At 44.4% G+C, this 144,179-nt stretch overlaps 2 protein-coding genes across 3 annotated transcripts; both read left to right on the forward strand.

Moving 5' to 3' along the window:
- Positions 1 to 27,709: 27,709 nt before the first annotated feature.
- EHD1 (EPS15 homology domain 1) lies at positions 27,710 to 118,365 on the forward strand. Its single transcript, XM_086517368.1, has 16 exons — positions 27,710 to 27,922; positions 47,424 to 47,503; positions 48,291 to 48,359; positions 48,448 to 48,505; positions 48,705 to 48,757; positions 48,877 to 48,916; positions 49,189 to 49,250; positions 49,407 to 49,520; positions 116,028 to 116,130; positions 116,221 to 116,270; positions 116,377 to 116,505; positions 116,575 to 116,826; positions 117,010 to 117,089; positions 117,276 to 117,402; positions 117,489 to 117,632; positions 117,721 to 118,365. The coding sequence occupies exons 1-16, from the start codon at positions 27,838 to 27,840 to the stop codon at positions 117,904 to 117,906; spliced, it is 1,632 nt and encodes a 543-aa protein (XP_086373494.1). The 5' UTR covers positions 27,710 to 27,837; the 3' UTR covers positions 117,907 to 118,365.
- Positions 74,070 to 76,625, forward strand: LOC147464993 (uncharacterized). 2 transcript variants are annotated; one of them, XR_015187853.1, is made up of 4 exons: positions 74,070 to 75,135; positions 75,239 to 75,584; positions 75,710 to 75,871; positions 75,961 to 76,095. XR_015187853.1 is itself a non-coding variant. In XM_086510617.1 (3 exons), exons 2-3 carry the CDS (start codon positions 75,827 to 75,829, stop codon positions 76,402 to 76,404), a joined length of 489 nt encoding a protein of 162 aa, XP_086366743.1. In that variant the 5' UTR covers positions 75,446 to 75,584; positions 75,710 to 75,826; the 3' UTR covers positions 76,405 to 76,625. The 2 variants fall into 2 exon arrangements, 1 of the variants encoding a protein (XP_086366743.1); XM_086510617.1 differs by lacking the exon at positions 74,070 to 75,135 and having other exon boundaries at positions 75,446 to 75,584; positions 75,961 to 76,625.
- Positions 118,366 to 144,179: the final 25,814 nt, after the last annotated feature.

Below are 144,179 nucleotides of genomic sequence, written 5' to 3' on the forward strand. Positions count from 1 at the left end.
GTCATTTGTCCAACTGATGCTAAATACTTTGTGATTGAAGGCACATATAGAACATCTCCCAATGTGTTGTATGTCCCGTCTTTTTTTAGCAATGGAACTGAACCAACATGTGTAATCCGATGCATAGTATCATCACCTGTAGCGACAAACTCATCCTCTTCTAATTTCTCTTTTCTGTCAAACCATTCACCATGATATGTCATATGATTTGTGGCACCACTATCTAAATACCAATCATCTGTATGATGTGGCTCCACCATGCTTCCAACAACATGCTCCATAGGAAATAAATGTCCACTCGATCTATTGTCATATCTATTTTGATCATGAGGATTGTATCCAGCAAAGTTTCCTCCATGTCTGCCATAACCTCGGCCTATTCCACCACGATCACAATTTTGATTTAGCGTTGTGTAACATTCTCTTTCAAAGTGACCATAAATGCCACATCTGTTACAATATCCATCTCTTTGAGGATGTACAAATCGTCCACCTCCACGTCCACGGGTTCGGGCTCTCCCCCTGCCTCTTTGGCTATAATCATTGTAACTTTGACTTTGTTGGTTTTGCCATTGATCTCTTCCAACATTGTTTCCACGACCATAGTTTCCTCTTCCACCTCTATTGTTTCCACGACCTCTAGAGTAAAATACCTGATCTCCGGAATGGTTATTTGATGTAGAAGGACCTGACTTGCCTAACTTCACCTCTTCTTGCAAACAAAGGTTTACTAACTCTTCAAAATCGAGCATGTGTCCTCGAACAGATATAGATGTATCCAATGACTTGTGTTCCGGTCCCAAACCATTCAATGTCACTGAAACTAAGTCATCATCTGGAACTTCAACATAAATGCTCGCAAGATCTTCCTGTATTTGCTTTATCTCTGTCAGATAATCTGATATGGATCTATTTCCTCGCCATACACAATGTAACCTTTGCTTCAAGTGAACTTTTCGTGGTTCTGTATTGGAGCTGTTCATTCTTGCTAGTATCTCCCATGCTTCCTTTGGAGATTGAGCCTTCTTCACATGTGGTATAAAGAAGTCACTAATGCATAGTGAAATCCAATGCATCACTTTCCTTGAATTCTCGATCCACTTCTTGTAAGCTTCTAATCCTGCTTGCCATGTTTTATGTGCTTCAACATTCTCTCTGTTTGGTTCCAAACCAACCGCGGGACACTTTTGTTCACCTGTAATGTAATCCCATAAACCTTTGCCCATGATAAAGTTCTCCATCCTGTAAGACCATATGCTGTAGTTCTCTCTGGTCAGCTTCTCTCCAACAATCTATGTGACTTGAGTTGAACTTTCTGCCATCTTCACTCTCTTAATTTCTTCCAAAGGATTTTGACAAAATTTCGACAGATTTTCGTTTGTATTTGGACAATATCTCAAGTAAACACTGACAAAAAATCTCTCACTGCCAAGGGAAAATCCACTGACTCACTTTGCCACAGACTGACTCGGTACTATGCATAAATACTCTAAAACAATGTCCACATGGACCTGTATGCAAATGCAATCCATACGCTGTCGTGTACCACATATCCATACATCCACCTTCTTCCCATAGTCGTAAACGACATATGAGGTCTTTCGCGGGGCCAGTCAGGGGTTCGCTCTAGTACTTAATCCACCTTGCCAAGGTACCAAAGCTCCCAAGGCAAGGCTTCAAAAAACCTCACTCGACCCTCGCAAAGGCTGCAGTTTTCCAAAATACATTGACCGCATATCCATACATAACCACAAAGTACTCAATTTGACAATATAACCGCCTCAACTTCTTCCCACAACCTTTCTTACATAGGCGGTTGTCCATAATGGACCCACAACAACCAAACATAATCTTCGATAACACAATATCATGATGCAAAAGCTCTATGTCGCTCTCCAAAACCTGTGTAAATGCTGAATTCTTCACCTGTAACCTGTAAATCTACTACCGAGTGCAAAACTGGACATCTCCTATGCTTGTGTGAGTTGGCTGTTTGCTACAGAAAATTGCAGATTTTGGCAAATCTAAGTACGCCAATGCGTCTGGAACGCCCAAAAACATAAAGATAGACTTTTGGATCACTGTATTCTGAGTTCGGGTGAGAGAGTTATGACCAAAAAACCTCTCTTTTTTGCTATTTTCCAGAGCTGCAGAAACTTGTGTATTGACTGTAGCTCCTTAAACTGAGCTCTGATACCACTTTGTAGAGTGCGCATGTGATGGAGAAGGTAGGAAATAAGACTACGCACACACACCAACACACATCGAGACACACACACACAATCGTTACCCTGCAGCAGCCATTCAACGAGCTGCTCTTCTCTTCTTCTTTTTTAAACTATTATCCAAAGTATATTTACAACATAGTATAGTCAGTGTCCGGCCGCCCATAGCACAATGGACATATTCTTTAACATCATATTCTTTAACAGGTTTTTCAGGCTATTTTCAATTGAAGATTTCTCTTAAAGACTGCACAAAGACAACTTTCATTACGCCATGGAGCTGCTATTGCTACACGGTATTGCCATTTGGGTTGTCAAATGGACCATCTTTCTATCAAGAGAGAGAAAATTGGGCATTGGAACCATTCATTGGTAGTTGTGTTAAAGCTTTTATGGATGACTTCTGTGTCTACAGCAGTAGGGCTGAACACCAGGAGAAGCTACAGATGGTTTTGGCTCGATATGATGAATGTGGAGGACAACTAAATCCCAAGAAATGTCATCTAGCACATCCAAGGGTGAAATTATTGGGCCATATGGTGTCAGAAAATGGCATTGAGGCTGATCCAGACAAGGTTAAGTCTATTATTCTTCTTCCATCACCTACGAGTACAAAGCAATTGGCAACCTTTATACACAAAGTAAAGTACATGGCATGGTTTATTCCATTGTCTTCACAGCTTCTTTATCCATTACAACAAGTGGCAAAGCATGATCCATTGTAGTGGGATGACAAGTGTGAAGAAGTGTTTCAAGAGGTGAAAGAGGTGTTAGGGGGTTGTCAGCCATGCAGGCTCCTGATTGGGAGCAAGTGTTTTATGTAAATCCATCAGTAGGGGATGATTCCATTGGAGCCATGTTATTGCAAAAGGGGAAGGACAGCATTATATGAGGCCAGTGTATTGTGCAAGCCGAGTGAAGTTGGTAGCCGAGAGAAAGTTCTCGGAAGTAGAGCTAGTGATGGCCAGTGTAATATTTTCTTGTCGACGATTTCGTCATTACTTGCTACCACGACCTTTTGTTTTTTGACGAGTTACGCCTTTTTGCCACAATTAATTAATGGCACTAACATGTCAAATGTGGTCAAGAAATGGGTAATTGAGCTGCAAGAGTTTGAACTCTCTTTTCTAGTGGAAGACAGTACAAGGGCTACCCTAGCCGATTTGTTGACCTACAAGGAGAATCCCCTTCTTCTTAAGGAAGAGGTGGTGAGAAAGGTAGTTGAAGAAGTGCCACATATCATCAATGCACATGTTTTGTTCTTTGATGGCTCATACAGAAAGAGCCATGATGCCGCTTCAGGGGGTATAGCACTTTATGATCCAGAGGGGAAGCTAGTATGTAAGAGAGGGTTCAAATTGGATGCTCATAGTAACAATGAGGCTGAATATGCTACTTTGGAAGCCGGATTACACATTTGTTTGAAGCATGGGGTTAGAAGGTTGAGCATAAAAGGTGATGCCTTGTTAGTTGTGAAGCAAGTGTTGGGTGTGTGGAAGAGCAAGAACATCTCATTGAAGGAAATGTGTTTCAAAATTAAAGGCCTGTTAAAAAAGTTTGAAGCATGGAGCATCAGACACATTGAACGTGCTCTAAATGGAGAGGCACATGAAGCAGCTCAAAGCATGATTGGGGAGCTATTTGTGTTGAGGACCGCTTTACCTCTTTATCATGGCCGGGAAAGTTTTGGCTCAAGAAGAGGAGTTTTTGCTAACAGGAATCATTCCAAAGGAGATTCAGAAGTCTAAGAAGTATGGTTTTGTGCGTAGAGCATATAGGTACAAATTGATTGGTGATGTCTTATACATGAAAGGGGCTGATCTCGTGTTGAGACGTGTACCTTGGAGGGAGGAGCTTTACAGAGTGTTGAAAGAGAATCATGAAGGCGCATGTGGCGGCCATTTTGCTCTAAAGATCACTTTGCATAAGATCTTGCAAGAGGGGTATGTCTGGCCTAGTTTGCACAAGGATGTTCACCATTGGTGTAGGTCTTGCAATAGGTGTCAAGAATTTGGGAAGAGAGTGTTGAAGCCAGAGCTACGAAAAACCATTATGGCGTTTGATGTGTTTGAAAAGTGGGGGATTGATGCAATAGGCCCGTTACCTATCACAAGCAGGGGCAAAAGCTATATTTTGACTATAGTGGACTATCTCTCTAGATGGGTAGAGGCTATAGCAGTAAAACAGATCACTGCAAAGGATGTGGCAAAATTTGTGTATGATGAAATATGTTGCAAGTTTGGGGTGCCACTAGAGCTACTTTCAGATAAGGGGCCAGGATTTAGAGCTAAACTGCTAGATTTTTTATGCGCGAAGATGAAGATTAGGCACCAGCATACCACTCCTTATTATCCGCAGTGTAAGGGCTTAAATGAAAGATTCAATGGTGAGTTAGTGCAAATTCTTTCAAAAGTGACAGAGCACCAAGGAAAGAATTGGGATTTGGAATTGCCTAGTGCATTATGGGCTTACCGTACTTCGGTGAAGACAGGTACAGGGTTTACTCCATTTCATTTGGTATATGGAAAGGAAGCACTATTGCCTGTGGAAGTAGAGCTGCCTGCAGTAAAGATGTGAGAGAAGCTACTTGGGCCATCTAGTGATGCATTCAAAGAGAGGTTCTTACAGTTACAAGAGGTTCAGCTGGATAGGATGAGTGCATTGGAACGTTATGGGCAGATGCAAGATAGGGCTTTGGCAAAGATAAATGAAAAGGTTAAAAGTAAGGGTATCAAGAAACATGACTTGGTTTTGCGGTACAACAATAAGCTGGACAACACCTTCCAAAAGAAGTTTCAAATTAAGTGGGAAGGCCCTTTCAAGGTAGTGGAGTGTTTTCCAAATGGTACATATCAATTGGCTAACCTGGATAGGATTCTACATAAGTCAAGGGTAAATGGATTGCGTCTTAAATTATATCATGCCAGGTTAATGATGGTGGAGCAAGATGAGCTATCTGTGGATCAAGTAGTGTTGGTGAAGGATGAGGAGACTTGTGACGCTGCGAGTCTCATATCGCTTTTTGCTCATGCTGATCATGAATGATCTAGCAGGCTAGGAGATGGGCAAATTATGTCAGGAGTTTTTTGGAGCAAGGGATTGCGCATATGCACATACACATGCATGGTGCATCAAATAAAGAATTGCCCATTTTCCAGAGCCAGGTGGTTATGTGGGGCCCACATGTGTACAGGTAGGACAGCATGTACATAGTGCATCGATTTTCACTATCACCAGTACTAGTGTGTTTTTCCTACAATAAGGAGGATTTGGTGGCGCGTAAAACTTCTCGAGGAAGCTATCTGCAGACCGCTGACATGAGGTAAGCAGGTGCGTCAGATGGCATCTAGTGGTGTCAGGAGGTCGAACGGGGTCAATATTTGCACGTGGATGAGTACGGACACAACGTGGATGTTTTCTTGTGATAATTATGCAGAAAGTTCATCATGAGGACCATATTTTGGGGCCACTTCACGTGGTTGCGAGATGCATTATTGGAAAAAACTGAGTGCCAGGTGTGCGGATGTTGCAAAAAGGTGACAACTATGCACTGCGAGGTCAGTTTTTGGCATGTTCGGGGTCCGTTTGAGGTCATCTAAAAGGCCAAGGGTGCCCAAGTAATAAAGCTAAGTGTGGAAACTGACAAGCCAGAGAGAAGACCAAAAAAAATGTGGAGAAGAGGAGGAACAGCCGCAACTGTGTTTTTGGGGTTTTTGGAGTCTGTTTTGGCCGTAAACTGCTCATCCGAGGTCGGATTTGAGCACTTTGACATTGTAGACTGGGGTTTTGGGCCATTCCGGACGCGATGGCGCTGTCCATTTTTCCAAATTCCTCACTATTTTTCTGTTGTTTTGACTGTGTAAGTTTCTTCTATGAGCAAAGTTTCTGCTCCAATTTGTGATTGTATCTGGCTTATTTTACCCATATTGTGTGAGCTATTTGCCCCATTGGTGTTGGCCCAAGCTCTTTTGTATCTAAACATCAGAAATTCTCCTCTTTTGAGCTGAGTTTTTGGGTGTGTGTGTGTCTCTCTCTCTCTCTCTCTGTGGAGTGGGTAAACGGATAGTCTCTCTCCTCTCGCTCCATCGGTGGTTCCCTGTCTCGGCCAGGTGGGTTGTGTAAGCCGAGTGGTGCCCCATAGTGTGTGTGTGTATCTTCCCAAGAGTGTGTGTCGGGTTGTTATAGAGGCGCTCTGTGTGTTTCCATCCCGCTCACACCGTGTAGTGCTCGGTGTTCTTTATGGCCTTCAAAATGCCAAGTAGAGCAACCCTTTACAGAAATAGAAGTAGTCACCCTTCAAATTTGAAGGTTGGAGTCAATGTTCGAAAAAAGTGTGTCTTAGATTTGCCTTGAGCCAGTTGAAAACTCAAAAAAATTGGTTGAAAGGAGGGGGAAAATTAAAAAAATCATCTTGAAAAATTTAAGAAAATAGTGGTGCATTGTAAAAAATACTATTATTTTGGAAAATTTCCTCTTTGAATGTACCCTAAAGTAAATTTTGTATGTTTGTAAAATTGACTTTGCCCAAACATTGGCTGCAATGAGTGAAACTCCATGGCCTTGCCAAGGGCTATAAATAATATAGATATAGATGAAGTACTAAGCTTTTTGACTTTTTGACATAACTCAGAAATCAAAACTATGTTTTTTCATTTTCTACCACCATAGTTATTAGTACTTACCACTTACCTTTCGCTTTTGCATTTCAAACGAAAAGTTTTTTAAGGTTTTCTTTGAAATGAACCAGAGTGTGACTTCTGGATGCCTTCTCCTTCCTAGAAAATTTTAAGCTGCATTATATATCGTATATATATATCCTAAGCTTTTAACTTGTCATAGTCAGATCACTCATTGGTTTGTGTCAACTCTAGTACTCTACTCATTGTTTTTGTTCATTAGAGGTGTCTAGTCCTTTATGATTAGAAGGTGATTCAAGATTGCATCATATTTAGATTGTTACATATTACATACATGAGTGAGACTCCGCTGGTGGCGGAGGGGCCACGAAGGTTGCAAAAAAGAAGAGACTTAATTTAATCTATTTAATATCTAGTATGTAATATTAAACAAATGTTTTTTGTGTTAATTTCTTCTATTCTATTTCTTCTATTCAATGAATTTAATTTTTTTTGATAATTTTATTTCCATTTATTTATATCTATTTACTTCTAGCTGTACATATCTACTTGGTCATTTTATTCTGTTTATGAATGTTTAGGTATATATTTTTTTCTATTTAATGTCTATCTATTTATATCTCTATTCTATTGATCTATTTACTTTTACTCTTTATTTTTTAATGTCTTTTTATTTTCTTTTCTATTCTATTTCTCTTTTATAGTACATTTAAAAAAGGGTATAGATAGATTGAAGAAAAAATGAGGAGATTATATATGTGTATGTGTGTGTGTCATTTTTATTCTAGTCATATATTCCTTCTATTTACTTTCTACTTCTATTTCTCTACAATGATGAATGTAGGTATGATCATGTGTAACATGTGTACTTTTCTTGCCGGTCATTCACTTTACAATAACCTACTTTTCTTCATATATAAATCAGTTCAAGCTTATAGCTCCATGTACATGACGGAGTGGTTTTCATAATAGATTACTCTTTCATGGACTATTTGTAGATTGTCCATGGCATGAGAAAACTTCAGTAATACTATGTCATGCATACTTCATCAAAGTTGCAGCCTCACTTGTAACTTGCAACAATAAAATGTATGAAGATAGATTTTTAATAAAAAAAAATATATTTGAAGAACTAAAAGATGCCCACAACTTTAGTACAGAGGCTTCCAGATACTCGACACAAGAGGAAAAAAGGTCGGCATTTGTAACCGAGCTTGGATGCGAGCAAAGACTCTAACAACAGTATATGACAATGAGAAATGCTGCCAATGACAAATGATGCCGCTCGGGAGGTTTTAGTCACTAGATGCTCTACATTGTCATTTGTTGTATATGGCTTCCTTTTTCATGGAAGGCTCTAGTGGGTGTTTCATGTAGACAATGAAGAACCCTTGAAAATGGAAGGCTGCAAAGGCCTCCTTGGCCCTTAAAATTGTCATAAAATTAGCCCCAAATCAAGAATTGGACCTTCAAAGAAGAAGGCTAAGGTGAAATATAATTAATCAAAGGGCCATGTTGAAGGCACCCTTGGATTTTGAACATTCCAAAACAGGGTGAAAGTGAAATTAGTAATGCTTGGGTGAACATAAGAAAAAACTATGTTTTTCTTGGTTTATTTTGAGGTCTTAATGATATGAGGGAATTTGAAGGTCTTAACAGGAGACAATTTTTTCTCCTTGAAGGCCATCCTTAGATTAGGCGTTTTGGAAGAAAAATCAAGGGTGATTCTGATAATGTTGTTGTTCTGGTAGATTTTGAGGAAATTTTGAACAATTAGTCCTAAACCATAAATGGAACGTTTCTGTAAGCCTAAGGTAGAATTACTAATTCTCATAAGAGGAGGGGGATAATCAAATTAGAACTATGGGCTTCGTTTAGTTTCTAAAGGCAGCATGGGGTTGAACCCTCACTGATTGATAATCTAATACGACTGGCTGATTTTTGTGATGCTGGATATCGTATGCTAGTGCCATTTGTAGCTCATGCTGGTGGAGTACCAACCTTGGCCTCTACTTTTTGGATCAAAAGTTAACATGTCTAGATTTTTGACCAACCCATCACAATAATTTAGCATCATGAAAAACTAATTCGAAGAACACCAATGGTAAAGAGAGAGAGAGAGAGAGAGAGAGAGAGAGAGAGAGAGAGAGAGAGAGAGAGAGAGAGAGAGAGAGAGAGAGAGCACCCACCTGCCAAGATCACAAATGGGCTTGGTGCAACAACCTGCACAGAAAAGATAATGTTAGTAATCTCTCTCTCTCTCTCTCTCTCTCTCTCTCCCCCCCCCCCCCCCCCCCCAAAGAATCCCCACCTGCATGGAAAAAATGGGCACCAAAAGAACTCTCTCCTCACTATATATGCTCTACTGAAATCTTTGGTCTACCCTTGTGTGGTTTCTGCCCACTCTCTCTCCTTGGTAGACGATTGGCTACCCAAGATCCATCGTTGGTCAAGGAGAGGTATCGTGTGTGTGTGTGTGTGTGTGTGTGTGTGTGTGTGTGTGTGTTGGTGCACACTAAGAGAGAGAGAGAGAGAGAGAGAGAGAGAGAGAGAGAGAGAGAGATACTTGAGGAGAGAGAGATCACTCACGCATAGAGAGAGAGAGAGAAGGCCACCTGTAGCAACATGCGCACATAAAAGTGTACCCACCTTCATGCATTGGAAGAATTCTCTGCCTGCATCACTTTGCTTAAATACCAAGGTCCCAATCCTTTACTTCATCGACCTCCAAGGAATTTCCTGTTGAGCTGTGGGGCAGAGCTAATGGGCAGCGGGCAAAGCCATCAGACTGCGGGGTCCAATGCGCATGCAAGCTATGGGAGGCTGATTGAGAGTTGAAGGCTTTTTGACGTGGGACACTAGGGTGGTGGAGAGTAGGATGAAGAGGGCTGCCATGCCCTCATGCCTCGACTTGCAAGAGGTTGATGTACCTACATGTATGCACTACAGAGGGTTGACAAGCCTACCTCTGACTTGTGAGAGGCTATAGAGTCTAGTCCATGTAGGCACAAGGCTACCCTGTCACATGCAGGCCCTGTCACATAGAAAGTGTTGTACGCACTATACGTGCAACCCTAAAGGTGTGAGTAGGCCACTCGTGCAGCAAGGCTTGCACTCCATCTAGTGTGGGTGCACGAATTTGTAGCCACTTGGATAGAAGTCCAACCTTTTTAATACAATAGTAGCTTATCCGACCCGCCTACAAAGGGTCTTGTTCGCTCTTACCTATAGTACAATTGTAAAGCCTTTGATAGAAGCACCACCTCTACGTGGTGCTTAAGCAAGCAAACACTATCTACATAAGCCCTACATTTAGAGAGAGAGAGAGAGAGAGAGGATATGTGCATTGGGGAATGAGGAGTGTAGTTGATGCATATTTATCTCATTTCCAAATGCACGTATCCTCTCCATCTCTCTCTCTCTCTCTTCTATTTGATTTGTAGCCCATTTCAACATACATACTCTACCCCAAAAAGTGAGGAAGCAGAGAATATTTGGGGTGTGTGTGTGTGTGTGTGTGTGTGTGTGTGTGAGACTCTCACTCTCACTCTCTCTCTCTCTCTCTCTCTCTCTCTCTCTCTCTCTCTCTCTCTCTCACACACACCTTCTACCTAGCTCCCATTATCTTACACTCCACATTCCGGTGCACCATGTTTAATCAACTTATCTTGTCCTCTACACACACTCATCCATACTCATGACCATTGAGCATCAGAGAACCGATAGTATCATATAGCCCACATGTTATAGATGTCAACCAAAAATACAATGCAAAGAAAATTCCTTATAGTAGGAAGTTGGCACCTGGGTATTGCTCTGCATAGCTATTGGATTGTGTTGAATGTAGGAAAAGGGGCCCAATAACTGCTCTAGGAAGCCAAGGGTGTTGTTGTCATACACGAGCACTTGTATGTAGTATGTCTCTGCTTGCACCAAGTCTATAAAGGACACCTCGTTTAAAGCCATGGCCATGCATGCAAAGGGTGTGGTGGAGTGGAGCCACACCTCAACCAACCCAGAAAAAACGTCTTTCTGTGGCGGCTGCCTGCAAGAGAAACCATATAAGCGCAGGGAGTATCTGCCAAGTGGTGGGGAAAATTGCTCATCGCGCCAATCAATGATGGCTCCTCCACACGTTTTTAGACATGCATGAGATGATAACTCTATAAGCCTTTTAGCCTTTTCCATTTTTGTTAATAGGAATTTTTAAAGAGGAGAATCATATGGATCAAGAGAGTTCCTCAAAAAATTGGTGCATCAGCCCATGTGGTAAAAAATATATATTTATGGGTATTATGTGTGTATGTACATCCCTCCCCTTATCTATGCATACATACATACATAAATACACATGCGTTATATATATATATATATATATGAGAGAGAGAGAGGGGGGGAGAGAGTTTCCTCTAAAGCTCTCTCCAATTGGGACACGTGGAGGGAGCTTTTTTTTTATTTTTGCTACGGCAAGTAAAAATCAAGAAAAAAGCTCCCTCAAAAAGCTCTCTCCAATCCTCTACTCTTGACTGAAAGTTGATGCCAAGAAACCGAGCTATTCACACACTAACAGATGAAGTTGTAGGCTATAAACTTTGCAAAACACCAAGTAGAACTTGTCACTCTACTTTGGAAGTAGGATATGGACTAAAGAGCAGACATGCTTGAGGCAACTACGTCTCCCAAGCACCAAATGGATTAGTCATCCATCTTGGAATGATGTCGTAGGGTAAAAAGGGATCCTCTACCTGCTAAGTAACATGGACTAATGACTATGGATTTATTTCTTTTACCTCATAGTCGAGGACGACTATGATTTCAAGAGAGAGGTAATGTCATAAAATATAATATCTAACTTTACCAAATGATTTTCTCATATTAAACTGATCACTTACTACGGGAGAATAAACGGGAACAAGACTTAGAATAGAGACATGTGCTTCTAGACCTATCTCAACATGGGACCAAAAGGAGAGATGGTTGCATCTCAATACGGGTCCAAAAGGAGATGGTCTCCCAAAGAGCAATGTGTAATAAGAGCTTCTAGACTTATCTCAAGAGGGGACCAAGAGGAGAGATGGTTACATCTCAATATGGGTCCAAAAGGAGATAGTCTATCAAAGAGCAACGTGCATCTAATGGAGCTTAAAAGACCTTAGGGTTATCTTCATTAAAGACCTCCAATAGTTAGTGTTAAAAGTCCTTTGACCTTAGGTAAGCTAGGGCTGAGCTTGAGGTGGGAACCCGACCTAAGCTTGAGGTGTCGTGCTTGATGACTAAGGTGCATGTCGTGCTTGATGAGGCTAAGGTGCTTGAGGTGCTTGTCATGCTTGATTACTAAGGTACTTGAGGTGCTTGTCGCGCTTGATGAGTAAGGTGCGTGCTTGATGACTAAGGTGCTTGAGGTGCTTGTCATGCTTGGACTAAGGTACTTGAGGTGCTTGTCATACTTAATGAGGAAGGTGCTTGAGAAGCTTCCCATGCATGGGGGGTAAGGTGCTTGAGTCAAAAAGAGACCCTAAAAAGTTAATGAGGAAGGTGCATGAGAAGGTTTCCATGCATGGGGGAGTAAGGTGCTTGAGAAGCTTCCTGTGCATGAAAGTCCCAAAGTTAGGGGAATCTTTGACTTAACCTTCCACTCACCCAAAGGGAACCCCTTTTCTCAAAGGACACATGGGACACATGTCAGACTCTCCCTATGCTTAACCACATGGTGTGATTGAATGCTATTGGTTGGGCTAAAGAGGGGTCCAATGAGCTTCTAGTTCCATCCAACAAATATCTAGATATTTTCAAGCTCTCTCTCTCTCTCTCTAAGGGGTAAGGAGGACACTTTTCCAAAGACTATCCATGTACTTGAATACATGCTGCATGTGATTGGCTAGGGGGGAGAGGGGTCCAATGAGCTTGAAACATGTGTAAAAGCTACAACTCACCCCAAGCAAGCAAGGGGGGTGTTGGGGGGATATACACCACACACACACACACACACACTCATTTTGTGGATTCATTCTCACTTGTTGAAAGTTGAGGAACTCCACCTCCTTCTCCAAGCTTGTGAGAAGTGAGAGCCTACACCAACACTCTTGGCTATGGAATGCAAATCCAACCTAGAGCCATGCTTCAATGCTTAAGCTTGCCATCTTCTCCATCTTCATTACTATGCTATTATGTATGCTAGCAAGAAGAGTGATGATAAGTGAGGAATTATTTCTTCTCCTATGGAATGTTTCTTCTTCCTCTTCCCTATCCTCATTCCCCGCTAGCTCTCTCCACCTTCAAAGGTGTTTGAGGCCTTGGGAGTGAGGCTTGGGATAGTTAATGCTTTCTACAAAGTTTATGTTATGCTTGTGATGCATGAAGCTTTCCATCTTCATTGCATCACCTAGGTCACAAGGAACACAAGGATTGTATTGTACCAAGTCTCTCTTGATGGAAGAAACTATAATACAAATGCCCATTGGAAGGGGGAACGCCTCCCTGTGAATCCGGTCCTCAACTATTGTCATGTTCTCTAAACTCTCTCTCTTGCAAAAGTATTGTTTATGCCAAGTTAACTAAGTACCATGTTTATGTTGCTACCATCAATTAAGTTCACCCGCTATGCTCACAAAGTAATCTCGCAAAAGTGCTTTATCTGATTTCCTAATTCCGCTACTCTCAAAGTTTATAGGCCATTTCCATGACACTTCACATCAGTGAACAACAACACAGAGCTTCTTGGCCCCACGCAAATTGAGCATATCCTGCAATCAATGGATTCCAAGAGATGACATCCCGGACAGGAAGCTCCTCAAGCACTTTTTGTGCGTAATGAAGTGCACCACGTTTGGCATACATGTCAACCAAGGTAGTGCTAGGCACGACATTCAATAGCTTACACGGATCCAATCCAATGATCAAATGTTAGGTTATTTTGCCAACCCCTAATTAAGGTGTCCTCAACCCTAACCCTTGCCTTCAAGATGCAAGCATATGTGATTGCATCTAGAGACCCTTGCTTCACATCTGCCAAAAACAGCCCATAGCTTCTTGGCCCTGCCCAAGTTGGGCATATCCTACAATCAATGCATTCCAAGAGACATCTTGCATAGGAAGCTCCTCAAAGACTTTTTGTGCTTTACGAAGTGCACCACATTTGGCATACATGTCAACCAAGGCAGTGTCAAGCACGATGTTCAATAGCTTACACGGATCCAATCCAATGATCAGACAGAGTTTGAATTATTTTTCCAACTTCTAATTAAGGTGCCCGCAAGCCCTGCAATGACTGATGCCAAATGCAGGTCCTCATACCTGCCTTCAAATCTCTCATGTTGAAGAGGTGGAGATTAGAGGGCATTACAACACCCTACATCTTGAAGAAATCACATAAAAAATGTTCAAAAAGAGAGAAATAGCTGCCAAGCCATGCAATGTTGCATGGAAGCCATCAGAGAACTTGCCTTCAAGTTTTCTCTCTTGCGACCAATGCAAAGGGTGTTGTTTTGCTAGTGAATAAAAAATTAGATGCCTCCCAAACTTGAGTATCAATGTCCTTTTCCCAAATCTACTCTTGTAGGCATTTGACATTCTCATCTCTTCCTCTTTTGCTAACATCATACAATCTCTCTCTCTCTCTCTCTCTCTCTCTCTCTCTCTCTCTCTCTCTCTATTGCTGATAGATTGGTAGAGGTCACTGCACATGGTGTTGATGCGATTGACACATATATGCTGGCAGGGATCACGCATTTATCATCATCCTTTGGGACTCTCATGTACAACCTCTTAGTGTCGAGACCCAAGATAACAGCTATAGTGGGAGCGTTTGCGATGATGCATCATGGAGTACAGGTCATTATAGGATACCTACAGGGTATGCATGCTGATTCTAGCATGGATATACGCTTTAGCACACCACTAGAGCCTACACGGAGGCATGCATCAACTTTGAGAGAGCGAGTGGCCATAGGTTGAGATGACTTCCTCCCTATACCTCTTGTACATAATGCTAGGTCCTATAGTAGCACCACTTATCGACACGTTCGCCTTTAAGTGGGAGATTGTTGGGGTAAAGGAAGTGTGCCACTTACCCCGGTTGGACACACCAGAGACATCCAATCGCCCATCACTTGTACACACCTTATTCTTTACTAGTTAGAAGCATAAGGGGCTCTCGTACACACACTGTGGTGAGTTTCTCCACCACATCCTATGTTCTCTCTCTCTCTCTCTCTCTCTCTCTCTCTCTCTCTCTCTCTCTCTCTCTCTCTCTCTCTCTCTCTCTCTCTCCATCCAAACATGCACAACATTCGCGCACTCACACACCTTATTCTTTACTAGTTAGAAGAATAAGGGGCTCTCTCACACACATTATGGTGAGTTGCTCCACCCACATCCTACTCTCTCTCTCTCTCTCTCTCTCTCTCTCTCTCTCTCTCTCCGTCTCTCCGTCTCTGCACATGCAACGCATTCACAGACTCATAGTATCTGATGAGAATGATTATCCAATGAGCAACATCCTTATCCTCAAACTTATGAGACGATAGTTGTATAGATACAGTAGGTCCTAACAGCTTGATTGCATTTAATGATTTTTTGGATAGGTACGTGAGGGCTCTAATAGTGGGATAGTTTCTATTAGAGACATTTTTTAGATAGACACATTTGTTGTTGCCTCTAGAGATTTTGATGGGTGTGCTCAATTAAAAATTGTTGATCAATCATGCATTTGATTAGTCAATAGGGTTTTATTGAACTATGACCAACCACTAAAATCGGCCGAACATGGGATTTAATGTGCCAAGTGCATGCAAACTCCCTTGTACTACCACTAACATAGGTTGTGTTGGTTGAATGCATCCCCTTTTTATTTAAAGACACCCTTAAGAAAGGGGGTGGGATGGGTGGGGGAGGGGAGATGCTCGTTACGGAGGCAAACTTTTTGTGAAACATAGCAATGTAAGAAGAAATAGAAAAAAAAGCTCGCTTGGTAGCTCGCTCCACACTCATCCCTAGGCAGTTGGAAGAGATGTTGCCAAGGAAGAGGAGGGTGAGGTAGGGGGCTAGGAGACATTCTCATGGGAGGCCGACCGCCTGTAGGACATACTTAACTAGTGACTCTACTTAAAGAGAAGTCGATTGCAGGTATGCATAATAGCTAAGTGCTCAAGGAAAAGTTCGTTCCAGAAACACGAAAAACCTATATGTTAAAGTAAATTGCTATAGGTTATCTAACCGTCCAATAAAAATTTAGAGGTAATTCCAAAATTTGCTTGCAAGAGTACACTGAACCTAGGTTTTGGAAAAACAATAGTAGATAAGGGCATTGCCTTTGATTACCATGACTATGAACTTAACTTTCATGCATAGAGAGTTTCCACACATAGAGAGGTTCATCTTCTCAAAACTCCTTACATTTATCAAGTGCACATCGTCCTCATAGATGTAACATGTGCATGCATGATGAGTCATGACTTGCCTTAGAGAATCCATGGTCTTATTGGCATGGCCTATTTTGAATACTAGTGTGATTTTTTTGTGAGTTTAGGCAACAAAGATGCATAAGAAAAGTCCATTTTGGTGGCCATGGTGTTTTGAGATTTGAATAATGCCTCTTTTGCAAGCCGAGATGTTTTGAGTTACCTCCTTTCGGTGTTGGCCGGGGTTCGGCGCCTTTGCTTGTTTCAGTGTCGGCATTGCGTGCTTTGGCTACCTTCTTTCTTTTGTCGATGTCGATGTCGTTCGGGTTTTTTTAACCGTTTTTTATTGGTGTGTGCGTATACGCGTGCGTGTTATTTGATTGTGTGGGTGCGCATGCCGTGTGTGTGTGTGGGAACGGAGGTATAAGAGGGATATAATTTATATATATATATATATATATATATATATATATATTTATATTTATATTTATATTTATATTTAGCGCATGCTCAGCGTGTTCGTCTACACAGAACAAAGGTGGGGGAGTGTGTGAGCGAGCGGGTGGGGGAATGGGGAGGGTTTAGGTGTGTGTGTGTGTGTGTGTGTGTGTGTGTGAGTGATAGAGAGAGAGAGTTTCTATTATTATCTTGTTACGTGCCTTCAGGCTGAGAGAGAGAGAGAGAGAGAGAGAGAGAGAGAGAGAGAGAGAGAGAGAGAGTTGGGCCGCCTGCGGGCTGTGAGCACAGCGCGCAAGAGAGAGGGAGATGGGGTGAGGTGGTGAGGGAGGGAGAAGGTGAGAGATGGGTTGTGTGTGTATATGGATAAAAGAGAGAGAGAGAGAGAGGTTCTTATCTACGTCTACACGAGCTTAACCGAGCGGCTGAGAGAGAGAGAGAGAGAGAGAGAGAGAGAGAGAGAGAGAGAGAGAGAGAGAGAGAGAGAGAGAGAGAGAGAGATGAGATGGTGGGCTGCCTGCGGGCTGTGAGCCACCGACAAGAGAGCGAGAGAAGGGGGGGGGGGGGGTTTGGCAACGAAGGTGTGTGGGTGAGAGAGAGAGAATATTATCACCTTTTGCATGGTATCTCAAGGAACGAGAGGAGGGGAGAGAGTCAATGGGGTGGGGGAGAGGGAGAGGGAATAGCGGGCCAGGGAAATGGTAAGGCTGTGTGTGTGTGTGTGTGTGTAGATAAGAGAGAGAGAGAGAGAGAGAGAGAGAGAGAGAGGGAGAGAGATATAGTGAAGAAGAGAGAGACTTCGGTTTCTTGTAGGCAACGAGCGAGATAGAGAGAGAGGAGTGGATGAGGGAGAGAGAGAGTGAGTGGCAAGAAGGGAGAGAGGGGAAGAGGGAGGTGCATACGGAAATGGCGGCCTGCTAGACTAGGGTATGGATGAGCTAGGGCCGTGAGGTGGACCAGGGAATTGCCGAGCCTTCCGACGATGTCGACAAGGCTTCGACAGAGGAAATATAATTTTTCTCTTTTTTTTCTTTGATTTTCTGAAAATCGTCTATCATTAGCCCTCCCCTTTTGGTTAGAGGCATTCATGTCTCTAACTCATGTGCTTGATCATTGTCGTCGAAGGTGGCGGTTGATGGTGTATCTTCATCCGGAATGTCGATTGGTGGAGCCTGGTCAAATCGAAGAAAATAAGGTTTTAGCCGCCAACCATTTACCCTGGTTTTATGAAGTTTTCCATCAGCTTCCATAAGCTGGTAGCTTCCATTGGCATACTTTTTCCTGATGATGAAAGGGCCTTCCCATCGGAGTAGGAGTTTCTTATGTTTGTGCGTGTCGAAGCGATTGTCGTAGCGGAGCACGAACATTCCTTTCTTCAGTTCTTTTTGCCGAAGATGCTGGTTAAAGCTAAGCCGTCTGTGCTTTGCTTGTGCCGCATAATAATTTATTGCTTCTTCTCTGTCCAGCTATAGTCTTTCCAAGTCGATGATGTGATCTCTCAAATGCATGTTGGGACGTTGAAGTTGGCTTGCCATTACTCTGAGACTTTGTAGTTGCACTTCAATGGGCAAGATTGCTTCCTTACCAAATACCAGATGATACGGTGTGAATCCCAAGGATGTACGGAATGAGGTTCTGTAGGCCCACAAAGCTGGTAGTAGGTACTTATCCCAGTCTCGAGGATGATTGTTTACCTGCTTGGTAATAATTTTAGAAATCATTCCATTCACCTTTTCAATTAGGCCATTACATTGAGGGTAATATGGTGAAGAGTGCCTCCTTGTAATGCCAAGTTTATGCATTAATTCTCCTACCAAGTCTACTCTGAAACCTGGCCCTCTATCAAAGATTATCTCTAATAGTATGCCAAACCTATAGCATATGTGCTCGTAGATGAACTTAGCTACCTCTACCACTGTGATTCTAGTAGTGGCTGTAGCTTCTACCCACCTAGTCATGTAGTCGACCCCCATGATGATGTAGAATTTTCTTGAGTTGGCCCTAGGTAATGGTCATATGGCATCGATACCCCACTTTTCAAATGGTCCATATGAAAGAATAGGTGTCTGTGGTTCGGGCATAAGTGACATAGTGCCGGCCTTTTGACACAACTTACACATTTTGCACGAGTGGTGTACATCACGGTTGAGGCTAGGCCATATGAAGCCAGCCTGCAAGATTTCCCTACTTGTTATGTCTAGGGCAAAGTGACCACCTCAAACCCCATCATGACAGCTAGTAATTACTCCCGTGATTTCATGAGAGAGAGGGACCTTCCTGAGTATTTGGTCCTTACCCTTACAGTACAAACCGTCATTGATGAGCCGATACCTCGTGGCCTTCCGCGTCAGCCATTGCTTCTGTCCCTTTGTTAAATCTAATGAGCATTCCCCTGTTTCCAAAAAATGCATGATTTCAGGTAAGGCGTCACTACCTTGAAATAGAGGGAGCTTTAGCTTGATAGCCCCAACCAACACTTCTTGCAGTCTTTCACTTGCTAGGGCATCTTCTTCATGGTTTTGATCCCTTGGGATATGGTGTATCTGAACTTCTTCAAACTTATCAACAAGGTTTTTACACCGCTTAAGTGAGTCCTCAAGCTAGGTTCTTGCAAGTCCCTACTCCATTTACTTGCCTTACCAGAAGTAGAGCATCCCCAAATACATTAAGGCGTTGTACCCTTGCGAGACGCACCATTGTAGACCCTTGGTTAGTGGTGCATACTTAGCTTCATTGTTAGAATGTGAATCTAACAATTGGCCCAACGAACATACCTTTACCCCTTTGTCATCAAAGACCACTATGCCTGCACAACTGCTTTGTCGGACGCTCGCTTGTAGGCTCCATCAAAGTAGAGAGAGTGTGCTCCTTCTACCATCGATGGTATTGGAAGTAACCGAATTTCTTCCCCTTTAGACTGCTTCTCCTGCCTTTCAAAGCCTTGGTAGGTCATGAGTCCCCCCAAGCTTGCCCTTGTCGTGCTTTCCACCTGTATCGTGTAGTCAAATTCTTGCAGACGAACTAGCCTTTTAGTAATCCTAGCAGACACATCCATGTGTTGTATGACATAGGGAAATACTCATCCGTGGTTAGAATCACAAATTGCTTAGGCAGCAAATATGACCTAAACTTTGTAGCTGCAAATCTAAGAGCTAGGACTAAGTGTTCCACATGGGTGAAACCTTTCTCTGTTGTTGTCATCATTCGACTAGAGAAGTAGATTGGCCTCATGAAAGATGTCGTCGTATCATGTTGGAGTAGCACAGCCCCCAATGAATCATCACCCACACTTGAGGTGAAATATAATTTTTCATCCCATTTAGGTGGTGAGATAGTTGGTAGGGTGGCTAAGACCTCCTTTACCTTGTTGTAGTGATGTTCGCTTTCCTCGTCCCAGGTGAAAGTTGATTTTTGAATGAGCTATTGCAGTGGTAGAACAAGTTGTGATAGTAGATGTATGAATCTACTCAAGTACCTCACTTTTTGTAAAAAAGAGACCAGTTGACGTGTGGTCGTTGGTGAAGGTAGGGCTATGAGTGAGGACACCTTACTTGGGTCGGCGTTGATACCTTTTGCTAAAATTTCATGGCTTAGTAGAATGACTTTACTCTCCCAATGTGGCATTTATCCACATTTAATTGCCCGCCTAGGCTTTGCAACCTGGCCAAACCTTCAGTTACCTTTTCTAAGTGTGAAATGCGGGAGCTATATATACAAAAATCATCAATGAACACTCTTATGGATGTTCCAAAGAACGGTTGAAAAACATATGTGACATATCTTTGGAATGTGGCAGGTGCATTTGTGAGACCAAATGGCATAACTCTGTATGCAAAACAACCACATGGCATGATAAAAGTGGTTTTTAGCTGATCTTCCAAGGCTATTGCATATTTGAAAGTATCCCGAATAACCATCACACACGGTATAGCATTCAAAACCCGCTACTTCATTCAAAATTTTATCCAAGAAAGGGAGAGGAAAGTGGTCTCTCTTTGTAGATGCATTTAGTGGTTTGTAGTCAACACTGACCCTCCACTTACCATTTTTTTTAGGCGTCACTACTACGGGTGACACCCATTCTGAGTTTTCTACAGGATAGATGAATCCCGCTTCCAACAGTTTCCTTACCTCGACCAAGAGTGCCTTTTCTTGTATGACCCCCAGTCGTCGTAGCTTTTGTACAACTGGTTTTATCCCTTCCTTCAGCTTAATATGATGTTCCACCGTTGTAATGCCTGTGATTCTTTCATAGTTGTCAATGAACAGGTTAGGAAATCCCATCAACATTTGCAAAAAACTATCTTTCTCCTCAAGTGTTAATTCCGTGGACAACATACCCTTCAACCTACTTTCTCCTAGGCCAGATGATTTGCATTGTGTTGCCCTTCTGGTGATGGATCACCAGTTGTGCTTACCCTTTGTGGATCCTTCATAATGATACCCATCACATCGATGGATTTGTCACTTTCGTCGGTGGATGTGGTCTCCTCCTTAGAAGTGGAAGACTCGCTAGTGGTTTCATCTGCTGATGTTTCTAGATTCATTTGCTTTTGCTTGCCAGACTTCATGTCGTAGTAGATTGTCTCCCCTTTCTTACCGGTCATGCATAGAAGGCCAGTGCCCCAGTCCTGTTTTGCCTTCATGGCCATCAACCATGGCCTTCCCAAGATTAGTGGATAGCCCTCCCCCTTAGTAGGCATTAAACATCTACCTCTACCTCAGTGTTGAAATCTTTTATCTTCACGGCACTTACCACACCCACACACTTTACTTTTGCATTGTTTGCCATCTTTGCCTTGCATGGAGAAGGCCTGTCAACCTCGAGCCCTAACTGAAGCATCATAGCTTCGCTCATCACACAGATTTGTGCACCTCCATCAATGTAGGTGTTTCCAACCCTCTTTCCTTTTATGTTGACGTCGACAATTGGAAGGATGTCGTCCATGTTGCAACCCAAAATTGCTCCGGCTACCTTTGCTTTGGAACGTCTTGTACTTACCATTTTGGACCATTGCCGCCTCACTTTTGGTGCGAGATGTAACAACTGTGGCCATGTAATCTTTGGTCCTTGCTCTCCCACATCCAATGTTAGATCATAGGGCTTAGAACTTTCCCCTAACTGGAAGTCGATGATGCCCAATTTCCGTTGTGGCCTGGATGGCCTCTTGCTAGTCTCTCCTTTCATGCTTCTCTCATCATCTGATTGTGTAGTTTTTTCCCTCCTAGCTCTTTTCAGAGTCATGGCTTCAAATGGTTCTAAAAAGGTTACCTTCTCCTTACCCTTGTCCCTCTCCTTTGCTGTGGGTGGATCCACTACTACGGCTTTTCCTTTCTCTTCTAGCCTTATGATGTTTATAGGGCGATTAGATGGTGGTACTGGTGGAAGAGGTGGGATGCTTGTGGTGGTGTCTGGGGTGGACGTAGAATTTGTGTTGGTGGGGCTGGTACTCGGGGTGGGGGTGTTCTTTCACTAGGGAGTGACAATTGGTTCCTCCTACCTCCTCTATTATAGTTTTGTCGTGGTTTGGGACAATAGTACATACCGTGACCATCTTCTCCACAGTTGTAGCAGTGATACTCCCTGTTTTGTCGTCGTGCTCTTCTTGGGTCTTGATATCTTTCTTGCTGTATTAAGTGGACATACAAATTCTGCAATTGGTCAGCAATATGGGCCAACATATCTTGTTGGTCATCTCTTACCCCAAGAGCCAGTGGTGGTGGTGGAATGGTGGTTGTCGTGGTTGCTGGTCAGCGCGATGTTCATGCTTTTGTTGACTCGGTTTCTTTGGATTTCATTAGCAGCTTCTTGTCCTTAAGGCGAGCAATCTCAACGGCTAACTCGTACGTAGCTGGGAATCTACCCTTCACCTTCTCCTTGAGAAGCTGCCATAAGCCATGCGTGAACCGGTCTTTCTTTAGGAAATCGGGTGCAGCTTCCCCCCTTGCCAGTGACTTAACCCACCATTCCCACAAATCCACAAATTTGGACTCATAGGTGGCATATTCTAAAAGACCCTCCTGCTTCAAGTCTCTCAACTTGTCCCACAACTTCTCTGAAGTGGTACCTCCCCCAAAGCGCCTCTTAAAAGCGGTTTTTAAGGGCTCCCAGTCATCCTTGTTTGCTTGTGGAAGTGCATTGTACCATGATCTAGCTTCTAGCTTCATGAGATGCTTAAAGATTCTAACCCGGGATTCATCCGTATCTTTGTTGCTCACTACACATGCTACTTCAAAGTCATATAAGAAGTCTGTTACTAAATCCTCCCCCTTCTTTCCTTTAAATGTTGGAAATGCTACACTTGCCATGATTACTGAGAGAGAGCTAGAAAGACACACTGCTTAGCTTGCAAAAAGTTTTTTTTTCCTTCTTTACAAGGAGGCGTGTATACCTTCTTATACTAGGACATAGATTAAAACTTCAAACGGTACATTGCCTCGTACCAAAAGTACGACAAATGGCTGATGTGATGCCAGAACCTCAAAAAACCGCTCTCCACCCAGCATGGTGTCGATGACGTGCTAATAATGAGTCTTCAAGTCCAGTATTACCTTGATTGAGCGTACACGTGTTGGTATGTGTGATGTGTCTTGAGGTAGGTTGTACTGATTCATGTGAAGCTTAGAGGTGCTTAGTCACTGTCCAAGCTTGTGGGAGAGGGTGGTGTTATTTCCTGAAACAAACTCGATAGATCCCTAGTCTCTCTAGTGAGAGTGTGAGCAAATGCTTCCGTTGTCTGTGCTGCAGCATCAGGTGCGACTTGGAAATTGACTGTGATAATTACCTCGGGGACTTGAGTTACTCGATTCTCGAAGTAGAATAGTGTTGATTCTCTATTGTACAGAGCTTCTTCCATCTTGTTGTTGCGGGTTGGTTGTAGGTTGCGGACATGGTTTCGACCTTCTCCTTCTTCTTCTTGGCACCCGGCCTATGTATATCCACTGAGTTTGGCGTGTTGGTTGACTCTCCCACTGCAAATCGATTACCGTTACGCCTGGCACTCGAGCTTCGATGGAGATGCGGAGTTCGTTTAATTGTGCTTGGAGCTCTTCTTCTTCTGTCGTCCAGTTAGCGAATCCTGCTAGCCATTCATCCATCCATAAAAGTTTAGGGGTTTCAGTCTTAAACTGGAGGGTTTCATGAAAAGGATCCTCGGTGGGGGCGCCAAGAAAATGATGGCCGGAAATGACATGCCATATGGGGTGGCCTCTACACCACACATAGCTTGAACATCCCCAAGCATCATCTCAAGGTAGGAGTGATCCTATGGGTAGGAAAGGGGCACCACCTAGCATAAATGCGGCTAGGACGCATACATACATGACCTAGGGTAGCAAACGTGAAAAAATGCTCTCTAGGTAGTCAATATGAAATGGTGGTGTAACAATTGTTCACATGTAGAGAAATGCCTCATCACAAGTCATTAGTGTGTGCACAAGAGAGATATGTGAAAAGCTTGAAATAGGGCACACTGACTGGCGAGAGAGATTGCACATGATGGAGCACGAGCATAGAGTGGACTACCTCACGTGCATAGAGTGGTCATGATTAGTAACTCAACGAGGTGTGGTGAATCATGGGGAGAATGGTGATGTTGCCAATGCTACGTGCCCAAAGCTTGCAACCAAATCAATCATGGGTGCACTACGTGCTTAGTAGTGTTTACAATGTAGAGTGCATGGAGCTAGTATGCCCCTCCTTCACTTGAGTGTTCTCTCTTGGGTGTCTCCTCTCCTCTGTGTATTGTGTCTGTTTGTGCTAAGCGGAGGCCTCTTTATATAGACTTGAGAGGTGGTCCTTACCCACTGGTCATTGCAAATATCCTCTGGTTGCAGTAGAAGGCCTAGATGCCTCTCTAGTAAGAGAGATAGAGAAAGAGAAGGTAGAGATAGAGAGAGAAAGAGTGGGGTTGGGGAGAGCTTTTTTACAATCCACTAGCCATGGCTAGGTTATTAGGGAAGAGTGGGGTTTTAGGGTATTTACACGGGTTTTGTCGATGGTTCGGGTGGTCGGTGTGAGGTTTTAATGCTGATGGAGTTGGTTTTTGTCGTGAGAAGCCAAGATGTTTTGAGTTACCTCCTTTCGGTGCTGGCCGGGGCATGCCTTGGGCGCCTTTGCTTGTTTCGATGTCGGCGACGCGTGCTTTGGCCTCCTTCTTTCTTTTGTCGATGTCGATGTTATTCGGGTTTTTTTAACCTTTTTTTATTGGTGTGTGCGTATATGTGTGCGTGTTATTTGGTTGTGTGGATGCGCATGTCGTGTGTGTGTGGGAACGGAGGTATAAGAGGGATATAAGTTATATATATATATATATATATATATATTTAGCGCATGCTTGGCGTGTTCGTCTACACATAACGAAGGTGGGGGAGTGTGTGAGCGAGCGGGTGGGGGAATGGGGAGGGTTTAGGTGTGTGTGTGTGTGTGAGTGAGTGAGTGATAGAGAGAGAGAGAGTTTCTATTATTATCCTGCTGCACGCCTTCGGGGGGAGAGAGAGAGAGAGAGAGAGAGAGAGAGAGAGAGAGAGAGAGAGAGAGAGAGAGAGAGAGAGAGAGAGAGAGAGAGAGAGAGAGTTGGGCCGCCTGTAGGCTGTGAGCACATAGTGCGAGAGAGAGGGAGATGGGGTGAGGTGGTGAGGGAGGGAGAAGGTGAGAGATGGGCTGTGTGTGTATATGGATAAAAGAGAGAGAGATGTTCTTATCTGCGCCTGCACGGGCTTAACCGAGCGGCTGAGAGAGAGAGAGAGAGAGAGAGAGAGAGAGAGAGAGAGAGAGAGAGAGAGAGAGAGAGAGAGAGAGAGAGAGAGAGAGAGAGAGAGAGAGAAGAGGTGGCGGGCCGCCTGCGGGCTATGAGCCGCCTACAAGAGAGCGAGGGAAGGGGGGGTTTTTGGGCACGAAATGGGGTAAGGTAGGGGTGTGTGGGTGAGAGAGAGAGAATATTATCACCTTTTGCATGGTATCTCAAGGAATGAGAGGAGGGGAGAGAGTCAATGGGGTGGGGGAGAGGGAGAGGGAATAGCGGGCCAGGGAAATGGTAAGGCTGAGTGTGTGTGTGTGTGTGTAGATAAGAGAGAGAGAGAGAGAGAGAGAGAGAGAGAGAGAGAGAGAGAGAGAGAGGGAGGGAGAGAGATATAGTGAAGAAGAGAGAGTCTTCGGTTTCTTATAGGCAACGAGGGAGATAGAGATAGAGGAGTGGATGAGGGAGAGAGAGAGAGAGAGAGGGAGTGCCGAGAAGGGAGAGAGGGGAAGAGGAATGTGCATAGGGAAATGGCGGCCTGCTAGGTTGGGGTATGGATGAGCTAGGACTGTGAGGTGGACCAGGGCATTGCCGAGCCTTCCAACGGTGTTGACAAGGCTTCGTCAGAGGAAAGATAAATTTTTTCTTTTTTTAATTTTTTTTCCAAAAATCGGCTATCACTGCTAAGTCTCATTTGTGAACCATAGTGATGAATTCGACTGAGAACCATTATGATGTGTCATGGGACACTGAACCATGGTGATGCATCAAATTGAATTGCTATGATGTATCAGATACATGAATAATGTTAGCCTAAGAGTACACCATGACATGAACACGTGAACCAAAAATCTTTATAAAGCCCGAAGTTTGGCTTAAGGTGGTGATTGTTGGGGTAAGTCCAACTTGTGGCTCATATGGGAAATCCCTCTAGCCACCTAGGAAAGATAGTTGATGAGATGGTCCAATAGCAAGAGGATGCAACCTCTCTAGCCAATGAATGTAAAGCACAGAGCTTACTTAAGAGGATATTCTCTAATGAATCAATTGCACCTTCGATTTTTATCATTTGTGTCTATACTCTATCCTAATGCTCTTGCACTTGGCATATCCTAACCCTAATCTCCATTTCTCTAACCCTAACCCTACGGATAGAAGAGCAATACGAGAAGCACACAGAGCTAGTACAGAATGCTCAAAAAAGTGTAATAATGTCTTTGAAGATGGCTACAAAGGATGGAATGGACTTCCTAAGTACAAGGGGGCAATTGAAGGATACTAGTACACCACTGTAGAGGGTAAGGAATTTACTGTTGGCAGCTATCTTGTTCAAGAAAGGGGTATGGGCTATCATTTATAGAGAGTGAGGGGGTAATGGAAGATGCTAATATTTTCTTGGATCTGAAACAAATAGAGGCATTGGTTAATCAACTCTCTAATGACTTCCAACTTGAGAAGAGGAATAATGGCTTGCTTCTTGCTTTTTTGAAAGGGGTAGATTCCTAGCCCAGGTGCAAAGCAATCCATCAAAAGAGGTGGAGTACAATACACAAAGTATATAGTTTGAGGAGTCGGACTTTCGGAGAGAGAGAGAGAGAGAGAGAGAGTAGGGAGGTTGAGGTCTTGGGAGCAAAGTTGGAAGAGTGCGTAGGTAGGTTGATGATGCGGGTAAAAGAAAAACAACTAGCCGCTGTCTGATATAAAAACTCTGAAGCACGCTCACCCAGAATCCACCCGCTAAACCCAATAAAAAATAACAATTCCATGCATGTCTTCTACCTCAAAAAAGCACCCTCACGCCAGATGTTGATCGGTCAAAACTCCCATTGTCATAAACTCCCCACAGCCCCTTCCCTTGACTATATGTGACACTAAAGGGATCGACGACGGGGGTTTAATCTGTCGTTGATCACATTCCATTTAGGGGGAAAAAAATAGGGTTACCCTGCATTGCGGCAACCTGTTGAACCCATGACCTCCCCCGCCCCAATCCCGAGCCCTATCCATCTGAGCTAGCGCGTGTTGATGCACAACAAGTGAGGCCGCACGTCTAAAATCTTGCCCCCCCTTTGCGCGGCAATTGGACAGCCCAAATCATCCGCGCCCCACCGATCATTTGCCGGCCATCGATCCCTTGACACTCACCCCGTATTGACAAGGAGCCCCTTCCTTAACGGCAGTGTCAATTATTCAGGGAATAATGCATCCGACACGGAAATGCTGGAGGTGAATTTAGTGGTTACATATATACACTTGGCAGTCCCAAATTTCGGGCGTGTCTGTGATTGAAAAGACGCGTTTTGTAATAGATCGAAATGAGCCGAGCGAGCTAGCTCGGCATAAGCTTGCGTTAGTTTGTGGAAAACCACCAGAGGCAGCAGTGATGGACATCCTTGCAGTTCGCCATATTAATTATGCCAAGCGAGACGAGCACCTTTTCAAGCAGTGGTTCGATTACGCGGATACAGGTGGGTGAGATCTGTCTGAGAGAGAGAGAGAGAGAGAGAGAGAGAGAGAGATTCATTCCTGCAGCTCTATCACAAGCATGTGATATGAAAACTTGCTAATACAGATCTGTGAAGCTTTCCTGCCTTTGCTCATTGAGCTACACGCGTACCCTTTTACCCTTTTAGCACATTTAAAGACAGTCAATCAATGCTGGCGTTCAACATTATGGCCATGTTATTTTTGTCAATGTGTAGAGTATTCTTTGTGGCCAGACATGTCTTAGCATGCTCATCTTTGTCACCAAGTGCCTCTGCATATAAAGGAAAGCTACATGGAACTGTGCTCATCGGCATGAGATGGCAAAATTGTTTGGCATACTAGTATGGCAGAAAATCTTCCATCTCTTCAACAATTGTTTGTTATCCACACGTCCTTGATTTGTACCCTGATCCGGAAAAAAAGTTCTTGCATACCATGCAACTTTACCAACTTGTAGAAACCAGAAGTCTGACTCTTTCTTTCTCTTAACTAAGAAAGAAGATTACAAAGGAAAGAAATTCTGTAATTTTAAGCAATCGATCCGTGAAGACACTTATTCCGCTGGTGCCTTGCCCTTTTTTCTCTTCCTCTCTTTGGCAGCTTTGTTCTCCTCCTTGGTAGGACAATGTGTAACCATTTCTGGAATCTGCAAGACTTCAATGCACCTAAACTTCAAACAACTAGAAACAACCAAACAAAACTGTTACAAGAAGAAGATGCCGAAGCAGGATGTATGTATTGACCAGTGGTGGCTTGGTATCTCCAAGGAGGAGATTAGGGAGTGAGAACTAGGGTACATTAGGGAGTGAGGTCTGTTTTTTTTGTTTGTGCCCGGCTGCATGTGAGGTAGATGTACCTTGTCGCACGTGTGTGAGCCCATTTAATAGGCCAGCATGAGGTGGGACCCCTGATCCTAAGTCTTTACGGTGTGAGAGTCTGTTTTCTGCAGTTTTCATCCATATATTACTTCATGACTACGTGGCATAAGCGTGCGACTTGTCACACTGATGATGAGTGGCATATTTATTGGTTGAGGTGAGTTATGCGAGGGCGCCCCTACATTCTCTCTAGCCTTCTTCTCTGATGCTCCCTCTCATTTGCGATCTGAGAACATCAATGATGTGGATAACGTGGATGCGCTTGAATTGCTGTAAAATTCACCAAGAAGTAGGGCTGAAATTCTGTTTTTGCATTTTACTCAAATTTCGCTGCACCAAAAGTTATCACTCTCTCCAGGATGATAGTACAGTAGATTGCACACGTGCCCATATAATTTTTATCGTGATTGACTAGATATCAACCAAGAAAGGGATAAGTGGGGGTGTCAAGGTGGTGTACTGGCCACTAGAGCCCTTGTAGGGGTGGTGTGGACTCACCGGGTTATCATCCACCGATTGATTCCTTGAGGGGATTATTTGGGTCTTGTTTATTTGGTTTAAAATCGCTTGTAGTTTGCCTATTGTCTGTGCAGGGAAATTCGCCATAGAATTTGTTACAAAGAGGAGAGCTATTCCACTCTCTTATCATAGATCAACACAAATGATTGATAGTGGTTTTTACTGATTGATTGGTTTTTTTTTGCCTTTCAAGAGTGTTGAGCTGACGATACTCTGCCATCGTTGTGTATTTTGATGAAAGTTGCAACAAGAATGATTTCCTCTCTCATTTTGATTGATGTGTTACTATTTGATTGAATATGGTTGGATCAAATGGCTGTAACATTCTAACTTGTGATGTACCTATTCATTAGAGACACTCGTGGAATTCGAGTTAGAATTGGATGCGATGATTAGTATGGATAAATCTAGTGCATCAAAAGTTCATGTGATATATGCTGTTACAGGCTTGGGTACTCCAAGCGACAAATCAATAGCAACACAAGAAAATAATTGAACTTGAATATATATATATATATATATATATATATATATATATATATATATATATATATATATATATATATATATATATATATATATATATATATATATGAGAGAGAGAGAGAGAGAGAGAGAGAGAGAGAGAGAGAGAGAGAGAGAGAGAGAGAGAGAGAGAGAGAGAGAGAAAATGAAATAAAATGTAATAGTAACGTCTTCAAAAGGCCAAAATGACCTATGAGACCAAAAGGTTACATGTGGTGAATGTACTACTACCAGGTCTGGGTACAAAAAGTACAAAGAACTGAAAGGGTAGGGGTGGGGTGAAAGCTGATACAAAGGGAATACAAAGGGTGAGCTGATACAATAGAGCTCTCTGACAGTCGAGGCATAGTCCACACAAAATGACGGAGTTCCGTCCTTAGATGCAACGGTCCCAAAGATTGTCGCCCCTTTTGGTATTCCTTTATTATTGCTTCTCAAAGGTACAACTCCCAAGTGTCCTCTTCTCCGAGACTATTAGTCCAGATGCTCTCTAGAGTGAGGCCCGGTCTTTATAAATAATACAAGGGATGCACATTAGCAGAGCCCCAAAAGCACCAGTTCTAAAAGCATTAATTCCCAAAAGCAATTGCACCAAAATCTCATGTGAAAAGCTGATAAAACGAGCTAGCGCAAAATGCGAAAATCCGTATAGCTTGCCATGTAAGCTTGCGAACGCAATTTACGAAAATAAGACTCAGAGTTTAAACTTTTGAGTTTTAGGGTTTAGGCCCCTAGGCTGGTGCACATAAGTTAGTAGGGGGTAGGATTATAATCCCTAACCACTTAGGCACCTTGGTCCATCTTTTGGGTTCAATTTTCTTGTCCTCTCGGCTAGTTATTCCCAATTGGTCATGCCATGTCACCAACTAAAGACATTCCCCTGTCATGAAAGAATTGTAATCGCCCTCTATTACGCGTGCGAAACAGCCAAAGGATAAAAAACTTTCTTTAGTAGACACTGACTCCTTATACCCATGCAATAGACTCCACAAATCGAGCACTTCTACAATGACATCAGTCACTGATCAATCACATTTTCGTCGAGGGTCTCAGATACAAAGCATGATCATTTTAACCTATTTAGCAATCACATCCAAACCACGTTGATCTTTACACAGATGTCTAAATCTTGTTACTATCAGATTCATATCCTTTTGTGTCACATTTCAAGCAATACGATGCCCATGATCATCTCCACAAGATAGTACATTCACATAGCATGCAATTCACAAATCACACACTTACTTCACACGGAACACTATGTTTCAATTATTCAATTTAGTCATCTCATCCCATTGAGAACTCTTGATGCACGGAGATCCCTGTGCAGCCATCTCATCCTTCTGGAACTCTTGATGGACTCACAACAGTATCCAGTCATCTCATCGAGATGGAAATCTTGGTGCACTAGAATCTCGCTCATTTCACATTCACTTAGCTATCACATCTAGATCTCACTGATCTCTGAGAGATGTCGAGATGCACTTGGTTCAAATAATTCGTCACATAAAATGCTGCAGACATTTCATCTTTCTCTACATGTCTCTAACAAAACACACACGACAGAGCACATGTCATCAGTTCAAGCAAGGAAATTCCCAATTCAATGTACATATTTTCATAAAATCATTCTGCAAAATACTATCAGCCTGTCAATATCCGTAGAATCGCAAGAAGAAATTAGTGACTTTATTCATTCTAGGCAATTTGTGACAAAGGAGTGGAGTGGCTTCCCTCTTGTGCAGTTTGCACCGCACAAGATTCAGCGTGTTGATTCATCGATAACTTTTGACATAGACACTGCTAATAATTCAAAAGCTTCAAGGTAGAATTGAAAATTGAAGAGAATTTGCAAAGTTCTCTGTCACGAGGACGTGGCAATTGTTAACTATGTCACGAGGACGTGGCAACTGCGAACCTTAGTTGTTGGTTTCTTTCCAATGATTTTTGTTTTATGATTGAGACCCTTTTTTTGAAGTTGCAAATGGTCGGACATTGTATGGCCAATGTGAACGGTAGTTTCACCTGCAGACGGGAAGTTGGTCGGCACTGGAATTCGTATAGTAAGAGGATGTCTAGGCTCAGTTCAAGATCATGTAGGTCCCCCCCATCGCACTTAGCAAGTTGGTGGATACTAGGAAATGAACTCAATAAAGGCACAAAGTCAAGGTGGGGTCGCCAAAAGAAAGTACCCGACTGTTGGGCCACATTGCATTTTTGGATGCGGTCCCAATGGGGATAGATGGTCAGAAGACCAATAGGAGCCCAACGGAAGCATCTCCTAAAAATTAGGGAACTGCTATTTTGGGCCATGAAATTTGTTCGCGTCATTCCGGAATGACAAGGGGAATATTTTAGAACTCTGCTGCAAAGTCAACTGGGCAACCAGTTGGGAGATTTTTAAGGGGCAACCCCAAAACGGGAAATTGCTTGTAAATGTGCCAAGTGGCACAATTTGGTGCACTTTCCTCTTGCAGAAAAATGGGTGCTGAATTTTAAGCTGAGAGGAGCTTCATTTGCAGCTTGCCACAGGTTAAGAGCTATTGATTGCAAGCTTCCCCTCTCATGTACAGTGTGGTGCAAGAAGTCATGTCCTGCACACCCCACACTGCTCTCTCTCTTCCCTACATGCAGTAATGTGATGCCCTACAAGAGGGCTCTTCATTTGACTCATGTACAACTGTGTGGTTACATGTGATTTTGCTGAGCCAAGAGCCTCCCTGAGCAGGAACAGGAGTAGCTGATTGATGCTCCAACAGCAGGCATCGGTGAGGGTGATAACCTCACCGTAGAGGTGCAATTTCAGCGTTGGTTATGTGCTTTGTTTTGACTGTTTTTCAGCCATACTGACGCAAGAACCATCGGGGACAGTGCCCCACTGATAGAGGGCAGTTTAGGGACTGTTTAGGGCTGAAAACAGGGCAGAAATCAGAGGGTTTATGCCAATGGAAGTGAGTGCCAGCAGGGAAATTGGTTTCGGGCAATTTTTGGGGCTGTTATGTTGTCGAAATTTTACGGTGGTATCTAGCTGGATACATGTAAAGGATTCCCAGGACTCTTCTCTGTAATTTACCCTCTTAAAGAATAAAGAAATATCGAAAGGGACGCTAATTTTGGGGCCTACAGGTTGTCGGCGTCTGCTCGGAGCATTCTAGCTTCCGAGCCATGTGTGTGCTTAAGTGTTAATTCCCATCGCAGGTTACCTTTCCAAAGTGCTCTGTGTGTGTGTCTAAAGTAAAGAATTTTGGGTGAAAGCCAAAGTCTACCGCCCTACGGGCCGGTTTCAAGGTTCCGTTGCCGGGACATCAATCACCTTTCCTCAAGAAGTGAGCCTCGATTGTTTTGGGTAAAGACACAGAGTACAAGAACGCGGGTTTACACTATGGCCGACAAAGGGAAGGTCATTATGGAAGAGGGTTCCTCTCGAAGGACAGACAAGAAGTTCCTATGGTGTTGAGATTGGCGAGAGCTCACGGCCACGCTCGTCTGTACCTCCTGTTGATGTGAACGTCCCTCCAGTATTGGGCTTTATGATTGGGCAACTTGAGGATGATGCGTTCATGACTCAGTTAGTTGCAGGGGTGAATGTCTTTTCGCAACTGGTGCAGAACCCAAGGTTTATGGAGTTCTTGCAAGCGCCACCAGTGCCGCAACAAAATAGGCAACCTACATCGCGAATAGAGCTTGTTGAGGCTCAAGCCCAAGTACTTCATGCGTCTCAGTAGGATAGGGAACACTCGCATGTTGGGGAGTCGGGGGCTCCAAAACAGGTTCCTCCCGTCCTTGAGCAGGTGGTTAGGACACATGTTCCACAGGCTATACCAATTCAGCCCGCCACCTTTCAGAGCCCCCTCATGTTGTCTTAAATGGACAGGGAACGGGTTATCAGGCAATGCATCTAGTTTTTCCACCACCCACAGTACATCCTTGGTATTTTGGGGGTGGGTCTGTGTTCCAGAGTATGGCTGGTTATGTGCTTGGAAGCCAGCTGTACATACCAGGAACAGTGTTTGGGGGTATGCAAGACATGATGCCAAACCCCATGTATGGTAGCATCGACATGCAACAAAATTTTCAGAGCAACCAGGGCCAGTTTGGGGCACCACAGGCTTATTTTGGCATGGCTGGTTTTTGTGGACAGCAACCGTATACGGCACCTTTGACGCAAAATGTTAATGGCCAAGATGTGACGATGATGCCTACTACAGTGCCAATGTTGCAGACAATTCCTTATGACAATTTGGGGGCACTGGAAAAACCGAAAGCTTACAAAGGTGGTGGTGCAGCTGTAAAGTTTAGCACTTTCAACGGCTTCGAGGATAAAGCAAAGGCTCTCACTTTCCTCCAGCAGTTTGATACAGCTTATGCAGGAGGGAATTTTACAGAGGCCTCCAAGGTCAAGAAAGCTGTCACTTTCTTGAAGGACAATGCGCTTACATGGTGGATGAATTGTTAATGCAAGGACAGGCACCCGCTACTTGGGTCTACTTCAAACAAATGTTTGCATTTGCTTGGCTGTCAAATGAATTTGAAGCCGACGTCATGACAGATTGGCGCCAGCTTACTTCGGCTACATGCAAGAGCTTGTTGGAGTACAATCGGAGGTTTTGTAAAGCGTACTCTCAGTAACCTCCTACAGATTTGTGTCATTGACAGAGCAGATAGAGTACTGTTGTGGGCTGCCTAAAGGGCTTTGGGACTACTATACCAAGAACAGAGTGGCTACCCTCACCTAGCTCATGGAAGTTGCTAACACTGGTCTTGCCTTGTTGAAAGGAGAGGACAATGGGTTTCCGAGCAACGAGAAAGGAGGGCAGCAAAAGAAAAATTCAGTGAAGAAGCCCTTTGTGAAAACGGCTCCTGAAGTGTCACAGGGGTCAGAAAAGGCTACCAAAGACAAGGATTCAGCCGGGACTTCTGGAGCGTAGGCAAAGAAATAGAAAAGAAGCCTTTTGTGTGTAAGTCGCTCGAGGAAAAGAAGGTCTTAATGGTTGAAAACAAATGCTTTATATGCGAGCAGCCTGGTCACTTTGCTACCGATTGTCCACAAAGGAAAAGACCAGCTGACTTAGATGATAAAGAGGACCAGAAAGGCAAGAAGCCTAAACCCACGGTAGGTTTGGTGCCAGATATGGTGGATGACAGGCTCAGTACAGATGCCAGTGAATTATGCAGAGTATGGGGTAAAGTTAGAGATCAGACGGCACTCATCAAAGCAAACTTTATCTCACGTGAGTTAGCTATGAAGGTGGGCATCAGAGCTGAAGAGATGGGGTACACGGCAGAGGCAGGGTTGGCATGTCCTGGCCACTCAGAGTGTGTCACTCCCATTATTGGAAAGCTGCGTCTGCATATTCAGTCATATGTAGACACAGAAGAATTTTATATCATGCCATTGGAAGGGTGCGATGCGCTACTTGGAATTCCGTGGATGTTCAGAGTACGTGGCGTGCTGGATGCCTTTGGCAAGACGATCACCCTTCAGCATAGGGACACAACTCATGTTTTGGATGTAAAGCTCAAAGGGGAGTCTGTCCCTATTGTATTTGCTTCGGCTACCACTTCTGTAATAGAGAATCATCTTTCTGTGTACTTGAGTTTTGCACGTGATGTCTCAGATAATTGTCAGTCAAATTTATCTGTGTTAGATAAAGAAAGGTCAGCATTTTTGCAAGAGTTTAGTGACTGTTTTTCTGATTCGTTACTGTCGCAATTGCCGCCAGAGAGATTTGAGGATCATCGGATAGATTTGGTGCCAGGGTGTAGCCCACCAAATAGACCTCCCTACAGGGTAAGTGCGGCGCAGCAAAAAGAGATTATGGGCTAGGTTGAGGAGTTATTAGAGAAGGGGCTGATTCAGCCCAGTTCTTCTCCTTTTGCTCCCCACTGCTCCTAGTGCAGAAAAAGGATAGCTCATGGCGCATGTGTATTGATTACCGTGCGTTGAATAAGAATACCATCGAGAGTAGGTTTCCTATTCCTAGGATTGATGATATTCTCGATCGTTTAGAGGATGCTGCAATTTTCAGCAGGATAGACCTTAAGAGTGGGTACCACAGATTCATATAAGGCCAGAGGATGTGCAGTTCTTAGTGATGCCGTTTGGGCTAACAAATGCTCCTACCACGTTCAACATAATGATGGACCAGATTTTCCGCTCGCATCAACAATTTGTTGGGACGTTCTTCGATGACGTGATAGTCTATTCGAAGAATGAAGAGGAGCATAGGCGTCACTTGACATTGTGTTCGAAGAGCTGCCCAGTCACAGACTACTTGTCAATCCTAAGAAAAGTGAATTCTTCCTCGAAGAGATCCACTTTCTTGGCCACATAGTCTCAAAGGATGGTGTCAGAATGGATCCCGCAAAGGTCGAAGCTCTTGAGTCTTAAGACATGGCCAAACTTGAAGACTGTGCACTATGTCAGAAGCTTCTTGGGATTGTGTTCCTACTATATAAGGTTTATCAGGAATTTTGCAGAGAGCATCACTTCTTCACGCTTTGCAAAAGAAAGAGGACACTTTCAGATGACCCAAAAAGAGATTCCAGCTTTTAGTCTCTTAAAGGAAAAGTTAACTTCAGATCCAATAATTGTTTTGCTAGATCTCAGGAAGTCATTTGTGGTCCAATGTGACGCGTGTGGCAATAGCATCGGAGTAGTGCTGTAGCTTATGAAAGCCGAATTTTGCAAGGACCAGAGAGGACTATGCAAGTCTATGAGAAAGAGCCCTTGGCTGTGATTCATGCGCTTTCTAGCTGGAAGCACTACCTCTTAGGTGCCGATTTTGTTGTCCAAACAGACCATCAGACCTTGCGATACTTCTTGACACAGTCAAAGCTATCCGAAAAGCATATGCGATGGGCAAACATTCTTTCTATGTTCCACTTCCAGATTATGCATGAGGAAGGCAAGAAGAATGTTGTGGCTGATGCGTTATCAAGGAAGCCACAAAATCAGTTGTGTCAATTCCTTATCATCATGAGTTGGATGACATGAAGGAACAATATGCTACTGATGAAGATTTTGCAAGGATCTTTGAACAGTTACAAGAGGGGCAACATCATGAGCACTACCGCCTTAGAGATGGTTTTATGATGATATATGGCAGCCTTTGTGTCACTAGGCCATTGCGACATAAGGTCATGGAAGAGTCATGTCCCACTGTATGCAGGGCATCGTGGTATTGATGCGACAGTTAAAGCGGTAGAGACATTTTTCTATTGGCCTATCTTGAGGAGAGACCTGGATGCCTTTGTGCGAGCATGCGTGATTTGCCAAAAGGTCAAGTTTGACAGGCAAAAGGCACCAGGGTTGTTACAACCACTGCCGATTCCGGATAAGCCATGGGAAAGCATTGCTATGGACTTTATCTTTGATCTTCCAAGAACGCCAACAGGGAAGGTATATGGACCATTATCTGCAAGTTCAACAAGCAGACCCATTTTATCCTTGTTAGGAAGAAGATAAAATTTGATTAGATGTCACGCTTGTTCATGTACAATGTGTTTAAGTATCATGGTATGCCACAATCGATTGTCAGTGATCGTGATCCTCGCATGACAAGTTTGTTCTGGAGAGGATTGTTTGAGAACATGGACACTACGCTCAAGTTCTCGTCTTCGTTTTCATCCACAAATTGATGGATAGTCAGAAGAGGCTAATTTTAATGTCTTAGATTTGTTGAAATGCTATGTGTCAGATAATAATGGCAAGTGGGAACAGTATTTGCCTATGCTTGAGTATGTGTACAATAATAAGCACCTTTTAGATTGTTGAAGGCGGCAAAAAGTTTCCTCCCATTTTGCATACAAAAAACAAGATCTTTGAGGCAGATCGGTATGTTGAGAACATGGATGAAGTGTACAAGATAATTAAAGTTGCCTCGGAGAAGACTCTGGCAAAACAGAAAAAGGTTGTTGATCGTCACTGTCGTGAATTGTTGTTATCACCTGGTGATTGGGTTTTGTTAAGGCAAGGTTAAAGGATGAAGGGCAAGGAACGCTTGTTTCCTAAGCTCAGCATGCGTTACTATGGCCTTTTCAAGTGCTTGACAAGATCGGCGATGTGGCTTATATGTTGAAATTGCCTGATGCGTGGAAAATTTATAATGCGTTTCACGTGAGTCTTCTAAGACCCTTCGTGGGTGATGTGCCAGAAGATATGCCAGATGAGGATCACCCAGAAGTTGAAGAACCTTGATGAGATCCTTGTACATGAGCAAGTTTTGGCACATAAGGACAGAAAAGTTAAAAAGGACAGGTTGCAAGACGCTACTTGGTGAAGTTCAAGAATTATCCACCTATGGACGCAAAGTGGATTGAAGAGCATGAACTGCCTGAGTCACCAAATTTATTGCAGCTTTACCTTGAAGCCTTTGGGTTACAACCTACTTATGCCCCAGCCCAACGTGTGCAAAGGAGGGCTGATGATAATGTACATATGAATTCAATGTAATAGATGGAAATGACAAAAGTATGAAGGTCTCATTAAGTCATTTGTATCTATGTGTTACGACCTTTCTTTCGGATACATGCCATGATAAAAGAGTGCCGACAACACAAAATCATCAGTGGCGTGTATTTATGGTATGCAATCGAGGACGTTTGCGATTTCAAGAGGGGTTATGTCACGAGGACGTGGCAACTGCTAACCTTAGTTGTTGGTTTCTTTCCAATGATTTTTGTTTTATTTTTGAGACCCTCGAAGTTGCAAATGGTCGGAAATTGTATGGCCAATGTGAACGGTAGTTTCGCCCGCAGACGGGAAGTTGGTCGGCACTGGAATTCGTATAGTAAGAGGATGTCTAGGTTCCAGCTCAAGATCATGTAGGTTCCCCCCGTCGCACTTAGCAAGTTGATGGATACTAGGAAGTGAACTCAATAAAGGCACAAAGTCAAGGTGGGGTCACCAAAAGAAAGTACCCGACAGTTTGGCCACATCGCATTTTTGGATGCGGTCCCAATGGGGATAGATGGTCAGAAGACCAGTGGGAGCCCCACGGAAGCATCTCCTAAAAATTAGGGAACTACTATTTTGGGCCATGAAATCTGTTCGCGTCATTACCTCCGGAATGACAAGGGGAACATTTTAGAACTTTGTTGCAAAGTCAACTGGGAAACCAGTTGGGAGATTTTTAAGTGGCAACCCCGAAACGGGAAATTGCTTGTAAATGTGCCAAGTGGCACAATTTGGTGCACTTTCCTCTTGCAGAAAAATGGGCGCTGAATTTTAAGTTGAGAGGAGCTTCATTTGTAGCTTGCCACAAGTTAAGAGCTATTGACTGCAAGCTTTCCCTCTCATGTATAGAGTGGTGCAAGAAGTCGTGTCTTGCACACCCCATACTGCTCTCTCTCTTCCCTACGTGCAGTAATGTGATGCCCCACAAGGGGGCTGCTCATTTGACTCATGTACAGCTGTGTGGTTACATGCGATTTTGCTGAGCGAAGAGCCTCCCTGAGCAGGAACAGGAGTAGCTGACTGCTGCTCCAAAAGCAGGCACCAGTGAGGGTGATAACCTCACCGTATAGGTGCGATTTCAGCGCTGGTTATGTGATGTATTTTGACTGTTTTTCAGCCATACGGACGCCATAACCATTGGGGACAGTGCCCCACTGATAGAGGATAGTTCGGGGACTGTTTAGGGCTGAAAACAGGGCAAAAACCAGTAAATACAGTGAGCTGAATTTACTGTTTTTTGGCAGAAATCCGAGGGTTTATGCTAGTGGAAGTGAGTGCCAGCAAGGGAATTGGTTTCGGGCAAGTTTTGGGGTTGTTATGTTACCAAAATTTTACCAGAACGGGTGGTATCTAGTTGGATACAGTTAAAGGATTCCGAGGACTCTTCTCTGTAATTTTCCCTCTTAAAGAATAAAGAAAACCGAAAGGGGCGCCAATTTTGGGGCCTACAGGTTGTCGGCGTCTGCTCGGAGCATTCTAGCTTCCGAGCCGTGTGTGTGCTTAAGTGTTAATTCCCGTCGCAAGTTACCTTTACAAAGTGCTCTCTGTGTGTGTCTAAAGTAAAGAATTTCAGGTGAGCCGAAGTCTACCGCCCTACGGGTCGGTTTCATTCTCCTTCCCCATCCATTTTACATCGAGAGCCAAAAAGTGTCGTTGACTAAATTATCCGGTGGAGCTAGCTTACCTTTATGTTTCCCACAATTGGTACTGACAAGCTCACAAAAGGTCAAAGGAATGACCAAATCTGTAGGGCCACACTACCGCTGAAGAAGGAGAGAACATCGAGATAGGAGAAGTCCACACTCCAACAAAACCTCCTCAAGCTGTTGTCATTGTCGGCTAAGGGTATGGCACCACATGCTCCACCTCTAAACCTCATTTAGAGAAGTCGGATGATCAAAACAGAAGTGGTTTTGGAGATTAAAGTATTCTCTTTTGCCTGTCAAAGCCCACTCCAACACATGCACCTGAACTAGTGCATACCGGAAGAACAAGTGTCACCGGAAATCGGAACTGAAACTTCCATCCTTAGATGGACAAGAGAAAATAAAAGAATATCCTTTGCTTCGAGAAGGAAAAAGATCCCCCTCTGTTATCCATAATCCACAATCCACAATCTAGTACAAAAGTGCAACTGAATTATCAACCTGCTACCCATTGGATAGGTAGCTCTGTCGACAATTCCAAGAAAGACGTGCATTTGCAAAAGCCAATCCATCTTCTTGAAGAAAACACAGCCATAGAAACCTACTCCAAAAGTGCTGAAGAAAATCCTATTTCTGTTTAAACACTTCTCTCTAAAGAAGAAGCTAGAATGAATAGCTCCGCATCTAGATCCAACAACCACATGCTTACTCCCTTGTGTGAAGGCTCGGCAATATGACTCCAAATCCAGCATTGCTACACCTCCTGCAACTCCATCGGTTCCCCTCGTTGAAGAGAGGTCGGGGTACATAAGGGTAAAGACGGGGAAGTCGTAGACAAGGGTCCATAGCCTCCACATATCCAAATCTGCCCAAAACTTGGAGAAAGACCAAGAAAAACAGCAAGCTTCTTCTCTCTCAATCTAGTCCAAAACGGCACCGGAATAGACAAATCTGAGCATCCAAGGTGGTCGCGTCACCAAGGGCTTTGATACCGCGTCAAAGGTGGCAACGGAAGATGCAATGAAGACAAGAATTGGCTCGTGATCCGATGGACACTGTCACAAAATGATGACGTGGCAGCAGACAATGCGTGCGGACAGATGATGTGGCAGCAGGCAGTACGGATATCCGGATTCTGTGCTGGCATGCTAACGTGGCAAGAAATACGGATTTGCGGATTCTACATTGACATGCTGACGTGGCTGGCAGATTGGACGGACAGTCCCGGATTTTGTGCTGACAGACTGTATTGAATTTTTGTAATTTGCGCTGACTGTTTTTTGGCAGTTTTTGCGAACATTTGCTTTTGAGACTTTTGCTTTTGAGTTTTGAGGATTTTGGGGCTTTGCTTTTGGGCATCCCTTGTAAGAATAAAAGAGCCTAAGGGCCTCACGTGTCAGAGCACCTGGACCTAGAGTCTGAGAGCGAGGACCCTGCGGGAGTTGTACTTTGCTCAAAGATTAGTATAAAAGAAATCTCGCAAGGGGCGCCAATCTTTGGGGCCAATCTCTCTGGGCACGGAACTACGCTGGGCCGTGTCGACCAAATTGAACTGTGATTTTAAAGTTGTGAAGTATTTTAAGTGATTCGCTCTCATGTCGCGACAGATTCTAGACTTGGAGTGTCCAAGTTTGTTACAGTGGTATCAGAGCATCAGGCGTGTGCTTTCTCAAAGCATACATGTCCTATCAAAGAGCAGATAGGGCACTTGGGTACTTTTTGAAATTGTCACTGAAGAATCTTCGTGTCCCGACCTCGGACTTATTAGCCACTCCCACCCTTCGTACATCGCGCATCGGGCGCGCTCCCGTCTTCATCGCTTTGTCTTACAGGGCATAAAGCCATAAAGAAGCCCACATTACATATGGATTCCGAAAAGAATCAGTCGATCTGTTCTGCCACCGGTGAGGCGGGAGGAGGCAATACGGAAAATTTAAGAGACTCAGCAGAGAACGAGTACGGGCCACCTCGGCTACAAGTATGAACTCTTGGAGATGCAACGTCGACAGTAAGTTGACGAGTGCACAAAGCAGTTTCTTCAGTTTGCTAAGGATCCCCAATTTGCAAAATTTTTGACCCAGCAGTCGACGGCTAAAGTCCATACTCAAGAAGCCTCCTACTTCAAGAATGTTTACTGAAGAAGAACTCCATGATGCGGTCCAGGCCCAAATCAAACAGCTTTTGGACACGAAGAAGCCGTTGAAAAAGTAACTGAAGAAACGTAACAAGGGAACTGATTTCCTCGGTTACTTGGGTCAAAAATCCACTTTTAAAAACGCCAGAAAGCAGAAGAAGCGTGTACGCTTCGAAGGATTGCCCAGTTCGTACTCATCTTCTTCTGACAGCTTTGACAACTCATCTTCTCTGACTCGAGTGATGAGGACAAAAACGACGGAAAGATCATATGGTTTATGCAAAAAGAAAGCACTTTTACAGGGCCAATCAATGTGATTTCCTCAATGACAAGGGCAAAAAGCCCAAAGAATTCAAGAGGGGAGGACTTGCAGTAGAGTTTGAGCACTTTTCAGGGTTTCGAGATGCTCCCAAGGCTTTAGCCTTTGTTCAACAGTTTGACATAGCATTTTCTAGAGGCCGCTATACAGAGCACTCCAAGATCAGATGGGCGCCATCCTTTCTGAAAGGCAATGCACGGACATGTGGTCCACTCTTCTATTAAGGAAACAAGCGCTGACAAAGTGGTTGAAATTTAAGAAACTTTTTATTTCTTCATGGCTCACACAAGAATACGTGATTACTGATTGGAACCATATTCGGATGATCAAGACAGAATCTTTGGATTCTTACTGTGAAAGATATTGGGAAACTTTTCTACCTCTTTCATTCTTTAAGAAGATCAGTTCTAAGGAGCAGATTTAGCGGTTTTGTTGTGGACTTCCTCAAGAAATTCGAGACTACTATCTTGAAAGGAAGTCCAAGTCTATACAACAATTGATGGGACATGCAAAGTGGGGATTTGCTATACATTTGGGTAACTTGACTTACCTATCAGATGAACCTTCAACAAGTCATAGCAGAAACAATCGACAAAGAGATAGACGACCTTCACTGACAAAAGATCAAAAAGATGAATATTTCAAAGCAGGAAAGTGTTTTGAATGTGGAGAACAAGGACATATCGCTACACGGTGCCCCAAAAAGGCACAAGAAGGAGGATGATTGGCAGATGACAGAACAACAGATGAGGCGATACTCATTCCAGAACAGATTTTAGATAGAATCTTATGGATGAACGGGCATTATTTTGCTTTATGTATTTATGAAATAAGACTTTTTGGAAGGTGATTTTAAATTTTAAATAAAACTAATGTTTTATGAAAGAATTTGTTAATTCTAGACAGAGAACAGAATTAAGAATGAGACGATAATTTTTGGAGCTGTGACAGCTCTCAAATGAACTTGATAATTGAATCACGATCGATTCAATGGAATTATAGTGCGCGCATCAAGAATTCGTGCGGAATGAGATGGCGACACAACTGGAATTGAATGATTGGACCACTCTGTTCGATATGAACTTAGTGATGGATTGGGATCCCTGGGAATGATTCTCACACACGACAATGCTTGAGGCGAATGATTCTCGCACACTGCAATGCTTGAGGCGAATGACTACTTGCACGCGACAGTGCTTGAGTCGAAAATCTCTATAGATATGATCGCAATATAGGATTAGTTAACCCGACATCAGTGAGGTCCGGAATGGATCTAGATGTGGTTACTAAATACGTTGCTGGCATGAATGTTTGTGTGATTGATTGTCATGTGATGTCCTGTGATGTCATATACGTAGATGTGTCTGTCGTCTTTGTACAAGTGCTAGATGTGTCGTGTCTAGTGTGTCTGTACTTAGAGTCAGTGTCTACTGAACTGGTTTATGGCCTCTGGCTGTTTTGTAGGCGTAATCGAGGGCGATTACAATTCTTTCAAGAGGGGGGTATGTCACAAACTGATGATGTGGTAGCAGACAGTGCGGGCGGACAGATGACGTGGCAACAGGCAGTACGGATATTCTAGATTTGCGTTGGCATGCTAACGTGGCAGACAGTAGGGATTTTCGGATTCTGCACTGACATGTTGACGTGGCAGACTGTTTGGATAGTCCCGGATCTTGCGCTGACTGTTTTTTTGGCAGTTTTTGCGAACAATTGCTTTTTGAGACTATTTTGTTTTTGAGTTTGAGGATTTTGGGGCTCTGCTTTTGGGCATCCCTTGTAAGAATAAAAGAGCCCTAAGGGCCTAACTTCTCAGAGCATCTGGACGTAGAGTGTGAGAGCGAGGACCTTGCGGGAGTTGTACTTTGCTCAAAGGTTAATATAAAAGAAATACCGCAAGGGGCGCCAGTCTTTTGGACCAATCTCTTTGGACATGGAACTACGCCGGGTGGTGTCGACCAAATCGAACTGTGATTTTAAAGTTGTGAAGTATTTTAAGTGATTCTCTCTCGTTTTGCGACAGATTCTAGACTTGGGGTGTCCAAGTTTGTTATAGACACCTCGACTCTGATCTAGAACATCTGCAATGCCACATACATGAACAAGGCACACTTGTGGAGAAGAGAGATCATTGAGGTAGAAAGAGACAGGACATTTGAGAACGAGAGAGAGACAGAAAGAGAGAGAGAGAGATCTGGGAAAAGCTCTCCATGCTGATAACAAGCTACTCGTACAATTGACCAAGGGTGGTCTGGCATAGAACTGACATGTGCAATGGATAGACCCGAGGCACACACAACTACTACTGCTACTGACATTGCCAACAGCTCTTGCACACGAGACCTCTGGCAACAACTGGGGAAACCACTGAGCAAGCACGTTCGACAAGAATAGATCTCCTCCTGGCAAAGGTAGGAATGCCGTTAGGATCACAGGATCTAGTACTACTGCTCCGGGTGCATGGAAAAAACTATAGCGAGGGTGTGGAAGGGCGATCGCATGCCTGACTGGCTGTCCCTCTTGCTGCACACATCCCCGTCCTCTGCTCAAGGCTGCCTGCGCAAAAATGCTAGGCTGCCCTCCCCACATGCTCGCTGTTTTCCGGCCACCACCAATCAAAAACGCTGGGCTGATCCACAGCAAAAACGCTGGGCTGAACCTCAACAAAATGCTGGGCTGATCACGAGCCCTCCTGCCTAGTGGCTGCCCCCCCCCCCCCCCCCCCCCCCGGTGCTGGGTCTGGTCTGCAATGCCTGAGAGTACCCCCCCTTGCTCACCTATATAGGCCAAATCTCAGCTTGCCCAACCCACATGCCCAGTCCTCATGACCCAGCAAAATAGAGGAAAAGCTGAAGGGGTTCCACATTGCATCTGGGAACATCTAGGAAGCGGGGGAAAAATCCTTTGTGCATTGGGAGCCAGCATGGCCATGGAACCAAGCCTAAACCCAAGGGTAAACATGGCTAAACACAACCCGACATGAGAAACCTAGGAGAGAGTGGGACCGACTGGACGAATCCAGAGAGATGCTTGAACTCTAGCACAAGCCTGTTACAGCCTACATTACCCGTGTGCTGGAGTTCAAGTCATTGGTGTTTAGACCTGTGTGTCGGAGTTCAAGTCATTGGTGTTTGGACGTGTGTGTTGGAGTTCAAAGCACATTGCATTTGGCAAGGAACCGAGCCACCTGCTCCAAAGTCCTGCTCACAATGCTGGAAGCCTGTGATCGAGTATCACAAATATGAACCACCTTTGACTCGTTTGCCACACTATCCTCCAAAGACAGAATAGGCCCCCTAGGCTCTTCCAAGGAAGTAAGAGAAACCACAAATATGAACCACCTTTGACTCGTTTGCCACACTATCCTCCAAAGACAGAATAGGCCCCCTAGGCTCTGCCAAGGAAGTAAGAGAAACCACCTTAGCCTGGTGCTGAGAAAGAAATCGGACAAGAATGCTATCCTTCTGCAAGTCTTTGTGATTCCTTGATGAAGATGGTGGTAGGTGAACCAAGTGTGTAAAAGCAGGAACAGATGCAATAGTTGCCGCCTCCGAATCCGAATCTGACTTCTTCGGGGAGTTCCTCTGAATATGCCCCTGTTCTCGACACTTATGACACGTCACCTCCTTGGTTCTCCAAGCAGTTTTAGAAGAAACATCCATCTATGCGTTTTGCTTCTGATCTTGATTGTCCAGCTAGGGCCTTGGAGCCCCCTCTAAATCTGAACCTCTGTAACTTGTTCTCTTGATCAACACCCATAGGAACAAGCTCCTCCCATGCCCCTTTCTTTCCTTTTTCCTGCAACAGAGAGAGAGTGAGAGAGGTTGAAGTTCTGGTGGTCTTTACCTACATGCAAAGAATGTTTGCGACTGATTCTTTCCTCAAAACAACATCGAGATAGTGGAGGAAGCTGCTCCTTTATAAAAAACTGTCATATTGAAGTGCTGGTTTGCTGGTCTATGTTACTGGTTTCTTATTAATACTAGGACAGGCTCTTGTATTGGCATTTTTAAAGAGATTTTTCTGGTTTTCTTGTGCCTTCTGGTTATGGAGTGTTGTCTCTGCCCTCTTTTTGCATCTTTGGGTGTCTTAGACAATGCCTACTGTGGTGGCGTCTGAGAAAGGTTCAACTATTGCTGATCTTGTCATACTGGCTCTTTGCATTGGATAACATAGCTAGGCAGGGTTTACCATATGTGACATGTCCTCCTAGTGAAAAGGTGGAGTCTGTTACACTATTGATCCTAATAACTGGTTTTTACTGGTACTGGATGTCTTAGTGATGCTTTTGGGTAATGAGAATCTGGTCTTTTTGTTTCTCTGGTCTCTACGTATCTGATTTGTCTAAATTTCTTTTAGCTTGATGCGTTAGAAGGGGTCGATGTACAATATGTTTGTACGAACCATGTAATGAAGCTCATACGTTAGGAGGGGCTATTGTACAATCTGTTTGTACTAAGCATAACGGAGCTAAAAGTCACTAGGATTGAAAGTTGTTTTTCACCTCTACTTCAAAGGTAAAGTAAGTTACTTTTAACCTTCCACTTCAGAGGTAAATCTGGGTAGTTTATTCGTATTATACATTTGTATAAAATGAATACACCTAGATGTACATTTGTGTGTAATACTTTTTCTGTATAATCCTGCAACTTTCTTTCATAGGATCAAGAAAGAGAAGAGGTGCTAAGATATTTATGATTACTTAACCATCAAGATGTCTTCTACGATAAGCTCATCTCACCCAAAAAGAATTAACTAGAGCCCAGAAAGCTGGCATAGCACTGAAACAGTTTTGGTTAATTTTAAGCATGAAGATATCACTTTGGAAATTAACTGATCAACTGCGTCAACGAGTTATGGAAATTAGCAAATGCTGTTTCACAACTTTCAATGTGCACTTTTTGAGACAAAAATTATGGTCGCTATGAGCCCATTATGTTAAGAACCCCTCTTCTATGCATAGATACTTAATTGTTACTTATTTATGATTGTTGTCACTGTAGATGGTGATGGGAGGATTACAGGTGCGGATGCAGTCAATTTTTTTTCCCTTTCAAAGCTTTCAAGGCCAGATCTCAAGCAGGTACAGATTAGTGATTCTTGGGACCAATTTTGCGGTGTTTCTTTTCTAAGGACTCTTAGCGATTCATGGGACCATGTGCGGTTTTTCTTTTTCTATTCAAAAATAGTATAGTGTGAGTTAAAATGCTGCAAGCTTTTGTATAAGGCGAGGAGCGAGTTTCCAGTGTATGACATCATCTGAAAGACAATCTCTGTGAAATATGGATCTGTCAGTTCGCATAACTTTGCTGTTAAAGAAGGGCACACTGGAAAACAACATGATCTGATTTTTTCCATTGTGGTGCTTATCATTCTGGTTATAATAGAGAGAATAAAAAGATTTCTTTGTTTATTGTTCTGGGAAGCATTGATTAGGTGCATCTTTGGTGTCTTGCTTCACTTTACAATGGTCGCAAGGTGATATTACTTCAGGAAGTTTTTTCCCTCGGCAGAGATTAATAGAGTGTAGTAAAAGAGAACTCTAAGTTTTTTTGATCTAGTTCAATCATACTATAGAAGAGGAATTTTCTTTGTTAGTTGAGTAAAGGAGAAAAATTTTCAAAGATGAGGCCGAGGATGATAATTTTTACGTCAGTTGATTGAAGGAGAAAAATTCATAAATGAGGATCTGAGCTTTGTCCATTGTAAGTTGCTAATTTTTTTTGCTTGGCATCAAGTCAACATAGCATGTAGGTGCAGTTAGACAGTTCTTGCAACCAATTAAAACGGAATTTTCCTTGTTGAGTGAATTCAATGAAGTCATTGTTTGTTTCCCATAGTTTGATGCAAGAAGGGATTGATTCTTGCAGGTTTGGGCTTTGGCTGATTCAAAGCGCCAAGGATTTCTTGGTTTTCAGGAGTTTGTTACTGCAATGCAGGTTAATTCTTGCTTGCCTGTAGAAACCCTTTCCATCTCAATGTGGATAGTGAGGTTTTAGCAAAATGACATTTTTCTTTCCATTGCAGATGATATCACTTGCACAAACTGGCAACCCTATAGACAGCGACATGCTAAAAAATTCTGGTATTCCATGGTTGTGTGTTCTTGAGAATCTGGAATTTGAATCGTTTTACATACTCAATTATCTTTGATACTCATTCTGCTATGAAGTCTTTTTTGGTGCTAAGTAGGCAACTACTTACAGTCTATGTTCACAAGTACAATCTTCAGAATTCTAGAGAAAATTATGGATTAATATTATATTTTGTACTTTCTTTTCCAGACCTGGAAAACATAAGTCCTCCTGTGATGGAAGGCTTGGATGAACTACTGGCTGTATGTAGAAAGTCATATGCACTGTCTTTAGCCAACGTTTTAGAAACTGTCATATGCAATGTCTTGAGTCAACTTTGAGAAACTGTCGATAATCTTATTTTGTGTTCATGTGATGGCAGAAAAGAAAATCTCAACCAGCAGCCGAGGTTTCTATAAATGGTACATGCTTGACATTTCATTTTTCAAACGTGTTTGAACTTGTTAGTCGATCTTTGAATCATAATATAGTCATTTCCTTAAGTAGTTGTATTTCTATGGAGACTTCCTTTGTTGCCCTTCTTGGCAGACAATGGCTTTTTTGGGTTTTTATTAAGGAAAAAAGAACTTCTCTGTGCTTTTATGGTTTCTTCGTGACTGAGTTTATCTGCACAAGAGTGGAAAGGGGAAAGTTCATTGTGAAAGTTAAAATTGTGATTGGATTTTTTCTCCAGGAACCTCCCCACAGCTTCAGTCCACAACAGCTCAATGGTTCTCTCAAAAAAGTGCTAAGAAGGTTAGCCATCTTTAGTGGACCTATTGAGAAAGCTTTGTAGAGCTAGCTGCCTGGCTACTCTTATGCGATGAAAGCAAAAGTCCTCTGCCTTTGCTTGGACTTGATACTGTCCCTCCATACTTACTGAAATTTTAATGAACGGCTCATTTTTTGCAGATACCAATGTCCCATGTCACATCAGTCATTGATGGTCTCAAGAAGCTATATGTAGAAAAATTGAAGCCATTGGAGGCCACCTATATGTTCAATGATTTTGTTTCCTCTCCGTTGGTTAGTTCAATGCTGCCTCTTGGTTGTTTTCTTGTTTCGTCAAGTCTGGTTTGACAACATTTTTGGACTTGCTATGTCAGTTGGCTGCTGACCTTTTGTGGCTTTGACCCCATTAACTCCTTACGTCTGTTCCATTTATATGTTAATATGAGAGCAGGACTCATGAGTGCGGTACGTTTCAAGAGTGCTAGTGGAGAGCCTGTGGAGCTAGGTTAGTGCAAGACCATGCTAGGGGGAACTGTGGCTGGTGGTATGAGTAACATGGTCTTATTATATAGTCGTCTCACGGGCCAATCAAACATTGCGACGAGTATGAAAGTATGATACGAATTTCGGCTAACCCAACTCTTTTATTATTTTAGATAGCATTCAACTCTAAAATGACTAATGATAAATTAAGGATTTACAAGCATTTTCATGTGGACTGTTACTTTGTTCTGGAGTGTATTGAGAATGGTTGAATCAGTTTGGCTCCTCTTCCTTGATCTACTTTGAATTGTCTTCTTCTACATGTCAGGGTTGGACCCACCCATGGTGCATATTAGCCATTTTAGGTAATATGACATTTGTTGCTCATTATCATCATTTTCATGTCAAAATGAGCCCTACTCAAGGTATTTTTCCATATAAAATTGACCTCTTGCCCTTATTTTGTATTGGATCTCAGATCTCATGTGATAAGCTTCTCTAGAGTTAATGAGGGTTATTGCTCTAGTGTTCTTCATGTCCTCACCCCCCCCTCCCCCCGGTCAAAGTCGACGATGCGGAAGTGTAGAGACCAAGGAGAGTGAGCACGAGAGAGAGAGAGAGAGAGAGAGAGAGAGAGAGAGAGAGAGAGAGAGAGAGAGAGTCTCTTGAACCAATCAACCTTGGCAATGAATATTTGAATGTGTATACGATGGAGGCAAGGGGTTGCTATGAGAGAGAGAGAGAGAGAGAGAGAGAGAGAGAGAGAGAGAGAGAGAGAGAGAGAGTTTCTTGAACTAATCAACCTTGGCAATGAATATTTGAATGTGTATATGATGGAGGCAAGGGGTTGCTAAATTGCCCTACCCAAACTTTGACAAATAAGTAAAATAAATACCTAAAAGCCAAAATAAATAATGGGATCACATTGGGTAGTTCACTTGAGATGCCAAAACTCTAACACCCTCTCTGCAGCTCATAGTGGACATGAATAGTGAGACCAAGTTGATGAAGAAGCTACCATGGACACCCCATAAGTGGCCACCATTTGGATACATCTCGGTGTTGCTACCCATAACTCTGTACCTGAGAATAGTGCCATCTTGAGCATCGGTTGCCTTTGTAGAAAATTTGAAATGTAGACCACACTACGTCCAATAATCATCATTCGTGAATTGTGAACACATCACGTCCAAAATATAATTGTCACGATTGTGACTATGTTACAGTATTACATCTACTCCTAGTTACAAATATGCAAAGTGCCATGCCAAGGAGGACCCCTACGCTTGGATGGTCACGACCTTTCGCTCAAGAGACATGCCTCTTCCGTTGCTACTTCCATTGCCAAAGAGGTTGGAGTTCTTGCTACTACAAAGTCCTCGCCGAGGCCAAGGTCTGGCTGTTGACTGGAACCTCGGGCTCAGAGACTCATTAATGTGCGCTGGAAAGCCTGGAATAAGGTGAGGAACAAATCTGCAAACACTAGGGGTGGTTGGCAAGTGGTTAAAGAGTACAATGCAATAGCACTTCGTGCGAAGGCTGCTGTCAGAGAGAGTAATAAAAGATCCTTTGAGCGCTTCATGGAAAGGGGAATGAGCTCTTGAGGGAGGGACAAATGAAGAAGTTCTTCGCCCACCTCAACAAAATAGTTGGGAAGGGGTAAGGAACTATTGCCAATCAACCTTTGAACGCAAATGGGGAGCTAGTGACGGAGCCATAGAGGCAATTACAATTATGGGAGGGTCACTACTCAAAGGTTTCTGCGGATACGGACGGCACGAGCAAGGATCCGCTTGCATGGTATGAAAAACACGTGTGTATCTGGCCTGGTGTGCCTGAGGTATGTGACTCGTTGAACTGGTACAAAGTACGGGATGCCTGTCGGCGATTGAAGAGATAGAAGGCAGCGGGTGGAGATGGGTTACCACCCGAATTCTTTAAAGTGTTGGTGAAGGACAAGTGTCACAAATTGGTGACGTGGTATGGCCTGGACATGGGGCAGCAGAGCATCTGGACGCAGAGTCTGAGAGTGAGAACCCTCCCACTCTCTTGTACTTTGAACACATTAATACAAAAAGAAATACCGAAAGGGGCGCTAGTCTTTGGGGCCAACATCTCTAGGCACGGAACTCCACCGGGCTGTGTCGAATCAATTGTGAGACACAAGAGAGCACCTACAATGCCACATACATGAACAAAGCTGTCACAAACGGGAGCGCATAACAATGTAACATATACTCGGATAAATAGAATTTATCACTTAATACTGAAGCCAAAGGATATAGAGAGAAATAGATAGAGAGAGATAGAGAGTGAGAAGATCGACACAGTACTGGGGACCAGAAGATGGGCTGGTCCCCCCCCGTAATAGTATCTTTATTACTGAGGAGAAGTCTATACAAGCACTTGAACCGAACGTATTACCATGTTCGTTCTAGAATAAGACTTGATGGTTCCCGGAAGCCTCGTCTTTCGATTCCTAGGGCAAAACCCTATTCCAAGGAACTTCCGTTCCTTACTCCAAATCCTTGAGAACCAAGGTTCTCGCCTCTGGATCACACCTTCCAGACTCAGAGCATGGCATCCCTGCAACTCTTTTCCGACTCTGTTTCCAGAGTCCCGTTCCTGCAGAATAACTCCGCTTTCTTGGACACGAAGTCCTTCCCTTGGGAATTTCAACTCCGGATCACATCTCGAGAGTCTACCTCTCTTCAATCCGTGGATCTGCTTCCCAAACTTGGGTACGAAACCCTTGGGCTGATCTGGCTCTAGTTCCTCAAAGCGCTTTTATCCTGCAGAGGCTCATGCCTTCCTCTACTCCTACTCCCTCACGAAGAGGAAGTACACTTGCAATCAAATACTTAGAGATCATAACATAAAAATCGTACCTTCAAAGTCGCGACGCTCGTAACGCAACTCGGTTCTCGAAAAAAGAAATTCCCCGGAAGAGATCTCTGCATAGAAAATCCTCTCTTCCAATCCTACACACAAAAGAGGTGTGTTCTCGGGTTCCTTCTCGTAAATCAGCCCCGTCTACGACGTTTATGGGCTGAAAACAGAGAAAAACAGCAGCTTGTCGCGATTGAAACACGCTCCGTAGGCACTTCTTCGCGAGGGAACTCGCGCATTGGGTCTTGGCAACATCTGGTACACTTGGGGCAGCCATGGGCATCACCGGCAAACGTCTTCTTTGCGGGTGAACTCTGTAGCAGCATCTGCTTCTTGCAAAAACTGATCCTCCCCTCTGAGTGAGGGCATGTGATGCTTTTATAGCTCCTAGCCACGGGCACGAATAGCTGCTCGCGTAGAGATCGCGGCCGTTTTTTTTTTTTTTTTTCATTTTTTTTTTCGTTGTTCTGCCAGAAAAAGAGAGAGAGAAAACGCTGGCTGATCTGTTGCCTTATTTATCAGATGGCTGTCCACTTATTTAAGTGGGCGGCCGGCGTATTTAAAAAAATAGTATGAACCTGCCCAAAAACTCAATAAAACCTTATAAGTTAAAAACAATGCTTTCACAGCACTTCCCAGGCGTCCCTGAATGCAATCACATGCACAGTTGCAATGTAGACATAGACTTCCTCGCGGGAAAGCATTTGCTTTCCCGAAAAGCAATCCCGCTTTCTCAAAAAGCATCTGTTTTTCCTCAAAGTTTCCTCTGAACCCATCTTCATTCAAGTGCTTGCTTTTTCCTTGTGCACAATTCTAACACAGTTCGGAATTTCCTCCTGACTATGGATATTCCCTTTCCGATGCACCCGTCACCCACCTTGTGACGCATCAGGAATACCCATCACCTAGTCCTTTCCTACCGAACTTACGGTACAATCTCCTTCACGATGCTCTATGTCACCCATCCTATGACGCATCAGAGATGTCCATTCCCGGATGGTAGGATACTTCTTCCCGATGCTCCCTGTCACCCATCCGATGTGACGCATCAGAAGTACCCGTTCTTGGTGGCCTTACAGATATTCCCTTTCACAGTGCTCCCGTCATTACTCTGAATGACGCACTAGGAATATTCTGTACTCTGATGTCTCCAGTGAGAAAAACCCTCTCACTTAAAATTCCAATAATTCATTTAGAATTATTTTTCCTTGGTGTTCCAAGCGAGAAAACCCTCTCACTTATAAATCCAATAATTCATTTAGAATTATTTTTCTGTCAGATAAAGCCAATTTGGCAACAAAAGCAATTGTGGAGAAGAGAGATCACTGAGATAGAAAGAGATGGGACATGAGAGAGAGAGAGAGAGAGAGAGAGAGAGAGAGAGAGAGAGAGAGAGAGAGAGAGAGAGAGAGTGATCTGGGAAAGGCTCTTCATGCTGATAACGAGCTGCCAAAACAAGTGACCACCCGGTATGCCCCAATGAATCGACGTGAGGTACACACAATTACGATTGCTATTGCCATCTACTCCTGCACCACATAGCCTTTGTATGAAGCCTCCTCCTTACCATAGAAGACTCTCAAGCTCAAGCACTCTTAAGCGCCAAGCTTAACGCTCTCAATATCCAATTCGAATTAGATTGCACTAAAGCTTACATCCAAGCCCAAGAGTTACTTGTCCATAACCTCCAAAACTCCTTTGATGAATACCACGATCTTGTGGAAGAGAGGCTTGAGGACCTCACCAAAAAGCTTGCACCTATCTCTTTCCCAAGAGTGCAACCCGCGACTTGGGCAAATCAACTCTTGCTTTGGAAGCAAATCTCCCTCAACGATTTTGATGCACATCTGAGATTCTCTAAGGCCATTTGGCCTCCTCCTTAAGCATAGTGGCACACAATGCTAGGAAGAGAACCCAATCCTCCATCTTGGAAGAAGTGGAGTCTTTACCTAAGGAGGAAACGGTGGGGGAATCGGTGCTTCACGAAGTCACCACCCAAATGAGAAAGCTACCTTCGCCCCCCCGAAAGAAGCCCGCTAACAACTCCCACCGCTCAACCCCCTACAAACTCTCTCCTCCAAAGGTTAACTCACATGGAAATAACACTCGACAAACCTTCAAGAAGCTCCCCCCTTTGATTAGAACCCCCCATGAGGACCATGCCTATCAACCTTTTAAAAAGCCTAAAACCTTGCCCCCTTTGGGCCACCCTTGCTCTACCTCCCCCTCTTACAATCCTCCCATTTTAAACACTCCAAAAAACTCCTTCCCATCTTCATCCTCATCTAGCGTCTCCCCCTTACCCTCTCTACTCAAAACCTCCAATTATCCCCTGAACTCTCTCACACCACAAACCAAGCCTCTACACCCTAAGCATAGCTTGCCAAGAACTTCAAAAAACTTGCAATGGAGGAGAGTGAAGTAGGGAAGAAACACCCTACCACTTGGGTCCATTTGCTCTTTTCACAAGCCCATCTCTTTCTCCATATTTGGACCCCTCCTTCTTGTTTATTTCCTTTCCTTTCCCACTCCCCCTACTCGGGTAGGAAGCATTGTAAATTTTGGCTCCCCCTCACTAACCCCCACCTTTTTAAGATTGTCTCTTAGCAAAATTACCACGTTTTACCTTGAGCACAAGGTTACTAAACTCTCCTACCATAACCTCTCCAATCGCTCTCTCTCCAAAGGATTGTAGGCCTTGGTCTCAATTATATTCCCCCTTCTCCCCCTCCCCCCCTCTCCTCTTTTCTTTAAGCATACTCCAATTTAGAAATGGGTTTACAACTTAAAATGTTTTTTAAAAATGAACCCTCTCTTCCTCCCTCCTCTTTTTCTATCTCTAATCCTCTTTGGAATCCTCCCTCTCCCTCCACATCTCCTAGCTGAACCTTTGAACTTACCTTTTCTCTCCTTAAAAATCTTCTCTCCTCTCTTCCTCCTTTTCCCCCTAATCCTCTTTTAATGAATTCCATCTCTTCCTTAAGAAATGATCGTAGTATCATTATCAAACCAACGGATAAGAATTTAGGTTAGGTCCGGTAATCCTCTCTAGGTCTTGGTATTGTAATGAAGCCTTGCTTCATCTCATGGACCCCTTCACCTACTCTAAATTCTCCACACCCCCCTTACCCTTTGTACACTCCCTCCTTTCCTTTATTGTCACCAATTACCCTCTTCTTCCCGGCAACGAAAGAGCCTTTATCCTCTCCTTCTCGCATGAAAACCCTAAACCTTGCCCCTTTTTTCTTTTACACAAACCCATCCTCCTTGGCCGTCCCATTTGTTCTTACAAAGGCTACATTTTGGAGAACGCCTCTAAATGGCTCCATGCACAACTCTACCCCATTCTTTTGTCCAAAACTCAACACCTAAAAGACTCGCACTCTCTGGTTTTAGACATAGCTTCTATTTTCTTTCCTCCCAACATTATCCTCTTCACCTTTGATGTGGAGTCTCTTTATCCCAATATCCCCATACATGATGGCCTCTTGGCCCTTAAACATTCCATCAAGGGGTTCTTCCCTTCCCCTAAGATCCACTTTATTTTATCCTTAGCCTCTCTTATCCTCAACCACCATTATCTCTCTTTCAATGGAGAGTTTCGGCACCAAATTAAGAGCACCGCTATGGGGTTAAACTTTGCGGTTGTATATGCTTGCCTCTTTCTTTGCTTTCTAGAGGAAGACATGAATCTCCTATCTTCCCCTTCCCTTCTCTATTTCAGGAGGTTCATAGATGATGCCTTTGGAATATGGGACGATCCTCTCTCTAGCCTAAACGAGGTTCTCCATAAGTATGGACACCCTCTCCAAGAACATATCAAAATCTCCGTTGCAATCTCCTCGCAAGAAGCTTTTATTCTGGATATTCATTTTTTCAAGGGATCCTCTTTTGCCAATTATGGATTCCTAGACACCCATTGCTACCAAAAAAGCCTTAATTCCTACAACTATATCCCTTGGCAATCCTGGCACCCTACACACCAAAAGATCGCTTTTATTCTTGTAGAGCTTAGGAGGTACATTATTAGAGAAAGCTCTCTTTCAAGCTTTATCTCCATTCGTAACCTTTTCTTTGCTAGGCTAAGAGCTAAGGGTTATCCCTCTCCCCTGTTGGAAGCTTGCTTTCTTTACCTTTCCTACAATCTGAGACCCTCTCTCCTCCAATCTGTGTCCAAAACCAAATCCGCTCCAACCATCATCAAGATTCCTTTCTCACCTCTAATACGCCATCTCAACTTGTTCCGTTCCATTATCAAACCCCTCACAAAGCTTCTTAAATCCAAACCGACCTCGCACACTTTCCTAAACCTTTGATATGTTGGATGAATGCGCCCAATCTCGGCACTTTGCTCTCTAAATCCCCCCTCCCCCCCAAAAAAAAGAATTGCACCCTCTTTTTTTGACTAAACCTTGCCGCAGCTTACTTCGATAATCTTCGGCCTCTTGGATATGTACAACCGCTCTAAAAATCCATCCATTCCTAGACGGGTCAACATCCTTGGATTTTTTCCTTTTTTGTACATTCTTGACCACTCCTTTAAGCAAACCCTCCACAAACTTTATCACCCTACCAACTCTCTTCCTTTCCCTCCCTTTTTTGTAAAGTACCCACTTAAAGTTTGGTCATAACCTATCTTTCAGTAGGTACTACCCCTCTTCAATATGGTACTTGATGTAGTTTTTTAAGCCACACCTCACTATTTATACCCCCTTCATATCCTCCTATTGTTTACACCACTGAAGAGCTTATTAAGCGAAACACGTTTAGTGTAAACTTATCTCCTTTTCATTCTCTTCCTTTCCCCCCTCCCCCCCAAAACAAACTCGGATAGCTTTGTTTCCTCTTCCATCATGTTGCCTAAGCAAAATTCGCTCGCTAAGTATTTTTGCGTTTAAAACTTTGAGATACTTCAAATAAAATTCCAATAGCTCTGTCTCCTCTTTTGTAGGACTCGTATGCTATCAGAAAAGCACACGCCTCATGCTCTGATACCACTGTCACAAGACGGGCACCAGGTGCCAATAGAAAAGAACAGATTGAACAAACTTTTAGCACTTCAATAACAACTGAAGAGAGAGAGAGAGAGAGAGAGAGAGAGAGAGAGAGAGAGAGAGAGAGAGAGAGAGAGAGAGAGAGAGAGAGCACATGCGACACGGAGTGGTGGAATTCCACCCTCGAGAGTATTGGCCCCAAACCTTGGCCCCCCTTTTGATATTTCTTTATATTGCACCATCAAAGTACAAGCTAGTACTCCAGACTTTGCACCTTCTCCAGGAAGCGTGCTAAAGAATGAGTCCATGGCCTCATATTTAAAGGCCCTAGGAGGCTAGGCCCCAAAAGCAGTTTACATGAAAAGCCTTCAAGCTCAAAAGCTTCTGGTCCAAAAGCAATGCCAAAAAGCTGCCAGCATAAATCACGGAATTCCGTACAACTGTCACGTCAGTAATCAGCGCAAAACGTGAAATCCGTATAGTCTTTCACGTCATCATGTCTGCGCAATTTTCGGAAATCCGTACAATCTGCTACGTCAGCAAGCCAGCGTGAATTGCGGAAATCTGCTTCTGCTTCTTCTAGGGTTTAGGCCCCTCGGTCGGCATCTGTAAGTTGGCTCCATTCTTCAGAGCTTTGACACGTCATCAGTTTGTGACATATTCCTCCACAAATGTTAAAACTCCAACCCAAGGTTTCCATAAAATATAAAGTTCAAGACTTTCGTACGGTTGTAAGATAGATTAAACCACTTGAGACATCGTACACTAAACAATTAGGATTGAACAACTTATATAGCTTCAATTGAGTCCAAACTATTACATACAACAACAAGAAACTCTAAAAACTTAGATTACACAATGGTAAGTAGATGAGACTCTTTACCATCATTTTGAAACTACGAAAAACAGTGAACACTAAAATCAATCAATTATCATGAATAGTGAAAAGTACATGAGACATAATCATAGTCTCATCAAAATGACAAAATCCCATTAAAACATGATACATCCAATGATCACAAGTAAATATCAGAATAGGCAGTAGAAGATGCAATGAAGACAAGAACTGGCCTTAGATCCGGTGGACACCTCAACTCCGATTTGGCTCGACTCCAATTAGATCCTCTGACACAAGAGAGCACCTACAATGCCACATACATGAACAAAGCAATTGTGGAGAAGAGAGAGATTACTGAGATAGAAAGAGATAGGACATGAGAGAGAGAGTGTCACGTGACACATCCAACCCTATGTGTCCGTGGACAAGCTACAGCATGTTCATGGTTCAGTTCAGTCAAGTCAGTCTAGAATAGGAAGTGATCTGGCACTTTTGTGAGTCTGTTCGCAGACTGTGCATGTCCAGACACTTAGATTAGATGCATATCCTCTGGTTGCACACAACATGATCATCAGATTCCAGTCAGATCCCATCACTAGCATTTTTACAGTGCATAGACCTATTTTCCCTATTTTTGACATTTTTCTCTTATTATTTTCAAGTGACTGTTGTTGGAAAGTAGGTAGGGCAATTTTGCTAAGTTTGTATAAATAAAAACCTAGCGCTAGCACTTTCTAGTAGAAGAGGCAGTAGGAGCACCGCTCAACATGCAACTTCTCAGCAAGACCCCTCCCCTCAGCAAGGCTAGTGTTTTTGCATTTGCAAGGACCTAGCGTTTTCTTCTACAGGCAGCCTGGCGATTGTTGCACAACAAATCAGCCCGGCAGCAGCAAGACCCATCAAGAAGCCTAGCGTTTTGCATTTGCAGGACAACCGGCAGTAGTAGGACCAATTTCAGCCCTAGCGTTTTTGCATCAGCATAGCGTTTTGCACTTTCACCGCGACGGAACATCAAGAAACCCTAGCATTTTCAGTTTTCAGCGTTTAGCACTCGTAGAAGAAGTCCTGAACCTCGCAGACCTCACCTTCCCGCAGCAATTCCTCGCCGCACGGTGGGATCCATCGAAGTTTGCAGTTTCAGCCCGGAAAACGCAGATTTCAGCATCTGCGTTTTCAGCGCGTCATCGCATCGTCGTCATTGACATCGTCCCCGACATAGAGTCAGAATTCAGCAAATAAAGATTTGCAGATTTCAGCCCTTAGAGTTTTCAGATTTCAGCCCGTCTCGTCGTCGTCCTCATCGTTGTCGACATCGTCGGCAAGTCCAAGCATTGTAGAGATTTGTGCAATCATAAGTAGACCACTCTCGCCATAGAGAGTGGGGCCTTCGGAGGAGGGTTTTACGTCGTCTCTGGTGTCGTATTCTCTTCTCTATCTCTCAGTCTCATGCACTTCCATTCACTGTGTCCATTCACTTTATTTGTGTCCATTGCACTCTCTCATTAAGAACGGAAGGCTTTCCCTTACATAAGTAAAAGGAACCTTGAGCACAGTTCGGAGCACTCATCTTGAGTAAAGTTCAACATTCATTCCGCTGCACCTTACATTGGTATCAGAGCTTTGGCAGTGTTCTGTATCACTCAAGGAAAGAACCACAAGAATCACAAGAATGTTTTTTGCTTGTTGCGATCGCACGAACCCAAGTTCACTTGGGCGTTGGATTCCTAAGCGTGTTTTGAAGAGTGACAGGAATCCCAGGAAAGAAGGGCTTGTCCAGCCTCCCCTTGTGCCTCTTTCCACTCATTGAGAGCAGACCGTGCACTTAGCGGCCGGCCAATTGACGTGAGGTGGGAAAAGCAACCTTGGTGTGAGCGCAAGGCCTCCAAGGGGTGTGCCCGCGGAAAAGAGCAGAACTCGGGTAAAGAGAAGATCCTTCTCTAACACAGATTGCAAGCGAAAGAAGACCCTCAAGAACTCAAGACCCCAAGAACCTCAAGAACCCAAGAACCCAAGACCCACAAGAACCCCAAGTTCCTTGTGAACTTAAGAACCAAAGATCACAGTGCATGGTCATCACCCGAAGCGGCATGGATACTTTCGCATGGAGGTAATGAGCATGAGAGAGGCGGCGAAGAATTTTCCCCACTAGGAGGTTTTTCCGACCCTCCCTCTTCTCCATTTACGCCACGAGTTGTACCAAATCCTATGGAGGCGATGGTCAAGTCGATGTTGGAGACGATGGCACAACAACAAGAAACGAATCGCGTTGCGATGGCACAACTAGAAAGAAAAGCAGAACAACAAGAAGCGACTCGCATTGCTTTGGAATGCGAGCGCGATGCACGAAAAGAAACACGAAAAGAAAGAAAAGCACAAAGAAAGGAGGAAGCCGAAGCAAGACGAACGGCCTTGGAGGCCGATCGTGAGATTCAAAGGGACCTCCGCACGCAAGAATTAGTTCAATAGGTTCTTGCCTCGAAGTCCGAACCAGCCAAAGATGTTGGTAGTGCCTGAAGTGGCGCAAGCCGAGATTCGGACTCCAACAACCCAGTCACAGAGAAGATCCAGTTCAGTATTCCCCTATCTCAAATGGTGCCTTACCTGTTGATGTATGCACAGTGTTATTGTAAGCATATTCAACCAATGGGAGATGGTGTTCCCAAGTTGCCTTGTGCTCTGAGACATAACATTTGAGTAGGTCCAAGACAGTAGAATTTGCCTCTTCTGACTGTCCATCAGTTTGCGGATGAAACGAAGAAGAGAACTTGAGCGTAGTGCCCATGTTCTCAAACAATGCCTTCCAGAAAAGACTCGTCATACGTGGATCCTTGTCACTGACAATTGACTGAGGCATCCCATGATATTTAAAGATATTGCTCATGAATATCTTGACCATGTGTTCTGGCTTTATCTTCTTCCTAACAGGAATGAAATGGGCCTGCTTACTGAACCTACAAATGATAGTCCAAATCCCATCATTTCCTGTTTGCGTCCTTGGAAGATCAAAGATAAAGTCCATTGCTATACTTTCCCATGGCCTATCAGGGATCGGCAATGGCTGCAACAATCCCGGTTGCTTTTGTCTGTCAAATTTGACTTTTTGGCATACTAAGCATGATCTTACAAATGTGTCAACATCTTGACGCAAAGCTGGCCAATAGAAGAATGCCTCAACCCCTTTCACTGTCGCATCAATTCCACGATGCCCAGCATAAGGTGGAGCATGACTTTCCATCAAAATCTTTGGCCGTAACTGTTTAGTAATGCATAACTTTCCATGCATCATGAGAAAGTCATTCTTAAGCATATAGTGCTCATGATGTTGCCCATCAACAAGCTGGTCATAGATCCTTGCAAAATCTGAATCTTCAGTATATTGTGTCTTCATTTCGTCTAGTTCACAATGGTACGGAATTGACACTGCTGAAATTTGGGGCTTTCGTGACAACGCATCAGCCACCACGTTCTTTTTCCCTTGCACATGCACAATCTGAAAATGGAACATTGACAAGATGTTTGCCCATCGCATGTGCTTCTCAGACAACTTCGTCTGTGTAAGAAAATATCGCAAGGTTTGATGATCCGTTTGGACAACAAAATCAGCCCCTAGCAAATAGTGTTTCCAACTAGTGAGAGCATGAATTACTGCCAGCAATTCTTTCTCATAGACTTGCAAGTTCCTTTCAGTCTTCAAAAGAATTCTGCTCTCATATGCGACTACTCGGCCATTCTGCATTAAAACTGCACCAAGACTATGGCCACACGCATCACATTGAACGACAAAAGGTTTAGAAAGATCTGGCAAAATAATTACCGGATCTGAAGTTAGCTTCTCTTTCAAGTGTTTGAACGCTAAAATTTCCTTGGCTGTCCACTTGAAAGTAACTCCTTTTCCTTGCAGTGCATGGAGTGGAGAAGCAATCTCAACAAAATTTTGGATAAACCGCCTAGAAAGCTTCGAATGTCATGTACGGACTTCAAGTCTGGCCATGACCTAATTGCTTCCACCTTAGCGGGATCCATGCATACCCCATCCTTTGAAACAATGTGCCCAAGGAAGTGAATTTCTTCAAAAAGAACTCACTTTTCTTCGCATTGATGAGTAGCCTATTCTTGCGTAGCTCATTGAAAACTGCGGTCAAGTGATCCCTATGCTCCTCTTTAGACTTTGAGTAGACAATCATGTCATCAAAGAAGGTACCCACGAAGTTTCTATGTGGTCTAAAAATTCTGTCAATCATTCTATTAAATGTGGCAGGAGCATTTGTGAGACCAAATGGCATGACAAGAAACTCATAGAGACCAAATGTTGTCCTGAACGCAGTCTTATGGAAATCTTCTAGTCTCATGCGTATCTGATGATACCCGCTCTTAGGTCTATTCTTGTAAACAATGACGCTCCCTCAAGCCGATCAAGAATGTCATCTATCCTCGGTATGGGGAACCTGTTCTTGATAGTATTCTTATTCAAGGCGCGATAGTCAATGCACATGCGCCATGAACCATCCTTCTTCTGCACTAAGAGTACAGGCGAACAAAAAGGGGATGAACTGGGCTGAATCAGCCCCTTCTCTAAAAGCTCGTTGACCTGACCCATAATCTCTTTCTGCTGGGCTGCACTAACCCTGTATGGTGGTCTATTCAGTGGACTAGAACCTGGCACAAGATCTATAGTATGATCCTCAGGTCTCTCAGGAGGTAACTCCCCTGGCAAAGAGTCCGAAAAACAATCACTGAAACCACTCAAAAAAGTTGACTTGTCTTTATCTAAGGTAGACAAATTAAATACAACTTGAGGTACTTCTTTTGCAAAGATCAAGTACGTAGAAAGATGATTCTTTATTACAGATGAAATAGCAGAAGCAGAAACAACTGGAACAGACTCGCCTTTAAGCTTTACATCAAGGACATGAGTCTTTCCTCTATGTACAAGGGTAATCTTTTTGTTGTAAGTATCCACCATAGCATGCAACCTGTAACACCATGGGATACCCAATAACACATCACAACCCTCAAGCGGCATAATATGAAGTTCTTCCGCATCCACATAGCTGTGAATGTGCAGACGAAGCTTTCCCAGAATGGGAGTAATAGGCTCTGAATGTCCTGGGCATGCCAAACTTGCTTCGCCTGTCATACCCATCTCCTCTGCACGAATGCCCAACTTTGATGCCAATTCTGGTGATATGAAATTTGCACGGGCTCCTGGATCAAAGAAAACCAGCACTGTCTGGTCTCTAACTTTGCCCCAAGCTCTGCACAGCTTCGTGGCATCTGTGTTTGGCTGATCTCCAACCAAATCTGGAACAAGTCCTGCACTCGGCTTTGGCTTCTTCCCTTTATGGTCTGACTTGTCATCCTTATCCTGTGACTTCTTCTGTGGGCACTCATTTGCAAAGTGTCCTTCCTGTTCACAAATGTAGCATTTCTTGGCCTCCCTAAGAGCTTTCCTTTCTTGAAAAGTTTTGCCAGAAAAATGCCTTTTTTGTCCTTGTCCTTGTTCCGAAGAAGATTTAGACTGCTTCTTGGACGTATCAGCTTCTTGAGTGGAGGGCTTCTTTGCAGGAGACTCAGAAGGCTTTGCTGCAACATTGCCCTTGGCTGAAAACTGTTTGCCTTGGGCCCCTTTCTTGTGGCTATTAAATCCATCGGAATCTCCCTTCGACAGATTGTTGGCCACTCTTGCATTCTCTATCAATTGAAACATATTCATGACAGTAGTCTTTGTGTAGTAGTACCTGATTTTCTTGGGTAATCCGCAACAGTACTTCTCAATTTGTTCTGACAAAGGCACAAACCTGTAAGAGGTGACTGACAACAGTGCGGCCCAAAACCGTTTATTGTACTCTTCCAGATCCGCACATTGTTTAGCATTCAACTCGTGCCATTCTGTCATCACATCCACTTCAAAAGTGTTTGTCAACCATGCAGGCGCAAAAAGCTGTTTGAATTGGACCCACGTTGTTGGGGCTTGACCCTGGTTCAACAATGCGGTCCACCATTGGAGCGCATTCCCTTTCAAGAAAGTGGCAGCCTTGCGTATCTTTGAAGATTCCGTGAAGTTGCCTCCAGCATAAGCTGCATCGAACTGCTGTATAAAGGTCAAAGCCTTTAATTGGTCCTCAGTTCCTCTGAAAGTTTCAAACTTCACTCCCTGCCCACCTTCCTTGTAATCCTTAGGCTGACTCAAAGGAGCCACATTATCATAAACAGGTGCCTGTAGCAGTGGTGCTCCATGAGTGTTCATTCCAACACTCGCATCAACTGTTTTCCCTGTCATATCTGCATTTTGTACGTATGGCTGCGAAAAACCAGCCATACCAAATTGTGTTCCAGGCACTCGAAACTGGCCATAGGCACCCTAAAAACCAGGTTGGACACCCATGTTCGCGTACATAGGGTTACCCATGCCTGTTTGCATCGTCCCGAACACATTCCCTGGCATATAACCTGTGGAAGGTCCAGCCATAGCTTGAAACACTGAACCACCTCCAAAATAACCAGGATAAGTATTAGGCAATGGAAGGGTCTGACGCATAGCCTGTTCATTACTCCCTTGACCATTCACAAACGGTTCCTGTCCAGCTAAAGCAAGTTGCTTTGGATCATTGGACACCGCTAGTTGCTCAACCACATGGGCTTTCCCTCGAGCATCATGAGTCCTTTGCGCATTGGAAATATCCTTTTCCTGCAACGGCTCAGTCATGCCCTGTGTAGGAGGCTGAAAACCCTGTGTCGGAGCCTGTAAGAATTCCTGCATCCTTGGGTTGTTAGCCAACTGCTGAAACATGTCCATGCAACAACGCAGTTGAGTTCTAAACAACCTGTCCTCTTCTTGAAGAGTTGAAGGAATTTTCTCTGTGCCATGTGAGGAAGATCCCTCTTCAGGTACTTGGTCTCTCTTCTCTGCCATATCGACAAGCTCTCTGTTGCTTTCACCCACAAGAATCCACGCTGCACTTTTTGAAGAAAAAGTGACTATCCCGTCGATGGAACCATATAACCGGCCCGTACAACGTAGAGGGCGGTACTATTTCAATTACCTGTTAACTTTACACAGAGCACTGAGAAGGGAAGAGAACACAGCTGCGTCCAGCAGAGTAGAATCCGTACGTACGTACGGTACCTTTCCGTACGGTACGGTACAGTACGTATCGTACGGTACAGTACGGCATAAATTTTTTTTTTGGGCGTTTTTTGCTCGGACAAATTCCGCTAGGGAGCGCTTCCGGTTAGGCTTATTAGTGTGAAGGGGGGAAGCCTTAGGCTTTTTTATTCGACCACTGTAGCAAAAGAGTCTCTGTTCTGTTACAGGGAAGTCTGCAGAGCAGTGCACAGTCCTGTAGAGCCGAGCTACGCGCGTGAAAAGGTACTGCTTCTGCCACCATGCACTCCGTACTCTTCTCTCGCACTCCGTACTTCTCATGTGCGTGCACTCTTTTGCATTTGCAATGTGCAGGATTCATTATGCCGCGTAAAACCAACCCCAACTGGTCGCTCCACACCAATGTTTTGAGGATCATCACGACCACTTCTCAGCAAGGTTCTGGTACACGCTTATGGCAATGCAAGTATTGTGGGGACCAATACACCAGCACTATTACGCGAGTCAAAAAGCACTTGACAGGCATCGGGTGCACTGATCAGATTGGTGCATGTGAGAAAATACCACCACCTTTGAGGGAGCAGCTTATTCAAGAGTATTTTCTTGTTGGTGCTCCTGCTTTGAGAGGTGCTCCCAGCACACAGGATGCTTTACATGATGCTTTTGTTGGAGAGCTGGAGTCTTTAGGTGCGGAGACAGAGGTTGGAGGAGGTTCGGCCTCCATGCAACCCCCTACTTCCAGGAAGAGAGCATGTGTTGGTGGTGAAGGTGAGGATTCCTTGCCACGTGAAAAAGGTACATCTGAAACATCAACGCAGACCACTTTGCCTAGTCGCTGTCACAAAAATACGGAAGCGTAAACTGACGTTTAATTGCACTTCAAATACTCAAGAGAATTAGAGGGAGCGAGAAAACTTGACACTTCATTGGGGACCAGAAGATGGGCTGGTCCCCCCCCCATAAAGAGAATATCTTTATTACTAAGGGAGAATCTTTACAAGCACAGGAACGGGGCATACGCCCGTCCTCTATTCTTTCTTCTGTTCTGTTTTGACTACTGACTGAGAAAGTGTTTTCACTTTTTTACTGCTTAGGGGATTTCCCCTCTTCTGCGAGACTGGTTGGAAGCTCTCGAAAAGAGAGTCTATCTTCCGAAACAGCTCATCGGAAGCTCTCACAGAGGAGAGTCCATCTTCCGTTATGTGTTGCCTTCATGCTCATTCATTCATGCATCGAACACAAAAGAGAAACAAGCAAAATGCACACGCACATGCTTGCTGTAATTATCTGCACATAACCTGAAATTCTTACCTGTGCACACCCCTACGCCGAAACAGAGGTCTTCTTCGCGATGGAATCGCGCCAAACTTGATGTAGACTTAGGATAAGGAGAGAGAAGAGAATTTCTATGGCTGATCTGCTGAAAACAGCCCTAATCGAGGTGATTAGGGGCTGAAAACAGAGAATTACAGCAGCCGCACTCTGCTAAGAGAGCGTCTACGGCAGCTTCTCGCGATGAAACTTCACCAGAAGGTGTCTATGACTGTGAGATCCCTTGTTCTTGACAATGGGAGCACAAGGCTACCACATATGTCGCAAGGGGCTGCTCTCAAGCTTCAATGGAGGGCTCCACCGCGTAGAGCACGCTCACATTAGGGGGGGTAGGTGCACTGCCAGTCCTGAAAATGGGGGAGGGGGGGCTCCTAAATAGCCATCAGGGAGAGGGGGCGCTAGGAAGAGAGAGAGGGTGAGTGAGAGTGAGAGAGTTAGTTTGCATTGGTAAGTGTGCCAAGTGGCACACTTACTTTAAAAACTTAAAAACCATTCAACTTTTGACTTTAAAAACTTCTAGCTCATTAATTAAAAATGTGCAACTAACTAACAAATGCTACCAATGATTCTTTTATGAGAACACCAAAGGTCTACCGGCGCAATGCCGCACGGGCACTGCACCGCCTTTACCTGTTCACACCTGTCCGGCCGCCCGCCCGGGCACGAACCGTTAAATTTAATTTCACGAAACTTACCCTAAGGCTTTATTAGCTTTATTAGCCTTAGGGCACTGTTCTAAGGACCCTATCTCATTCATGTGCTTGTACTGACGCGCGTATTTTTCCTGAGCCTAAAATCTGAGGCTACTGCTACCCCTTTCTGAAGACCCGATTTCCCAATCACTAGGGCTTCAGGGTAATTTCTGCTAAGGTCCCTCTGAGGTGTTCTAGCCCGCATTTAGGCTCATCTGAGGCCTTAGAACTGCTAGGTCTATTCTGGTGTGCACACAACTAATTAGATAATTCTTTTCTCGTAAATAAATTAATTATTTACAAAGTCTGACTTAGTTACATCCCTCTTGGTTCTAAACAGTTGACCTCAACTGTAGAGCGTCAACATAATTGTGCAAGATGTCAGGGTAGTCCTTGAGATCGGACTCAGTCATCCACTTTGCATCTAAAGGAGTGTAATCTTGAACTTGACTAAATACTTTCGATGTAGACTCCCCGACTTGAGTTGTCTCTCCGAGTGGTGTATTATCTGTTCAGGTTGAAGGATTTTCTTAGTCTCTTCGACTTCTGGAGGATCTTCTTGTACGGGCGCCACTGGAGGAGGTCCAACATAGGGTCGGAGGAGACTGACATGAAAAGCATTATGGATTCGCCAATTATAAGGTAAATCCAATCTGAAAGTCACATCTTTGACTTTATCTGTAATTTTGAAAGGGCCGTAGAATCTATGGGAAAGTTTGACAACTTTCCCTTTGCCGGCCCGCTTTTTCAATCTAGCTTTCTCAAACCAAAGCAGGACATATTGTCCTTTTTCAAGATTGAGATTCCTTCTGTGCTTGTCTGCTTTTCTCTTCTGTTACTCTTGAGTACGAAGAATCGCTTGCTTTACTTGTTGATGGGCAATATCAATATTGCGCACAAATTCATCTGCGGTGAAGATGTTTTCTTTGGTCACCATAATAGGAAGTAAGAGTGGCTTCCGGTAAATAATTTCGAAGGGGGCTTTACCAGTTGAGGAATGTATGGTATTATTATACGCAAACTCAACTATTGGTAAGTACTGTTCCCATTCGGATTGTCGTTCCGAAACATAGCACCTGAGGAGATCTAAAACAATGGCATTAGCGATTTCGCTTTGACCATCTGTTTGAGGGTGATAAGCTGATGAAAAATCAAGCTTAGTTCCCAAGTTTTCAAACAATGCCTGCCAAAATAGACTAGTCATGCGGGGATCTCTATCGCTGACAATAGTCTTTGGCAATCCATGGTGTTTAAAAATCTGAGCTAGAAATATTCTAGCCATGTGATCAGCTTTGATCGTCTTCTTTACTTTGATCGTCTTCTTTACTGGAATAAAATGGGCTTGCTTACTGAATCTGTCTACTATAGTCCAGATTGCATCATTTCCATTCTTGGATCGAGGGAGATCCGTAATAAAATCCATGGAAATACTTTCCCATGGCGTGTTAGGCACAGGCAGCGACTGAAGCTTGCCATAAACTTTATGTCTGTCATATTTTACCTTTTGGCAGACTAAACACTCACGTACATATTTTTCAATGTCCGCACGGAGTGTTGGCCAAAAGAAATACCTTTCGAGGGCACTAGTGGTGGAAACAATTCCCCGATGCTCGGCATAAGGAGAATTATGTGCTTCATCCATCACCTTTTGTCGTAAGGGCTGAGCTATGCATATTGCTTGTTGACGATAGAGTGTATTATCCCTGATAGAATAAGGTGGCTTTGAGTGACCAGCTTGAAGATCTGCCCAAATTGTGGCGAAGTCTGGATCTTGAGGATACATCTCGTTGAGAGATTCTAGTTCCTCATGATAAATTGTTGTTAGTGCATTGATCTTTGGACGCCTGGAGAGAGCATCTGCAACTGCATTCTTTGTTCCAGAGTGTGTAAAATCTGAAAATGAAACATTGAAAGAAAGTTGGCCCATCTCATCTGCTTTTCTGATAACTTTCTCTGTGAGAAAGTAGCAAAGACTTTGATGATCTGTCTTGATAATAAAATCAGCTCCTAATAGATAGTGTTTCCAAATGGAAAGAGCATGAATTACTGCCATTAGCTCTTTTTCGTATATGGAGGCATGCAACTCTGCATCTTTAAGGCGCCGACTTTCATAGGCTATCGCGTGACCCTCTTGGTTCAAAACTGCTCCTACACAATCTCCAGATGCATCGTAGTATACCTCGAAAGGTTTGCGAAGATCAGGGACGGTGAGAACAGGTCCGTGACTGAGTAGATACTTAAGCTTTTCGAAAGCTTGTTTTTGTCCAGACCCCCAATGGAATGGAATCCGCTTCTTTGTCAGGTCATGGAGGGGACCTGCTATCGCGGCAAAAGCTCGAATGAAACGCTGATAATAAGAACAGCGGCCAATGAAACTTCGTACATCATGTACTGTAGTTGGCGTAGGCCATTCTAGAACTGCTTGAATCTTATCAGGGTCCATTCTCACCTGGTTGTGAGATACTATATGGCCCAAATAGTGGATTTCTTTTAGAAAGAACTCACTCTTCTTAGCATTCACAAATAATTTGTGTTTGCGTAATTCTTCAAACACTAAGGCGAGATACTTATAGTGTTCGTCTTCTGTCTCTGAGAAGATTAAGACGTCATCAAAGAAAACGCCTGTAAAGCTTCTGTATGAGTGAAAGATTCTATCCATCATTCTGTTGAATGTAGCTGGTGCATTAGTGAGTCCAAAAGGCATCACTAGAAATTCATACAACCCGAAGGTTGTTCTAAATGAAGTCTTATGCACATCCTGAGGAGCTATGCGGATTTGATGATAACCGCTCTTCAAGTCTATACGACTAAAGACACTGGCTCCTTGTAACTTATCAAGAATGTCGTCAATCCGAGGGATTGGAAATCGATTCTTGATTGTGATCTTGTTTAGAGATCTATAGTCTATGCACATGCGGAATGTGCCATCCTTTTTCTGTACTAGCAAGACAGGTGAACAATATGCAGAAGTACTAGGCCTTATTAAGCCCTTCTCCAAAAGTTCGTTAACCTGCTTGAGAATTTCCTCTTGCTGCATTAGACTAACTCGATAAGGGGGTTGATTTGGAGGAGAACTTCCTGGGATCAAATTAATTGTATGATCCTCAGGTCGCGAAGGTGGAAGTTCATTTGGAAGTTCATCTGCAAAACAATCTTTATATCTTTCTATTAACTTAAGTCTTTTTTGCTCTAAAGAGGAAGAAAGTTGTGAAACAGACACATCTCTCTCTCTTGCAAAAATCAAGTACGCTGAAACACACTTTTTCATTTCTTTCTTGATGGCAATGTGATTGGCGATAGGAATACGCCAATCACCTGCATCTGCAAGTACAAGATACTCCTTTCCTTTATGGGCAAAAGATAAGGTTTTCTGAACATAGTCAGGAATGGGATGCATCTTGTAGTGCCAAGGCATTCCCAAGATAACATCGCATCCTTCAAGTGAAGCTAGTAAGAAAGACTCTTGATCCTTGTAGTTGTCGACCTTTAGATTCAACTTCCCTATGATTGGAGTAGAGTTTGAGTTCTGTCCTTTGAAAGCAGATTGCGCTTGAATAGAGACTCCGAAACGATTGGGCTGCAAGTTCAGGTCGTCAGCTAGCTTGGTAGAGATGAAGTTGTCTGTACTACCAGGGTCAAACAAAATAAGAGCCCGCTGGTTGTTGATACTCCCCCATGCTTTGAGAAGAGCTCTTTCTTTTCCATCCTTGGTTGTATTTCCCTGTACATCTGGGACTGCATTGGAAGAGGGTGGTTGTGGAGGTTTGGTTGGACAGTCACCCTTCATATGACCAACTTGTCCGCACTTGAAGCATCTTCCTTCACTAATGTAGGTTCGCAACTCAGCAGGAGAGAGATATCTCCCTTTCTTGGGCTGATTTGGCTTTGCTTCTGCTTCGGAGGCGGTTCTTTTCTTCTTTTGAGAAGAAGTAGAAGAGGTAGGCTGCTCATGGAGAGCCTTCTGCTTGGCATGGTAAGTGCTTTGCTCCATCTTCCTGGGAGTACCCTTGTCATGTATTCCATCAGCTATGCGGGCTGATTCCATAAGTATCTGCAAGTTACCTCGAGGGTAAAGCTTCATAGCCTTTTGCAAGGCTTCATGCAAACCTGCTTCAAACTTGCGCATCTTCTCCGAATCGTCAATCTTCTTGAATGGAGTGACTTTCAAGAGAACGTCCCAAAACCTATCCACATAGCGTGGAACAGTTTCGTTCTCTGACTGTGAAAGTCGATCCCATTCTTTCTTTACCTCTTCCTCATAGTCTGGAGGAAGGAACTGTGCGTAGAACTCCTTCTTGAAAGCGGTCCAATCTTGGGGTTTGCGATCTTCCAGGATAAGGGTTAACCACCAATTGCTGGCGGTGCCTTTCAGGTACAAACTAACATGGCGAAGCTTGGATCTTTCTTTAAAATTCCCTTCAGTAAATGCAACTTCAAATTGGCGGATGAAAGCCAAAGCTTTGTCATTATCACGCCGTCCATTGTAGGTGTCGAATTTCACATCTTTATCTCCCGACTTGAATGTTTTTTGCCTGTGGTGCTTCTTCTTATGGTGCTCCTTCTTTCGATGCTTAGACTCCTTGGGGACAGGAGTCCTTTCCCTTGAATGTACTTCTTGCTGCGACGAATCGTCGAGAAACATGTCTTCCGGAGAAACTATGTCTTCCAGATCCTTCATGAAAGAGAACTGAGGGGAATCAGGGGGATCCTGCTCTTGAACTTTTGGATTAAACCGCACATGACGTTCTGGAGATTTCTTCTGCCTCTCGTGCATGCGGGAAGTTCCAATCAAAGGATCTTTTCTTGGTTGTGGCGCCTTTGGGTTCTGCGGAATTTCTCCCGACCCCATCGGCATTTTCTTCTTCCCTTTTTCAAGAGTATGGAGAATCTTTTGGACTTCTGGATTGGAGAGAGCTTTCTGCAACTCTTCCACCTGCTGTTGAAGGAGAGAGAACTCTATCTCGCGTCCTCCCATTTCTGCAGTTTGCCAAGAGTCGTCAATCCCTTCAGGAAGAGAGAGAGGACCTTGCTCTGATACCACTGTCACAAAAATACGGAAGCGTAAACTGACGTTTAATTGCACTTCAAATACTCAAGAGAATTAGAGGGAGCGAGAAAACTTGACACTTCATTGGGGACCAGAAGATGGGCTGGTCCCCCCCCCATAAAGAGAATATCTTTATTACTAAGGGAGAATCTTTACAAGCACAGGAACGGGGCATACGCCCGTCCTCTATTCTTTCTTCTGTTCTGTTTTGACTACTGACTGAGAAAGTGTTTTCACTTTTTTACTGCTTAGGGGATTTCCCCTCTTCTGCGAGACTGGTTGGAAGCTCTCGAAAAGAGAGTCTATCTTCCGAAACAGCTCATCGGAAGCTCTCACAGAGGAGAGTCCATCTTCCGTTATGTGTTGCCTTCATGCTCATTCATTCATGCATCGAACACAAAAGAGAAACAAGCAAAATGCACACGCACATGCTTGCTGTAATTTTCTGCACATAACCTGAAATTCTTACCTGTGCACACCCCTACGCCGAAACAGAGGTCTTCTTCGCGATGGAATCGCGCCAAACTTGATGTAGACTTAGGATAAGGAGAGAGAAGAGAATTTCTATGGCTGATCTGCTGAAAACAGCCCTAATCGAGGTGATTAGGGGCTGAAAACAGAGAATTACAGCAGCCGCACTCTGCTAAGAGAGCGTCTACGGCAGCTTCTCGCGATGAAACTTCACCAGAAGGTGTCTATGACTGTGAGATCCCTTGTTCTTGACAATGGGAGCACAAGGCTACCACATATGTCGCAAGGGGCTGCTCTCAAGCTTCAATGGAGGGCTCCACCGCGTAGAGCACGCTCACATTAGGGGGGGTAGGTGCACTGTCAGCCCTGAAAATGGGGGAGGGAGGGCTCCTAAATAGCCATCAGGGAGAGGGGGCGCTAGGAAGAGAGAGAGGGTGAGAGTGAGAGTGAGAGAGTTAGTTTGCATTGGTAAGTGTGCCACTTGGCACACTTACTTTAAAAACTTAAAAACCATTCAACTTTTGACTTTAAAAACTTCTAGCTCATTAATTAAAAATGTGCAACTAACTAACAAATGCTACCAATGATTCTTTTATGAGAACACCAAAGGTCTGTCGGCGCAATGCCGCACGGGCACTGCACCGCCTTTACCTGTTCACACCTGTCCGACCGCCCGCCCGGGCACGAACCGTTAAATTTAATTTCACGAAACTTACCCTAAGGCTTTATTAGCTTTATTAGCCTTAGGGCACTGTTCTAAGGACCCTATCTCATTCATGTGCTTGTACTGACGCGCGTATTTTTCCTGAGCCTAAAATCTGAGGCTACTGCTTACCCCTTTCTGAAGACCCGATTTCCCAATCACTAGGGCTTCAGGGTAATTTCTGCTAAGGTCCCTCTGAGGTGTTCTAGCCTGCATTTAGGCTCACCTGAGGCCTTAGAACTGCTAGGTCTATTCTGGTGTGCACACAACTAATTAGATAATTCTTTTCTCGTAAATAAATTAATTATTTACAAAGTTTGACTTAGTTACAGTCGCATCTCTTCTCAGGCTTGGGTGAAAGAGCGTCAGAGGGTGGCAGAGATGGAGATATGTCGCACTCTTATTGAGTGCAACATATCTTTCAATGTTTTGCGCGCAGATCAGTGGAAAAGAATGGTAAAAGCCATTGCACAGGTGGGGCCTACTGAGACATGGACAAGTATTGATTACACAAAGATGCGCACCACTATGTTAGATGAACAAAAGGCCTTAATTGACAAGGCGCTTACGCCTGTGAAAGCTGGATGGAAGGAGTTTGGATGCACCATTATCTCAGATGGTTGGGCAGACATACGCAGACGACACATAATCAATATTCTTGTGTCTTCTGCTTTGGGCACCTATTTCTTGCGTGCTGTGGATGCAGGAAAACTAGGGGAAAAGATCACGGCTGAGTTTATTTTTGGTCACATCAAAACAGCCATAGAGGAGGTTGGCAAGGAGAATGTTGTGCAGGTGGTGACAGATAATGCAGCTAATTGCAAGGCAATGGGATTTATGGTGGAGCAACATTTTCATGGCATAGTGTGGACTCCATGTGCTGCACATTGTTTGGATTTGCTCATGGAGGATATTGGCAAACTTTCATGGGTGCAACCCATAGTTGCAGATGTAGTCAAGGTCACCACATTCTTTCGCAAGAAACATCAGGCTCTTGCTATCTTCCGCAGCCATAGCACTTTGGATATGGTTCGACCTTCAAAAACCAGGTTTGCCTACATTTACTTGGTTTTACAGAGGCTTTACAAACTTAGAGATCCACTACTACAGACAGTGGTGGATCCAAAATGGCGAGGCATGTCAAGATCGCAGGATGAATCTACAAAATACTTGCAGAGGCGGATCCTTGATGAGAGCTTTTGGCAGGAAGTGCACGCTCTTTCAGTGGCACTCAAGCCAGTCTACGTCCTCCTTCGATTGACGGATATGGAGGGATCGACCTTGGGACTAGTCTATCATCTGTTTATGCAGATGAAAGACCACGTTTCCAAATGCGATCTGTTGACTATTGATCGGTAAGGGTTCCTCATGTTCTAATGGTTGTAACTTGTCTATTTTAACCATCAAGTCTAAGTTATAACAGTTAACTTGTATTGACAAGTTGTTTTGATATTTCAGCCGATCAGATTTATTGGGATGTGTTGAGAGCCGCTGGACTTTCATGAGCCGTCCCATACATGCGATGGCTGCCATGCTTCATCCTCTCTACAGGTCGCCAGAGCTATGGAGTGATACCTTGCTTAGCACAAAACAATCAAAGTATGTTGGGCTCATGTTTTCAGAGGATGATCAGCTTGGGATAGACAAGGAATTCACCAACTACATGAATGGCATTGGCGCTTCTTTCACGAGAGCAGTTTCTTTGAGGAAGGAAGCCACAAAGTATCCTTTGACGTGGTGGCACTCGTATGGGAGAGTTGGTCTTCCCAACCTCTCACGCATTGCTCTTCGTATCCTTTCCCAGGTTAGGAAACTGCCATCCATGATTACATTGTATATATCATTTTAAACTTCTAACTTCATCTTTATATTACTTGACACTTGTCACTCTCTTGCTGATGATTGCGCTCTTGCTTGATCACTGAGCAGGATTGCTCGGCTGGAGCATGTGAGCGCAATTGGAGTGCTTACTCTCTCATACACACGAAGATTCGAAATCGCCTTAGCACTTCTCGGTTGGAGAAGTTGGTGTAGTGCAGAGCCAACATGAGGCTCGTGCGGAGTTACCATTCTTTGGGGCAACCCAAACAGGTAATTACCTTGATGTTGGCCACTGTAAACTCAACCTGCAAGCATATGCCATAAATAAGTCAGTTTAACTTTATTTTACTCTTCAACAGGTTGATGCGACAGAGCTGAAAATGGTAGATGATCCTAGACCAAAGGAGGTGGACCGACAGATTAGAGACGAGCAGGAGCAGATTCTCAGAGAGCTGCATAGAGAGCTTGAGAGCGTGGATCGTCGTGTGACTAGATTACGTGCACGAGCTCTTAGCCTTCCTCTACGCACGGTGGGAGGAGATCCAGACACTGTGAGACGGGAGAGTATTCGCAGGGGGAAGCTTCCTATTCGCTCCATTCGCAGGCGAGCGAATGAAGCTGTCCGGCTCATCCATGCAGAGATTGCTGATATGCCTGAGGAGGCTTGTGGTGCAGAGGTGCTTGTACCAGAGTTGACATATGCTGAGCCTGACCCTGAGTTTGATGAGGAGGGCAATGTCCTTGATGATGGGGGCTTGCTCTCTACCGACGATTCATCTTCCGCATCTGACACAGACTTTTGAGGCCGCACGTCTTAGTGCACACTGGTGACTTCATGCTTTGGAGGACAGGCTGCAGCAGACTTTTATTGTTATTATGGCATTGTAGTATTTCACAGTACTTTGTTTTGGATCTTGATTCAGTTTGTATGGTATATGCCCACTTCTGGCTAATGCCATGGACATGATGTTTGAACTTTGTAGTTGTTATTTGGTCTTATGATTTATGGTCATTGGTTTTCTCATTGAGTATTGAATCTTGAGTCATTAAGTTTTTTGATCAATATGTTCATTTTAAGCATTGCATTGTTAATGAGGCTGAATTTGAAAGGTCTGTGAACTTAAATTTAGTGTAATTGTCTTTTTTTACAAATGGTACGTACCTATCACGTACCTAAAGGTTGGTTCAGTACGGAAGTACGTTCCGTACGTACCTAAACCGTACTGTACACTACGTACCTTTCCACCTTGGCGTCCAGCGACTAGAATGTCACTGCGCACACGAGACCGACACCTTGTAGGCCCCAAAGACTGGCGCCCCTTTCGGTATTTCTTTATTCAAATTAAGGTAGACGATCCGACCACTTAGCACAAGCTTTCACAAAGCTGTCCAAACCTGGCGAGGGCTGAAAACGCAGGTTTTCGACCGGATTTCGACAGCATAATAGCGCAAAAACCCCTGTAGGTCAAAAACACTTGTCTAGGACGTATTCCCTCGATATCTGGAAGCTTTCTGGTGAGCTGTCACAGAAATTCAGCGGGCTGTAATTCTCTGTTTTTCACTGCCGGGAGCCCAAAAGCCTGTACACGCATCCCAAGGCTCTCACGAGGCTCCCCCGATGTTCCCTTGCAGTTTAGGTGCGAAACCCTAAACCTGCAGAAAAACACAGCAGGCTGTAATTCTCTGTTTCGGATCGTTTTTAGCGGAGTGAACACGCCTACGCGTGTCCCAAGGGCTCCCGCACGCAATGGGACAGTTCCCTCGTGAATTGGACAAGTTTTCCCACGAGAAAACTCTCCAAACTCGCAATCTTTCGTGATGGAACTGTGCGTACCTGTGGGGGATTAGCAATTAGCTAATCCGGTTCCTGTTCAGAAGGCTCTTGCCTTGGCAAACGCGCATAAACCCCCAGAACTGTACATAGGTCAAATGAGAAGCCCACTAGTGGGGCATAACATACTGTACGTAGGGGAGAAAGAGAGCAGTATGTAGCGTGCGGGGCATCACTCCCGTCACCATACTGTGCATAGAGGGCAAGGTAAGCATTCCATAGCTTCTGTACCTGCTACAATCCACCTGAGGCTGAAAATGGCGCCCCCTTTGTTGATATGCAGCTCGTTTTTGCCTCCCAGAGTGGCAGAATCGCTCACAGACTGACACGTCGCCCAGTTTCCGAGTTTGGGCTTTCCCTGCTAAAAATATCTCAACTGGTGTGTCAGTTGACTTGGCAGCAGAGCAATAAAATGTTCCCCTTGTCATTCCAGAGCTAATGACGCGAACACATTTTCCGGTCAAAAATAGCAGTTTCCTAAATTTTAGGAGATGCTTCCATGGCGTCCCTATCGGTCTCATGACCATCATTGAAGACTACCATTTGACCAACGTCTACAATGTGGGTTAATTTACTGGCCCCTTTCAACTTATAAAGTTGCAGTGACTTGACGAGTGGCCCAAATTCCAGTTTGGCGCACACGAGCTTCCATACTCATCAGAATTCAGTGCTAGCTGGCCCGGCAGTCCCTGTCTGACCGACCTAGATCCCCGATGTGAGAAACCCATTTGGCTGCAGCCGTTTCACACTGGCCATGCAATGTCCACTTGCACCTTTTCAACGGTTTTGGGACAAACAAGTAAAAATAAAATAAATATATCTAATACTTATTTACGGAGGGCAACAGGAAAAATACACCTCCTGGTGACACTATGTACCTTGCCGGTGATGCCATCAATTGTTACTAGGCATGGCAAGAGGCAGAGTTAGCCGCGCACCTAGAGGAAGCCGACGAATTCACGCCCCTTTTCTTCAGTTGGGCCGATTTCCAAGACAAGCTCAAGGCGCGGTTTATGCCACCTCAGTACCTCGCACGATTGGAGGACGATTGGCACGCTCTCAAGCAAAATGGTATGCTAGTTATGTCTTTCTCAAATCGTGTATTGCAACTAGGTACGTAATTACGCAAGTCGGATGATGTCGAGGTGCTCCATCCAATCGATCTCAACAAGGCGGTAGCGATTGCTCTCGCACAAGAGATGAAGCACAACAAGGGAAAGCCTAAGGAGAACAAGACTTTGACGAGTACCTCTCAGTCTTCTCAGAACATGGTAAGAACGGTAACTCTTCTAACCAATCTTCCAACAGTCTCTCAGAAAAGAACTCTTCCAATGAACCTAAGGTTAATGCTAACACAATTGTTAAACCTAAGCTTACTCCAGATGAGAAGGTAGCACATGGAATTTTAGGAGGATACATCACGTCGGAAGAGCAAAGCACTAATTCTAAGGAAGGTCGTTGTTTTCATTGTCACATTAAGGGTCATATAAAAAGAACATGTCCTAAGCTGAATTCAAAGAATCCACAGAACCCACGCCCTCTGTCAATGCAATCAATGACAACACGAGTGTGCCTCAAGTTTCTCATGACCCTCCCATTGATGAGTCTCTCATTAAATGTTATGGTCATATGACGGGGCAACGTTTTGTCATATTGTTTGACCCAGGTAGTATGCATGATGTGATTAGTCCCTCTCTTGTTGAGAGAGCCCGCCTATAGGTTAGTCAGAAATCTCCTCTGGAGGTTTCTGGCTTCGCTCCCAGTATGGACTCTCTCATCACGAAAGAGTGCCTTGAAGTATTGTTTACATTTCAACAAGCTGCTTTTCGTAGAAAATTTTTAGTCTCTCCTCTCTCAGGATGTGATATGATTTTGGGCATTCGATGGTTTCATGAGCATAACCCTCTCATTGATTGGGCGGAAAATACGTTCACTTTCAATGCCAAAAGTGACTCTCCCATTGTCATTCATAGAGAGCAAGTTGTTCATTCTCCATCTCTCATTGCTGATGTGCAGGCGAAGATTAAACGGATTCAGGAGAAGGAGACTCTCTCGGTCTCGTCTTCTTCAAAGCATGACACATGATTTGCATGATTATGAGCATGATGATGTGAATGATATTGATGGTAAGCATGATGATTTGCATGATGATGATAAGCATGATGATTTGAATGATAATGACAAGCATGATGATTTGCATGATCAAGATGTGATTTCTCACAAGCATGATGATTTGCATGAAGAAGATGTGATTGTTCACAAGAAGGATGAGTTAGTGGATGCTTTTTCTAGTGAAGCTAACCTCGTTGCAGATTCGATCTTGGCTTTCGAGTAGCAGTCCACAGCACCCCCGCAGGAAGATTCCACCAATCAAGAAGACCTGATCTTGGCTCTCGGGCCTAAGTCCAAAGAACCCCCACAGGAAGTACTATGTGTTCGAATGATTAGTCAGCACGCATTGTTTGAGTATGAGCTCCAAGCATGGTCATTTCCATTGTGTTTTGCCACAGTGGATTGATTTAGATCAGCACGACAAGATTCGATCTCATTGTTTGCGTGTGTGTTGTCACAAAGTGATGACGTGGCTGCCCGAGAGCATTCTGGGAACCCTAACCCTAGCTGCTGCTGAAAACCCTAATTCTGAAAACCCTAACCCTAAACCCTGCAAACCCTAAATTTTGCCAAAAACCCTAAAACAGCAAAAACCCTAACCCTAACCCTAACCCTAGGGCAACAAGGCAGGTCCTGGAAAAAGTGCTCACATGAAGACGTGGCACCGTACGGCAAAATTCCAATTTTTGCGGCGCATTGTACAGCAGAGCTTTCCGGAAATTGTGGTAGTTTGCTATTTATGTTACGCAATTTCAGAGAAAAAGAGAGAGAGAGAGAGAATCTTTTGCTTTTAAAAAAAAAAAAAGCTGCATAGAGCTTGTGAGAGAGAAAGAAACTCTGCTTTATTTTTAAGCTTTTGGGGCTCTGCTTTTGGCATCCCTTATAAAATAAATATGTGGATTGGGCTCCCAGTCTGCAGAGCATCTGGATGCAGAGTCTGAGAGTGAGACCCAACCACTCTTGTACTTTGAATTGATTAATACAAAAAGAAATACCGAAAGGGGCATCAGTCTTTGGGGCCAATATCTCTAGGCACGGAACTCCGCCGGGCCAATGCAAATCTATTGTGAACTGTAAACTGTTTTGAAGTGGTTATTTTGGTGCTGTCGCGATTAATTCTCGACTTGGAGTGTCCAAGTTTGTTACAGTGGTATCAGAGCACGGCCAATTTCTCTACTACGGGAAATCCGATCCCAATTTTTTTTTCCTACAGCACCTATGGCTTCACGCAAGGATGAGTCGACTCCCTCCGCATTCGGAGATGCGGGTAGGGATCACAACGAAGATTTCGGCAGAGAGTATGGCCCGCTTCGGCCTACTCAGACGGAGCAACGAGAGATGAATTGTCGTCAATTGATCGGCGATGCAACAAAGATGATGCTTAGTTTTGCGAAAGACCCAAAATTGGCAAAAGATATGAGCGAGACTAATTTTCAGGAAGTGCACGAGTAGTGGCAGAAAACCACACCACCACCCCCGAAACCTGCTCGCAAGAAACCTTCTGCTCACAAGACATATTCAGAGAAGGAATTAGAAGAGGTGGTTAATGCATAGATTGCTCAGCTTTTTGACGCGCAGAACAAAGCTAAAAAGCACGGCATAAAGCAGAAGAAAGGCACTGACTTCCCGGGTTATTTTGGTCGTCAGTGGACATTTGATAAGGCAAAAAAACAGAAGAAGCGTGTGCGATTTGAAGGAGTACCCAGTTCTTCTTCTTCTTCTTCTTTTTCTGACAGTTCTTCTAGCTCTTCAGATTCGAGCAAAGAAGACAGAAAATGCAAAAAGCGAAGCAAGAAACAACGCTTCGGAAAGGACAAGAAAAAGGCAAAGAAGTCTAAATCTCGCCCAGTGAGTGACAGTTCTACTGAGGACTCGTCTACAGACAGTTGACACTCTGATGACGTCAACTTTTATGCGAACAAGAAGAATTTTTATAAGAATTTATATAAAGTCAACTAGTATGACTTTCTGGAAGATAAAAGCAAGAAAGTGCCAGAGTTTAAGGAAGCTGGACAGTCGATCAAATATGACACTTTTTCAGGATATAAAGATGCTTCGAAGGCTTTGTCTTTTATACAACAGTTTGACATCGCTTTCGCGGGAGGGCGCTACTCAGAGCACTCCAAGATTCCGAGAACTGCCTCTTATTTTAAGGGGAATGCTCAAACTTGGTGGTCCACGCTTCTTTTAAACAAGACTGCGCCAGTTAAATGGCTGACGCAAGAGTATGAATGCGATATACGAGCTGCTTGGAACCATCTTCGGATGACCAAGAGAGATACAGTGGATGCTTATTGCGAGAGATTCTGGAGCTCTTTTCTACCCGCCTCTTCATTCAAGAAGATCTCGTTCAGAGACCAGATTGAGCGGTTTACCTTGGGTCTACCTACAGAGATCCGAGATCACTGCTTGGAACAGAAGTTAGCTTCTATTCAGGAAATGATGAGTCATGCGAAACGGGGCTTTGCCATTCACTCTGGCAATGTGACCTACCCCACCGACGAGGTCATGACACAACGAGCCGAACATACTTCAATGAATGAAAGTAGAAAGAGAAAGAGCAACCCAGAAAAGAAGGATGCATGACCCAAGCTTACTCCACAGGAGAGCTCGCTTCATCAGGGAGGGGAAGTGCTTTGGATGCGGGGAACATGGACATATCTCCGCGAAGTGCCCTAAAAAGGCACAGAAAGAACAGAATGACAAGGACGACGACAGGCCTGAGAGTTCGAGAGCAGCTGAGGAACGTGGAAGAAAAGGCAAGATGAAAATAGGACTGGTTTGAGATTGTGTGGGTACCGATCTCAACACCATGGACAAGAGTACGAAACTTTGCCGAGATTGAGGCAAAGTGAAAGACCAAGAGGCCCTGATCTTCTTTGATGGAAGAGCCAAGGCAACTTTATTTCACCAGAATTGGCGGCGCGGCTCGAGATCACTCTCGATCGGATGGGACCACTTGCGGAGGCTGTTCTAGCGGCACCCGGCAGGGACGTAGCCATTACACCTGTCATTGTTAAACTTCGGTTGCATTGTTAGGGGTATTTGGGGCATGAGGACTTTTCCATAATGCCTTTGGAAGGTTGTGATGTTCTCTTAGGGATTCCTTGGTACCACAAGAACAACGCCGTGGTCGATTATCGGGCGAGGAAAGCGACATTGACTACAGAGAAGGGCAGAACCATTGTACTGGACATTATACTGAAGGGCGAGTCTGTCCCTATTGTATCGGCTTCGGCCATTTCTAAATTAATGAAATCCAGTCTGTTTGTTTACTTGATCTTTATGAAAGAATTGAGCGATAACGATAGGACAAATATGTCTAAACTTGATAAAGGACGCCAAGATTTTCTCCACTCACGCCGATTGCTTCTCAGAGGGCCTACCAGGCGAGTTACCACCTGCTCGTCCTGAAGATCATACCATTGATCTGATACCTGGAAGCACACCACTGAACGCGCCACCTTACCGTGTGAGCTGAGCACAGAATGAATAGATTATGAACCAAGTGAAAGACCTCTTGGAAAAGGGTCTTGTCCAGCCTAGTACTTCACCATATTGCTCTCTAGTGTTGTTGGTTTTAAAGAAAGACGGATCTTGGAGAATGTGCATCGATTATAGCGCTCTCAACAAAATCACCATCAAGAACAGATTTCCGATTTTTAGGATCGATGATATACTCGACAGATTATAGGGATCCTCGTGCCGACGTAGTTCTGTGCCCAGAGAGATTGGCCCCAAAGACTGGCGCCCCTTTCGGTATTTATTTCTGTATTAAAAATTGAGCAAAGTACAATTGCCCTTGGGTCGCCTCTGCTTGCTCACTGTTTTCTTTACTGGAATGAAGTGAGCTTGCTTGCTAAATCTGTCAATGACAATTAAAATTCCATCGTGCCCACTTTGAGTCTTGGGGAGATGAAAGATGAAATCCATAGCAATGCTTTCCTAGGGGCGAGTGGGAATGGGTAAAGGCTGTAGTAGTCCCTGTGCCTTATGCCTGTCAAACTTGACCTTTTGGCATACTAAACAACCGCGGACAAAGTCGTCCACATCCTTTTTGAGTCTCGGCCAATAAAAGTAATGCTCCACACCGTTCAAGGTGGCATATATGCCGCGGTGACCCGTAAAAGGTGGACAATGACACTGTCAAGACCTTTTTTCTCAAAGGCCGTGTAACACAACATCGTTTTCTGCATCAGTAGCCATCCCGTATGGAATAACCTGAAACTGTCTCCCCGTTCTGTATCCGAGTAAAATTGTCCGCAAAGTCGGGATCTGTGGCGTACTGGTCAACCATATCCTTGAAGCTTCTGTGATGAATCGTGGAAATAACCAGAACTAAGGCCTTCTGAGACAATGTATCTGCCACTAAATTTTGTTGTCCCTGAACATGGACAATCTGGAAGTGAAATTGTGACAAGATGTTAGCCCATCGCATCTGCTTTTTCGAAAGCTTAAACTGTGGTGATCGGCTTGAGTAAATAGTGTTGCCACTGTGTAAGAGCATGGATCACTGCCAAAAGCTCTTTCTCATATACATGTGCTATCAATTCTAGCCGTGAAAACATCCTGCTTTCATAAGCAATCACATGGCCTTCTTGCATCAAGACTACGACCACAAGCATCACAATAAACTTCGAATTGCTTTTGCAAGTCAAGCAAAGCCAACATTGGTCCCGTAGTCAATTTTTCTTTAAGTGACCGAAAAGGAGTCACCTCTGTCGGTCCCCACATTAAAGGGACTCCTTTTGAGTCAGTAAATGCAAAGGTGAAGCTATCTCTACAAACTTCCGAATGAACCGCCGATAAGAAGAGCACATACCCAAAAAGCTTCGAACTTCGTGAACATTCTTTAGGTCAGGCCAATCGCGGATAGTCTCGATTATGGCCGGGTCCATCTGTACTCCTTCTGTTGAGACAATGTGTCCCAAGAAATGTATCTCCGATAAGAAAAACTCACTCTTTTTGTCATTGATAACCAATCTATGCTTGCGCAATGCCTGAAAGACGTGTAGTAGATGATGTCGGTGCTCTGCTTCATTCTTGGAGAAAACTATGATGTCGTCAAAGAAAGTGCCGAAAAAAACAGATACTCTTGGAAATCCTATCCATCATTCGATTAAATGTTGTTGGAGCATTTGTGAGTCCAAAAGGCATCACCAAAAATTCGTATAAACCAAAACTTGTTCGAAAGGTTGTCTTATAGACATCTCCTGGAGCGATTCTGATTTGATGATATCGGCTTTTCAAATCAATCTTGCTGTAAGAAGAGGATCCGCGAAGTCTGTCGAGAATATCATCGATCCTTGGGATAGGGAATCTGTTCTTGATGGTGATTTATTGAGAGCTCTATAATCAATGCACATTCTCCAAGATCCGTCTTTCTTTAGTACTAGCAAAACCGGAGAACAGTAGGGTGATGTGCTAGGTTGGATGAGACCCTTTTCTAGAAGTTATTTAACTTGGTTCATTATTTCTTCATTCTGGGCTCGGCTAACTCGATAAGGTGGCCGGTTCGATGGTGTACTTCCAGGAATCAAATCAATCGTGTGGTCCTCAGGATGAGGAGGAGGTAACTCCCCTGGTAGGCCTTCAGAGAAGGAATCAGTGTGTGTGTGAAGAAATTCTTGTGGTTCTTTGTCCAATTCAAACATATTGGTTCTTTGTTCATCATTCAATTCTTTCAAGTAGATTGAGTAAACAAAAAGACTGGATTTCATTATTTTCAAAATGGCCGAAGCCGATACAATAGGGACGGACTCGCCCTTCAATTTTACATCAAGCACAATTTTCTTACCCTTCTCATTCGTCAAAGTCGCTTTCTTGGCCCGAAAGTGAACCACGGCGTTGTTCTCGTGGTACCAAGGGATTCCTAGGAGGACGTCACCCTCTTTCAAAGGCATGATGTAAAATTCCTTGTGCCCTAAATACCCTTGACAATGCAAAGGAAGTTTGCCAATGATAGGTGTAATGGCAACATCCCATCCGGGTGCCACTAGAACTGCCTTTGCCTGTGGCCCCATCGTGTCGAGCGTAATTCTAAGTTGAGCCGCCAATTCAAGGGAAATGAAGTTGACCTTGGCTGAGGGCTCCTCCATCAAAGAAGATGAGGGCTTCCTGATCTCTTACTTTGCCCCCTGCACGACAAAGTTCTTTGCTTTCATCCATCTGATTTGGGTCGGTCTCCATACAATGTGGTACCAGTCCTGCTTTATTCTTTCCTTTTCTGCCACGTTCTTCAGCAGCTCTGGAGCTCTTTGGCCTATCTTCTAATTGTCCTCACTGTGCCTTTTTGGGGCACCTTGCAGAGATGTGTCCTTGTTCTCCGCAGTCAAAACACTTCCTCTCTTTGAGATAATCTGTTCTCTGTTCCTCGGTCAATCGGGGTCGCGCATCCTTCTTTTTCTTAAACTTCCTTTTCCTTCTGTTATCATTCGTTGGATTTTGTCCGGTCCTTGGTGTCGAAACTTGATCAGTGGGGTAAGTCAAGTTACCTGAATGCATAGCAAATCCTCGCTTAGCATGTCCCATCAATTGTTGGATGGACTCGGACTTCTGCTCAAGGTAGTGATCTGTGATCAATTTAGGAAGTCACAGCAAAACTGCTCGATTTGCTGCTTAAAAGTGACCTTCTTGCAAGAAGAGGCCGGTAGAAAAGCATCCCAAAACCTCTCACAATAAGCATCCAAAGTGTCAGCCTTGATCATCAGGAGATGGTTCCAAGCAGTCATCACATCTCGTTCGTACTCCTGAGTCAGTCAAGAAGAAATAAAAAGCCGTTTGAACTTTAACCACTTGGTAGGGGCTTCTTTCCGTAAAAGAAGAGTGGACCACCATGTTTGTGCATTTCCTTTCAAAAATGATACTGCCCTCCTGATCTTGGAGTGCTTTGAGTACCGCCCTCTTGAGAATTCTATATCAAACTGTTGAATAAAGGTTAAAGCCTTGGGAGCATCTCGGAGTCCTGAAAAGGATTCAAACTTTAGTGATTGTCCACCTTCCTTAAATTTCTGGTCTTTTTGCTCTTGTCCTCGAGAGAATCATATCGATTGGCTCTATAGAAGTGTTTCTTCTTTGCATAGAACATGTGATCATCGGAGTCCAAACTGTCAGAGGAGGATGAATCCTCAGTTGAACTGCCAGAAACGGGTCGGGATCTGCTCTTCTTTGCCTTCTTCTTGTTCTTTCCAAAACGTTGATTCTTGCTTCGCTTCTTGCCCTTTCTGTCCTCCTCGCTCGAAACGGAAGAGGAAGAGCTATCCGAACTGTTGGAAGAAGAAGAACTGGGTAGGGGTATTCAGTCCCCTTGTTGCGCTTCTTCAATTGTTTCGTCGATGCCTTCTTCGCTTCCAGAAGTTGATTGATTCGTTTTTCAACGACATCATTAAGTTCTTCTTTAGTAAGCATCCTTGGGGTAGGAGGTTTCTTGAGGGCCGGTTTTATGGGTGAATCAATGGCTTTCTACCAATATGTATGCACTTTATCAATTGAGTGCCGAGTCAAAAATTTGGCAGACCGTGGATCCTTTGCAAACTGGAGCATCTGCTTTGCGCACTCGTCAACGTGCTGTTGACGTTGCATCTCCATAAGTTGATACTGCGTAGGCCGAGGTGGTCCGTATTCGTGATCGGCTAATCGACTCGAATTCTCCGTACTGCCTCCCGTTCTCTAGGTGGCAGGAGGAGTCGTCTGATCTTGCCTGAATCCATCTGTGTTGTGAGAAAAGGAATCGGATTTCTTGGTAGTAGAGAAATCGACTGAGCTCTGATACCACTGTAACAAACTTGGACACCCCAAGTCTGGAATGTGTCGCGACACGAGAGAGAGATTCACTTTAAACACTTCAGAAATTTAATTCACAGTTCAATTCGAGTCGACACGGTCCGGCGTAGTACCGTGCCCAGAGAGATTGGCCTCAAAGACTGGTGCCCCTTTTGTATTTCTTTTTGTATTAAAAATTGAGCAAAGTACAATTGCCCTTGGGTCACCTCTGCTCACCGGCTCGTCAGCACATAATGAGCCAGAGAGGACCCAAAGGACTTATTTAAAGGCCCTTGGCCATGGAAAAGCAGTTACATAAAGAACTTCCAAACTCAAAAGCATGGTCTCCCAAAAGGTGCAGCCAACACAATTTACGGAAATCCGTATGGCCAGCATCGTCAGCAGCCCAACGCATTTTACGGAATCGGTACGGTCAGCCACGTCATCAGTGTGAATCACGGAAATTTCTGCAGCCAGCCTTCGCTTTATTTTTCCTTATTCCTAGGTGTCCCCAGGGCCCTGTCGGCAAGTGCCCATAAGTTGGGACACCCTATAGCATGCCACGCCATAAGTTTGTGACAAACGTAACCTTGTGTTTGTGTGGAGTACTAGATCCGAGCTAAATTTTTAAACATTTCCACTGCACTTGACACATCCCTCCACTGTCCCACCATGGTGGAATCCGAAAGGGTGCCAAGCATTGTGCTGTACATCCCCATAGAGCTAGGCATCTCTGCTCCGTATGGACCAAAAACACCTGGTCTGTACGGTCCAAAATCACCTATTCCATAGGGACCAAATTCCCCTGGAGGCATACCAAACTCACTCTTGGTTGCCATATATGGAAAAGCTGGATTCTTGCCAAAAAGCCGGGGTTAGGATGGCATTTGTTGTTGCATTTGCTACATCTTGCTGCCGATTGGCAACCAAATTGTAACTTGTCAGGTGCAACGAAGGGTTTAAGGGTTTAGCTCGGATCTACTACTCCGCATACAAACACAAGGTTACTTTACTTCACTTGAAAGAATTGAACTGAACTGAATGAAAGAGAGAGACACACACACACAGAGAGAGATAGATAGTTCTATTATCGTTCTCGGAGGTCAAATATGACCTATGGGACCAAATGAACATGTCACGTGGTGTGAGTGGAGGTCATAAGTGACTCTCGATGCTCAAAAATGGCTGAAATGAGCGTCGCAATAGAGAGTCCACATCGTGGTTGGGAGAGGAAGGTATGTAGGGAGAGCTCATGGCTGAATGTATGGAGAAAAGAGGACCTAATGTGGTGAAAAGCTCAGCACTCAAGTAGTGTGTGGTATTCACTCTCTCACACTTGACGAGGACATAAGGTGCAAAGTCGATGAGACTCCTCGCCAGTGCCCCAACGTCCTGCCTCGCAGCGTAGAGAATGGGAGCTAAGACGAATGGAGGCAATGGTGCGGATTGCACTCAATGGGATGGGCTCAAGGATGTAGGGATGGGTTCGGTTACCGCGTTCGGAGAAGAAGAGAGATTTGTAGTTTGGGGCAATGTGTGTGGTGTAATGGTTGAAGCGAGAACCTCCGGATTTCTCCCAAGCCATGATACATTGGCATTGTAAGAAGGCTTCATTAACTTGAGTCAATCGATGCATCCTTGACCAAGTGACATGCATCCCATCTTCCAAACCATTTCTTGATGTCAAGCATCCTCCCCGAACTTAGTATTTTGCTCTTGCATGTCTTTTAGACCTTTTGACTTGCTTCATATGCGATTCTAAGAAGTCGATACAAAGGGCTACGTTGTGTCTTAAGCATGTACTTACACAACCCTTTGCATGCCCAATACCTCAATGGGAAGCGATCCGGACTCAAGAAGTAAGAGCATGTAGGTTGTTTGTGTCTTGACTTGGAGAAAGTTGGTGACAAAACGCTTTTGGACATTCTCAAACTCTTTCCAAGTAGACTTCCTGATGCTACCACCCCACACCTCCACTCCATAAAGAAGCACCGGTGTCACCAATGTGTCAACTTTTTGAGAGCCCAACACTTGATCTCTCCAGCATTGCACATGTTCTCAAATGCATAATAAGTCCTCTTTCCGGCTTCCAAGCGACGCATTGCGCAATCCTTCCATCTATGAGATGGAACCTCAAGGCCAAGGTACTTGAAGCTATCTACCACTTCAAGTTGCTCATTGTTGTATACAATGCATGGATTTTCATCATTGAGGGTCTTTACAAGCATAACCTTGGTTTTGGATCCATTCGCGATCAGCCCGCTATGTAGGCAAAAGCGTTCCAAGACACTCATAAGCTTTTGTGCATCTTCTAAGCTATGTGCCAAGAGCACTACATCATCGGCATAAAGCAAAAGCATGATCACCGCATTTCCGATCTTAACCTCTTCTATGTCTTCTTGTTGCATAAAATCAAGTCCAATTCATCAATGAGTAGCCCAAAGAGGATTGGAGAAAGTGGGCATCCTTGTTTGACACCAATGGTGCTAGCAAAAAATTCTGAAATTCCATCTCCCATACGTAGTCGACATATCACTTTTTGGTAGATGCGAAAGACTGTATGCATAAATTCTCTCGGCACTTGAAGGCTTTGCATACGTCTCCAAAGATTTCCTCGCGGTACCATGTCAAAAGCCTTCTTGAAATCCACAAAGCAACAATACAACTTTTTTCCTTTTAATCGAGACGCTTCCATAAGAACTCGAAGAGCGACAAGGTGATCAATAGTGCTATGATGCTTTCGAAAACCAGCTTGGCCTAGCGCACGTTTGCCATTCTTTTCAGCCCATTCACTTATCTTTATCTCCATGATACATCCAAATAACTTTGCCATTAAAGAACCAACCATTATAGTGCGATAGTTGTTCACATTGTTTACATCTCCTCCTTTGTGCAAAGGTTTGATCCAATTTTCACTCCAATCATGAGGCATGCCATGCTGAAGTGCATGGTTAAACATATCGCATATCCAATATCGTGTTTTCTTACTTGTCCATTTAATCATTTCAGCCTTGACACCTTGAAGGCGGGTAGGAAGTTTGTCAAGCGCGCAACATACATCTTCAATGGTAAAGAAGGGAGGCATAAACGGAAGGGAGCTACAACATTACATCTTATCAACATTGGGTTGCTCATAGAGGTTCTTGCAATGCATATACATATCCTCAAGAGTCAAGTCACCAAAGCTCTCAACACGCTTGTCTTTTAGATTTTGCCAAAACTTGCCACATGCATGTGCTTTCTCTTGCACTAAAAGAAGTCGTTTTTTGACTTCCCACCTTCTCCTCTTTTTTTGAACAAGTGCTTTGTATGTGTGTGAATGTTCCAAGTAACTTTCCTTGTCTTTGCTTGCATCCAACCTTAGCAAGTGTTTTCGGGCTTGACTACATTCCATGTCGAACCATTTCTTCTTGGTGCTACCCTTCTTAGATCTTTTGCAAGACATGTGTTTCACCGAAAAGCATTCCCTTGCACAAGAGCAAATTACTTCTTTGAAAACTTTCCACTTGCATTCTAATGTTGGGCTCTCTTGATGCTCTGTCATGCTTAACATTTGGTCCACCATATAAACATATTTAAGTGCTCGTTTGAAGTCTAGACGTAGGTACAAATGATTCACATCATGATTGGAGGCTACATGCTCGGGTCTTTTACCACACTTGAGGTCAATACATAGCATCCTATGATCCGATTCCGGATTCCATTCACCAAGTGTAAAGCTTTGTAGCATTCTAGAGTGGCTTCCGAAAACAACATATAGTCGATCACACTATGACCATTGTGCTTTCTACATGTAAAGTCATTGGTGCCTTGCCGATACACCATTTGCAATGAGCATTCCGGTACTATTGCACATATGTAGAAGTGACTTGCCATAGTGATCTAATTCTTTTGCATCATTAGAACTTCGATTATACATGTATGAGTCATCCATTCTTCTTGAAACATGCGGCATGTCAACTTGTTGTGTGTCGTGTTGTAACGTATTTGTGCGAGCATTCATGTCTCCAAAGACAATGACTTCACCTTGGTCCTTGTAATGAGCAATGTCTTCCTCTAGTTCAACAAAGGGATGATCTCTATCCATATCCAAGCGAGCATAAAAGTTGGAGTCATAGTGAGGAATGTAGCAACCAACCACAAACATGACTTGACCATTGGGTGGGCTGATTTTCAGCAATAAGTAGTGTTTATACTTATCTTCTTTGACAATGGAAACATCTTTCAAACCCTTTTTGATCATACATGCTACACCTCCTTGGCCTCTACGTTGCTTTGCATTTTTGGTGCACACCAAAGAATGCACATCATATTTGTCAAATCCAAGAATTCGTTGCGCATCATGCTCCCATGTTTCGACTAGAAGTATCACATCGGAGTCATTGGTAAGCTCATCAATGCCAATTCCCGCATCCCATGGATAGCCGTTACTATTCCAAAAGCTTATTCGCAAGCGTGAGTTGATCTCATAGATCATGTGTCCCTATTTGTTGGGTGGACTTGCATCCTCCTCAAGTGACTTTTCTTCTTGAGATGATACCTTGATCTCTTTGGTTCTTTCCTCATGTCACAAAGTGATGACGTGGCGGACGATAGAAACCCTAAAATTCCTGCAAACCCTAATTTCTGTCAAAAACCCTAATTTTCGGAAATCGCGGAGGCGGAATATTATTATTATTATTTATTTTTTTTTGGGAAATTTTGAGCGACGCAAATTTCAGCTTTTCGCTTTGATTTGGGAAACAGAAAGAGAAAAAGAGAACTTGCTTTTTTACCGACTCTCATTGAGAGAGAGAGAGAGAGAATCTGCTTTTGCTTTCAAGCTTTTGGGGCTCTGCTCTTGGGCATCTGAAACCGGCCTGTTCAATCCAAAAAGGGCGGTAGACTTTACTTCAAACCTTGATTTAGCTTTCACCCATTATTAGTCGTCTATTTTACCTGTACTTTCAAGACACAACAAAGGGGAGAGGGATACAGGCTGCTAGATTGCACTTGTATGAGTAGACGGACACCAGATTGGCCCCTAACTTAGGCGCCCCTTTCGGTATTTCTTTATTGTTCAAAAGAGGGAATAAACGCTGTGGTTCCCTACAAGCTGCCCCGCACAAACTCGGCTGAATTTCCACTGTTCCAGCCCGATTTCGGCAGCATAACTGTACTAGAACCCTTCACAGTCAGTATTCCCACGCATTGGCTGACTTTCCCGACGCATACGGGCACTTTGCAAAACCTGGCGAGAATCTGCAGCACGCTGAATTCTCTGTTTTCAGCCCTGAAAATGCACCAGATCACCTGTACAGCGGTCCCCTTGCGTCCCAGAACCTCCTGGAGGTATTAGGGTCCGTTTAGGGCCAAAACCCTAAACCTGCAAAAATACACAGCAGGCTGTAATTCACTGTTTCGGGCTCCGTTTCGCGTGCCGGTCGCATCCGTAACAAGTCCTCGAGCTCCCACACCTGTAGGGCTACTTGCCCTTTGAATCGGACGAGATTTCGAGCGTGAAACCCCTCCGAATTCACCTGTACCTGCGGGGGGATTAGCCGCTAGCTAATCCAGTACCTGTGCAAGAGGCTCTTGCCTCGGCAATCGCGCATGAACCCACACAACTGTACATTGGTCAAATGAAGAGCCCACTAGAGGGGCATAACATACTCCCAAAGGGGAGAGAGAGGGCAGTGCGTAGCGTGCAGGGCATCACTCCTGGCACCGCACTGTACATAGGAGGGAAAGCAAGCACTCCATAGCTCTTAACCTGTGACAAAACTGAAAATGAGGCTCTCCCAGCTTAAAATTCAGCGCCAACTCTCTCTTGCATTAGAAACTGCACCAGAATGTGCCACTTGGCACATTTACAAGAATTTTCCCGTTTCGGGGTTGCCGCCTAAAAATCTCCCAACCGGTTGCCCAGTTGACTTCACGGCAGAGTAAGAAAATGTTCCCCTTGTCATTCCGGAGGTAATGACGCCAACACATTTTCAGGTCCCAAAATAGCAGCTCCCTAAATTTTAGGAGATGCTGCCATTGTATCTTTCTAGGTCATCCGACCCTCTTTGTACAGTGTGGCCACATCCAGAACTGAAATGTAGCCTCTGTAGCAAAGGATTCCACTTTGGCTAGTCAATGACCCCACTTTGGCTAACCATAGTCTTTGTCCAACCTTAGTGCTCTCTTGCCCTCAGGCCTGGACTCCCTCTGGACAGTTCCACACTAGCTATGCAATGCAGGGCAATTAGATTTCCCGAGGGGCGTTTCCAAAAAGTGAAAGTAAATAGATAATAGGAAAGAAATCAACAAAAAGGATAGATAGTAGTCACACGTTGGTGACAGCATCCCTTGTAACCTTTAAATTAGTGGTGAGGGCCTCACTTCTTAGAGCATCTGGACGCAGAGTCTGAGAGTGAAACCCTAGCCACTCTCTTGTACTTTGATGATTGATTAATACAAAAAGAAATACCGAGAGGGGCGCCAGTCTTTGGGGCCAATATCTGTAGGCACGGAACTCCGCCGGGCCAGTGCAAATCTATTGTGATCTGTGAATTGTTTTGAAGTGGTTATTTGGTGCTGTCGTGATCGATTCTTGACTTGGAGTGTCCAAGTCTGTTACAGTGGTATCAGAGCACAACCGATTTCTCTTCTACGGGAAATCCGATCCCTGAATTTTTTTTCCGCGGCACCTATGGCTTCAGGCAATGATCAGTCGACTGCCTCTGCATCTGGAGATGCGGGCTGGGATCACAACGAAGATTCAGACAGAGAGTATGGCCCGCCTTGGCCTACTCAGGTGGAGCAACGAGAGATAGAGCATCGTCAATTGATTGGCGATGCAACAAAGATGATGCTCAATTTTGCCAAGGACCCAAAGATGGTAAAATATATGAACTAGACCTCTTTGGAAGAGGTACAGATGGAGTGGCAGAGAACCACAACACCACTCCCGAAACCCGCTCTCAAGAAACCTTCTGTCTCCAAGAAAATATACGGAGAAGGAACTGGAGAACGTGGTTGATGCACGGATTGCTCAGCTTTTTGACGCGCGAAAGAAAGCCAAAAAGCACGGCAAAAAGCAGAAGAAAAACACTGACTTCCTGGGATTTTTGGGTTGTCGGTCGACATTTGACAAGGCAAAGAAATTGAAGAAGCGCGTCAAGTTTGAAGACCTACCCAGCTCTTCTTCTGACAGTTCTTCTAGCTCTTCAGACTCGAGCCAAGAAGACAAAAAAAAGCAAAAAGCGAAGCAAGAAACAAAGCTTCGGAAAGGGCAAGAAAAAGGCAAAGAAGGCTACATCTCGCCCAGAGACTGAGAGTTCTACTGAGGACCCGTCTATAGACAGCTCAGATTCCGATGACGGAAGGTTTTATGCGAACAAGAAGAATTTTTACAAGGCAACCAGTATGACTTTCTCGAAGATAAAAGCAAGAAAGTCCGAGAGTTTAAGGAAGGTGGCCACTCGATCAAGTTTGATACTTTTCAGGATACTCAGATGATTCGAAGGCTTTGTCTTTTATACAGCAGTTTGACATCGCTTTCGCGGGAGGACGCTATTCAGAGCACTCCAAGATTCAGAGAGCTACCTCTTACCTTAAGAGAATGCTCGTACTTGGTGGTCCACGCTTCTTTTAAACAAGATTGCGCCAATTAAATGGCTGAAACTTAAGAAGCTTTTTATTTCTTCTTGGTTGACGCAAGAATATGAACGAGATGTACGAACTGCTTGGAACCATCTTCGGATGACCAAGAGCGATACAATGAATTCTTACTGTGAAAGATTCTGGAGCTCTTTTCTACACGCCTCTTCATTCAAGAAGATCTCATTCAGAGAACAGATTGAGCGGTTTACCTTGGGTCTATCTACAGAGATCCGAGATCACTGCTTGGAACAGAAGTCAGCTTCTATTCAGGAGTTGATGAGTCATGCGAAGCGGGGCTTTGCCATTCACTCTGGCAGTCTGACCTACCCCACAGATGAGGCCATGACACAACGAGCCGAACAGACTCTGGGAATGAAAGTAGAAAGAAAAAGAGCAACCCAGAGAAAAAGGATGCACGACCCAAGCTTACTCATGAGAGAGAGAGCTCGCTTCATCAGAGAGGGGAAGTGCTTTGGATGCGGGGAACATGGACATATCTCCGCGAAGTGCCCTAGAAAGGCACATAAAGAACAGAATGATAAAGACGACGACAAGTCTGAGAGTTCGAGAGCAGCTGAGGAATGTGGCAGAAAAGGCAGATAGAAAAGTAGAGCTGGTACCACATGGCGTGGGACCTGTACCGAATCTAATGAATGAAAGTACAAACTTTGCCGCTTTTGGGGCAAAGTGAAGGATCAGGAAGCTCTTTTGAAGGAGCCAAGGCCAACTTCTTTTGACTTGGAATTGGCGGCTCGATTTGGAATTACGCCCGACAGACTGACGCCATAGGCGGAGGTAGTTCCACTGGCACCCGGATGGGATGTTTCCATTACACCGAGCATTGGCAAACTTCGTTTGCAATGACAGGGGTGTTCAAGGCACGCGAGTGACGTTCTACTCAGGATCCCTTGGTACCACAAGAACTACGCCGTGGTTGACTACCGGGCCGAGAAAGCGACTTTGATAAATGAAGGGCTTAGAGATTGTACTTGATGAACTTCAGTTTCTTACTCATTCTTTTGGAAGAGAACTGAACGATGGATAAAGGTCGAATATGTTTTGACATGATCAAAAGAACGCCAAGATTTTTCTCCACACTCATGCCGATTGCTTTTCAGAGGGCCTGAAGATCAAACCATTGATCTGATACCTGGAAGCACGCCACTGAATTGGGCACCTTATCATGTGAGCCGAGTACAGAATGAAAAGATTATGAACCCAATGAAAGACCTCTTGGAAAAGGGTCTTGTCCAGCCTAGTACTTCACCGTATTGCTCTCTAGTGTTGTTGGTTTTGAAGAAAGAAGGATCTTGGAGAATGTGCATCGATTATAGCACTCTCAACGAAATCACCATCAAGAACAGATTTCCGATTCCTAGGATCGATGATATACTTGACAGGTTACAGGGATCCTCGTGCTTTAGCAGGATTGACTTGAAGAGTGGATATCATCAGATCAGGATAGCGCCAAGAGATGTCTACAAGACAGCTTTTCGGACGACTTTTGGGTTATTTGAGTTTTTGGTGATGCCTTTTGGCTTAACCAATGCTCCTGCGACATTTAACCGGATGATGGATAGGATTTTTCGAGAGTACAGGCTATTTGTTGGCACTTTCTTTGACGAAATCATTGTTTTCTCCAAGAATGAGGCAGAACACAAAGATCATCTGCTTCAAGTCTTTCAGGCATTACGAGATCACACGTTAGTGATTAATGCAAAGAAAAGTGAATTTTTCCTACCAAAGATACACTTTTTTGGGACACATTGTGTCAGCAATAGGAATGCAAATGGACCCGGCCAAGATAGAGACTATCCGTGATTGGCCCGATTTGAGGAATGTCCATGAAGTTAGAAGCTTGGTGGGATTGTGTTCGTACTGCAAGCGGTTCATACGAAAGTTTGCAGAGGTTGCTTCCCCTTTGCATGTCTTGACACAGAAAGGAGTATCTTTTTCGTGGGGACCCACATAGGTGACTGCTTTTCAGACATTGAAAGAGAAATTGACTACGGGACCTGTTTTGACTTTGCCGGACTTGCAGAAGTCATTTGAAGTGTATTGTGATGCTTGTGGTCGTAGTCTGGGTTCGGTCTTGATGCAAGAAGGCCATGTCATAGCTTACGAGAGCCGTTTGTTCTCTAGGCCGGAGATGACAGCACAGATCTATGAGAAAGAGCTTTTGGCGGTTATCCATGCTCTTACTCAGTGGCGGCATTACCTACTCGGAGCGGATTTTACTGTCTTTACAGACCATCAGAGTTTGCTACTTCTTGTCACAGAAGCAGCTTTCGGAAAAGCAGATGCGGTGGGTGAACATCTTGTCACAGTTCCACTTTAAGATTGTCCGTGTGTAGGGACAAAAGAATGTGGTGGCAGATGCTTTGTCTCATAAACCGTTGGTTCTGGCTGTTTCCGCGATACATCATAGGAGCTTCGAGGATATGGTCGATCAGTATGCCACAGATACAGATTTTGCAGATATTTTCACACGGATACGGGATGGGGAGACAGTAGCGGGATACTCCCTTCAGGAAGGCTACTTGATGAAAAAGACTATGTTGTGCGTTACACAGCCGTTGAGGGATAAGGTTATGACTGAATGCCACTGTCCACCTTTTACGGGTCACCGCGGCATTGCTACCACCATGGGTCGAGATTCAAAAAGGATGTGGAAGAGTTTGTGCGCAGTTGCTTGGTATGCCAGAAGGTCAAGTTTGACAGGCATAAGACACAGGGATTGTTACAGCCTTTACCCGTACCCACCCACCCCTGGGAAAGTATTGCAATGGATTTCATTTTTGATCTTCTGAGAACACAGAAAGATCACGATGATTTCTCGATTACATGGCACGTCTAAGACGATTGTCTCCGACAGAGACCCCATATTTATGAGTTTGTTTTGGAAGGCAATTTGGGAGAACATTGACACGCAGTTGCAGTTCTCGTCATCGTTCCACTTGCAGACTGACGGGCAATTTGAGATTGCCAATTCAGTGATTTTAGATTTATTGAAGTCTGGTATCTCGGTTCAGAAGACTCAATGGGAAAAGAACTTACCTTTGGTGGAATTTGCCTACAATAACACGATACACTCTTCGACGGGGAAGATGCCATGTGAGATGGTCGAAAGTGCTGCGAAGGTTCTATCCTTCCTGAGCACGAAAGATTAGATATTTGAAGCGGATGAATATTCGCGAGATTTGGATACGGCTTTTGCCAAGGTTCGCGAGACTTTGCAGGAGTCTTAAGAACGACAGAAAAAGGCACTGGATCGCCATCGTCGCGACTTGAAACTGAAGGAGGATGATTGGATGCTCTTACTTTTGAGAAGGCACGCCTACGAAAGAAAAAGGGAAGGAGAGCCTTTTTTCAAAAGCTTAGTATGCGATACTACGGCCCTTTCCAGATTACTGAAAAGATAAATGAAGTCTCCTTCCGACTGAAACTGCCAGATACTTGGAGGATTGACAATGCATTTCATGTGAGTCTCTTGAAACCTTTTAAAGGTGATGTGCCTGATGATGGGGAGCCTGATGAGCAACCCGAAGTGGAAGAAAACGAGGAGATCCTTGTTCCTGAACAGATTTTGGCACATAACGATACGAAGAAAGGTAAAGTCCGAAGGTGGTTCTTGGTTTAGTTCAAGAACTTTCTGCATTTGATGCGAAGTGGATGGAGGAGGAGGACCTAGCAGATACTCCTCGGATTGTGAAACTTTACCTCGATGTTTTGGTTTAGCATAGTCTACTCCAAACGGAACCCAGAAACTCAGCTTGGCCGAAGATCTGGTGCAGTGGGATGAACAAGAGGGGAGTTACTCCGCTCCTTTGTCAACAGATGCCTCGATTTTGATACTAAAGTCACTGATGTCTCTTTGAGCTTCAGGGATACTGAGAGCTGACAGTATTCTTTTTTTTTTTTCCTAGAAAAAGATCCTTCTATTAGTTAATGAAAACTGCCTATAGGGCTACATCCACCTCTGCAAGAGAGGGCTACAACAAGCATGATGGGGAGACTCTCCCAATGAAAAAACAGCATATATACAATGGGGCTAAATCAAGAAATGGGAGGAGGGAAGAGCCACACAGGTGGACAGTAGTGCCATCTGAGCACCCCCTGGACCATGGTGTAGAAAGGCCCAGGGCGCCAGAGTCGAAGGAAAGCCTCGCGGCGCTCCCGCATGCGGTCGGAGCTGCCCTGTAGTCCCTCAAGCTGTCCTCTGAGAGTATGGATCAGCTCTAGCCAAAAGTCACGAACAGTCTCTGTTGGTGGCACAAGGCGAGCCTCAAAGATGCGGAAACAATGGGCCCGCCAGATGAACCAAAGAGCTAGGCCGCTGATGAGCTCCCAGCACTCCTCTCTCTCACTGCACCACTCCTGTGGAGTAAGGTCTGTAGCAGGCTGGAGTGCAGGTCGCCCCCCCTGTATCACTATCATCCTGCTGGTGGAAGATAGCTCAAACTGTAGTGGCGGGCCCGTGAGGGTGGACCAAGACGCTGCCCCCCAAGTGTACTGTCGAGCCGCGGAGAGGGCAGGCATCAGCCGAAGAACTCGTAGCCACACCTGCTGGGCCGAAGGACAGTCCCAAAGACAGTGTCGCTGATTCTCCACCAACTGGTCACAGGCTGTACATGCGGCCGAGAGACCACTATGCACAAGCCAACTGCTGTGGCTCTGTGTGCAACCAACCACTGGAACAAAGTGATGCGCCTCGGCTGTCTGGAGTCCCATAGCCTCTGCCAAAAAGCTGCCAAGAACTCAACTGTGAGACCCTCCTCCTGCCAATGACGTGCTGCAGCGGGGCGGGCCTCTCTCTGTGCTGCAAAGTATATGACGTCCAAGCCGAACAGTGTACTGAAAGAAAGGGACTCCTGGGCGGTCTGCAGAAGAGAAGGGGTCCCTCCATAGCCACTCACCAGGATCCCACTGTACCAGAGTTACCGGGGAACGCTCCCTAGCCCCCGTTCCGGCGTTCCGGGGGACAGCTCCCTTCCCGAACGTTCCGAAACGTCCCGGAACGTCTGACGTTCCGGGTGGCCAGTGCAAACCAGAACGGCCATTCCGGAACGTTCCGAAACGCCTTCCGGAATGCCCCTGGAATGGCCAACGGCTACAAACAAATTTGGCAAAAATTGAAAAAATTGAAGTAAATGTTTGGGCTTCTTTTTGAAGTGTGCAAGGCCTCAAGGACTCATAAAATGCACCCCCCTCCCCCTTTCTCTCCACAAGCTAATCCTCAAGGCTCAAGCTCTCTCCCTCTCACACTCTCAAGATCTCTGCCTCTCAAGACTCACTCTCTCAAGGCTCAAGGCTTCAAGCCTTCAAGCTCTCTTCCTCTCCCTCCCACTCTCTCTCTCTCTCTCTCTCTCTCTCTCTCTCTCTCTCTCTCTCTCTCTCTCTCTCTCTCTCTCTCTCTCTCTCTCTCTCTCATCATCTAGTCATAGCAAGGTTGAATGGTCTTCAAAACGAGTTTTTTGTGAGAATTAGAGTCAAAGCACTCTAATACTCGTATTTAAACACAAGGAGCTAAAAAATGCACTATTTTGGTGTTTTTTATACCTCCCGTTCCGCGTCGTTCCCGTTCCGGACCCCTAGCCGTTCCCCCGTTTCGCGGGGATCCCGTCGTCGTTCCGGTTCCGCGTTCCGGGTAACACTGCACTGTACTCGTGCCAGTGGACAACACTCCCAAGCCCATAGCCTCCAGTGTCCTGTCTCGAGAGCTGTTGGGTCAGGGTCTATGACGCAAGTCCTCCCATAGATGCCCACAACTCGGATCCTCTGGAAACAGCACTCTGCTACCTGCGGGGCCTCTACTGTAACTCGCTGCAATCGTCCCCCACCCTGAAGCTCAAAGAATAGGGCTGGGACAGTCTCTGAACAAGCCCTGACTGAGATGAGAACCTCCAGTCGTGTGAAGGCTCCCATCCATCGGGGTGCTACTAGCTCGAGAGGCGTGAGCCACTCAGCTGGAACTGACTCTGAGATGTCCTGACACATGCTCTGAACCCCCCTCATGCCCTGTAGCTGGACACCCTGCACCTCCTCTGACAAACCTGTGAACTCTAGCCAGTCACCTAGAGAGCGCGCTGGACCTGCTGCCATGGGACCCCATGAAACATGAGGCCTACTCCCAACCAAGTGGCCTCTCTGAGTGCTAACCGTGGGGTTCCAGACGAGGGGCTGTCGTAGGCGCTCCTTCGTGCATGTCGGTTGTCTCTGCTCTAGGCCACGCCGTAAGAGCTCCCAAGAGCGAAGCAAACTCACAGCGAATCGGTCCTCCAGTCTCTTGCTCAAACCAACTCGGCGCAACTCTGTAAAGATCCATCTGGTCGAAGGTTGCCAAGGGCCTCCTGACTGAGGCACCCTGGCACGAAGCCTCTGCAGCAAGAACTCTTTCCAGGGCTCCTCGCTTGGAAGAAGTCCTTTGACGACGAACTTCCCAAGAAGGGCTCTGCTCTGCTGTGCTGGATCAATGATCCCAAGCCCTCCCTGAGAACAAGGAAGTGTGATGACCGACCAAGCCACCTTGGCTCGGGCAACCTGAGTGTCGCGACCTGACCAAAGGAAGTTCCTGATCAGCCTCTCTACCTGGCTGATACAAGAACTCGAGAAGATCCAGCAAGAAGTGATGTACCACATAGTTGCCAACAACACCTGGTTGGCAACTACTACTCTACCAGCCAGCGAAAGTCGTGCTGAGCTCCAGTGTAACAGCTTTCTCCTGATGGACAGGAGAAGAGGAGCAATCTGCTGCTCGGGGGACAAATCCAAACCAACCTGACAACCCAAGTATCGAACTGCAGTCCCTGGGGGAATCCACCTGAAACCCTCTCCTGGCATCCACTCTGGCACAGGAGCACTGCCAACCGAGAAAGCCACTGTCTTTCTCCAGTTGATCAATGCGCCCGATGCACAGCAGAAGGTCTCAAGAGCCTGCCCACACTTGTGTAAATTTGCCTCCTGGCCCTCTAAGTATAAGGCTGAGTCGTTGGCAAACTCAACGTCCAGAAGCTCATCTCCCCGTATCGGGAGTGCTAAGCCCCTCAAACCAACCTGCTGTGACACCAAAAATCTGCTCATCGCCTCCGCATAGAACAGAAAGAGAAAGGGGGCAAGAGGACAACCCTGTCTGACCGATCGTGTGAGCATGAAGCGCTCACCTCTACCTCCTGCCAAAAGCACCTGATTGTAGTGAGGGCCTGATTTACCTCATTCCAAAGGAGGGTGGCTCCTTGGATGAGATTCGACAGTGGCGCCCCATCACCATCCTCAACTCAGCCTACAAAATTCTTGCCAAGGCTCTGAGTTTGAGGATTCAGCCACTTTTGGAGAGCCTTATACATGGGACTCAGACAGGTTTTGTCAAGGAACGCAGTATCCTTGACAACATCTTCACTTTCTGGGAGGCTTCTGCCCTGGCACATCTCCGTGGGGAGGACCTTGTGATTCTTCTTCTCGATTTTGAGAAGGCATACGACAGAGTTGACTGGGACTTTCTAGAGGGCACGCTTCGCAGGATGGGCTTTTCAGATGCTTGGATCAGAGGGGTGTCAGCTTTGTACATGCTATCCGGCATCACTCCTGTGTGCAGAATGTACTGAAAGGCACTACAAAGATCTGGGCCAAGCAAGTCCCAGTACTCCAAGAAGAAGCTGGGAGTCAGCCCATCCTCACCTGGACAGCTACCACGAGGAAGGGCCCTAAGAGCCGTGTGCAGCTCCTCAAGATGAAGAGGTATCTCCAGCCTCTGGCGCATCTCCTCAGTCACAAGACAAGGCATCTGCGCCCAAACCTGCTCCCTGCATGCATCCTGTCTCTCTGACTGGGGCTCAGCCGTCAGTAGCTCACGGTAAAAGTCAGTAGCAACTGCACGCATATCCTCAGGCTCACAAGCAACTGACCCATCGGGTCTCCTCAGCTGAGTGACCTTGGCATGCGAGTGCCGAGGTCCTACTGTCTCAAAAAAGGCACCTGTCACTCTGTCACCTACCTGAGTCCACTGAGATGCCTGTCGGTGAAAGGCAAACTCATGGCGCCTCTCCTCTGTGCAAGCAAGCTCCTGTCGAGCCTGCTGTAACTGCTCCTCCAACCATGGACTGTCTGGATGCTGCTCCTGCATCCTCTGTAGTGAAGCAATGCCTCGTCTGAGACGTTGCTCCTCCTCTCTCGCTGCGGCCCGTCGAGCCAAAGACTCCTGGAGAAAAAAGTGGCTAAGCTGAGCTAGGCCTAAGGCCACTCTGTCTGCCGGTAGAGCCTGGCTGTCCATGCCCTCTGTCCAGAGAGCCTCTACCCTCTCTCTGAGTGCTGTGTCCAACAAGACCCGCTCTGGGATGCGAAGCATCGTGCTCCCACTCCTCTGCCTGTCTGCCACTGTGAGGGTCACTGGTGCATGGTCCGAGAAGGATGTCCCTGCCAGGATGCCCACTGATCCCCCCAAGTCACTGAAGTGGTCACTAGTGTAGAAGCGATCTATCCGCGATAGATTCACTCCTCCCACTCTGCGGTCCGATCTAGAGAAGGCAAGACTCTCTGGAGGCCTCACAAAGCCAGAATGTTGCCATGTATCCGAGACCCTCAAGGTCATACACAACCTCTCCCAAGCTGCTAACTCGACTCCATGCACAGTAGCATGGCTGCCTCCGATCCTGTCAGAAGGGTCCTCCAACATGTTGAAGTCCCCTCCTACACACCAATGGTCAACCTGTGGCAAAGACTCAACAATCTGTGACCAAAACTCTGCACGAGCACTCGCCACATTGGGCGCATAGATGTTCAGTAAGCCCACAAGGCCACCCTGAACCTGCAAAGTAATCCACTGAGCCCTGCCTGGCACAATAATCCCTCTGCCCACAATGGCCTGCTGCAATGAGTCCGCAATAGTCATACATACCCCACCCTGGATGCCTCCAGGTCCAAAAGCAGCTGACCAAAAGGTATCATAACGTCCACGCAAAATCTGACCACAGCGTCGGATGCGGCTCTCAGACAAATGGTGCTCCTGAAGCATAAGGAGATCAATCTCTCCTCCCACAAGGCAACGCTGAAGCTCCTGCCGCAATTGGCCCCGTTGTCGCTGAAACTGGGGCCCACCTAATCCCTGCACGTTCCATGAGACGATCCTCATGGGGAGCGAGAGAGAACAGATGCTGCCGCAGCAGCAAGACGGGCTATCTTCGAGGCAGGCTTGGATGGGGAGTAATCTGCATCCGAGCGTCCTCTAGATAGGCGAGCCTGTAGTGATTGCCTGGCCCAAGCCCAAGCAGAGCGAGCCGAGCGTAAAGCAACCTCCTCTGTCCAGGAGTCCTCATGTATGTATACATAGCAAGGCAAACACTGTGTATCAGCAAAAAAGTACACCACAATGTGCCTACATCCTGCTGAGTCTGGGGGTGTCACCGCAAACTTGGCCAGTGGCCACAAAGTCTGCAGCAAATCTGTAACTCCAAGTTCTCCCATGTGGTGAGAGAACTCGAGAACCTGTGTATGCAACCATCCCACCACTGAGTCGAGGGACCACTCTGTCTCGGTCCTACCGCAGAGAGGAAAGGAGAAACCAACTGCTGAGTCCAAGGCCTCTGTTCCCCTAGCGGCGAGGAACAGAGCGTGGACCCTGAAGCAGGCTGCCTTGTGGTCTGCTTGGGAATCGTCGAGAAAGCGAGTGAATCCGTAATCGAAGAAGTCCCAACGGCGTCGGAGGTCAATGCTCGTCAGACCACGAGGGATAGCTGCAAGGGAAGATGTCTGAATCTGCAAAGGGGGCCGCAAGAAGGGCTGACCCTCTCTCGCTAGGCGACTCATGGCAAAAGCGCTGCCAAGAGATCTCCTAGCCGCCGGCGAGGGGCCATTCTCCTGAGTCGACTGTGGTACTGAAGCAGGAGGAGGGGGAGAAGGAGCTGGGGGGGGGGGGGGGGGGGGGGGGGAGAAGAGAAGCGGGGCGGGACGACAGAGACAGGGGGGCGAGGTGGGGAGTGGGCGGGAGCAAAGGGCGGGGGAGGGGATGAGGAGGAAGAGGGGAAATCTGAAGGTGGAGGGGCTGGCGAGGGTGAAACGGAAGAGAAGGCTGGCGTAGGAGGCTCCTTCTGCTAAAGAGGACCAAAGCGGTTCCCTGTGGGAACCCACTGCTGCTGAGTAGGCACCTGAGGGCCACTCTGAGTGCCAGGCTGTCGCTGTGGCCCCTGGCGTCGACGGCCACGGGCCTGCTGCCACCCCTCCCCCATTGGAGCCCCAGGCTCGGAGGGTGGCTCAGAATCTGTGCGCTGTCGCTGGCTGAGGCTGCGGCCCAGCCTTGGCAGGCTGGGGCTGAGGCTGAGGTGCAGGTCGTGGTCTCCTCCGTGGACAGGCCTTCGGTAGGTGGCCCATCTGTCTGCAAATGAAGCACTGGTTCGGGAGACCCGAGTACTCCACATTCTGCCTAAACCAACCCCCACTCACCCGAGGCAAAAGGATGACCTTCGGGAGCGTGTGGGTATCTCTGACCAAAACTCGAACTGAAGGGATTCTGGCCGCCTTGGCAGCTACTGATGCTGCCGTACGAGGTGTCTCCAAAACAGTCCCGATGGCGGAGCCAATCCTGGAGAGCAGTGGAAGGTACTCCCTCCGTAAACCCGGAAAGCAGACTGAGATGGGGATGTCTGCCTCCTCTACGAGCACATCCGAAGTCGGGTCAAAACCGTGTCGCCATTGTCGAAAGTGGGCGCGTGATGCTCGGATAGCCAGTGGACTCATAGCTATGACCTTGGAGGCCATCTCGGAAGTCTCGAACTCGATCTGGTAGGACGGGTGCCGAGAACCTTGCAGGTGACAGAAGTCGCCTGCAAGCGCTCTACCTCTGCGGCAAGGCTCGCTTGCTCTGTCGGCGAAAGAGCAAGTCTAATGGTGGGCTCAGCGGGGTCGGGCGAGGGGGCTTCAGGTGAGTCCCTCTGTAGCGGAGCTGGAGCCTCCATCTGTGTCTACTGCTGAGTCGAAGAAGCGGACGGAGAAGAACAATCTGCAGCCGAGAACGCCGAACACCTGTTCCGAAGAAAAGGTGTTGCAGAGCCGGGCGCAGAAAACCCTTCGGAGATAAGGCGGAAAAAAAGGGAGGGGGGGGGAGGGGGTGGAGGGAAGGAAAAGGAAGGAGGAGGCGAGCACGGGTACAGCGGGAGGGCTAGGGGGGGAGGGCGGCGGGCAAGGAGTGGGGGGGGGCAGCGGGAGGGCTAGGGGGGGAGGAGCCTCCATCTGTGTCTACTGATGAGTCGAAGAAGCGGACGGAGAAGAACAATCTGCAGCCGAGAACGCCGAACACTTGTTCCGAAGAAAAGGTGTTGCAGAGCCGGGCGCAGAAAACCCTTCGGAGATAAGGCGGAAAAAAAAGGGGGGGGGGGGGGGGTGGAGGGAAGGAAAAGGAAGGAGGAGGCGAGCACGGGTACAGCGGGAGGGCTAGGGGGGGAGGGCGGCGGGCAAGGAGTGGGGGGGGCAGCGGGAGGGCTAGGAGGGGAGGGCGGCGGGCAGCAGGGGACAGGAGGTGGCGGGCTGGGAAGGGTGGGGGGGCTGTGCAGGATGGCGTGAGGGCGAAGGGGGCAGGAGGTGGCGGGCTGGGCAGGGTGGCGCGAGGGCGAAGGGGCGGGGGCAGCGCGGGGGTGGCTGAGGGCAGCGCGAGGGTTAGGAGGAGAAAGGGGGTGAGAGGGAGCGATGGTGCAAGGGGGGGGGGGAGCGTGCAGCAGCAGCGAGCCGAGAAAATTTCATGACGATGTTGCCAGAACCGAGTTGACAGTATTCTGCTGGATGACTTTATGAAATGGAATTCCTGATTATGCTCTACTGATTTATTCTTGACTTCTTGTGAGTGCAGGAACTGATAGACGAAATGACTGCAGCATTTTGGTCTGATTGATCTCGAATAGACATGGTTGCAATAGGGGTTAGTAAATCGGACATCAATGAGGTCCCGATTGGACCTAGATGTGATTGCTAGCTACATTGCCGATAAATCATGGTCTAAGATTCGAATGAATGTTGAATGTCATGTGATGTCCTGTGATGTCTGGTGATGTCCTGTGATGTCGTGTGATGTGACTGTCGATTTTGTACATGTGCTAGATGTGTGTTCCTAGTACGTAGGTACTAACAGTCAGTGTCTGCCAAGACAGTTTATGGCTTTTGTCGGTTTTGCAGGCGTAATCGCGGTCGATTACAATGCTTTCAAGAGGGGTGTATGTCACAAAGTGATGACGTGGCGGACAGCAGAAACCCTAATTTCCGGAAATCGCGGAGGCGGAATATTATTATTATTATTATTATTTTGGGGAAATTTTGAGCGACGCAAATCTCAGCTTTTCGCTTTGATTTGGGAAAAAGAAAGAGAAAAAGAGAACTTGCTTTTTTACTGACTCTCATTGAGAGAGAGAGAGAATCTGCTTTTGCTTTCAAGCTTTTGGGGCTCTGCTTTTGGGCATCCCTTGTAACCTTTAAATTAGTGGTGAGGGCCTCACTTCTCAGAGCATCTGGACGCAGAGTCTGAGAGTGAAACCCTAGCCACTCTCTTGTACTTTGATGATTGATTAATACAAAAAGAAATACCGAAAGGGGCGCCAGTCTTTGGGGCCAATATCTCTAGGCACGGAACTCCGCCGGGCCAGTGCAAATCTATTGTGATCTGTGAATTGTTTTGAAGTGGTTATTTGGTGCTGTCGTGATTGATTCTTGACTTGGAGTGTCCAAGTCTGTTACACCTCATATGCTTTGCGACGTACATTTTGTTGCATAAGAGTGCGATCCTCATATACATTACAACCTGTTCCTTTGAGGTAGATCTAACTATTGTCAACTATGATCTTTCTCTTTACCTCATCAGCCATGGTACATACAATAGGTCTTTCTCCCGAGCGAGGGACTCCTTGTTTTCTAACTCGATGTGCACCATAAGCCATGATTCCACACATGCCAAAGTGTGTAGCAAAAAACTCTTCAATAGCTACCGCAAGAGATTGGGGCTTTCCTCCTTGATTCCACGAATGACGATTTTCTTTGAGCGTTTTTGTCGTTCTTGCAATTCTTGAGTGTGCACATTCTCTACATTCTTTGCTTGGACAACGTCTTGTATGATAGGAGGTGTAGAAACCACATTATTCTTACATATATCAGCCCATGATTTGGATGCATTTCTCATCTCACATACATCATGTCGTAGATGTGTCTATCGTTTTCTCTTTCAATACATGATCACTCTCAACTTTTCTCAAGCGCTCTTTCATTACATTCATGTCCACAAGAGAGCGCTTACATTCTTGAACTTCATTCTCAAGATGCACCAAGCGTGTTGTTTGCATTTCAAGAATCTTCTTGAGGTGCTCATTCTCCACAACAAGAACTCTTAAAGTACCATTCTCCATTGCAAGTGCGCGCAACTTTTCACCTTGCTTGTAAGCCATGATCATTGCTTCCGTTGTTGTAGACGATGTGGTTGGATTAGCATCCAAATTCCTTGGAGATTTTGCATCATTCTCTATGGCGAGTGTGGATTTTCCACCCTTGCTAGTTTTGTCCGACATTGCCTTCAAGTCGGCAACAAAAACGTAAAGTTTGACAGTTTTTTCAGTTCTGAGATGCTGTTACAGCAAAGTTGAGAGAGAGAGAGAGAGAGAGAGAGAGAGAGAGAGAGAGAGAGAGAGAGAGAGAGAGAGAGAGAGAGAGAGAGAGAGAGAGAGAGATGAACTGAAATGAAATGTTATATTAACGTCTTCAAAAGGCCAAAGTGACCTATGAGACCAGAAAGTTACAATGCGGTGTATCTGATACAAAGTCAGATTAACAAAATAAATTAAACTAGGCTATGACGCCTATGACGCCTAAGAATTGATGCCCAAGAATAGATACAGTGAGACGAGGACTTTTATAGTCGGTGAGGGGAGCAGCTCGATATGAAATCATGTAGGACTCCAAGGGCTGCACAGGTAAGTGCCCGCCACTAGGCCCTGTACCAGGGTACAGAGACTGAATTATTGAGAGGGTGTCACTTCTGAGGGTTGCATCTAGCCGGAGCATCTCATAAAGGACACTTGTTGAAAGGTGTTCTTCAAGATTGCTTCCGCTGTGGGCTTAGCTCCTACAATCTGGGCCTCCTCGGAAACTTTGACGTGTTGCAAGTCAGCCACTGCTGCTAGGATAACAAAATATAAATACTGTGGAATCCTAAACTAAGCTGATAGGTGTGAAAGGTGAAAGGCGTGAAATGTGTGAACTAAGTAGTACAATGTGTAGACAATATCCATCTTCATAGAGATCCATCTTCATCTGCACTCTGGATGACGAAAAAGTATGGCTCGAATCCTTTGCCGTAGCCTCCTTCGAAACCGTGTAGCTCCTCTTCTCCATCGGGGTCGTCTAGATCCCTAGCTCCAATGCTCGGTCTATGAGAATGCCAGTAGTGCGGGCAGACCTCTCCACTGTTGGTTGCTCCTCTGTCTGTTCTTTTGGGTGTACAATATCTAGTGTAAAGAATTCAGTGATTTGTCTCTGGGGTTGTCTCTCTTCAACTCTCCTCAGTAAAGTTCTATGCCTATGTAACTCAAGTAGATATAGCCCAAGACATCTCTGATCCTCATAACTCATGACCCTAGATAGAGGCCCAAAACCTTCTGTGAATAGACAATGAAAACGGCCTCGTATCTCATAGTACACTGTGCAATGACATATGTAATGTACCTCTGTCTCTGGCTCTAGATGGAATAAACGGCATATCTTGCCATCTGTTGGTGTCCCTCTGAATCTGCCAGTCTCAATCTCAAGCTGATGTGAGGACGTGCGTATCTGGCCAATGGCACAACGCAAACCATGAGAAAGATGCGTGTCCATATAGCTAGGTCAAATCACAAACCCATCCCGTGTGAGGTGGAGAAGATGCTCTCTATAGAAAGCCATCTTTGTGCCCAACTCCTGTATCGGCTCTATCCATGTCCTCCTCGTGTCCAGCTGGATCAGATCCTGACGAATGAGTCTATTAATCTCTACCCGCGTCAGAGACCTCAAGGGTGCTTGTAGAGAGTATTGAAAAGGAGGCAACCTGTCCATGGTGAAACCATGTGTCTGAAACCATGATGCCATCTGTGCATACTAGCATGATGTATCCCCATTAAGAGCTAATTGTCGGGAGGAATCTAGAGCCACCCTGGCATATCTGTCTCTGGTAGTATCCCACAGACTTATACAAAGGAGACTGATTTGGTAAGCGCCTCAATCTCCATAGGGGGGGCAGCTAATTCCCCTCGAATGATATCATGCGGTACGGAAGCCTTGGCTCTAATCAGCCGAGAGATCATAGATACCAGGGGCTTCTCCATACGCCTCCAGCCATCCTGGCCTACAGAAGGTCCCCAAACCTGCACCCCATATAACATAGTAGAGGCAACCAAAGTATCAAAGAGCCATAACTTTGTCCTAGGTTCCTGGAAGTGAACGTGCGAACACATCCTCTCCATTCCTCCCAGAGCCGCACCAGCTCTAGTTAGTCTAGTCTCTGCTGCTCTTCTCAAAGAGAATCTCGGCCCAGTAAAGACTACCCCCAGGTGAGTGTATGCATCTGTATACTCCACAATCTCCTGACCATATTTGAAAGTAGGTACTGATCTCCTGACCCATTGCGGTGTGGTGTTAAACACCATAACCTTGGTTTTACCTAGGTTTACACACAATCCGCTATCCTCTGCAAAACTGCATAGTGCATCCAAATGTCGTTGCATACCTTCTGGTGAGTCAGATATGAGCACAATATCATCAGCATATAGCAACAATGGGATCCACGTCCCTGCTAGCTGGGCACCCCTATCACCCTCTCTGTGAATGTAATCAGACACCTCATCAACATACATACCAAATAGAGTAGGAGACAATGGGCAGCCTTGTTTCACTCCAATAGTAGAGTGAACTAAATCAGATACCCCTTCGGGAGTGCGTACATGTCCCATCACTGATCTGTACAAAGCCATAATCCCCTAAATCACCTCTATGGGCACCCCCATCTCCTGTAGTCTGCGCATCAATCGAGCTCTTGGTACCATAAATGCTTTGCGAAAATCCACAAAGCTACAATAGATCCGTCTCCCATGTGCTCTGCCCTCTTCAATGATGGCCCTGAGTGTCAGAATATGATCAAGAGTGGAGAAACTCCTCCTGAAGCCGGCCTGACCCTTTGCTCATACACCCTCGCCCTCTGCCCAATTACTCAAGTGGTGCTCCAAAATAGATGCATACAACCGTGCCAATGTGTGTCCAACCATAATAGTGCGGTAGTTCCCAGGCTCTGTAGGGTCACCAGCCTTGAAGATGGGCACAATATTAGACAACCTCGAAGTCTCAGGTAATCCCTCACACATGGCACGATTGAACAACACTGCGAGAACCTCCATCAGCATATCCCTGGCATGTATAAAGTGCTCCGCTACTAGACAGTCATGATCATATGCCTTCCCGGTTCTCATCGTGTCGATCGATGGCCCTTTGTACCATCTCAGATGTAAAGAAAGTGCTCGTAGCTGGGCAAGGCTTGGTAGGGTCTGGAAGGGGTTCCTGTCCAGGAACCGTATATAATGATGTCGCATATTGGCCCCACCCATCAGGTGAAGTAATCATTGGGGGAGGGGAGTGCTCATGGAAGAGTCGCCATGCCTCTCCTGAGTCCCTACTCAAAACATTTGATATAAGTCTCGCTCCATCTGAGCTAGGTAAGCTCGCTTCTTCCGTCGCACAAGGCGTCGGAAAGCAATCCGAGACTATCTGTAAGTGATGACTCCTAAAAGAAGATCTCTCTGAAGCTGGGCTCTCATTGTCACAAGGCGGGCACCACGTGCCAATAGAAAAGCACAGATTGAACAAACTCTTCGCACTTCAATAACAATTGAACTGAGAGAGAGAGAGAGAGAGAGAGACGACACGCGACATGGAGTGGCGGAATTCCACCCCAGAGAGTATTGGCCCCAAACCTTGGCGCCCCTTTCGGTATTTCTTTATATTGCATCATCAAAGTACAAGCTGGTACTCCAGACTCTGCACCTTCTCCAGGAAGCATGCCAGAGAATGAGCCCTAGCCTCATATTTAAAGGCCCTTGGCCTGAAAAGCAGTTATAGTAAAAAGCCTTTAAAACTCAAAAGCTTCTGGTCCAAAAAGCAGTTTACATGAAAAACTTTCAAACTCAAAAGCTTATGGTCCAAAAAGCAATGCCAAAAGCTGCCAGCCTAAATCACGGAAATCCGTACAGCCTGCCACGTCATCATGTCAGCGCAATTTTCGGAATTTGTCTGCTGCCTTAGGGTTAGGGCTTCTGGCAGAAATTAGGGTTTGCAGGTTTTAGGGTTAGGGTTTCCAGAATTAGGGTTTCTGCAATTAGGGTTTTTGGCAGAAATTAGGGTTTGCAGGTTTTAGGGTTAGGGTTTCCAGAATTAGGGTTTCAGCAGTTAGGGTTTTTGACAGAAATTAGGGTTTGCAGGTTTTAGGGTTAGGGTTTCCAGAATTAGGGTTTCAGCAGTTAGGATTTCTGGCAGAAATTAGGGTTTGCAGGTTTTAGGGTTAGGGTTTCCAGAATTAGGGTTTCAGAAATTAGGGTTTCTGCAATTAGGGTTTTCGGAATTAGGGTTTCTGGCAGAAATTAGGTCCTCACTCTGTGACACTTCTTCTACTGCTTGTTCTTCTTAGGGTTTAGGCCCCTCGGCCGGCATCTGTAAGTTGGCTCCATTCTTTAGGCTTTGACACGTCAGCAGTTTGTTACACTCATCTCTCTGCACTCCTCATCATACCAACTATTCTGGGGCATGCTCCTAGAACGTCGTCTCTTGCCCGGCTGAGTGTGTGGGTATGCCACTGATGCAGCCCCATGCAGTGTCTCAGTCAATAGAGTGGTGCACTCCTTCACTGAGAGGCCTGTACCATTTGTGCCAGCTGTGCCTTCCAATAGACGGTCCTAGATCTCCTCTGTATAAACGAAATCAGTCTCTGGTGTAAATGTATAGCGGGTGTGTGACCTGCCTCCTGATGTCTGGGTTGTACTATACTGAAATTTAACGGACAATGTCAAGAGAGCATGATCTATTGCTATTCCCATTGGCCTGGCTCCCACTGTGAAATCCTGAATGTAGGGGACAAAGCTCGGTTGTGTCATAACATAATCCACTGTACTCGCCCCATGTCTGTGTGGAAAGTATGTGAAGCTGGCTGCTCCAAGAAATCGCTGTAAGCCATTAAGTATGGCTAATCCATGTGTAGTCGTCATTTCCATGAGGTATCTCCCATACTCCGTCTGCTCTTTGTCAGCTGAGCATCTGTCAATTCCCAACTCACCCACATCCAGCTCTCTAAGCATCTCATCTGAAGTGTCGTAGAAGACTGTCTGCGAGTTGTCCGTTCGGGCATTGAAGTCCCCTAGGAGAATGATATCACCATCCCTAGAAAACTCCCATATGTCATCATCTAGTATAGAGAAAGGCGACTGCTCTTTGGATGCAGCATACACTGATGTACTGGGAGGAAAGTAACATATGGCAATATATAGGAATCGACCTGTGTCAGCTCTCAGTCTCACCCACATATATCTAGCATGATCATCTCTTCGTACAATATGCAGTAATGGTTGTAGTTCCTCTCTAAATAACACTGCTACTCCTCCTGAACCTCTACTCCCATGCTCAGATCTCGCATTTGTCCTGTGAGTTGTCTCCCATCTGTATCCCACCACATGTGGGATCACCTGTCCTGGGGCCTGATGAGTCTCTGAGAAGAATACAATATCCTTGTCTTTGAAACTGTCCTCAAATGCACCCACGTCCAAGCTCATAGACCCATCACAATTCTAGGTAGCCATCTTCAGTGTGGTCCCATAGGTCGCGCACCGTCATGCAGTGCGCCGCTCTAAAATCACCACCCGTCCATCTCTGTAGAAGGCCATCTTTCCCTTCTCCCTTGCCGCTGTAATCTCTGGCATTACCTCTCTCATATGTGCGAGTTGTGAGAGAGTCAGGTCATCACCGAGGAAAATACTTGTCTTTTTGAGAGTAGGCCTCTTCCTCGAGAATTCCTTCTTCTCTTCCAACGAGGGGAAGCGTAATATGAGAGCTCTCCCCTTTGAAGACTCTCCCGTGCCATCACTTTTCTTACCTACCCTCCATGCCTTAGTGTGCAAAGGCTTCTCCTTCCCCATCATGGATGTAAGGCTTGTGACCTCTTTCTCCACATTGTTTATGTCTTTGAGACCGGTCACTCTCACATGCAGTGCTCGCATCCGCCTTCTTTGTTCCTCTTCGGGGGTCATGTTGATAAGCGTCAGTGTACAAGGAGTTTCTTGACCTTTCCTGTTCTTGGCGACCTCAATCCATTATTCGGCTTCGTCCGCCTTTTTCTGTGTCCTTGTTATCATCTCCGCCCATGAAGATGTCTTTGCCACACTCAGTTTCTCTTCCTCTGGGATCATCCTAACCTGTTCCTTGATTTCCTTGATTTCATCTATTACTGAGGGCTGAAATTCGCCTTCCTCTAGTCCACTGCTTACTATATCAGCAAGCTCCTGTTTAAGGGCTGAGACTTCTTTTTTGAGTGCCCATATCTCGGCGTTTGATTTCTCCTATTTGAGGGCTGAGACTTCTTCTTTGAGTGTCTGTATTTCTGCGTTAAGGCTCTCTTTCTCCTTCTTCCATTGTGCGCCTTCATTGAAGACCATCTGAAGGAGCTTGGACTTTTCCTTCCACCATCCTCCCATCTCTGTTTTCCACTCCTTCATTTCCCTCTCCATCTGCGCCATCCGCTTGTTTGTGAGCATGAAGGTTGCCTTTGCTCGCGACTTGCAAATAGGTGAGACATTGACGGCATCCGTGTCTTGTGCAGGGGAGATTACTTCCATGTTTTGTCGTTCAAGAGATGTATCGGGCTCACTTACCATTTCGCGCATAGAATTTCCCACTGAATCCTACGCGTAGGATGTCGCGTATGATGCCCAACTGAGCTACGCGTATGATGTCTTCCCAGCTACATGTAGGATGCCTGACCTCCTATCCGTAGGATGCTTGCTGACCTACGCGTATGATGTCTGTTGACCTACGCATATGATGACCCTCCTACACGTATGGAGTAAAAGTGCCTGCCTGTGTGAATGATGTTCCCGCCTACGCGTATGATGATGCCGCCCGTGCGCTCTTGCCACAGTCGACGCGTATGATGTCTCCGTCTGCATTGTTTCCGCCTGTGTATCTGACCGCCAGCTTCTGCTGTCCAGCTAGGGGGCAGGGGGCAGCGCGCAGGGGGTGACGCGAGCAGGCAGGAAGCAGCGCAGGGGCACCAGCAGGCAGGCAGCGCGCAGGGGCAGAGAGAGAGAGAGAGAGAGAGAGAGAGAGAGAGAGAGAGAGAGAGAGAGAGAGAGAGAGAGAGAGAGAGAGAGAGAACTGGAAACGCTGGTGATGCTAATGGGTTGAAAGCTGAAATCTGCTGCGATGGGGGAACTGCTAGCGATGACGAAAGGGCTGAAAACTGACCAAATGAGGGGCTGCTGGCGTTTTGGTGGCTGAAAACACTGGAACTGCTGGTCCTGCTGGTACTTGAGAGGCACCTTCTACTGCTCCTTTGCTCTTCAAGCACCCCTCTATGGCTGCATATATAGGTGACTTAAGGCTGGTCGAGCAGCCACCAAAACAGCCCCACGACCTTATTAAAATGATGAAAAATGTCACTTATCAATTAATTGACTTAAGTGCCTAAAGTGACTTAAGTGACTGTTCCCATGCTTGAATGCTGACTGATTGTACTGTGCAAGAGAGGGTATGCAATTATGACCGGCCTGGGCATGCACGTCTTGCTAGATGCTTACAAAGTGCCAAGCTAGGTCCTAAGCTAAGACTGACGCTAGACTGTAGCAGAAGCTTGTTGACATAGCGCAAGTGAAATGCGCACGTGACATAACCCTTCTTATGGCTAGATGCCCCTACGACTGTTTGTGTGTGCCCACTCAAAATCTGAGTCACATTGGGCTCCCTAGCCTCTGACTTTTAGACAATCACTTCTTTTTTTATGTTTCTGTGAGTTGCTTGTATAAGTGTCTGCAAGTACAGGGATGCTCAGATAATTTTGTGCTTATGTGACAGACGGAAAGCGAATTTGATGCAAAGCCTATGATTATGCTACTCGGTCAATATTCAACTGGAAAAACTACCTTTATTAAGCATCTTTTGAAAGGCAATTACCCTGGTAATGCAGAAGATTTTGTTTGGTGTTTTTCAAAGCTTCTTATTCATGGAGCTATCTTTTTTAAAAAAGTTTTGTTTTGCATGTTCTTAGGAGCACATATTGGACCAGAGCCTACAACTGATCGGTTCGTTGTAGTTATGGTAAGAAAACTTTGTAGGTTTGATCAACTGACTTCAGACATAGGTTTTACAAAGCGGCCATTTTCTTATTTCCTATCCATGACGCTCTTCAACTATGTTGGTGCAGGGAGGCACGGATAGCCGAAGTGTGCCCGGAAACACCATTGCTGTCCAGGCAGATATGCCTTTCAGCGGGCTGACAAAGTTTGGAACAGCTTTTTTGTCAAAATTTGAATGCTCACAGATGCCACACCCTGTAAGTGTTTATGAGGGATCATGTTTTCAAATGTGAATGCTTTTCTAAATGATTAATATCTTTTATCAGCTTTTGGAACATATCACGTTTGTGGACTCGCCAGGAGTTCTTTCTGGGGAAAAGCAAAGAACGCAGCGCAGCTATGATTTTACCGGAGTAACTGAATGGTTTGCTGCCAAATGTGACCTCATCTTACTCCTCTTTGATCCACACAAGTTGGACATCAGTGATGAGTTCAAACGTGTCATTGGCTCCTTGCGTGGGCATGATGACAAAATAAGAGTCGTCTTAAACAAGGCGGATCAAGTCGATACTCAGCAGGTGAATAGATATCTTCAATGTGCACTTTGCTGATGGTTATATTTTCTTGTACGAGGAGTCCATACCTTGCACTTTCCTTTGAAGGTGAATCTGGGCTCATCCTGGATTCATCTAGGTATACTTCGCTGTTCTTTACAGTCAATCTTCAAATATGGGGTTTTTCAATTCACGTTGCTTTTGCAGTTGATGCGTGTTTATGGAGCACTCATGTGGTCATTGGGAAAAGTGCTCAATACTCCTGAAGTCATGCGAGTGTATATCGGGTGAGGCAGCTTAGTGACTTTTATTCTCGTGGTGCTATTAAATCTCAAGTCACATGGACACAATCTGCTATTAATTCTGTTCCTGTTACCTGGCAAGGGGCTTGTTATGCGTAGATGATCGAAGACTTCCTGTTCTTTTCAACCCCTTTCAATCTAGATTTATGGGTGTGTGTGTTTTTTGTACAGATCTTTTAATGACAAACCAATAAATGAGACGGCTGTAGGTCCCATCGGCAAAGAGCTTTTTGAGAGGGAACAAGAAGATCTGCTAGCAGACCTCAAGGACATACCGAGGAAAGCTTGTGATCGTCGGGTAATCTGTTAACGCTTATCAAGCTGAAAATGTCAGCAACTTGTCTCTTGAATGTAATGGAATTTAACCTGCTTAATTGGGTGCAGATCAATGAATTCGTTAAGCGAGCTCGAGCAGCAAAAATCCACGCACATATAATTGGACATTTAAAGAAGGAAATGCCAGCCATGATGGGCAAAGTAAAGGCACAACAGCGTCTAATTGATAATCTAGAGGATGAATTTGCCAAGGTCTGAATTATTTTCGTTCCTGTTTGTAGTTCTTTCAGACGCAAAGTGCACTCTTTGACATCGGTAAAATGTGGAATCTCATGTTTAGGTTCAAAGGGAGCATCATTTACCGGCTGGGGATTTTCCAAACGTCGAACATTTCAGAGAAATTCTCTCTGGCTATAATTTTGACAAGTTTGAGAAGTTGAAACCAAAGATGATACAGTCAGTTGATGACATGCTTGGCTATGACATACCGAATCTTCTCAAAAAGTTCCGCAACCCATACGACTGATGTTACTTTCTGGAGTTATCTACAAGCATTTATTTTCTTCGAATGTGCTCGAGTATCATTCCCACATCTGCTTGAGTAAATGCAGCACAATTTTTTAGCTTTATTTGGACCTGTGCCCTATCCTCCTTCCAGCCTTTGAGCACTCATAGTATGGGCGCAAAATTTTGGAGTTCTCCACACAGCTCACAAAATGTTGAAGAGTTGCATGCAGTTGCCACAGCATGAGCAAGCTATCCCATAGAAGTAGTAAAGTGGTATCCTGAACTCATGCTCGGCAGCGGGACATGGTTATTTTATTTACTAGAGGGTGTCTAAATGTAATTTTTTCATAGAGGCCCTGATTCCTCACAGTGAAAACTCAAGTTTTTGGCATTTCTGGTTGGGTTATACACGATGGACTTGTACATAACAGAACATTTTGCACATCTTGTGAATTAAAAGGTTATTATGGTTTGTGTCTATGATGTCACATGCTTATGCCAATAAGTAGGATATGAGATTTATGTGCTTTTAAGTTTAATTCATAGGCTCAATGGTTTTTTGTGCAGATATGTTGATGCCTTTTCTACATGGAGATAGTATAATGGCTGCAGCAAACATAAGGTTAATGTTAGAAAACGCTCATTCAGTGCAGCAGCTGTCTTAGCAAATGAAATTACCAAATCTCATTTGGTTTCTTTCCTTACCAAATCTCAAGACGCCTTCTTGTTAGTTGTAGTAGGTCAATTGAACCTTTTCTACCTTGTAAGCTAAGCTTTGTCTAATAGGTTGAAAACTTAGCATGTGGCCAATGATCTTGACTCCCATTGGATAATTTTCTTTGCCATCCACATGGGCTTGACCATCCTCTTGAACAAACATCATGAGCTGATATGCTCTTTCTCCATGGAGTAATAGCATATATAGATAGCAGGGGAGACACGTTTGAAGCATCTTATTCACACTAGTTGCTTCCATATTTGGTGGAAGTTGGTAGGATAATATTTTTCACTCTTAGGTTTCCTCATTCCCAAAAACCCTAATCACCATCAATGGCATAGAGATTGAATGTCTCTTTGTCTATAAATATTGTCTTAACAATCTTTAGATTGTTCACTTTAGAGTGGCCTTGTTTTGCTGCAATTTTTCCCTTGCACTTTTTGGTCTTGCCCTTTCTTTATGAGGAATCCATTTCTCTTGCATGCAAATAAGAACATTAGCTAAATATTAAAAAAAAATTGCATGCCATTCTCCTTGTTTTGTGTAGAGTTATGCAATTGCAAAGTCAAATTTTATGATCATTTTATGATCATTTTATGATCCCGAAGAAGTGCCTATGGAGCGTGTTTCCATCGCAACAAGCTTCTGTTTTTCTTTGTTTTCAACTTGTAAATGTTGTAGACGGGATTGATTTACAAGAAGGAACCCGAGAACACAACTCTTTTGTGTGTAGGATTGGAAGAGAGGATTTTCTACGTAGAGATCTCTTCCGAGGAATTGCTTTTCGAGAACCGAGCTGCATTTTACATCACACCATAACCCATAATGAGTCCATGAGGGGAGAATATGAATTTCAAATTAGCTTTAACTTTGCTCGATGCTTTAATAATCGGTGTTTGACCTAAAGATTTCAAAAATATAGTTTGATTCTTATCAAATTATGTGTGTATGCTTCCTTGCCCAAGCTTATTAGTGTTGATTCTGTTTAATCTTCTTTGATGACTTGGCCTTGCGTGCGCATAATCCTAATTGTTGAGAGCCTTCCATTAGTGTCACGATTGCCTAATAATTTGGTTTCAGTTTATTCAATGAACACCTCGATGCAAACTTAATCAACCTTTGAATTCAATGGTTGAGGTTAACTTTAGTTTGCTTTGAAGCTCAATGTGCCATAGTTAACAAATCATCCATGTGGGCAACAAATAGGCGGTCGTATTCACAATTCAAGGACGGGAGTAGTTTCTCTTTGCATAACAACCCTCAAAAGGTGCCCCCTTTTCTTTTTAGTAGGGAGAAGAGTTGGCAGCGTTGAATATGGTGGTAGGGTAGAGGAGCTGGTTTGTATGAGCCAATTTAAGGAAATTCAAATCTTTAGAATTTGATCTTTCCATAATTTTGAATCAAAATGATGTCAAAGGTTAGCTAATCTGAAACTCTTTAAGTACAAAATGTCTAACTGATCCAGTATTCAAATAATGAACAAGATATAGTGACTTATTCAAACATTGTTGTAGTTTTGGGAGTTGTCCTTTTATTGGCTTCTCTCCCTTTAATGACTCTCAGTAGCATCATTGGCTATGCATAGAGCGACAACAACAATCAAACCCTAAGTTAGAAGCGAGAAGTGCTTGTGCAAGATGGGGAAAACACAGTGCACACCCATTTTCAAGCCAGCATCTTTATTGGAGCAGTGTGGATTATAGAAGACGTCAGCAAGGTGACTCACTTTCGACTTCTAGTCGACATTGAGCTAGTTCACATGGTGGTTTGGTTGCAACATGTTGTGCACTAGTTGACAGATTGATCCGGCCCAACCATACCCTCACATGAACCGTCTCACTTGCTATTGAGCATCATTTGCCATTTGGTAGCATCTTCAACATGAGTGTAATCATTGCATACTTTGCTAGCACTATTGGATTTGTTCTTCAAACTTGGGCCAAGGTTGACTTCTTGAGTGCTCTAATGTTAAGCAAACACAAAGTTTTCTTGCAACACAACTTGCAACTTCAACATTTTTGGCACTGAAAAGAATTTCCTGTTTTTGGGAAAATTTAACATTTTGCAGAAGGCCATTCACCCTATTTGCACACATTTGAGCAGCTTTTGATCCAAGTAGTTTCTCATGCACTCTTGGTCTGAAATGGGTCATTGTTGGAGCTAGTGTTAGAAAAAGACTGAGGTCTAATGTATTTTAACCGGCTGAAATCATAAAATCTTGGTTAGATTTTGAGTTTGCCTTGAAGAAAATCGAGAAAATGTATTTTTATAGCCCTGGTTGGAGCACAAGATCTCAATATTTTGCAATGCAAAAAAAGGGGGCTATGTATGACAAATGCCTTCAAAGAAGAAGAAGGTGGAGTTGCTATCTTGGACAAGTTTGAAAGGAGAAAAAGAGACGATGAGAACCTGGGGAGGTGTTGCAATAAATAAGAGAAGCAATGAAGGGATTGGTGATAGTCTGTAGAGGACATGGGTCATCCTCAAACTCATTATTGGAGTCTATTTGGATATTTGAGATAGTTTGGTCGATCATGAGAAAACTAACACACGAGTCCAACCAAAAGAATATTTTGCATATGCACAAACGATCCTTTTGAAAGCTGCTAGATTATATAGGTCTCTACCCTTACACATCTACCATAATCTGTGAAAACCACTTCATAATCCAATCCAAAGATGATAAACCATAATCCAATTCTATCACATTGGTGAACACTCCACCCTACTCTAGGGGATGCACATCCAATCTGCAAAACCACATTAGCACATAACATGGCTGCAAAAACATAACACTAGCACATAACAATGCTGCAAAAATTTTCGGCAGCGCAACCATAACCAAAAAAATGATCCTAAAGCCACATTGGCTTCCATAATAAAAAATCACAACCAATTCCATGAGGGATCTTAGCCCTTGACCATAAACCATATCTCTCACTTAGAGTTTCAACTATATACGCTGCAACCAAACCGAGCCAACACACACGATCCTTAAAGAACAAGATTTTATGTGTAAAAATAAGCCCAACTAGTGACTAAAAGAGAATCAAAATCCCCTTTTAATAATGTTCAACCATGCATAAGTGATGTACTATGACATCACCTCACCCCCTTGTACATAGAGCTAGTTTTTGACCTAGAAGGGTAGAAAGCAATACATGCATGCACATGAGACATCCAGCCATGAGATTCCATATATCATGTGACATCAGCAAATCCATCCAATCATGATGAAAAACAACCCCACCACTTTTATCAAGCATATGTCATAACTTCACATATATACGTAAAATAACTTTTCTATTTTTGGATATGTGCATGACATGCACATGATATGCACATGACATGCAAAAGAAAGTACTTGATCTCAATCCAATGCATCAAGATCAATCCCATAACCTGACTAACACCTTATCACATCACTTCACCCATATGAAACTCGAGCAAACAACTGTGACACGAAAAGAAAGCCACTTTTTATGCATACCGTACGGTTCGGGTTGAGTAACCATACATCCCAACCCATGTTTATGAAAATCAAACACTTGAAATCAACTCACCAAAACATCCCATAAAACATATATGAACCACTCATCCGACTCATGACTCCACATGGTACTCCCCCTTACTAGCGTCCCTACACGTATAGGTAATCCCATACAACAACGGTTAATAACTCACACTTGTGAAGTCATATAGGTGATATAAATACATTTATTGTTAACTCTTATCATGTTTTTGATTTGGCTAAGTGGGTTTCTTCACTTCAAAAATTTATTTAGTGGTTCCTAATCCAAAATATTGACTAAGTGTTGTGGGTAGCAAGTTATATTTTGTCCATAACTCTCTACTCATGCAGAATTATCACGAGATAGACAGGAAATGCTCTAAATGATGTCTTTAATATCTGATTTAAAGGGTTTGACTCGATTCATAGTAATTTAGGAGATACAGGCAAACCAATGTTTCTATCATCTATCTGACTTGAAGCAAAAGTAATTACATGATCATAAACACACCTCATGCATAAATCAACATATTAAAAATGAGGAAACAAGCATGGAGCATCCTTGCACACATCCAAAAAGCCCATGCTTGCCTATGTACATGAAAAAGCAACCACTGAGGGCATAATTTCTCAAAAATGAAAGTAGAGAGAGAAAGAGATGATAGCTATGGAGTTTAGAGCTTTTTACCATGATTAAGAAGAGATCAATGGTGGTCAAAAGGCTTCTTTATTTGCTCTAAGAGAGCGGAGATGAGAGATATGTAGAGGATTTCATTGAGAAGTTGACGTGGAGCATGTACACAGTGAAAAGAAAAGAGAGTATAGCAAGCAAGTAGAGAGAGATATTCTTTCTTCTTTTGAGAGAAGAATTCTTATGAAGATGGTGATGGAGAGCTTACACTATTCTATATAATATGTACATAGAATCTTGTGGTAGTCTATGCAACTATCAACACTTAAGACTTTGTACTAATTATGCTTTTATAAAGTTTTTTCCAAGCCGGAGTGTTTCGCAAAAGCAAAAACAAGGTGCCTCCTCTTCAGTCTAGAATAGACCCATGCTTGTTGAAACTTTGCTAAAAACAAGGCACTTCTTTTGAAAGTCAACTCTCACTCCTTCCCCTTCAATTTTTGCTGCAATTTAAAAACGGTATCTTGGCAACTAATGTGACTGTAACTGAACTAAGCTACAATGTGATGATCTGGCATAATACAAAATTTTTGTACTACCTCATCCCTTGACCGTACATTCATTTTTCACCCATACAATGACTAAAGTTATTATTTTTAGGCTTAGACCATTTTTGCTTTTCAGAAACATCAAAAAGCGCACGAAAAGCTAAAAACAATGTAAAAAGAAAAAAAGGAAAAATTTTCCAAAATTGAACCACGGCTTTTTCTCATCCATCCAAAGAAGGAAAGGACTCGCTTTTCACCAAAAAGCACGAAAAACTAAAAATAGCGTGAAAAGCTCTTAAAGAGAGGATTTTTACAAAATTGAACTTTAGCTTCCTCGGGACTTATAGATTAAGGATCCATCCCCACTTTTCACAAAAAACACTAAAAAGCATGAATTTTTTTTTTTCCAAAACTACTCTAAATGTACGTTTGACCTACCAAAACATGAAAACGACCTTACTTTTCATTTTAAAATCTTACATCTTTACCCAACGAGCATTCTAGATTAAAAACTTAAGACGCGTACATTGAAATTCTTGTTTTTATTTTCAAAAGAGATCCAAAAATCAGGGATCTTACACTTTTGTGCTTTGGGACTGTTCAATACTGCTTGGTTTATGGTGTTTACTTCTGCTTTTTCCACTTTATCTTGTATGACTAGCAATTATGAAACTTGAGATGCTAAATTGTTTATATGTTTGATCTTCTCTCTTTTTTTTGGAGAAAGAATATGACCGGCTTGAGGCTGAAGAACATAACCACTTTGATTTTGTCAGTAGCAAGGTTATTGCAGACATAAAGAGGAGCAAGAGGTTCATCCTCTTCCCAAGGCCTCAAATTGTGGAGGTCAAGAATACCATTCATGCCTGGCGTTTACATCACTTGTGGGGAGGCTTTGAAGGTTTCTTATGTTGTTGGTAGCTTTATGCTTTCTTGCTGACATCAGTATCATCCTCTATGTTTTAATATTGTATTGCAAAGTCGTATCTCTTGTGTTAAAATTGGTTGTAGCCCTGCAATACTTGTGGAGGCAAAGCCCTAGATAAATGGGCACTCTACTTTGAAGAGTACGTAGGTAATGTTTCTTATTGAAATTAATCTTTTGTGTTGATTGTGTGGCCTTATCAAAAAATATGTTAATGTTTTCTAATTGTGTAGCTAGAGAGAATATTGTTGAGTGTGTCAAAAGTGAAAAGTTTGAAGAGAAATTTTAGGAGGACCAGGCTCCTACTAAGTCAAATCTTGGCAATATGTTTGCTTAGGATGATACTGTCAAGGAAGTATATGATGTCCTATTAGACTTGAAAAATTATATTGTGGAAGGCCAAGGGGATGAGCAAGGGTTCGAGGGTTTGGGCACAACCATGAATAGCCAAGGAGGTACTAATGTGGAGGGGAGATCGTGTGCATCGGGTGAAGCAGAATTGAAAGAGTCTTGGAGACCATTCACGTGGATGAACAGGGGCAGCATATAGGTGACAACATAGAGGCAAAGGGTGCTAACGCCAAGGCTCATGATGATGGGATTCCAACTCTTGATGAGGCCAAGGCCTGCTGATGAAGATAACCCAATTGTCAATGAGGCAGTGGATGTTGATAAAGATATTCCAATTATTGATGTGGCAAAAGGTGTTGATGAAGACATGCCACCTGTTGATGAGGAAAGCAGTGCTAATGCCAAGGGGAATAGCACAATGGATGTGATGGAGGGAGAGGATGATACAAAGTACTTTTGTATAGTAAAGGCTGGCAAGAATGGGGGAGGTAATGCCAAGAGGGGGGGGAGGATGATGCAAAGCAACAACGTACAACAAAGGTGACCAGGCATGCAAGAGGTACTACCAAGAAAAGGGGGGGGGGAAGATGATGTCTATAATGGAAATGGCCTATGAACTTTGAGAATAGCGGAATGAAGAGAATTAGAGTGAGCATTTTTGTGAGACTACTTGGAGAACATAGAGGGTGAACTTAATTAGCGGTAGCAACATAACCATAATACTTAATTAACTTGGCATGAACAATAATTTTGCAAGAGAGAGAGAGAGGGTTTAGAAAACTTTACAACAGTTGAGGACCGGATTTATGTGGAGCCGGTCCCACCTCCAATAGGCTTTTGTATTATAGATTCTCCCATCAAGAGAGGCTTACTACAATACAATCTTTGTGTTCCTTGTGACCTAGGTGATGCAATGAAGATGGAAAGCGTCATGCATCACGAGCATAACATAAACTTTGTAAAAGCATTAACCATCCCCGGCCTCAGTCCCAATGCCTCAAACACCTTCAAAAGTGGAGAGAGCTAGCGGGGAATGATGGTAGGGAAGAGAAAGAAGAAGCATTCAATAGAAGAAAGAAATAGTTTCTCACTTATCATCACTCTTCTTGCTTAGCATAGCATAATAGCATAGTAATGAATATGAAGAAGATGGCACGCTTAAGCATAGTAATGAATATGAAGAAGATGGAACGCTTAAGCATTGAAGCACGGCTCTTGGTTGGATTTGCATTCCATAGCCAAGAGTGTTGGTGTAGGCTCTCCACTTTTCAACAAGGAGATGGAGCTCTTGCACTTTGCACTTCACACAATGAGAGTGTGTGTGTGTGTGTGTGTGTGTGTGTGTGTGCGCGCGGAGGGGGGGGGGGGAGGGAGCGTATAAGGATGCCAAAATCAGCTCCCCCTCTCATGCTTGGTCCACCTCTCTCTCTCTCTCTCTCTCTCTCTCTCTCTCTCTCTCTCTCTCTCTCTCGTTCTCTCGTATTATTTAATTATATCATTTGGACAAGTATCCTCTTTTCCCTCTTTGAGAGAAAGAGCTTAATTATTTATTTAAATAATTCTAAATTCTCATTGGACCCCTTTAAAAACTATCCAATAGGATTCAAGCACATCATGATGGCAAAATTGGGAGGATCTTGACATGTGTCTTCTATGCTTCTTAAGAGATCATGTTTGAATTGAACACTTCAAGCACCTTAGTCATTTAAGCATGACAATCTTTTATGCATCTTGAGAGATCATGTTTAAATTGAAAATTTCAAGCACCTTAGTCATTTAAGCATCAAAAGCACCTCAAGCTTGGGCAAGGTTCCCACAAACACCTTAAGCACCTTAGTCAGTAAGCACGACAAGCACCTCAAGCGTGGGTAGGGTTTCCACCTCAAGGTCAGCCCCAGCTTGCTTATGGTCCTAGGTCTAAGGACTTTTTAACACCAACCTTTGGAGGTCTTTAATGAAGCTAACCCCAAGGTCTTTAAGCTCCATTAGGTAACATTGCTCTTTGACAGACCATCTCTCATTTGGACCCTTTTACCCCGTGTTGCGATAGATCAATAAGCCCATGTCTATATCCTAACCCTTGTTCCCGTTTATCTCTCACATTAAATGATCCGTTTAATATGAGAAAATCATTTGGGTTGGTTAAATATTAGATTTTATGACATTGCATCTCTCTTGACACCATAGTTGTCCTTGAATATGAGGTAGAAGAGATAAGTTTCTTAGTCATTAGTCTATGTTTCTTAGCGGGGGTAGAGGATCCCTTTTCACCCTATGACATCATTCCAAAATGGATGACTAGTCCATTTGGTGTTTGGGAGACTTAGCTGTTGCAAGCATGTCTACTCTTTAGTCCATATCATACTCCCAAAGTAGAGTGACAAATTCTACTTGGTGTTTGAGTGACGTCGTCATCACAAAACATGATTCTAAGCATGCATACTATTTAAATTTATGCATATCTTCTTGATCTTCGATCTCTGGCGGGTCCTCAGTTATTTGTTCTTTTGGTGGATTGCCTTTGTAAGGCTTGAGTAGGCTCACATGAAAAGCATTGTGAATGAGCCAATGGTTGGGCAACTTGAGTTGATAAGCCATCTCGTTGATTGGTTTTAAGATTTGGAAAGGACCATAGTATCTTTTTGCTAACTTAGCATAATACTTTTGGTGGCCCATAGGATTTTTGCCCGTAGTTTGAAGACTCATCATTGGCATACATTTTTGCAGTTTGTTCTTCCAATTGCAATAAAAGACTGTTTCAATGATGATGATTATGCCACAATCTACAAAATTATCTCTTTGGTGTGGTGGATATTCTCAAAACAAATAAGAAAAGAGAAATTAGAAGCAGCTCACCTGACTGCAATAGAGGCAATTTCCATCATAGAGAAGTATTTTTCCTCAAACAAACTTACGATACAAATGCACTTATTTCTTCACATGGTTGATAAAGTGGTAATTTTTGGCATCGTTCATACACAATGGATATTTTCCAAGCTCCTCTTCACCGAACACATATTCAAGTTTCCCCTTCATATTTTTAGCATGGGTAGTTGCATAGAGAACGCTCCCTTAGGAAGCCAACCATGCACACCAGTTCCAAATTAGAAGGTTGTTTCTCTCTTATTGAAAAGGGGGAGACACACTTAGCACACACACAATATGCCTCCCTATAGCTCAAGGCATTCACAACACCTCAATCCGCTCAAAACTTCACCACAAATAGCACAATTCTCGAGAAACGCACCTTTGATTAAAACCCAACCAATGCACACAACCTCGTGATGATCAAAACTCACACATAAGCCTTCATGCTTCAATCTTACACCCCATAGCACACAAATCCTCACTCTTGCACATTGCACACACCACAAATGGTCTGGGGATCACACACACACCGGCATCAATACATCCAAAGGAAGGGAAGAGAAAGGGGGGTCTGCAAAGAGGTAGCTCAATGAAAGATATAGAGTTTTGAATTTCTTTTGGAGATGTTTATGAATACTTTGAAGGGATTTGGCCATTTAAGAGCTCGTATGGAGGAAAGTATGGCAAAGGGGTGGCTCTTTCAAGAATCACTTGTATTTGTTAGTGAGTTCTTCCATCCATTCAACCCAAACATGGCTTGACTAGCATATCCTCACTACTTGGGAACGAGCCACAAGGGCAAGGTGTCACGAGAAAAATGGATGCGAGAACACATGAAAATAGCCATAAAATTTTGTATTATAAGCTTAGAGGCCATGTATAAGTGGATTGAGGAATACAAAGAGGCAAAGCTTTAATGCTCACAGATCATACATAGTCCAAGAAAAATCTTGCCACAAGAAATCTATTGTATGGAGAACATCTTTAAACTTTTTGACTTCTCGACTAGACAATGTCTTGATGCAACCATTGCAGAGGCAAAAACAAAATGGAGTAGTATCACAAAAGGGGGTTCTATGGTTGCATGGACAACATTTTGGGTATAGCATATAGATGTACATCGGATCGCTTTTGATAGATGTGTGATGGCAAGCTTGTCCAAGAGATCCATAGTGATTTCTATGATGTCTAGCAATACTTGGAATGGTTTAGGGTTTCCACTAGCCCCAATGCAATTAATTGTGCACAAAGATAGGAGTAGTGTTATCCTTGTGAAGTCCTCATGTCATCATGTCTTAGCATTATTTGTCTGATTTGGTCTATGTTGGGATTAAGCATTAGGAGCAAGTTGGACTCACTTTTGGGCCTTTCAGTTCTAGAGAGAGAGTGGTGCTCGACCAATGAGGAAGAGGCTAATGTTACGTTGAAAATCGACATTTTGGAGCCAAGCCCTTTTAGGAAAAAGGGAGAAAATATTATTTTGTTCATCAAATTGCACAATTTCACACTTTCAAGGCATAAATGCCATAAGTCGTACTAACTCTGTACCGAGGAATTTCAGAACTTTCATTGAAGACTCTATCTAGTATCTATGTTCTTGCCCAAATATGACTTTGAGTAGATCTACTTCCCTTTCAAAACTTCTTCCCTTTTTCATATTTACGCTAAACTTTCTGTGTATTCTAGTGCACACCATGACTACTTCTCAAAGGCCTAGCACTACCATTGACTCGGTTAGCACTTTTAACAGTTATACTACAAATGATTAAGCATGGATACCATCTCGAATAACTATCGGAAGTTGGGTTCTACTGCAAACTAGGAGGAGGAAGAGGAGACAACGCAATGATTTCGTGGAGGCTTTCAAGGAACAAGTTAAAGAGTTTAAAGTGTGTGCACAAAGCAAGTGGGTGAAAGAGGTCCTCATACAACATGATTTCTAGCATGCAGACTTAAGGTTACAAACATATCCACCAAGTTTTCCAAGGCATCGACCCAACAGTAAGTTATTTTGAGCATCTCACTTAGTGCATGATTATATTCGAAGGTTAAGTGGTGGATATCATCTTTGGTATGTTTCAGATATTTATCCATCGAATAGGACAGATTGGCAACCAGTTGAGAGTATAGTTGGGATTTTTGATGCTTTCCATGCATTTATTGGTGAGCAGATGTACCGAGGAAGACAACACAAGGAACTTGCAGATAATGGAATATTCTTTTATGATATGTCATATGTGGAACCGATAACTTCCATTGGTTGGGGTCGTGTAAGTCCTTTGTCACTTCCATCCTTTGACATCAAGGATTGGTCTTTTCCAGCTTCGCAAACTAGTGAAAGCTTTAGGAATAACTTGTTTCAGGATATACAAAAGTCCCTCAAGTATTCAATTGCCACAAAAATAGTTCGGCTCACACTATTTATGCCTCTTGAAGTGTTTGTAGATTTTTTCTTCGATGAGCAAATAAGAACTACCGCAACAATGTTCATTTGCAAGTCTGAGAGCTGTTTGGACTTTTTAGATGATAATTGGGATAGGAAACAATCACAGAGCAAAATCTGTATTTTGCAAAAGAAGTCCATAATTTGAAAGTTTATTATAAGCTCTCAAAATTTCATAGTGTCATTTTACTATTTTAGATATCATCTTTGTAGTGGGTAGCTTATTCCACTCTACCAAGATACAGAGTCTAGCCTTGAGAACAAACCTTTATCAATGGAGCTCTACTTTCGAGACAATCTACTTACTGTGATGGAGATAATGTCAAGCACAACTCTTGCACAGCTCAGGGTAGATCTTACATGTGAAGAACTTCCACTTTTGTTGCCAGAATTGTATGCATTCAGTCTCAACAATAGAAAGGTGCTTAGTAACTGGATGGATTTTGATTGTCTTTAATACATTAAGACGTAATCTAACTTTTTCTTCTTTTCAGATTCCAAGACGCAAGGAGAAAACAACATTGTGCAAGGAGTCACTCACAAATACACTTCACTTAATTGCTTCCACCGGAAGCTAGGTCACATACCTTGTGCATGCAATGAGCTTTGATGCCATGCAAACCATGATGTACTCTTCAAAATGACTAATACAGAAACATTTTGTGGCAGTCAAAAAAAATGTACACTTTTCATTGTCTCAAAACTTTACAAATTGTGTTGTTTCTGTCAAGATTTATACAAGTTATTGCTCCCTTTCCCTGCTACTGTCCTCTCCCCCGGTTTGTGCCACTGGCCCCCTGTCCTCTCCCCCGGTTGCTGCCACTGGTTCGGGCTGCCCTCTCCCCCGGTTGTTGTTGCCACCGCTCCCCTGTCCTCTGCTCCGGTTGCTGCTACTTCTGCCTCTGGGGACGCTAGTCTCGGGCATCCTTTCGCGTCGTTCAAAATCACGGGCCTCTTCCATGGCTTCCCATGCATCTTGCACCTGTGAAGCTTCCTTCTGTTCTTGCTCTTGCCGTCGATATGTAGCCCGTTCCTCTACTTCTGCGGCGTCCGCATAATATTGATTTATTGTTTCTTGCATATTTGGAACGTCTTCTTGAGTCTGATTGTAGCGCTGCGTCATTTCGTTAACGCGAGCCTGTTTGAACTCCTCAGCTCTTGCCCCTTCCTCTCTTGTACGTCTGTTTACCAAGATTATAATATGTTGGATGGCCATTACAAAAAAATGTCGCACATCGTTGGGGGTGTAGTTATGTAATTGAAGTTCCTGTAGAAGCGTAATAATAGGAAAGTAAGTAAAGATGTTGCTTTGTTTAATACAAACGTTGCAGCAAAAAACAATGAAACAACACGATTACTTACGTTCGATACATCCAAAATTTGACTAAGGAGCAACACGGCATTCAAACAAGTTCACCAGCCACCACAGCTATAGTCATCAATCTACGTGGGCACGGTTACCCGTTCGTGCCGAGTGGTGTTCCCTAGATCATGTTCTAACAAAACATGCTCTACACAGCATACAAGTTTTTTCGCGGCACTACATACATAACCACTTGAGTCAGCAACACATTACCAAGAGATACTACTTCCAAATGTACCCAGATGTGCCTTACGTTTTTACACGACCGTGAAACGCCCTGCTTTTCCCGGAGTTTGCGTAGTAAACAATCTTATCTTTAATGTCAAATAACAACAGACTCCAATGATCACTACACCAAAACCATCAAAGATGAGGAGAAAGATTCTAAATGTAACATGGTTTTTACAAGGCAAGAAAAAAACTCACGATTGATTGTATGTAGTGACCAAAAAGCGCGCTGTATCAAAATTGACTCTGCTAAACCAGCCCATCAGAGCCAAAAAGGAAACTCCGCTGGTCTGCAGCATAGGCGATATCAGCGGATCTATTACGTATATTTCGTTTTGAACCTCAGGGGATAGAAGCGAGATAACGTGTCTAACATGAATCAATGGCAGAGATTAGACTTAAGATATTTCAGCAGGCTGTCACTGTCACAAATCCATGAGTCAATACCGAGCGACTGGGGCAGGTATCAAATTCCATAAGCCACTGACTCGCTTGGTATTGACCCATGTCTTAGCGGTAGTGAGAAGTATCACTATCCAATTCCATTAGCCACTGACTCGCTTGGTATTGACCCATGTCTTGGTAGTGAGCCATTTAATGAACCAACCGTGACTTTTAAAGAGCATGAGAATTACCACAAAGCAATGTTGATGACCCCATCTGTTGCATTGGAGTTGGTGAAATTGTGCATGCACAAGAAGTCTTGTTGATCGAGGTTGAAAATGTAGGCCTCCTCTGACCTTCCAAGGAACAGTATCTGTGCATGCAGAGGCGCTGCGCTGAGGAGAACTTGCAACTCCTCTTTGTTCTCTTCATGGATTTGCTCTAAAATAATTGACTCATCTGATAAAGGCTCCTTGTTGGATGGCCCTTGTGAAGCAGAGCCTTGCCCTTGCCTTTCTTGAGATTTATCCTTGGCTGCCTCAGGCTCCTCCCCACAGGGTCCTCCCTAACAGGCACGGGGTCTTCCCTAACAGGCACATGCTCCAGATCCTCCATGCCTTGCTCATTTTCCTTCAATATTGGCTCCTCCATAAATACCTCAGGGTCCACCCTAGCCTGCTCATGCCCCTTACTCGCTCCGAATCCTCCATGACTTGCTCATTGTTGGGGTGTAGGCCAGGTGGCTGTGGGAAACCACCCTTGTACACTTTAATTTCCCCTATTCAATATAGGGAGAGAAAGAGGAAGAGTTGACCTCTCTTCTTTTTCTTCTCCACTAACCCACATAGTGGCTGCCTGTGCATCTCCCCCTTCCCCATATCTCTTCTTCCCCTCTCTTGCACACACTCCGCACGCACACGCGCACATCAACAATTGGTATCAGAGCTACGGCAGCGATTGGTGCGTGCGACGGTTTCCCGACGATCGACACGGAAGCGACGGAGCTTGCCGGCTATGGCGGAGCTCGGAGCTCGAACCTGAGCTCAGCAGTGGGAGATCTGAAGTGGATTGGCAAGATCTTGGACTCCGGTATGCGCAGCCCCTCTCAAGGAGAGGGAAGCTTGAGAGTCTTGAAGGAATCTTAGCAAGAAACTAGATCTGCATAGGAGAACTGAGCAGCAGATAGACAATCGGTAGAGCATTGTGAACCTTGAACAAAGTTTTTGAGCTCGAGTGCGCAGTCCGAGAGATTGGTTGTGTGATGCTCGTACAAACGAAGACAAAATCGGGCTGCAGCAGGTCGAGCTGGTGAGTAGGGGAATTAAAGCACTGGCAAATTTGGGTGCTCTTGGGCAATGACAAGAGGCCTGAGTCGGGAAGGGCTGAGAATTGAAGCAACACATTGCCAGTGAACATTTGTAGGCAGCAGAGCTCACACGCTGAGCATCTCGGGTAGCGTTGGGCATTCAACAAGCGGCAGCAGACAAGAGCTTTGGAGAGTTGAATTAAGCAAAGCTTTAATCGAAAACATTGGAGCAACCGAGCACGTGCAAGCAGCAGGCCTTTTGGTGGTGTGTGATACACACACATTTGCAATTGAGCCAATTCGTCAGCACTGGCTGCTTTGAGCTTTTCTGTGAAGCTCCAATCAAGTAAGGAGCGCAGCAAATTGGGACCGTCAGAGAGAACCGAGAGCAGGAGTCCAAGGTTGTGTGTGCACTCACACACACACACACACACACACACACACACACATTGTGTGTGTAAGCACCAAAATCAAGCAGCGGGCAAACAATTCGAGCAGGACATTGGCACTTGCTTGGTGTTGTGTATAGAACACACACACACTCACTGTGTGTATGCTTGTCCTTGAACGAGATGCAACACTAAACAGGAACCAGCGCGAGCAAACGACTACAAGAAGCTTTCGATAGAGAGCATCGATTTTTTTAAAATTTTACACTCCCACAATAGTGTGTGTGCAAGGGCTCATTCCCATCGAGCCTGCGACCGAATCTCCCGACTCCTCTCCTCGAGCTCGTGAAAAGAAAGTTTCTCAGAAATTTGCAGTTGTAAGAGAGAGAGAGAGAGAGAGAGAGAGAGAGAGAGAGAGAGAGAGAGAGAGAGAGAGAGAGAGAGAGAGAGAGAGAGAGAGAGAGAGAGAGAGAGAGACAGCTTGATTAAGAGATTGGAAGATACTTTCTCGAACAAACAAAAAAAAAACCCAAAAAAAAGTACATTCACAAAGTCTTGCAACGTTTTAGTATGCAGGGGGGGAAGTCATTGAGTACCCCAATGCAAGCATACTCCAAACTTAGCAAGGAAGACTCTCCCAAGACAGTGGATGAGAAAGAGGAAATGGTGAAAGTACCATATTCTTCAGCAGTTGGCAGTTTGATGTACGCTATGGTAGCAGACATTGCACATGCAGTGGGAGTGGTTAGTAGGTACATGGAAAACCCTGGCAAGAAGCATTGGGAAGTAGTGAAGAAAATCCTCAGATATTTGAAAGGTACAGCTAGCAAGTGTTTACGCTTCGGAAACAGTGATGCATCTATTGTAGGTTACACGGATGCGGATTATGCGGGTTGCGTGGATCGTAGAAATTCACATCTAGCTATGTATTCATGTTTGCTGGAGCAGCTATCTCTTGGAGATCGTGTCTCCAAGATTGCACGTCTTCATCTACCACTGAGGCAAAATATGTTGCTGCGTCTGACGCCAGCAAGGAAGCCATATGGTTGGCTTGTCTAGTGGGAGATTTGGGCATTCACGAGGTTCCAGTACTACATTGTGATAGTCAGAGTGCCATTGCTTTGGCAAAGAATCCAGTGTTTCACTCAAAGTCGAAACACATAGAGGTCAGATACCATGTCATACGAGATGCATTGGCTGGCAAGCGTATCGAGCTTGTCAAGGTTCACACTGACGACAACCCCGCAGATGCTCTCACAAAGAGCCTAGCCTCGGAGCAATTTACACATTGTATAGAACTTATGGGTATAGGATGAAGCCTCGGCAATGCTTCATCAATTTTGTATAGACTAACTATACTAATGCCACTATTGGCCACCATGACCTTCAAGTGGGAGGTTGTTGGGGTGTAGGCCAGGTGGCCGTGGGAAACCACCCTTGTACACTTTAATTTCCCCTATTCAATATAGGGAGAGAAAGAGGAAGAGTTGACCTCTCTTCTTTTTCTTCTCCACTAACCCACACAGTGGCTACCTGTGCATCTCCCCCTTCCCCATATCTCTTCTTCCCCTCTCTTGCACACACTCCACACGCACACACACACATCAACACTCATTTTGGGGTCTAGCTGGCTCCTCCATAACTGTCTTTGTTTCTTCCATGAATGCCTCGGGGTCCACCCTGGCTTGCTCATGCCCCTCTACGGCTATCTCAGCCTGCCCATCTGTGTCGTTTCTCTCGATCCGTGATCGTGTCCTTCTGCTGTTTATTTCAGCCCTAGAGGGCTCTGTATGTCGTGCACGAGGATGGAGAGGGGGGATGTTAAGAATATCCATTGTTCTCATATCCCGGATAGGTACTGGCTAAAGCAGTCCATCATAGCGGAAGCGCAGTCTCCGAAGAGTGTCAAAATCCCGCGGCATGATAGTAAGGCGGTGTGCATGGGCAGCCAGTATATATCCATCGTTGAAGAATTCAACGAGGTAGTCTTCTGCAATTTCTTGAAGGCAGAGAAGTGCACTGCTGGCCCATCGCATGCAGGCTCTCTATTTCTCGCAAATCTCTCGCACTACTCATTGGAAAGGAAGATGTGGAATAGCCAGTTGAGCGTGTCGTTCGATCCTTCGCAACTCTTGCAGTACACCTCTGTGCGCCTCATATCGACGTCTTCTTGCTTGAGTATTCAAAGAGTCACATGTTGCCCTTCTAGGCGTCGCCTTTGCACGAGGCATCTCTACAAATAGCGTAACAGAAAACGACATTTCATTTGTCAACACAAGGGACTTAAGATTTCAGAAAAGGTCGGTACCAAGTGAACAGGTGCATCGAACAGAGTTTGCCTTCCCTTATTCGCTTGGTACTGACCTCAAAAAAGTGTACTAACAAACATCGTTTGTATTTTTTGAGGTCAGTACCACGCAAACAGGTGCATCGAACAGAGTTTTCCTTCTCTAATTTGCTTGGTATTGACCTCAAAAAAGTGTAATAGCAGATATCATTTACATTTTTTGAGGTCAGTACCAAGCGAACAGGTTCATCGAACAGAGTTTGACTTCCCTTATTCGCTTGGTATTGAACTCAGAAAAGTGTAATAGCAAATATCATTTAAATTTTTTGAGGTCAGTACCAAGAAAACATGGGCATCGAACAGAGTTTGCCTTTCCTTATTTGCTTGGTACTGACCTGAGAAAAGTGTAATAGCAAGCGAACAGGTGCAACAAAATACCAATGTGAAGGAGACATTTAAGTCCATGCTGTCCTAACTGTCATGTCGTGCCCTCACATCACCTCCCCTAATCTAGGGGGGGTGGTACCATTGCTTCTCCCTCCCACGTCTACGTCTCATGAAAACGCATGGTGGTACTCCAACCCACCGCCTTACAGACCACTCATCAGCCAGAACCCAGGCCCTACTTTTCAGGCATGTCCATCTAGTCTATTTAACCAGCAATTTTTTCAGAACCTCCCTCAAAGTTTCGCAAAGCAACTACAGGAAGCTTGCAAAAGTGGTGATGCCTTTCCAAGGGACACTCTTGCAGCGCCAGTAGGACCGCGTCTAGGTTCTCCTCATGAGGTCCCCCCTTGGTCCTCCCCCCATGGTACCCTTATCGTTCTCCACGACACAGCCTGGGAGTGGCTGCTATCAACACGGGAGTCAATCCTCGAGGTGAGCCACCGGTCATTCTACCTACCTCAACTACCAAGCCAACACCCCCATCCTTTTCCCCTTAGTACCAACCCTTGGAAGCTCAAAAATTCTTTCCTTTTTGTTCCCAATTTTTAAGCTCCTAGTTTGAAGATCTTATTTGCTGGATGCTCTGTGCAGGATGCTAACCTCAAGCTGGAACAAATGAGGATCTAAAGGCACAGAGTCTCAATCCTCAAAGACTCTCTGGATGCAAGAAGGGCTGAAGACCTGCAGGGATTGCTCGCCAAGAATGGCCTCTAGATGTTATCTATAATTGGGTACAGGAGATGAAGGATGAAGTGCTTAAGCTAGCCAGTAAATATGAGGAAGCCCTGAACTTTGCCAACAAGCTTTAGGAAGAGATAGACTGGCTGTGAAGCAAAAGGATTACCTTCTAACTGTTTATTGCCAGTTGTATCCCCGGAAATTAGTAGACCACTTTTTGTAAAGTCTGAAACTTGGCCTTTGCGCCTGTCCCTAGTGTTTTCAAACTCAAAGCCCCCTACATGGGTGTTAAGTTGTAATTTTGCTTCTCCCTTATAAATTCAAAACGCGTATTTGGTATAAAAAAAAACAAGTGCAACAAACAAGGTTTACCTTCCTCTTATTTGCTTAGTACTCACCTCAAAAAAGTGTAATAGCAAACATCATTTATATTTTCCGAGGTCAGTACCAAGCGAATAGGTGCATCTAACAGAGTTTGTCTTCCCTTATTCACTTTGTACTGACCTCAGAAAAGTGTAATAGCAAACATCATTATAAAGACGATGGTCAGTACCAAGCGAACAGGTGCAACAAATAGGGTTTACCTTGCCTTATTCGCTTGGTACTGACTACACAAAATACAAGTGCACAAAAGTGTAGTAGCATACCTCTTCTGTCTGTAGAGTTCTGCGTCACTAAACACTACAGAACAGGAGTAAGAGGAGGATGCGCAAAAAGGAGGAGCATTAGAGAGTAAGAGGAGATGCGCAAAAAGAGTTGGGAGCACAAAAGAGATGGTTCGCTTACCGCGTAGTGTCGGCGGGGATAGAGTTAAAATGATGGACAGTAGAGGATGCAAAAAGAGGCAAAAGAGCGCTCATCTGGGGCAAGGGTATAATTAAAATGTTTGGCGGGGGTACTGCCTCTAAACTTAGAATGCTTACCTTGACGAGGGTGACAACTTCACTTATGCGCATGATTACACCTGAGATTGTGGCTGGTAAATTGTACTGTGTGGGAATCTGAGCCCATTTATTACTGGTTGTCCTTGTGAGCACAACCCACGTGCCTTTTTCGAGTGATCATTTAGAGTCAGACGTCGATCGCCCTTGCAGTCGCCATCTCCATCTCCAAGTAGAACAAAATAGATCGTCGTTGCCTTTGCCTTTTTTGCGCTCTTCCCCTTGGCCACCTCTCGTGATCCTATGTTTAGAGTCAAACGCCCATCGTCCTTGCAGTCGCCATCTCCATCTCCAAGTAGAACAAACGGATCGCCATTGCCTTTGCCTTTTCTGTGCTCTTCCCCTTGGCCACCTCCCATGACCCTGCATTGAGCGACCTCCACTGGTTTGCATCCTTTGCTGCCGCATTGCCATCACCATTGCCACCTTCTAGTTCTTGCTCTTAGCAGCCTACGACATCACCATCCAACTCGGCGCCACTGGATATTGCAAAGACAGGTTCTTTCTCCCTCTCTCTCCCCTTCTTGTGTGTGTGCACACCAAAGCCACTGCGTTACGGGGTTAGAGCACAATAGGAACAACACTCCAAGGGCCAAAGAGTGGTCGTTAGGGTAAGTCTCGCACCACATGGTTGAAATAATTACTCCTTATGTGCCCGTGCTTGAGTTTGGGCATAGTGAGTGAGTAGGCATATATATCTATCACTGATAACATTAAATGCTCTGTTCTAATCCACCTGTTCCGAACGCTTGGATCAGAACCAAGCAACTTGAAGGATACTCGAGGCTCAATATTCGCTTGATTATGACACCAAATATAGGCCAAATTTTGAATAGTAGTTTTGGATTGCTTTTTCCTTATAGTCATGGGGGACCGCATCCTGAAGACAGACGTTGTGGCTACAGCGAAAATTCAACTTGGGTCAGAACCAAGAAAATAGGGCCCTTCGGAGATTCTTGGGGCCCCTATTTGCCTGGTTCTGACTCAAGTGATGTCACCTATTATGACATTAGCGCACGGGACAGAACCAAGCGAATAGAGACCTTGAGGGATACTCGAGGCTCAATATTCGCTTGGTTATGACACCAAATACATGCCAAATTTTGAATAGTAATTTTGGCTTGCTTTTTCTTTCAATCATGGGGGACCGCATCCTGGAGACAGACGTTGTGGATACAGCGGAAATTCTACTTGGGTCGGAACCAAGCGAATAGGGCCCTTCGGAGATTCTTGGGACCCCTATTCGCCTGGTTCTGACTCAAGTGAAGTCACCTATTATGACATTAGTGTACGGGACAGAACCAAGCGAATAGAGACCTTGAGGGGTACTCGAGGCTCAATATTCACTTGGTTATGACACCCAAATACAGACCAATTTTGAATAGTAATTTTGGCTTGCTTTTTCTTTCAGTCATGGGGGACCGCATCCTGGAGACAGACGTTGTGGATACAACGGAAATTCTACTTGGGTCGGAACCAAGCGAATAGGGCCCTTTGGAGATTCTTGGGGCCCCTATTCGCCTGGTTCTAACTCAAGTGAAGTCACCTATTATGACATTAGTGTACGGGATAGAACAAGCGAATAGAGACCTTGAGGGGTACTCGAGGCTCAATATTCGCTTGGTTATGACACCCAAATACATACCAATTTTGAATAGTACTTTTGGCTTGCTTTTTCTTTCAGTCATGGGGATGATAGTCCTGGAGACAGATGTTGTGGGCGAGGATACATGTGAAGAAAAACTATTCACGTTCTTATACAACGCCCGTGCTCATCACCATGCACCAGAACTATCAGAAATGTTTAATGCAGAGTTTTCTATATAGAGGATTATAGATTGCTCATTTGAGTACCTACAAACCCATTTGCAACAGTATGAGGCAGTCATTTGTGACAATTCCATGACAGTTGATGGCATGAGATATGTGCACCCAGCCGACCTTGACCCTGACAAGAGTGCTTCAAGGAGACTGAATCACTGTCTAGAAAAGTGTCACTCCAATGCACTACTTGTACAAGACAGGTGTATGAAGCACTTCAAAAAGTGTCGCTTAGTAAAATTTCTACCACGGGTTTGTCTGTTACTTATACTTGCAGACGGATGGTGAATCAGAGACTTCCCGGTCAACAACTTTTGGTAGTTGTCCATTGGCGCCGGAGGAAGAGGTAGAGGATGTGGAGGTGCAGTTTGACCCAGAAGAAGAGCGGGTAGAGGTATTAAAGGAAACATTTGATGTGGGCTTAACTCTTGCTTCTCTTGCGGATGCAGCAATAGGGTGCAAGCAAGAAAGCACAAATAAGGAAGTGACTTTGCCTCTGAATTTCGCTCCCAGCTTTGCTATGGGGGCGACACCCACTACGTTTTGCTCACAGATATTATGCATGAGCTAAATATACGGGAGGACTACTGCCTAGCTACAATTGCAAATTTTTGTGAGGCAGACATGGATTTGTGGAAGATGATGGAGTGGACCAACATCTTATTACTGACACAGCTATCCGCGACTAATAGTTTACTTCAGGGTGGAAACTACATTCAATGAAGCGAAGTCCGGAGAGGCCAATTTTCCAACACATGAGCAGTTTCAATCGACAACAAAACAACTCGGCTTGGAAAACATGGGTAGGCCCGTGGCACCCAGAGCTCAGGTAATGAATAGTCAGTCTATTCACTTGTGGGGATTGTAATTTTTGTCGTGCATTCAGATGGTATTGGAGATAGCCCAGTGATAAAATATCATGATCAAATTTTTTGTTGACAGGTGCTAGTGTATGACGATAGTTTCCTTATAAGAGCGGGAGGCTCACGGCAAGGGCTTCTCACTGGAGTCGAAGACAAGGATGCGGCGTTGGCATGAGAATCAGATGGTAATTTTTGTCGTGCATTCAGATGGTATTGGAGATAGCCCAGTGATAAAATATCATGATCAAATTTTTTGTTGACAGGTGCTAGTGTATGACAATAGTTTCCTTAGAAGAGCGGGAGGCTCACGGCAAGGGCTTCTCACTGGAGTCCAAGACAAGGATGCGGCGTTGTCTCACTACATCGGGCATTTCAACCACAAAAATTTTGTAGAAACAATTCAAGTACTTGGCAATTGTACTCATCTCACTTACGACCCATAAATTCATTACTATTTTTTTTGTAGATCATAATATACCACAAGGAATACTCCGATGACAATGCAAAGTTCCCACTGTTTGCAATGAAAGTTATTACAAGATTGTGTGGTGGGCACCCCCTCCCACTAAACACAGAAAGACTAATTCTGATTGAGAAACAGTTTTCTCTACGCGTCTTTGGCATTGGGTATGGGTGCCAAGCCCTATTTCATGTCCTACACAACTCAGGCTCTGGCTGCAGGGGTTGAAGACCCGGAGAGCTTAGATCCATACAACAAGCACCTATTTCTGAGAGAAAGAAGACACTTGATGCCCGTGGGGATGCTGCCATCAACAGAGGAACAAGCTCGTCTACAGAGCTTGCACATCGAAGAGGTACAAAAAAGTGAGGAAGAAGGAGGCGCATCGAAGAGGATAAAAACAACGGGCTCAGGTCCATCGTCTCCCACTCCTGACTCATGACTATCGCCACCTCGCATGGCACTCCCCCGCATTTGAATTTCCCCAAGCCATCTGTTTCTTCTATTTGCGGATGTGTTGTAAAGACCGTGTAATTTCTGAACTCTTAAGAAGCCCCTTCTGCCTTGCTCTATGAATTAGTCGTCTATAAGTCCATTGGTGTAACTCTAATAGGCTATTGGCCTTATCCTTTTCTCCCCCATGTCTAGTGTGTTTTTCCATGCCTTGTGTGGACCATATTGATAGTGAGCTGTATGTCTTGGCAAGATATGGACCATGGTTGAACGGTATGTGTTGCATTGAAATAAAAAAAAATGGTCAATAGAGTACAATTTTTAAAAAAAATGTATATGTAGAATGCTAACCCACCATCTAATGTGTGATATGTTGCCCACCCCACCCTGTAAGGTAAGCCTTCTTCCAATCCAACAAGGCTGCTTGAAATGATGTGAGCTTACTTTGGTCCCAAGAATGCTACTCAACGTAGTGGAAAATTTTATCTAGTGATTTCCACATGTCCACCTTGTGATTCTGGATTGCCCCACCACGAGCATTTTCTTTAAGCACTTTATGTAATAGTTTTCATTTGTTGAACAGGTTTCTCCTTTCTTCTCTATCTGAATCTTTGAGGCTAAACCCAAGAAACCTTCTTGCCTTCACGCCACCTCTCGATGCTTTCCTAGGTACCTTGTAATGACTTTGAGACATCTTAGGGTCCTCTTTGATTTTGACATTGCCTCCATGCAAACCAATGTCTGAGAGCACTCCCTCTAATGCTTTGATCACTCTTTTCGACTCACTCTCTGGCTTTAATGTCCATGCAAAACATATGTACAAATGAACCACCTTTTCAATTATTTGACAAAGTGCATGAAGTATACAGACGTGAACTCTACTTAGAGGAATATCAAGCACTGACCTAAAAGTTTTATCTTGAAGATGTCTATTGGGAGCTCTATTCCATTGCACACTCTCAAGAGATTGTGCATCAGCCATGCAATATAAGCATGGATTTGCCACAGCTGCTTCGTGTGTTATGTTGTACATACACTTAAGAGTCTTTAAGTCACCTGCCATGTGCCATTCCACTGTATAGTCACCAAATCCTTCCACTGAAAGAACGGCTCTGTTTCTTTATTCACTGATGATAGAAGGAATTTGGGTTTGACTAAAAACCCAATCGAGGATTTCAAAATTTTCCTTATCAACCTACAATGAAAAACAAAAACACAAAATCAACAACCAAATAATCAATATTTTTCTTATTATAGAGTGAACAAAGTATACCTAAAACGATCCTAGAGTTAGAAGGTTGTTTTGAATTGCACGCTGAAGTATTGTGGATCCTCTTTTGTTATTGATGGATCCAGAGCTCTGTTCATGAGGGTAATGGTGACTCTCTCCACCTTCTTATTCTTCAGGACCTTGCGCTTCGAGCTTCAAAACAAACTTGAGAACCCCACCGCACTCCTCTAGACTGATGTTAAAGAAGTGAACTGCATACCTTTGCAATGCTTCAAGATCAACGAAGAGGTTGTTGTGCTCGTTAAACTGTACCTCTCTGCCGCCCTTGCCTAAGAACGTTGCTTTATATATGGAATGGTGACCCAAGTTTCTCAAACACCTCATTGTTTACATGCCGACGAGCAGCCTTTACATGTGATGGCTTTGGCATCAATGGTCCTCTCTGTAGTTTATTTTGAGACTTGTTAGCTAATGCTTTGAAGAGTGCCATGTATCCCATCTGCGAGATGCCACTCTCATCAAGTATTGCTTGCACTTCCATTGGTCCCAACTGATTCTCGTTCATGAATGAGGTAAGGAGCCTCCATTTCAACTTACAAATTTTTTTCTGAGTTATCATCTCTTCAACTACTTCTTTTGGAACTAGACGGCTGTAATGCACTCCGGCATTGAAGCCTACACCGTTCAAGTTTGGATGCAGTAAATATCTGCCAAAAAAGCACCATGCGTTATGATCATGTATAGGAAAGTGTATCCATTTCTTAATGAAGCACATTGAAGATACAAAAGCAGAAACAAACTTTGAGTTACCTTAAAGCTCGTATTCGTTTTTTCAGGCCACCACTACCAATCTTCATGTTCTCAATGTTGCACAAATCTCGTTTTCTTTTCCAACTACCAAGCACGGTGTCTTTCTCTCGCAAACTTGTGATCTTCTTCTCAAGTCCTTGGATTGTCTCTTTGTTTGATGAAATCTTTTGAGAGCATGCTTCATTAAGTTTCTTCAATTGCATGTTCTCCATCGCCAGGAAGTTTCTTTGCCTTTTCGCATTCAATCCTCTCATTTCCAAATGTTTGCTGTATCCCAATAGCCCATCCTTGCAATCACCTATGAAATGTAAGAGGTTAGTGATATTAGCAAAGGGAGGTGGCGCATTTGTTGTAGGATACTTTGGATAAATAGACCCATCGATCCACAAATCCAAATGATGTTCCTTGTTTGTCCTTTCTCCCGTTGAGATAAGAAAGACTCCCTCCTACGTTTCTGCAACGGTGCGTACTCTTGCAATACATCAACATGAAGATGATGTGCGTTCTTTCTTTGGGTAATTGTTAAAGATGAAGGGGCTGAGGATTGCAAGTTCAAATTGGTGTTTTCATCAGAAAAAGAAGCGTTCTCCATTCCTAGAGTTGATAGAGAAAAAGACAGACACTTGAAACTCATGA

The sequence above is a fragment of the Adiantum capillus-veneris genome, chromosome 1, assembly GCF_014529385.1.
Source record: "Adiantum capillus-veneris isolate H3 chromosome 1, ASM1452938v2, whole genome shotgun sequence".
NCBI classification, from domain to species: domain Eukaryota; kingdom Viridiplantae; phylum Streptophyta; class Polypodiopsida; order Polypodiales; family Pteridaceae; genus Adiantum; species Adiantum capillus-veneris.

What these genes read in the sequence shown, in the direction of transcription:
- EHD1 (XM_086517368.1), top strand. Translation starts at nt 27,838, where the DNA reads ATGGACATCCTTGCAGTTCGCCATATTAATTATGCCAAGCGAGACGAG. An exon ending in CAAGGCCAGATCTCAAGCAG is followed by an intron (nt 47,504 to 48,290) that starts GTACAGATTAGT and finishes TGATTCTTGCAG; the next exon opens with GTTTGGGCTTTGGCTGATTC. An exon ending in TTTGAAAGGCAATTACCCTG is followed by an intron (nt 116,131 to 116,220) that starts GTAATGCAGAAG and finishes GCATGTTCTTAG; the next exon opens with GAGCACATATTGGACCAGAG.
- LOC147464993 (XM_086510617.1), top strand. Translation starts at nt 75,827, where the DNA reads ATGAGGCTCGTGCGGAGTTACCATTCTTTGGGGCAACCCAAACAG. An exon ending in CTTTGGGGCAACCCAAACAG is followed by an intron (nt 75,872 to 75,960) that starts GTAATTACCTTG and finishes ACTCTTCAACAG; the next exon opens with GTTGATGCGACAGAGCTGAA.